General features: G+C 36.1%; 3 protein-coding genes across 9 annotated transcripts; 2 read left to right on the top strand and 1 right to left on the bottom strand.

Annotated features, from left to right (window-relative positions):
- The first annotated feature begins 17,292 nt into the window (after positions 1-17,292).
- Positions 17,293-34,032, top strand: GCSH (glycine cleavage system protein H). Its single transcript, XM_074288215.1, has 5 exons — positions 17,293-18,522; positions 19,007-19,086; positions 23,929-23,992; positions 31,767-31,898; positions 33,406-34,032. The coding sequence occupies exons 1-5, from the start codon at positions 18,324-18,326 to the stop codon at positions 33,501-33,503; spliced, it is 573 nt and encodes a 190-aa protein (XP_074144316.1). The 5' UTR covers positions 17,293-18,323; the 3' UTR covers positions 33,504-34,032.
- A 10,904-nt stretch (positions 34,033-44,936) lies between these two features.
- On the top strand, positions 44,937-102,693 carry C2H16orf46 (chromosome 2 C16orf46 homolog). 7 transcript variants are annotated; one of them, XR_012486177.1, is made up of 7 exons: positions 44,937-46,297; positions 59,886-59,954; positions 61,502-61,573; positions 62,587-62,828; positions 81,397-82,267; positions 95,678-95,850; positions 101,418-102,693. XR_012486177.1 is itself a non-coding variant. In XM_074288210.1 (5 exons), exons 3-5 carry the CDS (start codon positions 62,613-62,615, stop codon positions 101,450-101,452), a joined length of 1,122 nt encoding a protein of 373 aa, XP_074144311.1. In that variant the 5' UTR covers positions 44,937-46,270; positions 61,502-61,573; positions 62,587-62,612; the 3' UTR covers positions 101,453-102,693. The 7 variants fall into 7 exon arrangements, 6 of the variants coding, with proteins under 6 accessions (XP_074144311.1, XP_074144310.1, XP_074144309.1 ...); XM_074288210.1 differs by lacking the exons at positions 59,886-59,954; positions 95,678-95,850 and having other exon boundaries at positions 44,937-46,270; XM_074288209.1 differs by lacking the exons at positions 95,678-95,850; positions 101,418-102,693 and having other exon boundaries at positions 44,939-46,270; positions 81,397-83,292.
- A 1,872-nt stretch (positions 102,694-104,565) lies between these two features.
- Positions 104,566-117,591, bottom strand: ATMIN (ATM interactor). Its single transcript, XM_074288205.1, has 4 exons — positions 116,904-117,591; positions 111,475-111,600; positions 110,419-110,618; positions 104,566-108,394 (listed from the first exon to the last, which is right to left on the bottom strand). Exons 1-4 carry the CDS (start codon positions 117,261-117,263, stop codon positions 106,591-106,593), a joined length of 2,490 nt encoding a protein of 829 aa, XP_074144306.1. The 5' UTR covers positions 117,264-117,591; the 3' UTR covers positions 104,566-106,590.
- Positions 117,592-117,882: the final 291 nt, after the last annotated feature.

Raw genomic sequence — 117,882 nt, 5'->3', positions numbered from 1 at the left:
TATGTTTAATTTTCATTTTCTATTGTGAAATAAAAAATAAGATCAAAAAGAGAAAACCACAAGAAAAAAAAAAGCAAGCAAAAAACAGGAAAAAAAAAGGTGAAAATAATATGATTTGATCTACATTGAGATTTCATAGTTGTCTCTTTAGATGTGGATGGCATTTCACATCCCAAATCTATTGGAATTGTCTTGACTTTCACCATATTGCTGAGAAAAGCTAAGTCTACTGAAATAACTTACTCTTTTCCCCTATCATAAAGATTAAATCTTGTTCGATAGAATAATGTAAAGCCAAAGACTATTGTAAATTCATCCATCCTTTCTCCAATCTAGTTAGCATCTTTAAAGGTAGAATAGTAATAATTATATTTAAAGAACTAACCTGGATGGGAACTTAGTTTTCCCAGGCTATCTAGAAAGGAATCCTTTAGCAACCTGCATTGTCCATCCCCCAACTTCTAGGTATCTTCAAACAACCTTTTGAAATATTGATTAGCATATCTTTAGGCAAGGTTTAGACCTGCTTTGCCAGTTTCAAACTATCTAGTTCTCTGACCCTCCCTCTTGAGTTCCCAGCTTTGCAACTGAGAAACCTCTAAGGCAATATTTCCCTTATAAAAGATCTGCTCCTGATGTTTGCTAAATTCTCTTCAGGACTAAGCCCATTATGAAGTACACTCTTTCCTTTATAATGCCTTCATTCTAATGGCACCTTTCTCCTTACACTAACTCTGGTTAGTCAGTCAATAGCTTTCTCCTACCCCAAGGAGTCTTTCCTTCTTCCTGGTTAATTATGAGTTTGCCTTTTTCTTAGCTAACTATAATCTCTCCCAACTCTATTTCATATTTACCACTCTTGTTGTGCCTATTTTGCCTGTTATTTTTTTGTCTGTAAACTCTTCTACATAAGCTTTCCTATTGGCAAAGAGAATGGCCATTGTGAATTTTGAACTAGGTATTGCTACCTTAACCTCATAGTTGATTATCACATAATCTTATTGTTACTGTATACAATGTTCCCCCGGTTCTGCTCACCTCACTCAGCATCAGTTCACTGTGAAATCAGCCTGCTCATCATTTTTTATAGAACAATAATATTCCATTACATTAGAAGATGGTGGAGGCAACACATGTTTCTCTCTGACCTTCTCCTACAACCCTCAGACTGGCAGAACCCACAGATATTGGGGGGTGCAACAAATTATCAGCAGAAGATAATTTTGAAGATCCCCAGAAAAGGTCTGTTTCAATTGGAAACAGGAAGGAGGCAGCCAAACACAAGCAGGCTGAGCACAAAAGCCAATGCAGACAGTGCAGAGTCTTGGGGCAATGCAGACTCCATGAGGTAGAGAATCTACAGGGAAGAAACAGACCAGAAAATCTTTTTTATTGGAAACGGGAGGGAGGCAACGAAGTACAAGCAGTCAGTAAATCAGCATAGAAGTTATAAAAACATCCAACACAAACACAAAGGTAAATAGTGAGCCCCAAACTGCCAGAATCTCATAGGACCTGGCCACACTCACTCAACACCGGGAGTGAGTCAGCATTGACCCAGAGCAGCACCCACAGTTTAGAAAACCTTCCCAGCCCTAAAAGTAGACCTTAACTTAAAAAAAAAAAATCAACGAAAAAGTAAAGAGAACTCTGATAAGAAACAGCTTTTATGATGAAAGAGAAGAACAGATTTCAAACCCAGAGGAGACAAAAGGTAGATTGTCTCCAGATAAAGCTCCAAAAGGTGATATAACCTGATCCCCATCATACAAGTCTCTCCTAGAAGAAATTAAAAAGGATCTTTAAGAGAACTAGAAGAAAAATGGGGAAAGGAAATTAAAACCTTGCAAGAGGGTTTGGAAAAGGCAAACTCATTAAAAGATGGATTTGATAAAATGGAAAAAGAAAGCAATTCCCAGAAAAACAGAATCTGTGAAACAGAAAAAGAAAATAATTCCTTAAAAAACAGAATTTAAGAAATGGAAAAAGAAAATTCTTAAAAAACAGAATTTGTAAAATGGAAAAAAATTCCATAGAACAAAACAATCATTTAAAAATTCAATTGGACAATTACAAAAAGAAGTTAAAAAAAAAAGTAAATCAATAAAATAATTCACTAAAACAATAAAACAAAAAAAAATTGAACAAATGGAAATGAATGACTTAATGAGAAAAAAAGAATCAATCAAGCAAAACAAAAAACAGAAAACAAAAAAAAGAAAAAATAGAGAAAATGTAAAATACCTAATTGGGAAAACAACTGACCTGGAAAATAGATCTAGGAGAGACAATCTAAGGATTATTGGACTCCCTGAAATCCATGATGAAAAAAAGAGCCTAGACACTATCTTACAGGAAACTATAAAAGAGAACTTCTCTGATGTCATAGAATCAGAAGGTAAAATGACCACTGAAAGAATTCACAGAACACCTCCTGAAAGAGACCCCAAAATTAAAACCTCAAGGAATGTTGTGGCTAAATTTCATAACTATTGGACCAAGGAAAAAATATTATAAACAGCCAGAAATAAAAAATTCTAATACCAAGGAGCCACAACAAGGATTACTCAGTACTTAGCAGCTTCCATTTTAAAAGATTAAAGGTCCTGGACTCTGATTTTCTGAAAGACGAAGGAACTTGGAAGGCAGCCACGAATTAATTACCTAGCTAAATTGAGCATTTTCTTTCAGGGTAGAAAATAGACATTCAATGAAACTGGCGAATTCCATTTATTTTTGATGAAAAGACCCAAACTAAACAAAAAATTTGACCTTCAAATATAGAACTCAAGAGAAGCATAAAAAGGTAAAAAGAAAAAAAAACTCTTAAGAACTATTTCTGTTATGGGTATATATAGAGAATACATGTATAATCTGATTTTAATAATAAAACATAAAATACATTATAATATAATATACAAATTATATAATATATAAATACATAATATTATATATATTATATAACACATATTATAATATAAATTTATAATTTGTATTATACTATAAAACACAATATAATCATAATATATTATATATAATTAATATATATTTGAAAATATACATGTATATTTATATTATGTAAAGTAATATACATATGATATATTAAGATATAATATATAATTATATTTATATAATGTAAAATAATAATATATTATTTATAATATAAAATATTTTATAATATAATATAAAAAAGAAACTAGAAGTGGAAAGGGTATTATAACAAATAAAAAAGGAGAAAATGGAGGTAAAATGAGGAAAATTACATCCCAGGAAGAGGCAAAGGAAACCTATTATAATTGAGGGAAAGAAGGGAGGGTGATGAATATTGTGTGAATCTTATTCTTATTAGATTTGGCTCAAAAAAAAAAATTAGATATATTTGGTTTCACCAAGAAACTTCTCTTACCTTATATACAGAGGAAAGGCAAAAAGGGAAGGAGTAAGCTAAATAGAAGGGAAAACAGAAACAGTAGGGGAAAGGTATAAGAAAGGGGAGGTTCTTCAAAGGGGAGGACTGCTTGAGGCAAATAGTGCTCATAATTAAAATACTTGGGAGGAGGGAAAAGAGAAAAGGAAAGAGAAAAGTATAATTTGGGGTTAATAATATAGCAGGAAATTCAGAATTAGTAGTTTTACCTGTAAATGTGAATAGGGTGAATTCTCCCATAAAGTGTAAGCGGATAGCAGAAAAACATTTAAAGCAGAGCAATATATACAAAGTAAAGGTAAAAGTCTAGGGCAGAATCTATTATGCTTCAGGTGAAGTAAAAAAAGCAGGGGTAGCCATCCTGATTCCAGATCAAGCAAAAGCAAAAACTGATCTAATTAAAAGAGATGAAGAAGGAAACTATATCTTGCTAAAGGGTACCATAGATAATAAAGCAATATCAATATTAAACATATATGCACCAAGTGGTGAAGCATCAAAATTCCTAAAGGAGAAGTTAAGAGTTGCAAGAAGAAATAGATAGCAAAAGTATAATAGTGAGAGATCTCAACCTTCCTCTCTCAGAACCAGATAAATCAAATCACAAAATAAGAAAGAAGTTAAAGAGGTAAATAGAATACTAGAAAAGCTAGATATGATAGATCTTTGGAGAAAATTGAATGGATACAGAAAGGATTATACTTTCTTCTTGGAAGTTTTACCATATATTGACCATATATTAGGACATAAAGACCTCAAAATCAAATGCAGATAGGCAGAAATAGTAAATGCATTTTTTTTCTGATCACAATGCAATAAAAATTACATTCAATAAAAGGCCAGGGGAAAATAGACCAAAAAGTAATTAGAAGCTAAATAATCTCATCCTAAAGAATGAATGGGAATCATAGATGCAATCAATTTCATCTAAGAAAATGACAATAATGAGACAACAGACCAAAATTTGTGGGATGCAGCCAAAGTGATAATAAGGGGAAATTTTATAACTCTAGATGCTTACTTGCATTAAAATAGAGAAAGAGAAGATCAATGAATTGGGATTGCAAATAAAAAAGCTAGAAAAAGAACAAATTAAAAACCCCCAATCAAATACCAAACTTGAAATTCTAAAAATAAAAGGAGAGATCAATAAAATTGAAACTAAAGAAACCATTGAATTAATAAATAAAACTGAGCTGGTTTTATGAAAAAATCAACAAAATAGTTAAATCTTTAGTTAATTTGATTAGAAAAAAGAAAGAGGAAAATTAAATTGTTAGGCTCAAAAAATGAAAAGGAATAACTCTCCACCAAATGAAGAGGAAATTAGAGCCATTATCAGGAGTTACTTTGCCCCACTTTCTGCCAATAAATTTGACAACCTAAATGAAATAGAGGAATACTTACAAAAATATAGATTAACAGAAGAGGAAATGAATTATTTAAATAGTCCCATTTTAGAAAAAGAAATATTACAAGCTATTAATCAACTCCCTAAAAAAAAAATCCCAAGACCAGATGGATTTACATGTTAATTCTGTCAAACATTTAAAGAACAATTTACTCCAATACTATATAAACTATTTGAAAAAATAGGGAATGAAAGACTTCTACCAAATTCCTTTCATGACACAAACATGATACTGATACCTAAATCAGGTAGGATGAAAACAGAGAAAGAAAATTATAGATCAATCTCCATAATGAATATTGATGCAAAAATCTTAAATAAAATATTAGCAAAGAGATTACAGAAAATTGTCCCCAGGATAATATACCATTGTGAAGTATGGGCTAGTTACCTGGAAGACCTTAGGATCAGCCAAACTCAGGATAAATTAAAGTCCTTGGTCTTTAGGGGGAGAAGTGAAGAATATAGACAAACTGCCATGAGGCTTGCCAATGACATATCCTGGATTCTTGAGTCCAAAGTCCAACTTCTCCTTGTTCTGTCACAGAATAACTCTGGCCTCTCTCACCCCACTCTCTAATGCTTGTCTACAATTATCTTAACACCAAACATTCAGCAGCATCAACTGTGAGAAGAGCCATTTATCTAAACATATATGTTAACAGAGTCATTGTCTCATATTCAGAGTTTCAGCCCTTTACATCTCCTGCTTTTTCTTTAGTTTTAGAACACAGGTGGTCACCCACCCACATACACACACACACACACCCTCCCCCCTACTCCCGACTTCTCAGGAAGGGAGGTGAAAGTACTAAAAAGGAGATAATCATGCCCTCCCTGACTTCTCAGGAAGAGAGATGAAAAACACCAAAGGGAAGTGGGGAGTTAGGTCAGATATTGGGTTTCTGGGCTGAAGGGTCTTACTAGAAACAGGTATGCACAAACCCATCATCATGGGAGGTATTTTTTTTTTTAATCTTAAAAGTCTTTATTATACCTACTCACATAATGCCCTAACTGATGCCCTAACTTGTTGGTTCCCAAGTGAACACCCGGTCAGAAGACCCATGTGTTCACTACCAAAACCCTTACCTCTTTTGGCTACCCATCTTGGCTTGGCCACCGAGGCTGGGAAGCCAGAGTGAAGAAGGCCAGGTTAAAGAGGGCGGTTGCTGCCTGCAGTGGGCTTACATAGGGCCTGTGAGGTCACACACACAGCCAATCAGTGAGAGAGTCACCCATTATGAAGCTATCTCAATATGGCCAGGATCCCGCTCAAGGGCAATCCTAATATCCACAGAAATTACTTCTGGGCCTCAATCTCCAGATGCGCTGTGGCACCCATTTAAAGGCCCCTTACAATTCCCTTTCTCTTGTTTTGCGGGAACCGCACATCTCACCAAGCTAGACTTTTAGCACCAGCTATAGTTCACTTGATCCATGAGATGACAGAGTGTTATGCCCAAGGAGGTACAAAGCAGCAGATCAGTAAACAGAAGTATGACAATAAGAACCAGGCTCAACAGTGGCCCAAGTGTTCAGCCCATTCATCAAAGTCATACTCGAGATAATAAGCCAAAGAGGTTGGATGCCAATGAGGTAGGAGACATCCTGAGGTGGGAAGTCAACAAGGTAAAACATCACAATTCTAGTTAACAAATATCAGTGAGGTAGGTTGTCACAATTCTAGTTACATTTATCACAATCCTAGACCAATTCTAGTTTCTTACAATTTTCTGTTGCACTTGTCACAATCCTAGAACAATTCTAGCTTATCACAATTCTCAATTGCACTTTTCACAATTCTAGCTTATCACAATTCTCCATTGCACTTTTCACAATCCTAGAACAATTCTAGCTTATCACAATTCTCAATTGCACTTTTCACAATCCTAGAACAATTCTAGCTTATCACAATTCTCAATTGCACTTTTCACAATTCTAGAACAATTCTAGCTTATCACAATTCTCTATTGCACTTTTCACAATCCTAGAGCAATTCTAGTTTCACAGGTGCACATAAGCAAAGTCATGTCCAATAACATTGTCTCAATAACAACGGCAGGTGGGTGTGTTGGTTTTTCACCCACTAATTTAAAAGCATAGTCCTTCAATAGAAAGCATAGGGCAAAGCCTCTTCCCAGGCCACCATATGGAAAGTAGCCACGGGAGGAGCAAGCAGGCCCATTGTCCATTTACAGTCTTTATATTGCATATCACCCGAAACAGTCCATTTCAGCTGCAACACTGGAACTGTGTGCTGTCTCTGGTGTCACGGTCAGGAGGGACGTTGCTGTCATCAGCGTCTGAAGGGCTGCGGACATCTGGCTGGTCTCTCTGGGCTGTTGTCTGGTCCTTCTCTTGGATCCCCAGGTTACAAATCTCTCCGGTGGGGATGAACTCTGCTGCTGGATCTGCACCTAGGAAGGAATGTCCCCGGGGCCCAACTTGGGCCTTTCCAAATGCCATCCAGGCCTTTCCACATCACAGTGGAAACAAAGTTGTTGTCAAAAAGATTAACAAAAGTCAGACAAAAGTGAGTCAGTCTGTCACTTAGCTGCACTTTCTGTGTATGCCCGAAGTGCATTGCTAAGGTAAAAGGCAAAGAATTTAAAAATGTAAAACCAAAATAATTTAAAAGTGTAAAACCGAAATAGATTAAAAATGTAAAACCAAAATAACTTTAAAATGTAAAATCAAAATACTTTGAAGATGCAAAATCAAAAGTGTTTAAAAATGTAAAATCAAAATTTAAAAATTGTAAGCAATCACATATCCCAAAATTCCCTTCTCTTGTTTAGAAGAGAAGATCTTGGGGATAGTCTGTGCAGTAATGACTTTACTAATAGGATTATAAGAAATGCCAATGGAATGGGCAAAGTCAAATTCAATGCAAAAATATTTGTAAGCCAATCCATAAACTGTCTTAAATGCATGTGAAATTTCTACAATTGAAAAATGGTTGATCACATGTCTAGCTGCTTCTCCAGATTGGAATGAAGCCATAATGTCCATTGGTCTTAAAACATCCACTCATACAGTTAATGAAAAAAGAACACTCGGCTATTTCCCTGAATTCTTTTGCCTAAAAATCAAAGTTTGAGTTTCTGATACCGAATTGTACTCCAGGAGTGTGAATCAATAAATCTGATATTACTTTTCCTCCTGGGTCAAAGATCACACACTGTCTATTTATTCTAGTGATTAAAACAGCAATTTTCCAACCCATTCTAAACATAAACACTGTTTTATAAGTACCCGTAGGGGGTTGGGAAATCAAGCTCACCTGTGGAAGTGAAAAATCCACGAGGTAAGAAAAGAGGAGTTCCAACTCTCCAAAGACGATCCTAGCAGTTTTACAAGTATAAAACTCCACTCTCTCTAAGTGCTAGGTCTTATCCCTGTAAGGTTTCTTAGAAATTAACTGAACTGTATTTTTAAAACTTTTCTGGTTATACTCAATACCCCACAATTCCTTTTTGCCTTGGGGCATAAAGCCTACTCAGGTCCTTTGAAATGAAGACACAGGAGTTTTGAATGGATTAATGGGCAGGGCTGATGATATTATCGCCCTTCCTTTTCCTCCTCCCCCTTCTCCCTTGGCCCAAGAAGGTGAGGCAGAGGGAAGAAGAATCGGAAAATCCCCCTAAGGCTGATTTAAAATCCAACCTGAGCTTTGCACATAAAAAGAACTAAACTTCTCAATGGAAGAGTAATCAATAAATTCCTTAAAACAACAATGCAGGAGGTAAACCAATAAAACGCTAAGAAGAATTTCTACAACTGAAGTCCATGTGGTTCGTTTATTTCCTTCCTTAGTTTCAGCCACTGGTTTGAACTCTTCCTGTTCTATCTGTAGTAACCTAGTTTTTTCTTCTTTCTCTATCTCAATCTGTAGTTTAACCTGCAATTCCAGCAACTCTTGCTGTGGCATTTTATACTCTATACTGTCATACATACGCATTAGCTCTAGGTTGCTCCCTCTCCGAGCTATATTTAATGAGTGTGGGGATAGCCTTCTGGGAGCTTGATTACAAGCTTCCTGCTGTTCTTCAGTGGTGATCTTTGTTAAAAGATCTTCCATCTGGCTCTTTAACCTCTTTATACAAGCATTATCTTCAGTTGTGTCCTTGAGCCTGATCCCAGATTTACCTGGATCCATGTTACTTCTCTGTCTTCCCTCCTAAGTGGCGTTTCTACCGGATCTTTCAGAATCTTAATTCTGAATATTAAATATTTTCAAAACCTGATAATTCCTGATGCGTCCACGTTGAGCGCCATTTGTAACATGCTCTCCTGGCAGTTACAATTACTAGTCTGTCCTAGACCCACCAGAGTACCTTTGACCACTGTCCTCTGCAGTGTGAACTCTACCTGGCTCGCCTCCTCTGAGGCCTTCTAAGGTCTCTGGCCACAATCTCTTGAATCTATAGCTTAATAACCGGTAGCGCACTCAAGAACAACCACGTGTAATCTTAAAAGCCTTTATTATACCTACTCACATAATGCCCTAACTGATGCCCTGACTTGTTGGTTCCCTGGTAAACACCTGGTCAGAAGACCCATGTGTTCACTACCAAAACCCTTACCTCTTTTGGCTACCCATCTTGGCTTGGCCACCCAGGCTGGGAAGCCAGGGTGAAGAAGGCCAGGTTAAAGAGCCATCATGGGAGGTATTACACAAGCACATAGCAATAATGCACAAGCTATTAGTGATGACTCTCCCCACAGCTGGTGCAGGCTCAATGTGGTGTAACAAACATGAATTGTACATGCAAGTAGTGATATAACAAACAATTTGAATCAACATGATGTTGTAAAATATTTCCAGAAGTCTTAGAAGGAGGGTATGTAAACAACAGTCACATATATGCCTTCTTCAGCAGCCAAGAGATAGTCCAAAACCAATCTATTGTCCATTGCTTCGTGTGTCAGAGAATCCAATGATCCCTTCAAGTTTTTGAAGTCCTGAAACAGTCTTTTTTATGTGGTAGAGAATCCAATGCTTCCTGCAGATTTTGAAGTCTTGCAACAATCTTATCATATCTCTGGGAATCCAATGATTCCTGAGGGTTTTCAAGTCCTACAATAGTCTTATCATATCTCAGAGAATCCAATGATTCCTAAGCGTTTTGAAGTCCTGCATCAGTCTCATTAATAATTTTTGACATCCATGAATCAATCACCATAATTGCCATGCTCTTTCAATGGTGAGCACAGTCAGTGAGGGAACCATCCAGTGTTTCTTGAGTCTTCTCCTTCGTTTCAAGGGTTTGCTCCGCCTCTTTCTGATGGACAAGGCGAATACGGCTCATTGGCACCCATCTGATTCCTTCTCCTTCTGTGGAGAAACAAGCAAACCCTCTCCTCCAAGCAATTAACCTATCTGGTCCCTTCCATTCACCACTTTCTGAATCTCACCACATCACTTGGCAATTATCTAAGGATAGAGGAGCTGCTCCCACTGGACCCTGCCCTTCCAGTGGGTTATAAAACCTGTCTGCCAAAGCCAGTGCCTCTTTGTCAAAAATCAAGAAGTTAATAGTATAAAGAGCTAGATTTAGAAGTTCTATAAGATTACCTGTGGCTCCCCCTTTCTTTTGTTTTTAGAGGAGCATCTTGCTGTCTCTGTTTCTCCTCTCTACTATTGCCTGTCCTTGAGGATTAAAAAGTATGCCAGTGGTGTATAAAATCTGATACTGTACACAAAAGTGTACAGAATGTTTAGAAGTATATGCAGGTCCATAATCTGTTTTTATTGCTTGTGGCACACCCATAATTGCAAATGCTTGGATAAGGAATTCAGTGACCACTTGGGCTGTCTCTTTTGCTGTTGGTATTATAAAAGTAAATCCTGAAAAGGTATCTACTACAACATAGATAAAAGACATTCAACCAAAAGATTTATAATGGGTCACATCCATTTGCCAAATTTCATTGAGTCTGAAACCATGAGGGTTCTTCCCTGGAGGGAGTGTAGGAGCATGGAAAAGAAGGCAAGCTGTATAGGCTTTTACTATGCTCCTAGCTTCCTCTCATTATCCCAAATTGCAAATGTAAAGCTTGAGCAGCCTGGTGTTATTTAGAATGAGAGTCTTGGGCTTCTTGAAATAAAGGCTATCTGCCTTTGAATTACCATCAAAAATAGGACTGGAAGTCCACTATGAGAGTGGACATGCAAGATATAAGTCTTAATCTGGATGTTTTCTCACTTGCTCTTGAAGTTTCTTAAAGAGCTGATATATATTGGAAGCTACAAATTTTATTTGGGCCTGGCAATTCTTTGTACCACAACTACTGAATAGGCCAAATCAGATATTATATTTATATCTTCTGGATAATAAGTAAGAGCTAGAATAATTGCATACAATTCATTCTGCTAAGTGGACTTAAAAGGAGTTCTGACTACTCTCTTTATAGTTAAGTCACAAGAGTATACAGCACAAATGTTATGCCTTCTTCAGCAGCCAAGAGATAGTCTTGGCTGAAGATAGTTGGTTCTTTAAGAGAAATTTTAGAAACCTTTTCTTCAAAAATCCATTGCCAATTATGTAATAGACGGGTTATCTTTAATGGAGACCCATGTGTAAAATTTAGAGCCATAGTCAATAAAATTTGCCACTCTGGGATGGTTTCACAGCATACATTAATTTGTATATTGGCATAAAAGGTGTATATCTTGTCAGGTCTTATCCCAGATAATTGTACTGCTTGCTTAAGGGCCTTTAATAAAATACTAGCCACAAGCACTGGGTAAGGAATAAGGCTTTCTTCTGATTGTGCTGGGAGGTTCACCCACTCTATCACACTGTCTCCTTGATGAAGGAGTGCTATACAAAAACAGATATTTCCAAGGGTTTTTTAGTGACTCAACCACATTTCAACCAAAGAAGCTTCTTGAGCTTGTTTTATAAGCTGGCATGGGAAGTTTAAAGCACTGTCTCCCCTTAAAATGTTATACAATGGGGGCAGCTGGGTGGCGCAGTGGATAGAGCACCAGCCCTGAATTCAGGAGGACCTGAGTTCAAATCTGGTCTCAGACACTTAACACTTCCTAGCTGTGTGACCCTGGGCAAGTCACTTAACCCCAGCCTCAGGGGAAAAAAAAATGTTATACAATGGTTGCAAATGATAGGTAGTCAAGCCTAACACTGGACACATTCATTGGATATCTCCTATCAATTTCTGGAAGTTATTTAAGGTGTTCAACTTCTCTATTAAGGAAAGTTTTTGTACTGTAGGGTATACTTCATATCCTAAATATTGAAAAGGAGCATGTCTTTGAATTTTTTCTGGAGCTATATGCAATTTGTAATTCCTTAGTGTTTCCATGGTCTTTTGTAGACATGCTTCTAATATTTGTTCCTCAAGTGCACATCCCAATATATCATCCATGTAATATAATAACATTGCTTTTGGAAATGCTTTTCTTACTGGAGTAAGAGCAGTAGCAACATACATTTGACATATAGCAGGGCTGTTTTTCATTCCCTATGGCAAAATTGTCCATTCATATCTTTTATAAGACTCAGCTAACAACGCTGGGCACTGAAAAGGCAAATCTTTTCATATCCTCCTTATCTAGAGGGATAAAATAGAAACAATTCTTAATGTCTATAATCCAAAGAGGCCATTCTCTAGGCAATTTAGTAGGAGACAGAAGTCCAGGCTGAATAGTTCCCATAGTTTCCATCTGTTCATTTACTTTTCTTAAATCAGTCAACATCCTCCATTTTCCAGATTTCTTTCTTACAACAAATACAGGGGAATTCCAAGGACTTAGAGAAGGTTGTAAGTGTCCTTGGTCAAGTAGGCACTTAATAGCATATACCAAGATAAAATCAAAATGGGTTCATGATCTAGACAAAAAGAATGATATTACAAACAAATTAGAAGAACATAGGATAGTTTACCTCTCAGATTTGTGGAGGAAGAAGAAATTTGTGACTAAAGAAGATCTAGAGACCATTATTTATCACAAAATAGATAATTTTGATTATGTTAAGTTAAAAAGTTTTTGTATAAACAAAACTAATGCAGACTAGATTAGAAGGGAAGCAATAAACTGGAAAAACATTTTTACATCCAAAGGATCTGATTAAGGCCTCATTTCTAAACTCTATAGAGAATTTACTCAAATTTATATTAGTTCAATCCATTCTCCAACTGATAAATGATCAAAGGATATGAATAGACAATTTTCAGATGAAGAAACTGAAACTATAGTCACATAAAATGTTACTCTAAATCACTATTGATCAGAGAAATACAAATTAAGACATCTCTGAGATACCACTATACACCTCTCAGATTGGCTAAGATGACAGGAAAAGATAATGATGTAGGATGTGGGAAAACTGGGCCACTAATACATTGTTGGTGGAATTGTGAACAAATCCAACCATTCTAAAGAGCAGTTTAGAACTATGCTCAAAAGTTATCAAACTGTGCACACCCTTTGATCCAACAGTGTTTCTACTGGCCTTATATCCCAAAGAGATCTTAAAGGAGGGAAAAGCACCACATGTGCAAAAATGTTTGTGGCAACCCTTTTTGTAGTGGCAAGAAAGTGGAAGCTGAATGAATGGCCATTAGTTGGAGAATGGCTGAATAAATTATGATGTATGAATGCTATGGAATATTATTGTTCTGCAAGAAATGATCAGTAGGATGATTTCAGAGAGGTCTGGAGATAAACTGATGCTAAGTGAAATAAGCAGAACCAGAACATTATACATGGCAAGAAGAAGACTATACAATGATCAATTCTGATGGACATGGCTCTCTTCAACAATGAGATGATTCAAACCAGTTCCATTTGTTCAGTGATAAAGAGAGCCATCTACACCCAGAGAGAGAACTGATGTAGAACACAACATAGCATTCTTACTCTCTGTTATTTGCTTGCATTTTGTTTTCTTTCTCAGTTTTTTCTTTTCCTTCCTTTTTGATATGATTTTTCTTGTGCAGCAATATAACTGTATAAATATATTGGATTTAACATATATTTCAATATATTTAACATGTATTGGACTACCTGCCAGCTAGGGGAGGGGGTAGGGGGAAGAAGGGGTGTTAGGTTCTTACAAAATGCTAATGAGATAATGAGATATTAGGTTCTTACTAAGTACTAAGTTGGTACTTAACAATTCTCTAGTTCCAGCCTTTACTAGGAGTTTTACTTCTGTGAACTCCTGGGGAGGAGCTTACATGCTTAGGAGGAACAAGTTCATTGATTGAAGTAATTTTTCCCAGAAGCCCTTGCGTTATCCCACGCCCATTCTCTGGAAGGATAAAAGTGGGGGGCACTCGAGTAAAGGAGAGTCTTGTCTGGGCCAGATTTGAGGCGGCTCTCTGGAGGAAGAAGTCACTACTCTGGACCAGAGCTGGTGGCAACTGTCTGGAGACAAGGACTCTCTACAGGAAGAAGGATCCGTCTGAGAGATTTGAGTTGAGACAGCAGATCTCCTCCCAGAGAACAATAGGCAGTCTCTAGAGACAACTGAACTTTACAGAGGGGAAATTTTGGAACAAAAGATTTTGCAAGGGTCAATACAGGAAAAATTACCCATGCATATGCTTTGTAAATTAATTATTTTTTAAAATTCCATTACATTCATATACTACAACTTATTTAGTTATTCCACAATTGATGGGGATCCACTCAATTTCCACAAAATTGGAAATCTTGCCCACAAAAAGAGCTGCTACAAACATTTTTGCCCATGTGGGGACTTTTTGCTTCTTTATAATTAATGGGTCTAGGTGGTGCAGTGGATAGAGCACCAGCCCTGAATTCAGGAGGACTTGAGTTCAAATCTGGTCTCAGACACTTAACACTTCTAGCTGTGTGACCCTGGGCAAGTCACTTAACCCCAGCCTCAGGAAAAATAAAAATAAAGAAAAAAAAATAATAACTAATGGGTCTCCAGCCCTTATCCCCAGAATTTCCTCTCCCCAAAAGAAAGAAAGGAGGGGGATGATGGATCAAAGACCAGAACCTACTCAAAAATACATGTCTAGCTAAGGAATATCCTGTTGATCCTTATTTATCTCCTGTAAAAGCCCCATATTGGCTTATTTTTTTGTCTTTTTATAAAAGCTACATCTTGACTTCTTACCAGTCTTTTTTCCTAAACAACAATACTTTGCTAAAAGACTGCTTCCTTATCTCTTTTATGTTTTACAACCTTGTAGGCCGTTAGATTGCAGACTGAAGCCCACATTTTCTGTATATAAAGCTCTCTTGTACTTTTTCTGATTCCCAGACTCTCTTAGAGATTAGTCCATATGCTTTGGCATTAATAAAGTCTTTTGTGACTATAAGACAATCTCTTAGAATTCTTTCAACCATCTACGAACCATGACTTTCCGACACTTCATGATCTCCTTGGAATATAGACCTAGTAGTGACACTGCTGAATCAAAGGGATACTAAAGTTCTTAAAGAGTGTCCTTGAATCATTTCTTCTAACTTCTATTTAAGCAATTGCTTTGTGTGAGTTTTCTATAAAAGTCTTTTATGCAAATGTACGTTTGGCACTTGAACAATATGACCAGCCCATTAGAGTTGTGTTTTCTTATAGAAGAGTCTGAATGCTTGGCATTTCAGTTTGAAAAAAGATCTCAGTATCTTTTATCATATCCTGCCAGATGATCTTTAGAATCTTCCTAAGGCATTCAAATACACATCATTCAGTTTCCTGGCATGGTTTTGGTATACTGTCCAGGTTTCATAAACATACAAACAATGAGGTCAACACAATGGCTCTGTAGATCTTCAGTTGGGCAGGCAACCTAATACCACATTTTTTCCCACATTTTTCTTTTGAACCTCCCAAACACTTAGCTAGCTCTGGTCATACATGTCTTTCATCTATATGTATATTCCTGGAAAGTATACTGTTAAAGTGAACTTATCCACAGTATTCAAAATTTCTCCATTTGCTATAACCAATGCTTCCATGTATGGATGGTGTGGTGCTGACTAGTGAAGAATCTGTTTCTTGGTGTTGGTTTTTAGACCAACATTTGCACAAGCAGCAGGCAATCAATCCATTTATTATATGTCAGCCTCAGAGGCTTCATTGAGTACACAATCATCTAAGAACCAAGTCATACATGTTCCACTTCAGTGTTCTGATCCCAAGGGGAGTTCTTATCTGAGGGAATCAGATGGAGAATCTGGACCATATATGTGAAGTATTACTCTGAATCTCCCAGTCAAGACTGACAGTTTCAACTAATCAATCAATATACATTTATGAAATGCACATTATGTACCAGATAAAAATGAAAGTTTCTACCCTCAAAATGTATATATTCTATTGAGGGAAACAATGTGTACTAGCACACCTTGTTTTATAGCACTTCACTTTATTGTGTTTCAAAGAGTTTACTTTTTTTTTTTTTTTTAACCAATTGAAAGATTCTAGAAATCCTGAAATTGGGCAAATCTATTGGCACCATTTCTTCAACTGTGTGTTCTCACATCTTGTCTCCATGGCACTTTTGAGTAATTCTCACAATATTTCAAATTTTTCATTATTATTCATTATATTTGTTATGGTAATTCTCTGATTAGTGATCTTTGATGTTATTGTTGTTGTTTTGGGGTGCCATGAACAACAGCCATAGAAGACAGTGAGGTGACTGAAATCATTGCTTTGTTAGTCTAGCAATAGCCAATAAATTGAAGTCATTAGTCTCTTGTGGTAACCCAAAACTCCTAAGTGAGTGTCTTAGGGCCCTTTAAATCCAGGTGTCTTCCTTCTGACAGTACATCATTGGAGTCTCCCTATCAAAAAGCAATCTTAATTGAGTAAGTTGGCCTCTGTGACCCATAAAGAAAGAATGCATGTTCTTCCATGAAAGATACAGCCTTCTCCAATCTTGGTTAAGAAAAACAAGCAGGGTTTTATTGATTTGTTCTCTATCTTCATGCCACTTCAAATTTTGAATAGGAGAGGCAAGGATACAAGTCTGGGGGAGAGGGCTTAACTTAGATTGTTTATGTTAAAGGGTCCCTACAAAGGAAAATACAGAGAATAATTACATTCCTCAGGCCAATTCAGTCTGGAAAATAGAGTCTCTTTTGAGCTAGGCCAGAGGAGGGTTTTTCCAGAAAAAAAGATATATTGCCAATTAATATTAAATATCAAATGATATGGCATAATATACATTTCAAGGGTGAACTTAATAAATGTTATGCATGTACAGCCTGTTCCACCCATCAGCTATTACTATCTCTCTGCTTCTGGATTCCTCACTTTCTGAGATATAAAATACTGAAATTAAGCCTCCTAAGTGTTCAAGTGAAAGGAAGAGTCAATTGAAGAGGCAAACTTCATTGTCAACTTATTTTATGAATTGCCACAATTACCACCACCCTGATTAGTAAGCAGCCATCAATATTGAGACATTCCATCAAAAAAGGTAACAGCTTATATGATTAGCTTTCTTTAGCAATAAAGCATTTTTATTGAAAGTATGTACATTTGATTTTTAAAGAAAATACTGTTGCATACTTATTAGACTACAGTAGTATAGTGTTAACAAAAAACAAAAAAAAAATTTGTGACTCTATTGCAATATTCACTTTGTGGTAATCTGGAACAGAACCCACAAAAGCTCTAAGGTATGCCCGTACATATCCTATACATAAATACAAACACACATATAATACACAGTAGAAAAGGAAATTTTTGTAAAGAGATTAGCGACCAGGAGCAGCAGGAAGAGGTGGTGCTTGAGCTGAGTTATGAGGGATAAGCCCACTGAAGCCTGACTGAAACAAGTGCCCAAAGACTGCTTTCTAGGAAGTTTGCTCATAGTTCTTTCTGCAATAACAGTTCAGCTCAACTATTTCTTTCCCTTCTTTGATCCCGTGTCACATATCACCGTAGGGAGAAACCTTAGATCACTTAGTCGAACTCTCTTGGTTTTTTTTAACAGCCTAGGGAAACTGAGGCCCAGCGAGGAACACTGACTTGTCCAAAGTAGTATAGCTACATGCCCATTTTCTGGGTTCCCTGCTGGTGAGTCTGAGCTTCCTAAGATGCACGCCATTCTTCTCTTTGCTCAAGAAAGAACCTGAGCGACCTGGCTATCCGAGGTTTGACGCAGCCTTAGTAATGAGCCCTGAGGGTTGGGGTCGGTGGATTCCTTTCACCATGTCATTGGGGATCTCCGGAGCCAGTACCGCAGGCTGCGTCCCTAGGAAGACCGGACCCTCGGTGGGGAGGGGCTGTGTCGGGTCCGGCGTCCAGACTAGCTCACCTCTCCCGGGTCTCATCTTGAGCCACATGGTCCGGGCCTCGGGAGACCCCGCCCCCTGGGCCCAAATCGCTAATTCCAGGAGTCTACCCTCCCTCTTCTCCGCCCCTGGCCTCGGACCGCCCATCAGACTCCGCCCCAAGTCCCTTCTTCTTTCCAGCCTCCGACCTAGGGCCGTTTGGTCCCCGGGCTGCCCCGCCCCCGAAGAAGATGGCGCTGCGAGCGGCCAGGAGCGTGCGGATCACGATCTCGTCCCTGTGGGCAGCAGTCGCTACTGAGACCCCGGGATCCCTGGCCTCGCTCCCGGCCGCCCCCGCGCGCATCTGGGCCCGCCTCGGTCCAGACTCCCTTCCCTTCCCGACGGCTGGGGCTTCTCGAGGCCTCTGCACCAGCGCCCTGCGACTCGCCGGTGAGTAAGCCTGGGACCGGGCCGGGGGTGGGGGTGGGGCACCTCGGGCCCGGATCGTGGGGTCCAGCTGGGCTGCGCTGGGACGAGCTGCATTGCCGTTCTATGTTCCTTTTGTCCAATGAGGGAATTAGGCCAGATGGTTTCCAATCTCTCTCTTTTCGTCTCTAGATCGTATTACAGTCCCCTCAGGGTTGTAATGTGGCCCTGGGTTACCCAGAACGAACCCGCCCCGCTCTGCCTGGAAACGGGGAAGGTGCTCTTTATGTGTGTAAGGGACAAAAGTGCGGGAAGGTGGGGGAGGAAGGGTCTTATGTTCCTATCCCCATCTCTGGACGTCAGTAGGGGGTTGGATTATATAGCCTGAAAAGTCCCTACTGGTTCTCAGGGGCTTTGAATCAAAGCTTTTTGAAATGGTTCATATTTTCAAATTGTGTTTTGAGAAGTGATGTCTTTTTTCTTCTGAAATACTGATCTTATGTTATAGTTCGAAAATTCACAGACAAGCATGAATGGATATCAACTGAAAATGGTATTGGAACAGTGGGAATCAGCAATTTTGCACAGGTATTTTTTCCTTATCTGTAATGGCTTTTGTAATTCTGTAATTATCCTGTATGGAATTTGATGCTTCCGATCTTTACTTGGAATTAGCTGTAAGAGTAGTGTTGGGGGGGGGGGAGGGGAAGTGCTCTTTAGTACTCTTAAGATTAGGCTGGGAATTTTTTTCTTTTGATTAAATCTACAATTTAAAGTTGTAATTAAAATTTAATTTAGTTTTGAACTCATGGCCTTCCTGAATCATCTTACTTAAAACGGTGACACCCAAGACTCCTTCTTTTAAAAAGTAGCTTGTGGTACTAATTTTTTTTTTTCAATTACACTATTTTTATACTGTGCTGTATAAGTGAAGACTTTCCCTAGGTTACTGGTAGCTGACAATGTGACAGTAAAAGTCCCATAAGAATGGTCTCAGGGTTGCTGCTCAAAGGACTAGGGCAAATTTCTCCCAGAAACTCACAGCAGTCAAACTGAAGCTGACTGACCAGGTGGGAATATTCCCCATCTTGGCCTACAGAGTGAATTTAACCCTTCCTTTTCTTACTTCACCACCTTCACCCATTCTATTGGCTGTTCTTTTTCCTTATAGAAACTGTATATGGAGTTTGAATAGGAATTTTCTTGATTTTTGAGTAGTGTGGCATCAGTCTTTTTTTTATACTTTGCAAACGTATTCAGTTCAAGTCTGAATTCATGAATAGAAATAGATCTTTATTTGAAACAAATATAGTATTTATTTTGAGGACATGATTTATTTGACACTCTGCTGGACCTCCAGGTAGATAACATAAGACTGGTCCCCCATCTTCAAGAATATTATAGTCTAGTAATAAGACTTAACTTATAATTAGCAGTTATTTAACATTACTAAACTGTGCAAAATTTCAAAATATATCATATTGTCCTGGGTTTAACAAAGTTCTATGGCAAATCTAACCTTTGTTCTTAAATTATGGGGCTTATCTAACTTATCTAAACTGAAGAAAATTTCCATAATCTTTTTTTTGGGAGGTACCTTGATGCTGTGAGAGAAGAGTGCTCATTTGGAATCAGGATTTTGGTTCTCAGGTTTCTTTTGCCACTCTTTCTGTTGTTTCCTTGCATTTTTTTCTTTCCTTCTTGAACTGATTTTTCTTATGCAGCAAGATAACTGTATAAATATTGGATATATTGGACTTAAAACATGTATTTCAACATATGTATTGGACTACCTGCCAGCTAAGGGAAGGGGTGGAGGAAAGAAGGGGAAAGGTTGGAACAAAGGTTTTGTAAGTCAATGTTGAAAAATTACCTATGCATATGTTTTGTAAATAAAAAGCTGTAATAAACCTCTCAAACTCAGTCTCCTGATCTGTAAAATGGAGTTCATTTCTGTATGTAAAAGCATTTTTACAAACTTTCAGACATCAGATACAAGTCTCAGTTGTTAATTCATCCTGAAATCTTTCTTCATGACTGTATTATCATGATATGACATGACAATCCTGTATTATCAATGGGCCACTGCAATGGGCACGCAAAATTATCAATTATCTCCCCAATTAGACTATAAATCTTTTCAAGGGAAAAAGCATTTGTTTATTTACCAAAAATCTGTACATGCAAAAAATAAGATGTGAGAATTTTGTCATGATAAACTTACAAGTTATAGTAGTTAAGGTGCCTAGGAAAGAGTGGAAATGCTATGTTGTGATTCACACTCATTTCCCATAGTTCTCTCTCTGGGTGTGTAGCTGATTTTCTCTATCAGTGAACAATTGGAATTGGTTTGAATCCTTTCATTGTTGAAGAGAGCCATGTCCATCAGAGTTAATCATTCATGCTGCTGATCATTTCTTACAGAAGAGTAGTATTCTATAACATTCACATGCCACAATTCATTCAGACATTCTCCTATTAATGGGCATCCATTCAGTTTCCAGTTTCTAGCCATCATGAAAAGGGCTACCCACAAACATTTTTGCACAAGTGAGTCCGTTTTCCTCCTTTAAGATCTCATGGAGATATAATCCCAGTAGTAACACTGATGGATCAAAGGGTATGTATGCACAGTTTTGATATTTTGAGCATAGTTACAAATTGCTCTCCAGAATGGTTGGATTCGTTCACAACTCCACCAACAATGTATCAGTGTCCCAATTTTCCTACAGCCCCTCTAACATTCATCATCTTTTCCTGTCATCTTAGCCAATCTGAGAGGTGTTTAGTAGTATCTCAGAGTTGTCTTAATCTGCATTTCTCCTATCAATAATGATTTGGAGCACCTTTTCATATGACTAGAAATAGTTTCAATTTCTTCATTTGAAAATTGTTTCTATCTTTTGACCATTCTATTGGAGAATGGTCAAATTATAAAATTATAAAAATGAAGTCTTTATCAGAACCTTTGAATGTAAAAATGTTTTCCCAGTTTATTGCTTTCCTTCTTGTCTGCATTAATTTTGTTTGTACAAAATCTTTTTAACTTATAATCAAAATTTTCTACTTTGTGGTCAATAATGATCTCTAGTTCTTCTTTGATCCACAAATTCCTAGTTTCTGCCTTACTAGTTTCCAATTTTCCCAGCAGTTTTCGTCAAATAGTGACTTCTTATCCCAAAAGTTGGGGTCTTGGTGTTTGTCAGATACTAGATTGCTATAGTTACTATTTTGTCCTATGAACCTAATCTATTCCACTGATCAACTAGTCTATTTCTTAGCCAATACCAAATGGTTTTGATGACCACTGCTTTATAATATAGTTTTAGATTTGGTACAGCTAGGCCACCTGAAGGTTTTTTTTTTTTTTTTTTTTTTTTATAAAAAGTCTTTACAGTGTGGTCATGACTGCTGCAGAAATATTCTTCCACTAGATCTGTGGCCAGTATAGAAACTTGGCATCATTGAAAACTATCTTTGCATGTATTTTGAAAATAAAAGACTATTTTAAAAAAAAGTTTTTTTTTTTAATAGAGACCTTAAATTCTGCCTCTGATAAATGTCACATCATCTTTCAGACTTTAAGCAATTCTCTCCAACTATGCTACATAGAGGTTTATGGAGATAAAGGGAATTTCTTCTTTTGGGAGTTTCTTCTATCAGTGAAATCATAATTCAGTCCCCGTGTCCCATTGGTTGTTGCTTTAGAGCAAAGATGTTCAGATTGGATCAATTTCTATTTGAGTTTGACACTACTGCTTGAAGAATGGGAGGAAAACCAATGAACAAGAGAGCTATTGATTCTCTATCATTCAATAATAATAGTACTAAGATTACTAATAGCTAATATTTATATAGGGCTTTAAAATTCACAAAATGCTTTACATAGATTCTCTTATTTTCACATTATGGTGTAGAAAGAATTCCATTTTTTCCAAAAGAGGGTCTGAGGCAATTAAATGACTTATTCAAAGTCACATAACCAGTGAGGTAAGATTCTAACTAAATCTTTTTGACTCCCGAATCCAGCCCCTTAACTACTATAACTTGTAAGTTTATCATGACAAAATTCTCACATCTTATTTTTTGTATGTACAGATTTTTGGTAAATAAACAAGAAATGCTTTTTCCCTTAAAAAGGTTTATAGTCTAATTGGGGAGATAATTTTGCATAGCCCATTGATAATACAGGATTGTCATGTCATATCACGATAATAGTCATGAAGAAAGATTTCATGGAGGTGATGGCATTTTGAACTAGTCTTTGAAGGATGAATTAACAACTGAGACTTGTATCTGATGCTTGAAAGTTTGTAAAAATGCTTTTACATACAGAAATTAACTCCATTTTACAGATCAGGAGACTGAGATTGAGAGGTTCTTGGATACTAGTATCTCAAAGTCATCACATCCAAAATTTTTCTTATAACTGCCCTGGACCTTATTCTCACCAAAATAAAACTCATCTTTCATCCAAACCAATTCTTCTGAATTTCCATATTTCAGTTGAAATCATCATTCTTGTTCACCCAGGTTGTAACCACAACTCATTCACCCACATATCCAAGTAATTTCCAAATCTTTGTCATTTTAACTCCACAAATCTTGCTAGTTGAGTCCCTCATCATTTCCTAATTTGTGTCTTGCCTTCTCCAATTTATCTTCCACATTGTGGAATCCAAGTGATAATTCTAAAGTCTTAGCCTCTCTGCTTGATAAAACTACCTCTCACCTCTAGAATTAAATACTGTGTATGGTATTTCTAGTCTTTAACACACTGGCACCATCTCACTTTCTAGCTTTATTATACTTTTCTCACCCTTCATGCATTTTTCAGTCTAGCCAAACTAATATAATTGCTGATTTTCAGACAACATTCCATCTCCTTATCTATATCCCTTTACAGTAGCTGTTACCATGTTTGGAATGTATTCCATCCTTATCTTCATTTGTTATAACTTCTGTCCTTTCAAAGCCTAATTCAAGGACCACTGTCTTCATGAAGCCTTTCCTTCTCTTCTCAGATGCTAAAGTCTTCTATAGATAAATGCTCTCTTCATAAAACATATGGTTTTATTTTTGTCTTTGTATCCTCAGTACAAAGACTGGCCTATTGTAGGTGCTCAATATTTGGTGAAAGGGTGATTGGGTAAGGGACTACTTATGGTCACACAGTATGAAAAGAGACTTTATTTATCTGGCATTTTGATTCCAAATCCAGCACTCAATTCCTCTTACTCAAATCTAAGATTTCAATGGGTTTAAATGTTTGGGAGAAAGGGATGAGGTCAAATATTAATTACAAGGGCATTGAGTGGAAGAAACAGAGACACAAATTTGAAGAAGGCAAGTCATTCAGTTGGGCTGAAGCAATTAGTTTTGTGAAACTCATGTCATATCTCATTTAAAGTTTTACCCCTTTACTCTTAGGAAGCATTGGGAGATGTAGTTTACTGTAGTCTTCCAGAAGTTGGAACAAAATTGAACAAACAAGGTGAGTGTCTTTTTGTCTTTAAAGAAAAAGACATTTTTCATGAACTTTACAAATTACATTACTGATAGGATTCAGATATAAAGTTAACATTTGATGCTCTTCTTCTGCAGTAGTATCAAACAGGCCACTAAGGATCCTCTGTGGGCCACATATTGACTTAATTTTAAAATGTATTAGCTATGTTTTATTGTTTTGTTATTTTCATTTACTTAATTTGTTAAATATTTCACAATTACATTTTAATCTAATTCAGGATGTTTGTTTAACATATTCTCTGTAGTCCTGTAATTGCAAAGAATTGTTTTGAATATAAAAAGGTATGATGAAGCAATGACTTTCCCTTGGTGAAAAATATCTCAATGGACAAAATTGAAGAATTTATTAATATAGCAGTAGATAGCCAAGTGGACCTTATAGAGTTGTGAAGTTCCAAATTCAAATGTCACATCTCTCTCTGATATGTACTAACACTAACCATGAGCAAATTAAACTCTCAGTGCTCCAGACACCTAAGCTATAGATTTGGGCCTATAAAAAGAGATTTCTACACCGAGTTCCCTACTCACTGATGAAACCAACTGAAAAAATTTTGTAAACTAATTTTAGTATATTATCACTTTAGAACTATCATCCTGGTGTATCACTTTCCGGGGGGCACTTGAATGATTAATCATCAAAGAAAACTTAATGGAACAGATGGCCTTATAGGAAAAGCTTGATGTTTCTCAGTGTTGATTATTAATGCTTTGCAAATGAATTAAGAACTGAAGTCCTACAGCCAAAACGTTATGTATTCCCATTGTTTTTCCTATAGTTCAAAAGTAAGATTTCCTTTTAAAAATCTTAACCTTGTCTTAACCAAAATAATGATAGAAATGTTTCCACACTTAAGCAGTGTGATCAGTTTGGTCTTTTAGATAGGGATAGTTTGGGCAGTAAGAGTGGTCTGCCACATGAAATAAATCAAGATAGCCAGATCTGAAAAATAGGGCCAAAAATATGAGGTGGTTTGAAGAAATAGTTTGTATTGTTATTCTCTACCCCTTTCCTTTTTTCCATATATAAGGGAGGGGAGACATTAACATGTAGACAACAGTTATTAAATGCATATTGAATACCTATTTATGTGATTAGATAAGTATTCATAGAGCTGCCCATTTTGTATCAAGCACTGCTAAGCCTGGCGATGCAAAGACAACATTTGAAAACCAGTCTATCATTTTGGAAACATTATTGGAATTTGAGTCAGGCAAAATCCTAGTTTCAAATCCTGGTTTTGTTACTTCATGAAATTACAGAATTTGAGAATTATAATTATAGCAAATCTCTAATCCAATCCATACCCAAATAGAATTTCCATTATAGCATACCAACAAATGGACATCTTGAAAATCTCCAAGAGATTGTGCCATCTTCTAAGGCAGTTCGTTCCAGTTTGGAGCATTTCTAATTAAGGAAGTTTTTCCTGATATCAGGCTTAAATGTGCTTTTTTTCACCTTGTACCCATTTGTTCCTACTTCTGTTCAGCAACCAAGTAGAACAGGCCTGATGCTTTCACATGATCGCCCTTTAAATACTTGATCACATCTGATAATTTTCCTCTTGATTTTTTTTTCCCTTCCAGTCTAAATAACATCCCCAGTTTTGATCAGTTTTTACATAAAATGACCTTGGATCTTTTACCATGCTTATTGCCTTTTCTGAATGCTCTTCATTTTACCAATGCCCTTAAGCTGTAGTTCTCCAAAGGAACACTGTTCTCCAAGTGAGATCTGATAACGGTAGAGTACAGAAGGACTCTTCACTTCTTACTATTGAAAGCAGGCTCTTAATAATCCCCACACTGGCTTTCTGATAATGGGCAATTTTTCCTTCTGGGCCTGAATCCTATATTTGGTTGGATTTGTGATCTTTACATTGTAGGCATTCCCTGCAATCCATCTCATGTTTTGCAACTTTTGATTTTGTCATCCCATAAATTCTAGATTCATAGATTATACTGAACAGGGTGGATTAGGATGGTGGTAGGGGGAAAGGTGTCATCTATTGCTTAGATGTTTTACCAATTGGTTACCAATTAAGGTTTGTAGATTCTACAAAATTTTTAAAAATCTTTTAAATTTATTTTTTGCTGAAGCAATTGGGGTTAAGTGAGTTGCCCAGGGTCACACAGCTAGAAAGTATTAAGTTCTTGAAGGCTGAATTTAAACTCAGGTCCTCCTGACTTCAGGGCAAGTGCTCTATCCACTATGCCTTCTAGCTTCTCCTCTACAGATTTTTTTCACATATATTTTGCTGTAAACTTCTCTTGTAATTTTTTGTTTTTAAGATACTGCAACCAGTTTCTCAAAGGCAGTTCAGCATGCCTTCCTCCTTTTCAATTTTGGGTTCATCCATCATATCCAAGATATTTATCAACCAGCTTTATAGATTGTCAATTCAGTGATATTCCATAATTTATAAGAAGCATTTTTCATTGACTTGGCTTTTCCTAGATGAATAGTTAAGCAAAATAAATGAGGGACTTTGGATCTCATTTACAAAAGTTTTTTCATGTTCTGGGGTTTGATATAATCAACAGAATATTATGGGTAGGTAGGGAAAATCTGGAATAATTCACCATCTATAGGGAATTCCTGAACTAATGGATTATATTGGACACCCTCCTTGAGGTTGGCAAAGCATATGGTATCCTTGTTTTATGCCTTGCTTGATAATTTTTAGAGGGTTATAAAACAAAGTATTTGTTACATTCTTCAAATTATGCATAATTTTGAAATGTATGGAAAAGATAATTTGATGGAAATTGACAGTTTGTTTCATTGAATCAAAATTTCTTAAAACCAACAATAGGCACAGTGAGATCTTATATTCTCTATACTAGCTATGTCAAACACTCAGCCCATGACAGCCCACATAACAAAATAAAAATTCAATAAAACACTGTTATATTTTAATACTAAATCAATATGCAGCCCAGAGGAATCCTGATAGATTAGTGGCTTCCATTTCTAAGGAATTTTATTTTTTTTTTTCCTCTTCTTATCATTTAAAGTTATTTTTTATTTTACTAAAATATTTTTATTTCATTAAATATTTTTTTTTTTTAGGGTTTTCTTTTTTTTTTATTTTATATATATATTATAATATTATCCCTTGTTTTCATTTTTCCAAATTACCCCCCCTCCCTCTATTCCCTCCCCCCGACGACAGGCAATACCATACATTTTACATGTGTTACAATATAGTCTAGGTACAATACATGTGTGCGAATATCATTTTCTTGTTGCACAATAAACATTAGAATCCGAAGGTACATGCAACCTGGGCAGACAAATATTAGTGCTAACAATTTTCATTCCCCTCCCAGTGTTTCTTCTCTGGGTGCAGCTACCCCTGTCCATCATTGATCAACTGGAAGTGAGTTGGATCTTCTTTATGTTGAAGATTTCCACTTCCATCAGAATACATCCCCATACAGTATTGTTGTTGAAGTGTACAGTGATCTTCTGGTTCTGCTCATTTCACTCAGCATCAGTCGATCTAAGTCTCTCCAGGTCTCTCTATATTCCTCCTGCTGGTCATTTCTTACCGAGCAATAATATTCCATAACCTTCATATACCACAATTTACCCAACCATTCTCCAACTGATGGACATCCATTCATCTTCCAGTTTCTAGCTACAACAAAAAGAGCTGCCACAAACATTTTGGCACATATATGTCTCTTTCCGCTCTTTAGTATTTCTTTGGGATATAATCCCAGTAGTAGCGCTGCTGGGTCAAAGGGTATGCACAGTTTGATAACTTTTTGGGCATAATTCCAGATTGCTCTCCAGAATGGCTGGATTCTTTCACAACTCCACCAGCAATGTATTAGTGTCCCAATTTCCCCACATCCCCTCCAACATTTGTCTTTATTTGTTCCTGTCATCTTAGCCAATCTGACAGGTGTGTAGTGGTATCTCAGAGTGGTCTTAATTTGCATTTCTCTGATCAGTAGTGATTTGGAACACTCTTTCATGTGAGTGGATATAGTTTCAATTTCTTCCTCTGAGAATTGTCTGTTCATATCCTTTGACCATTTATCAATTGGAGAATGGTTCGGTTTCTTATAAATTATGGTCAGTTCTCTATATATTTTGGAAATGAGACCTTTGTCAGAACCTTTGTTTTTAAAAATATTTTCCCAATTTGTTACTTCCCCATTTCTAAGGAATTTAAAATCACTACTGTATACCTTCTAGTCATTTATAACTGCCTAGTTCTCTTTTTGAATTTTCAAGCATGGTCTTTACACATTATTCACAAAGATTTTCACAAAAGGGGGCAGCTAGGTGATGCAGTGGATAGAGCACCAGCCTTGAATTCAGGAGGACCCAAGTTCAAATCTGGTCTCAGACACTTAACACTTCCTAGCTGTATGACCCTGGGCAAGTCACTTAACCCCAGCCGCCTCCCCCCCCCAAAAAAAAAAATTCACAAAGTAGAGTTGGGAAAAGTAAGAATTAAGGAGTAATTGAGCAGTTTGGGAAAGAGGTCACAAACTCTAGTAGAGAGGTATCTCATAATAGTAATGGAGGATTTTAGTTATCCAGAATTGTCTGGAAGATCTCTCTCTTAGCCACTTTTTTTTTTTAATTTTTTATTACAGCTTTTTATTTACAAGAATTATCCATGCATATATTTTTCAGCATTGATAACTGTAAAATCTTTTGTTCCAACTTTTCCCCTCCTTCCCCCCACCCCCTCCCCTAGATGGTAGGTAAACCAATTCATGTTAAATGTTAAAGTATATGTTAAACCACACACACACACACACACACACACACACACACACATATATCCATAGTTATTTTGCTGCACGAGAAAAATCGGACTTAGACAATCTTCCAAAGAATTTCTTAGCTTGCCTTAATGATAATTTCATACTTCAAAAGTAAAAGGTCCAACTGCCCTGGACCTTATTCTCGCCAAAAAGAAAATATTATTTGGTTCCTGGTGTAAGAATGATGGGTTTTTTTTGTTGGGGAAGTGATTCCTATTATCTTATATAACATACAGATATCTGTTGGGTTTTTTGTTTTTTGGATCACCCAAAAAAATTATATCATTATTTGTACTTTAGAATTTAATAGAGTAGATTTCAGAGGATTCAGAGAGGATAATTAGGATGCCACGAATTAAAATGTTTATAGGAATTCAGCTCAGAAGGAAACTACCAAAAATGAAATTCTAAAAACTAAGATAATTCCAAGGAGACAATTCTTATAATCAAACCTTTATTGGCTATATAAGGAACCCAATCACTGTTTTTTTTTATTATTATTATTAATTTTATAATTATACATTTTTTGACAGTATATATGCATGAGTAATTTTTTTATAACATTATCTCTTGTATTCATTTTTCCAGATTATCCCCTCCCTCCCTCTACTCCCTCCCCTAGATGACAGGCAATCTCATACATTTTACATGTATTACAGTATAACCTAGATATAATATATGTGTGTAAATCCAATTTTCTTATTGCACATGTTAAGTATTGGATTCCGAAGGTATAAGTAACCTTAGACAGTAGTGCTAATATTTTACATTCAATTCCCAGTGTTCCTTCTCTGGGTGTCGTTTCTGTCCATCAATGATCAGCTGGAAGTGAATTGGATCTTCTTTATGTTGAAGATATCCACTTCCATCAGAATACATCTTCATACAGTATTGTTGTTGAAGTGTATAGTGATCTTCTGGTTCTGCTCATTTCACTCAGCAACAGTTGATTTAAGTCTCTCCAAGCCTCTCTGTATTCCTCCTGCTGGTCATTTCTTACAGAGCAATAATATTCCATAACCTTCATATACCATAATTTACCCAACCATTCTCCAATTGATGGACATCCATTCATCTTCCAGTTTCTAGCCACTATCAAAAAAGCTGCTACAAACATTTTGGCACACACAGGTCCCTTCCCCCTCTTTAGTATTTCTTTGGGATATAAGCCCAGTAGTAGCACTGCTGGATCAAAGGGTATGCACAGTTTGATAACTTTTTGGGCATAGTCTCCAGAATGGTTGGATTCTTTTACAACTCCACCAACAATGTATTAGTGTCCCAGTTTTCCCACATCCCCTCCAATATTCATCATTATTTGTTCCTGTCATCTTAGCCAATCTGACAGGTGTGTAGTGATATCTCAGAGTTGTCTTAATTTGCATTTCTCTGATCAGTAGTGATTTGGAACACTCTTTCATATGAGTGGATATAGTTTCAATTTCATTATCTGAGACCAATCACTGTTTTTTGAATAAAATGTGACTGTCCATTGTGAGAAATTCTTTTTTCTTTTCTTTTTTTTTGAAGCTTATTTTCAAAACATGTGCGAGGATAATTTTTCAACATTGTCCCTTGCAAAACACTTGTGTTCCAGGTTTCGCCCCCTTCTCTAGACAGCAAGTAATCGAATATAGGTATACATATTTATACAGTTACATACTGTGAATAAACTTCAACAAAGGTAGCCTGAGGTATATACAATCTAACATTTTATTACAGGGTGTGAACCTGAAAATAGGATGTCTGATTAGACTATCACTGCCTTAGTGAGCAAGACCCCAAAGTAGGGCAGTTCCCTTTTTTATAAATTTTGGGAGTATAGAACACAGAACAGGGTAAGTGAGGAAAAAATACATTTGGTCATAGATATCTTTGAAAGACAATAGTCTAGAAATACTAGACCATACTCCATAGTGTGATCCTTCATTCCCTAAGTGTAGAGTTCCTTGAATGAGGAATAGAACAATGTAGCAAGAGAACTGCGTGTCTAAACTTAATTAATATATTATAATAATAAAGTATAAAATCTTGACTTAGGCTGTCACAGGACAAAATCATTAACTATAAATAGGATCAATAAAAATGATACAGAATTTAATCCTTAATCTTGAAAGAACAATGTTTTAAGAACTCTTTGAGTCTCAAGAGTGTTAACAATCAATCATAAAGACCTCAGACTGATAAGAAAAATAACAAAGGCAGGAAAAATGGTTTTTGTAAGGAGTCAAGCTGATCACTAGTGGCTCTATATTTTCTTTTAAGATAAAATGGAAAATTCCTTAGCTTGCATCTAAAGCCTATATCTCAGTCATCTTCCCAGACATAATTTCCCATCACCAGTTCTTATGTTCCAACCAGATTGGCCTACAGATTCTAGATGACAGCATTCCAATTCCTGCCTCTTGATTTTTGCACAGTCTAGCCATCCTTTTCCCACCCCACCATGCTTGAAATGCACTCCTCCTTCATCCTTATTTCTTAGAATCTCTGTATTCTTCAAGAATTAATCACCTTATTTACACACATATATTGTATCTAGGTTATGTTGTAACACATGTAAAATGTATGGGATTACCTGCCGTCGGGGGTGGGAGTGGAGGGAGGGAGGGGATAATTTGGAAAAATGAATTAAAAAAAATAAAATTTTTTATTCATTAATCACCTTATATTCCACTTGCAGAAAGCCCTTTTCCTTCCAATTCTTTACTTCCTCAGATTGAAGATAGTTACCTGTTTACTTGTTTGGATCAAAGAATTGCCCTTAATAAATGCCTTTTAAATAGAACTGTATCGGCTAATGACATTCGATTTAATATTTTTTAAAATTATAAAGCATATAAATAACTCTAGTGGTTTCATTTGTTGCCTCTCCATATTTTTCATTTTTGTAACTGATATTTCTGACATAATATAATCTATTTTTAAATTTTATTTATATTTAGATGAGTTTGGAGCTTTGGAAAGTGTGAAAGCTGCCAGTGAACTCTATTCTCCACTAACAGGAGAAGTAACTGAAATTAATGTAGCTCTTGCAGAAGACCCAGGACTTGTCAACAAATCTTGTTATGAAGATGGTAAGATGCTGGTATTGGTTTCTTGAAGGGCTAGCATTTTATTTTTTTTAATTTAAGCATTTCCTCATTTATGACAATAACTTTTGAGTCAACTCAATGCTGAAATGGACCTTTAATGGGAATATTTCATCAAATTCCTTCTAAGAATATAAGTAATACATGAGAGCATACCTACTAGGCAATGGGGAAAGAGGAGACACAAATTTTGGCTAGTATTTTAAAATTTAAAAAAAATTTTTCCTGATGTATTAAAATAAAAGTATACCATTACAAACATTTTTTCAGTAGTTTCTCAGTGGTGCTTTTTAAACACCAGCATTGTCTCTTTTAGTACTGCTCAGCTAGAGAATTTTATTATCAGTTTAGAGAATTAGTGATATAATCACCTATAAATTATTTCATTCCTAAGGTATCCATTCACATTATGTTTTTAAAAACAGTAATGTTTTTAGTAAAGTAAGCTTACTAATAAACTCATTAGCCCTAGTACCTATACTGTTACTTTATTTAAGGTTTTATTTGTGAATTAGAAACATTTTTTCCTTTGGCCTTGGTATTGATAGCAACACTTAAGATCTCTAAGCACCAGTCCTGTACAGAGCCTGTATGTTTCAGTTTTCAAGGGGAAAAAAAGAGTAAAGGAGAGTACTAGAAAGGATAATGGTTCTTTAAGGTCTAAAAGCAGATTAGGATCAGCATGGATTTTGAAGTATAATAGCTTTTGACTGAGCTATCTGACCATAATATTTCCTTAAACTGAGCTATTTGACATTCTCAGTACTTTATTGTCTAGATGGGAACTCTGTTAGGCAATGGCTTTTCTTTCTGTAGCTCCCCTTGTCTTGTAGATGGAAAGAGGAGTAAAATATATGACATGAAGCCTGCAGTACTACTATGGTCCAAATCAGATGAAAATGTAATTGGAAAATAAAAACATTATAAAACATAGATAACATTACATTTTAAGTGTTTTGGTACAAGACCTGTAGGGATTTCTGTGTACTTATTAAAGATGTTACTAAGTATCCCTATTAGTGGCCCCATTTCTATTTAATAGAAGAGTACTGAAAAATAGGCCCCACAATTGCCTTTAGGTATTTGATACTTATTCATAATGTTATAATCATAAAGTAAATTCATACAAGTTAAAAGAACAAAGTGTACTTTTGCGATTTTTCTGTAAAATATTAAGTGCCATGATACTGCAAAGGGCTCAGCATGTTGAACCTAAAAAATAGATAAGGCTAGTTTGAAGATTGCCTCAGATGTAGAAAATTCAAAATTATAGGTGCCAAAGTTTATTTAATGAAACTTGAATTTATTCCACATTTTTTTTCTTCACTCCTTTGCCACTAGTGAGATAAAACCTACCCTGTGAAATTAAATTTTAACAAAGTTTTTGCGATTATTTTCACTAAGCTGCTGTGAGCGGGTTCAATATTAGATACACATTGGATCTTTTGTTGTTTAAGGTAATTTGGATTTCAAAATAACTTCTTAATTACAGGTTGGCTGATCAAGATGACTCTGAGCAACCCTTCAGAACTTGATGAACTGATGAGTGAGGATGCTTATGAGAGATATATAAAATCTATTGAGGACTGAACATTGGACCCCCAAATAAATTAGCATAAGAACACAGCCCCTTATAGTTTTGTCCTAAATTAGTGGTATATAGAAGGTTAGCAATTTTTAACACTTCTGAAACACCATGGCATGGAAAAAAATTTAACTACTCAAAAAAAATGACTGGATAAAAATGCTTTTACTCTTAATATGCATCTTTTGCACAATTTCTTCCTAGTGATTTTTAGTATCTGTCTACTTCTGAATTCATTGCATCATGGGTTGTGAAAATGAATTCTCAGACCATTTTATCTGTAAAAAGCCTTAAATCAGTAATGTTATAATGGCCATTCAACTCTGTCCATTACCAGTTTTGTTCAAAATACATTTGGTTTCTGTCCATGGGAATAATGTACTGAGATTGTTTAGCTGGCTGGTGTCAGATGAAAAGCAATACCAACTTAATTTCTGAATAAACTGCTTGGCTGAAGCTATTTTATACAGATTAAGCTTCAACCTTGTAGCAGAATAATTAATGAAATTTAATAAAACTTTTTAAAAACCCTGACTTATTAGTTGTTTGTTTTTATATAAAAGTTCCATCCAGCAGTTCTTAAAATATTACTTGCATATGTTAGTGTGCTAAGATCTAGGAATGATATTTTTACATACAAATTGATAAAGAACTTTAAAAAGGTAAATTTAACCTTCAAAAAGTTTCAAAGAATATTTCTGCTTTGAAGCATTTCCTTAAAAGTCATAAAATTGGTTACTGAATTCCCTCATTGTAGGAGCATATTTAGCTCAATTTAGTTCAGTAAACATTTCGTAACTACTTTCTATATTTCCTTGTCTGTGCTAGGCACTGGGAACAAAGACAAAAATAACTTGTATCCTGTTACAAATAAGGTATATACAAATAAAAAACATGCACAGAATAGACAAGAAATAAATTTGTTAGGAGAGAACATTGATTCCTTCTGGTGGAGGAATTTTCTTCCTCTGACAATTCCTTTTGCTACAGAAATCACAGGTTCAGTCTCTGTGTAGGCTTCAACCCTGGAACTCTTATTTCCTGTCATTTGCAACCCCAAATATAGTAGAAAGAGCACAAAAGAGGAAAGTTGGGAGTTTTTTCATATCTTTTCCTGTTATTTTGATGAGACTTGAGAAAAGTTGTCCTTGATTATTTTGTGTGGTAAGACACAAAAGGTTTTATCTTGAGCTTTTTTATTTTTATGATTTCATTAGCTCCTATGGGCTCAATTATCATCTAGGCAGATGGTTTCTAAATCTCTCCAATACTATATCTATTTGGTATTCTCATTTGTATTCAGGCATCTCAAATTCAAATGTATAAAACAACTTTTATTTTCCCTCAAATCTTCCTTTTCTTGATTTTGCTCTATAATGAAAGCCCCACATTTCTAGTTACCCAAGTTTAACCATCTTCCATTCTCAGTTGAGAAAGCAAAAAAACCAAAACCTATTGCAAATGTGTGTAGTTGGGCAAAACAAATTCCACATTAGCCATATGTTTCTCTCTTCCCTACTCCCTCACCTCAAAGAGCTTCAATCTGCACTCAAGGTCATTTGGCTATCTGGAGGTAGGTAATATAGGTTCATCATTAGTTCTCTGTAATTGCGTTTATCATTAGGTAGATCAGTTTCTGAGTCTTTCAAAATTTACTTACTAATCTGTCATTGTTTAAATTGTTCTGGGTCTGCTCCATTCACTTTGCATCACTTAATATAATTTCTCCCAGGTTTATGTGAAATTATACCAGTGAAATTAATTATTATAATAGTATTCCATCACTTTCATATACCAAACATCATCCCTCAGTTGCTGGGCGCATCCTGAGTTTTCAATTCTTTGCTACCATGGAAAGAGCTGTTATAATTTCATACATATGGAGTGTTTTTTCTTTAAATCTCTTTGCAGTATAGACTTTGTACTACCAGTTATCCCTGGAACTTTGCAAAGTTTAATAGCTTTTCTGGATATAATTCAAAATTGCTTTCCAGACTAGTTCACAGTGCCACCAACAGGGTATTGATGTAATTTTCCTATAACCTCTCTAGCATTTGCCATTTTCCTCTTGCATCAACTCTGCCAATCTGAGAAATGTGTACTACTCCAGTTGTTTTAATTTGCATTCCTGTATTAATGATTTTGAACACTTATAGCAATTAATAACTTGGATTCTTCCTCTGAAAACTGCTTCTTCATATGCTTCAATCATGTATCAAGTGGAAAATTACTCATAATTTTGAGTCAGTACTCAAAAAAAGACTTATGAGAGAAATTTACTATAGGTTCTTTTATCAATTTTTTTGTCCCTTTTAATTTTAGTTGTATAAGTGCAAAAATATTATTGCTCTATACCTTTGCTTATTTGCTTCTGTATATTATGTACCTAATCTGTTCCACTATTTTTTTTTTACCTAGTGACACATTTTGATGATTATAGTATAATTTTGAGATCTACTATTAGTAGGTCTTCCTGCTTTTTTTTTTTCTTTCCCATTAATTCCCCTGATATTAACTTTTGTTCCTTCAGATGGATTTTTTTCTACTCTATAAAATAATCCTTTGATAGTTTCATTGGTATGGCATTGTATAAGTAAATGCATTTAAGTATTACTGTCATTTTTAGAATACTGGCTCAACCTACCCAATAGAGTATGATTTCTCTAGTCACTTTATGTTGTTTCTTTTGGGGGGGAGGGGAAAAATTGGAAAATTATGTTCTTATAATTGCTATATTGACAACACCCATTATTCATCATTTTAGAGAAAGTTTATCCTTTTTTTTAATCAGAAATAGGTATTGTACTTTGTCAAAAAGCTTTTTCTGCCACTATTGATCAAATTATATTTTTGTTAATATGGTCAAGTATATTTATAGTTTTCCTAATATTGGACTAGTCCTTCATTCTTGGTGTAAGTCTAAACTAGTCATAGGTTATATCTTTGTGCTATGCTGTAGTCTCCCTTCTAAAATATTTTATTATTCAGTTTTCTCTATTTTGATATAATCTGATTTAGGAAGCAAAAGTTGTGTCAGAATATGGTAGGATTCCTTTTCCTGTTTCTTTCAAAGTTTGTATAGTATTAGAATTGTTCTTTAAATGTTCAAAATCCATCTCACTTGAAGAGTTCATCCTACTCAGATTTATGTACATTGGAGTTTCTTTGACGACTTGTTCAATTTCTTGATAAGGTAGGGTTATTAAAGTATTCTATTTCTTGTGAAGCTGAACAGTTTATATTTTGTGAATATTTTAGATTCTAAGTTTTATTGACATAGCTAGGTAAAGTAACTTAATTTTTCTTTTATTGTGACTTCATCTTCATTCTTGATATTGGTAACTTTTCTCTACTTAAAAATAAAGTTAGCTAAGGGTTTGTTTTGTTCTTTAAAAATAATTCCAAGTTTTATTTAATGGTTATTTTTGTTTTCATTTTAGTTTTTCTTTTAATCTTCAGAATTTCTAACTTGATGTTAGGGTTTTTAATTTGGTTTTCTAGTTTTAATTTCATATTTAACTCATTAGGCTGTTCTTTTTAATGATTAAAGTGTTTGGAGATATAAATTTTTCCATAAATATTGTCTTGGAGACTTTTGCCTTGTGGTGGCTGAGCTATAAACAGTAGGGAGAATGCAATTTCTTTATGCAGAGGCCTAGGTGGTAGCAGCTGTGACCAAGAAGGTGGGACTTGAGGGGCTGTGGCAGGAGCAAGGACTTCTTCAGCCCAGCTTCTCCCACTCCTGCATTTGCTGCTAGGGTGGCCAACCAGCTCAAGCTGTGTGGCTGTGGGCCGGGCACTGCTCCTGGCCTTCACATTCACCTGCAATCATGCAAAAAATGTGGTAATACTAGCAAAACCATCAGCAATTTCTTCTCCTCAAGATCTCCTGTCTGTGACCTCTTCCAACGATACTTGGACTGGCAGAAAACATTTGTCAAGAATTTATTGACAAGTAGTGGTGGTGGTCTTCTATGCTCCATGGTGTGGACAGTCCATTGTTGCAAAGGAAGAAAATGAACAAGTAGCAAGTAGGCTAATAGATCCAGTGCTGTTTGTGGCAATTGACTTTTAGAACCAAGGGAAATGCAGAAAACACTTTTTATAATATAACTAACTATACCATCAGTGTGCTTTGGACCAATTGAATTCAAAGATCCCTTGCATGTTATTTACATGGAGAAGTTTGTTTACTAGGTAATGATACCATTTTTCTACATCCCAGCTCTGTCAGAATTATTAGATTTTCCTTCAAATTATGAGTTTAGAGTACTTGGACATTCTAATTCAGTGTTTCTCCCCAGTCTCTTGTTTATTTGGCATTCTTCACTTAAGCGTTACATTCATTAAACAAAGATTACCAATGAACATTATTTTGCTGTTATCACAAATAAATATCATGCCAAGCTGGTGTCCTTGGTACATTCTGAAAGTGTGCATAAAACACATCATTTCTGTTTCCAAGAGAGATAAGGAACTATGTACAGCCAAAAATATTTTTAAATGGGCTTTAGAAAACTGAGAAATGCTTGTTGAATGGCTGGGATCACATGGAGGGTTGACCAGCACCTTTTTTTATATCTTTTAATCCTTTGGCAAAAAGTCATCCTCTTCTTCACCTAAGGTGAGACTTCATCTAATAAGGACTTGAGTGTGAAGTTTCTGGAGGATTCTCCCATCATCCCTCCCAATCTACCAAAATTCATTTTGTGTTATTCAGACCCCATTTCTGCTATTAGGAGTTCAGCTGACACCCAAACAAAAGAACATCTTCAGAATGAGGCAGTATTACAGGAAGGACATGTGTCCCACTTAGAGAAAAAGAATTCTTAAATTAAGAGTAGAAATCACTGCTCTTCATTGGGCTCAAACTGAAGTAGAATCCCAACTTTCAGATGCCATGAGACATAGACTACACAAAAGCAAAAGTGGAAAAAGCGACAGTGTTCTTCAGTTAGTTAAAGACACTTTATGAGCAGACATATGGCACAGAACCTTCAATAATTAGTATATGCATCAGAAAACCTCTGCTTTATTGAAAATCCTGGCAGCAACAGAAGGAAAATTAGGAAATAATCTGAAAACTCCAATATCCTACAAATGACACCCATGAAAATTTATTCCAATCATGTGACAGTGCAAATCCTGCCATTTATAAGTTCTTTATTGAATATAACTTTTATTGCATTATAGTCAGTAAAAATTATGCTTAATGTTCTGCTTTTCATTTGTTTCTGATGTTTTTAAGTGAAAAATTTTTGTGAAGGTGCAGCATACATATAGGGTATCCTAGTGAGGAAAGAATCAAGTCTCACCCATGTCTTTTGTGTTAACTTTTTTGCTGAAATGCACTCCTACTTATCTGATAAAATCTCAGGGAGCATTAGGAGGATTGGCCATTCTTTTGGTGCCTTAATTAATATCTTATGACAGGCCTATGTTAACTCCAGAAACCTGGCCAGTTCCTGGAGTAAACATAATCCTCCCAAAGGAATAAACAAAACATTTTCTTTGATAGACCACTTGCAATAAAACATCCCTGTAGCTGAGAGGGGCTACTCTGTCTCAAGGGTCACATATCAAAAAAAGTACTTCACATAGTACCTTTGTTTTCAGCCTATAAAAACCCCTTAGTGAAAAGGGACTTTGAGAACTCAGTTTGGTGTCACTTTCCTGACAAAGCCTTTCACTCCAGACTGAATAACTCACTCAAGATTCTCCCAGCTAAGGAATTCAGATATTGGTGCTTCCTTGCAATGGTGATGTATGTTATATTGATGATCTCCATGCTTAATTACACATTACTTTTTAAGTTTACTCTTTTATCTTATTTAAATCAAGGTTTTGAGCAGTAATAAAACTTGTATTCATCCTCTTTAAGACTATACCTGTGGAATGTGTATTCCAACCCAGATTAATCCTACATTAATGTTGACAAATACCTATACTCCTTTTTGTTTACATTTGATGTAGGAATAAAATATATGATAGACCTAGATGTTTATCAATAAATTTCTTATTCAAGCATTGTCATATTTCAAATTTTGGTCATATTTTTCTACATCTGAAAAGGATAAATTTAGGTTCCCTACTACTGAGAATTCTCCCAATTCTCCCTATGATTCATTTTTTTCCTTTATGAATTCAGATGTTATGCCATTTGGTACAGCTTACCTGTTTATCTCTTTAATTATATTTCATGAGACCATGATGCTGTCCCTGCCTTTTTTATTTCAGAATTTTAACTCAATATGTGTGTGTGTGTATTTAAAAAAAGAGAAAATATGAATGAATGTTATTTCTAAGTGTGTTCTGGGATCTAATGCATTCTATTATCCTCTTCAGTTCTTTAGGCGAGTTCATCCATATTCATAAGTTATGCTGTATATTCTTTTCATCCTCCTCTTGTATGCTTTTCCTTCTGTTTCCCACCTTCTTTTACTTTCAACTAATTTCTCTCTCAAGTCTACCCATCTTCTTATCCCCCTGCGTTTTGTTTTTCCATTCTTTTTCCCTGTTGGGGATAATGTATTTCTGTAACCAACTCTGTGAAGGTGTGTTTTTAGGTTCAGGTATGTTCTGTCCTCTCTACTCCCTCATCCTTGTTGTGTAATAGTTCTTTAAGTACTTGATTTCAAGAGAATTTTTCTTCTGGCATGTTCTCCCCTTACCACCACCCCCCAATATATTCTTCTTTCCTTTCCAATATTTTCAAGATCCTAAAATTTAAAAAAAAAATCCACTCTCGTTTTCTAATTAGATTCCCTCTATGACCCCATGGCAATAATGGAATTCTGAGAAGATAAACATTATCTCCTCACTGTGACCCCCTGTTGATGGAATTCTGAGGAGCTACACAATATCTCCCTAAATAAAAATGTAAACAATTTAAAACTTATGATAACTTGTTCATGTTTACCTTTTTATGCTTCTCTTGATACTTCTGTATATTACATTTTCTACTAAGCACTACTCTTTTCCTCAGGAATGTTTGTAAGTCTAATGTTTTACTAAAGGATTTTTTTACTCCTGTTGGATTATACTTGTTTTGCTGGATAAACTATTCTTGGTTTTAAGCCTAGAATTTTTCATTTTCCAGACTATCACATCCCAAATTCCACTCCTTTATATGGTAGCTACTAAATTTTCTTGATGTTTCATAACATATCAGTAGGTTCTATTTAACTTGCTTTAACTCTTCTAGAAATTCTTGTTGGATTTACATTTAAACTGCATATTTCTTTGAAACTTTCCTTGTAGATGTTCTTGAATCATTCTCTTATGTTTGTGTATTTGAAGCTTCTCTTTCACCATAACTTCATGGTGAGGTGTTCACTCTTCTGTGGGGAATGCCTGGGCTGAGATTCTACACTCTTGTGTAATCCTGTTTTTATTTGGTTCAGACTGGAGGTTTGAGGTCTGTAAACTTTTGGTGTTTCCTAGTGATGTTACCTAGAATGAAGTCTGATCAGTACCCTCTTCATCTGAGTTCTGTAAATTCTTAAATCTATCTTTAGATTAAGTAGACTGCTCTTTCACTTACTTTTTTTTTATTTATTATAAATTTTTTTTGACAGTATATATGCATGAGTAATTTTTTTTTTTGTAACATTATCCCTTGTATTCATTTTTCCAAATTATCCCCTCTTTCCCTCTACTCCCTCCCCTAGATGACAGGCAATCCCATACATTTTACATGTCTTTCACTTACTCTTACAGCTTGTTGGTAGGCTCTGTAAGTTCAGAGATCTGGGATTCCTGCCCTAGTTAATTCCATTGTAAGTATCAGCTCAAGCTGGAGACCAAAACTGATTCTTTGCTTTGCCCCTGAGAATAGACACACAGCTACTACTGTTTGCTTAACTTGTTTCTTGTTCAGTATACAGCTAGGACCCATGGCCAGTCACCACTCCTGGTGACAGGTTTTTCTCCTTAATTTGCTATTTTTGTGACAGTGGGTAGTAGGCAATGGAGCTGTCAAGATGGCATCTGCTTCTGTACTAGTATGGACATCTCCTGGGATTTTGTTTTGTTCCCTATCCTGGTGCCCAGCCTCATGAACGCTGCTTGGTCGCTTCTGGCCAGACCCTGTCCCTACATGATGGGCACCTCTCTGTCTTCCCACACTAATGTGGGGTGGGAAAATGACTCACTGTGGCTTGGATTTCATGGTTAAGAATTTGATCTAGTTTTCTAGATCTTTGTACAAGAGGTCTACTGTTCCTGCACCATCTCAACTCTCCAGGTCCATGTCCTGCCCCTCTATTCACAACTATTACTCCCACTTCTGATCTGTATCACATAATTTCTAGAGTACTACAATAGTTTCCTAATCAGTTTCTTTGAAGCTAGTCTCTTCTCTTTCCAACCCATCTTTCACAGAGCTGCTATAATCCTTAAACACAAGTCTAACCTTGTCAGACTTGTTCAGTAATCTTCTTTTTGACTACCTACTGTCTCTAAAATAAATATAAATGCTTTAGTTTAGACTTTAAAGCCTTTCAGTCTAGCTCCAGTCTCCAGATTGTGTCCATTATTCTCAATCATGAACTTTTTAGTCAAAATAGCCTATTTGTTCTTCCCATAGATTACATTTTATCTCTTGCCTCTATGCTTTTGGAACATTCTTACTATTTTCACTTTCTATAACCCCTAGACTCTTTCAAAGCACAACTCAATCATCATTCTAGAGGAAGCTTCTGATCCTCCCTAACTTTTTGTCTCCCCTCCTCACCCCACCAAATTATTTTTTATGTGTACTTAATTATTCCCCCCCCCCCATTTCCCACTTTCTCATGGAATGTAAACTTTTTTCATTTCCAGGTCTTGGCACTAAATCTTTAGTACACACACACACACATACACACACACACACACTCTCACACTCTCTCAAATGTTGCTTTGGTGAAGGCAGTAAGAATACCTATAATAGCTTGCTTACTTTGGTTTTTATAAGCATATGGATGCTTTTCATAATAGACTGAAATCTTTTTCAATTAAAATAACAGCTAGTATAGAAAATGTGAATATTCAACTAGATATATTTGCCTTAATGCCATATATAATGCTCTATTCTGCTAACCTCAGTGCACCACAACTGCCTATCTAAAAAGAGACTTTTCAAAGTCTCAAAAGTATTTCTCTTCCTTCTTTAAAATCATGTAAAACATAAGAACAACCTATGTTGGAACACCCTGCTAAATTGCTTAATCTACCCTTTATAAATGGAGACAGCCATTGCTATCCTCAACAAATATGGATTCCAGTGGATAGTATTAATATTTTGTGATAAGTAAATTCCTAAAACAAATTATTAAATAAAATATTTTTAAAGCAAGACTCTTTAGTAGCTTTCTACTGACTGCCAAGTAAATAAGATTTAAGTCTAAGGCCCTCTTCTATTCATTTTCACAAACATTAATGACAATACAGTATACAAAGGACTAAAGGTACATATGACTCAAGGTTTTATCCTCAAAGAGGATTACATAGGAGTTTGGGGTTCAAATAAAATGAACAGTTTGTATAAAATTAAGTGTAAAGGGGCAAAGGAAAAGTGCTTTAAGAAGAATCTTCCACTTTTAATTGAGACTTATTGAGGAAAGAGTTGGGACCTAAGCTGGGGCTTGGAGGAAGATTAAATGGGAACAAATCTTCAGAGATAGGGCACTTTGCTTGGAATAGGTCATAAAGAGATTAATTTGAAATAATGCTGGAACCAGATTATGGAAAGCTTAAAGAATTTAATTTGAGGAATTTGTATTTATCCAATAAGTCTGAAATCCTTGAAGGTTTTTATAGTCAAATCTCAAGCTGAAAATTATTTAGCAATGTTGTGAAGGCCAGAAATGGGGGGGGGGGCGGAAAGGGGACTCAGGAAAGGAGACTATTACAACAGACTTAGGGTTAAGACAAGCAGGGGCAAGAGCCTATTCTGAGATGAAAGCAAAGTCTGCTTATTCTATGCCTGGAGTCCCCCTCATCTTCTTGAATTCCTATTAAATCTGGAAAACCCAGCTCAAATGCTACTTCTCAAAAGAACCTTCCCTAAGCCTTGAAGGTCAAACACAAAAAAGTTCTTACCCCCTCCCCAAATTATCAAAATATTGATAACAGCAAAAACAACATGGAAAGAGACGAGCAAGCTTTAGTTACTAACAGCCTACCTCATAAGGAAAGATATCAATATTTGAGCAAAAAGACCTTTAATAAATCTGTTCACTACACTTCTAAAATACTTTATTTAGACCCTGGCTCAGGAAAATTAGGAGTGAAATTAAGAGTTTCAAGCTTCCCCCCTCCCCCAGGCTGGGGTTAAGTGACTTGCCCAAGGTCACACAGCTAGGAAGTGTCTTCACACTGAGTAACGATTTGAACTCGAGTCCCCCTGAATTCAGGGATGGTGCTCTATCCACTTCGCCACCTAGCTGCCCCCAAGAGTTATAAACTTTATGGCATTTTTGTTCCTTGTTTTGCTATAAGGCTTCTTATGAGCCCATGACACTCACTGGTGCCAAACAGTAAGCTCTCGGGCTCTGAGTCTAGTTAAGGTCCTGAGAGTAGGTTCAAACCTTTTTTTGTCTCTAGGATCCCTTGGCCAGTATGTGGTGAAGTCAAATGTACTTTTTCAAAATCACATTTTGAAAAGCATAAAATAAATTACATAGTTTTACAAAAGAAAACAAGCTATGAGGACCTACAGACTTTTTCTACTTCCTTTTTCCCTCCTTCCTTAGTACACAATACTTAAGGATTCAAAAATATACATCTGGTTACAAAGGTAACACCTTTCTTCCCCATTAGTCCCTGCCCTACAATTCCTTTGGTGAAGAAAAATGATGAAATTTCAGATACACCAGAGATGAGACCTTCCATATAAAAAGGAAGGGATGGAAATATCCTATCCAAGCAAACTAATGACTATTTCTTACCCCAAACCTTAAAACTTACAGGAACCTCTTGTTCTACCTGCTGTAGAAAATATTCTTCGATAAATCTAATTTGAAGACATGTTTTATTTTGAAGTTTTCGGTTTTTTTTCTAGGATGGATGTTGATTGGTTACCACAAAACACCCACGTTAATAGGGACAATTACAACTAAACATGGAAAATAAATATGAAAGGCTGAATTATTTCACTTTTCCAAATTATTTCCTGTGGACCTAAAACAAGCATTAGTTCAGATGACTGATCACAAAAAATAAAGAGTTGTCAGGTTGCCCGGTTGAAGTCGTGGAACCAATTAGGTGACCTCCTCCAATAGAATTTAGTGATTCTAGAATTTGATGGAGGACTGGCGAGGAGTGAGGTAGATCCATTCCGAGAAGACTGTCTGGTTGAAATTAAGTACAGTCAAGACTGAAGAAGAGAAGCCAGACTAAACCTGGCTGGGCAAGTCATTTCACTGAGCTGTTTCCTCATGAGTAAAATGAAGATAATAATACCTGTATTGTCTACCTCACACGGTTGTTGTGAGGAAAGCACTCTGTAAGGTTTAAAGTGCTACAGAAATTGTCATGACTTCAAAAGAATAAACAAACTGAAATTGAATCTACCTTCAAATCAACAAAGAACTTAAACGCATACTAGTATCCACTTCTATAGACCCACCTGGTGGTGAGGACGTTAGAGGCTTCCTATAAAACCCTCCCCTCTCCTTTTCACAAAACACCTTTTACGTGACCCTAAATATGTAAAATTGACACACAAATCAAGCTGACAAATACTCATTTCGCGACCCCATATGGAGGCCCTACCCAGAGTTAAGAAGCTTTGATGGAACCCGACCCCTTCATCTCACGTTAGCGAAAACTAATAAGAAAATACGACCTGCCCAAAGTCACATAGGTGGTCAACATTGGAACCGGCCACACCCAGCACTTTCTGCCGCTCCACACTCACACACACAACCGATTTATAGAATGCATTAAGCACCTGACACCCGCAGGTAGCCAATAAAGCACAGCGCCCACGCTCCACTATCATGGGGCCTGAAGCCTACATCCCATTCCAGGAGGCGCCCGGCGGGGCGCTCGTTAGGCTCCTGTTAATAGAGTGTACGCTCCTTGAAGGCAGGGACTGTCAGGTTGATTTTGTCCCGGCGCCGAGGTTATACAAAGATGGCTTATTTTTATTATTGCTGCTGCAGCATCGACCTAAGGCCCCAAAGAGCCGAAAGAACGCGAGACCTCCCGCCACAAAGCCCAGGCTCCCCGGCCCTGCAAACGAATCTCTGGGCCAAAACCAGGCTCAGGGTCCGGGATCGACTTGGGCCATCTTCTTACCCAAAAGCCCCAGCGAGGCACTGACGAACCTCCTGCCCCCCGAGTTATTTGCGAAGTTGTGGCGCTTCTCCCACTTTTCTTCGGTCCAACAGCCTCTTCTGCTCGTGACACGCCTACAACTACAAACGTCTCTATTGAACTCCGCTCCCCGACCCGCGCCAATTTTCTCGCGAGAAGCTGATTTTGCTAAACATCACTTCCGCAGTCCCGGTCCTCCGAGCCTCTCCGCGTGGCCGGTAACCCAGGGCAACGGCCGCCTCCGCCCATAGCTTCAGCAGATTAGGGGCGGGCCTGCCCAGGACCGCTAGTCCGGTCTCGGCCAGTCAGGCCCCACCCCACCCCGCCTAACTTGGCCTGAATCAGCCTCCCATGTGGCTGTGAGGCGGTGTAGGCGGTTTCCCCGCCCCCCCGGGGCGGGAAGCAAGGGACCAAGCTCTGGCCCGAAGTGGGCGGATCACCCAAGCTGGGGGCTAAAGAAGGAAGGAAGGTAGGGACCCTGCGCGTGCTGGCGAAGGTGAGGAAGGAATGGAGGAGGTGGGCGGAGCCATTGAGTAAAAGAGGGAAGGGGCAAGGGAAGAAGGCGGGGCGGGGAGGGGCTAAGACTGAATCCGTTTCTTGGGGAAGGGGGGGGGCAGATTGGTTGTTGTAGGCCCTAGAATCTTTTACTTGGAGCCAGAAGGGACCTTGGAAACCCCTCAAGCTAACTTCCTCATATTATAGATGAGGGTCCCAGGGAGTTGGAATTCGAACTCGGGTCTTGGAACCCCAAATGCAGCGCTCTTTCCGCTCTCTTGTGGCGGAAGGAGTAATGGCGCAGTCGGTTGCTGAGGGCCCAAGCTGATAGGGAAAAGCTAAAAAGGAGGGATGGGAAGGAGTGACGCATGCAATGGCGACGGAGGGGAGCAGGGCCACCGGTTATGAGAAAGATGTGCACCTAAGATAATAAGATGATGGGTGTAAATCTATTAATCTTATAGAAACGGAAAGAGCTTTCCGGGTGATTTAGTGCAGAAACGAGGGGCCTACCAAGTGAGGTGCCGTGGCAGGTACCTTGCCTGGAAGGAGCTTACACTATTCCTGGAGAATAACAATAGCAAAACGCCATTTCTACCTCCCTATAAAGTTCACACAAACACTTTCCATGTTATCTCCTTTGGGCCTCAGGGCCCCCTAGTGAGCTGGGTAAATGGCCTAAGTTTGGTGACTACACGCAGTGTCTGAGACAAGATTGTAACCCAGACCTTCCTGACGGGAAGTTTAGCGCTGAATCTGCACTGCCGGGAAATAAGCAGAAAACTGGAGACCTAATAATCGAATGCAGAGCAACACTATAGATACACTACGGCTGCCTAATTAATATATGCAGAGATAATGTTATGTGACCATTCAGGGTTAGGATCCATGCGTGAGGTTCCATGTCCACACATATAATGCATTCATAAACATAATGTCATAGACACAGCAGGCCCTTTGCTACCTTACCTCAGTATCCTGTTGGTCCTAGCCTTCTAAACGTTGTATTCCACGGGAAAATAACCTTCTAAAGGTAACAATACGGGAGCTAAAGATTTAAGGGTATGGGCCAATAGAACGGCCAGAAGAGCGTTAGTTCATGTATCAGTTTCCTCTGACATATTCTTCTTTCTTCACCTGTGCATCTTTTCTTTTTTCTTTTTACATTTTGCTTATTTATTTTTAGTTTTCAACATTTACTTTTATAAGATGTTGATTTCCGTTTTTTTTCTCCTTTTTCTCCTCCCTCTCCAACATGTCAGGCAATCTGATATAGGGTTGATATAGGGTATACATGTACAATCATATTTAAACATTTCTGCCTTAGTCATGTTATGAAAAAAAGAATCAGAACTAAAGGGAAAAAAAGACAAGAAAGAAAAACAACCCCAAAAAGTGAAAACCGGATGCTTTGATCTGCACTTGCACACCATAGTTCTTTTTCTGGATGTGGATAGCACCAGGGAGAAACTTACACTTAGGTGGGTCAGCTACGTTTCTACTAGGAAGCAAGAAAAGCAGGATCTTGTCACTCATAATTTTAAAACCATAATAATTAAGAAATCACACTAAGAAGGGGTCTGCTCGAGCTGCACTGGGTAAGATAGGCCACGACAGAAGCCACCATCCCCCAGAACTAACCTAACTCCTTCTGGGCTCCCTGACTTTGGACCAAGCAATCCCCCTCCCCCTCAAATCCCACCCCCCCCAGTGCAGCCCACTCGGACAGACCCAGGAAGGGCCCCAGCCACTTCCTCAAATCTACCCCAAAAAGCCAATGGTCCGAAGCCCCCCAGAACAAAGCAGAGGAGCCAGAGCCTGCAGACGGGGGGGGGGGTTGGGGGGGGGTTAGAGAGACCCGGGAGCTGGACAAAACAGAGCCCGGAGCGGCCTTTGGGCTCGGGCGGGCAAGGCTGTTCTGCTGCCAGGCGGCAGCAGGCTCAGGGGACCGACTTTTGAAGTTTTTGAAGTCTTTTGAAGTTGTTTTGGATTGCTGAGGAGAGCTAAGTCTATCAAAATTGATCATCACACAATCTTGCTGTTACTGTGTAGAATGTCTTCCTGATTCTGCTCACTTCACTCAGCAACAATTCTTGTAAGTCCAGCTTTTTCTGAAATCTACCTGCTCATCCGTTCTTACAGACCAATAATATTCCATGACATTCGTATACCACAATTTGTTCATGTTCCCCAATTGAAGGCCATCACCTCAATTTCCAATTATTTACTACCCAAAATAAGCTGCTATAAACATTTTTGTACTTGTGGATCCATTTCCTCTTTCTATCATTTTGGGATACAAATCTAGCTGTGGATATGCGCCGTTTATTGCTTTTTGGGCATAATTCCAAATTGATCTCCAGAACAGTTGGATCAGTTCACAACACCAAAAATGCATTAGTGTTTCAGTTTCCCATATCCTCTCTGACATTTATCATTTTCTTTTTTTGTCATATTAGGCAATCTAATATTCACCTATACTTTTCAAAAGGATTTGAGTGAAGACATAGATGGCCTAGATTGCATGTCTCCTCCATTAGACTGAGTTCCTTGAAATCAGGGACTATCTTTTGCCATTCTTTGAATCTCCTGAGCTTAGCACAGTGCCTTAGCAGGTCCTCAATCAAGACTAGATGACTGACTAGTCTATTTTATTTGTAAACAACATCCCTTTTCTCTCTATAATCCCTATACACAATTGTCTGATTAATCTTTCTAGTAGCAGCTGATCAAATTATGCTATTACTGAATTCATGTTTTTATTGCCAATTAGACATCTCTATTTAGCTGTCCCAAAGATATCTCAACTTCAGCTAATAAAAAACAGATCTCATGGTGTTTTTCCTAAAACCCATCCCTCCTTTAAACTTCCTTATTGAGGGCCCAATCATCTTTCCAGTTAACTAAATTTGTAATCTTAGTTATTTCCAACTCTTTTTTTGTCTCTTCATTCAACCAGTTGTCAATTTTTGTTGATTATAACTTCCTAACAATCTCATATCCAACTTTTTGTCATATGGCCAACACATCAATATGAACAGACCTCTCCTGAACTGCTATACTAATTGTACTTCTTGATTTCAACTTGCACAAATATGACCATATCACATCCCTCACACTCATGAATTTTTCATATCTCTGGTTCCAGCTTACTTTTGCAGACTGATTTTCCATATTTCTTACTTTCTTAATGCTATATATTCCTTTCCTTTTTAAATTTCATTTCTCATTTCCCCCTATCATTTTAGTCAGATAGATGTGAGATGATACTTGAAAGTTGCTTTAATTTGCATTTTTCCAATCAGTAATGATTGAGCATTCTTTCATACAACTATATTTAGTTTTTTTATTTCTTCATTGAAAATTTGCCTGTTTATATACTTTGATTTATTTTTTTCAATCAGCATGAAATTGCCTTTTCTTCCTCCCATTCTTTACTCCTGAGTTGAAAAAGAAAAACAAACCTGTTGTTATAAATATGTATGCACATAAGCACACACATATAAACATAAATATATTTAGTGTGTTTAGGGAAGACTAGTACCTCTAGTGTGAAGGCTGCCAAGCCCTTTACAAACCCTTTTGTTTTCCACGTGTGTCCACATGATCCACCTCTCCTATGGCTCCAAGAAGCTGTAGCCTGCACAGCTGCCACACCCAGTAAACCATTTTAGCAGATGATTAAACCAGGGTGAGGGTAACAAAGGGGTTTCAGACCAAGGTGAGTTAAAGGACTGCTACTCCAAGCAGGTAAAGACTTCTGGTGAAATGGTCATATGAGAACAATTTATTCCAGCAGTCATGAAAACAGGTGAAGCGGGTTCTGTGGAGTGCTTAGAGCTTCATTGGACATGTAAGACATCAAGGTCATTCACTGCATCTCTCCTGCTACTGAACAGTGGTGGCTTTAGGAGAAAGAGTGAGGCCGATGACTTCATGCAATTCTGCTTCACTTAAATTAAATCCTATGAATCAAAAGACTTCACTATACCATTTTATTATTTTTACCTCCAAAGCATTGGTGGCAGTGGGTGAGTGAGGAAGCAACAGTTGTTGTAATTACAGCCCTGCACATGGGTGGCCCAGGCTAGGGGTCATCTTCTCACTAGAAGCAGCTCCCTGGGTGTCTGAGCAGATCACCTCCAGATATGAGGAAAGGGCTAGAAAAGGTACCCTCAAAATTGTCTGTTTGCCCAAGCCTGGCTTCATAAACGACAGCAGGTGGGCATCCCTCCCTGTGGTCAAGACACTTTTTAGAACAAAAACTTTTGAAAAGTTGATTCTACTCACCATCAAAACATGGAATGAGCACATACATATAAACAACACCAAACCTGAAAGAACAACTTTTGTTGCAAGACAATTCAACTGGTATGGCATCCAAATAGCACCCCTGAGTGAAACAAGGCTGGCAAATGAAGGCCTCCATACTGAAGTGGAAGCTGGATACATGTTTTTCTAGAGTGACTGCAGTGAAAGGGAGTCCTGTAAAGCTGGTGTAGGTTTTGCAATTAAAACTAATCTGATAAACAAGCTCACATGCTTTCCAAAAGCAATGCAATTGCCACTTGCAGGAAAATGCCACACCATCATCATCAGGGCCTGTGCTCCCACCATGACAAACCCTGATGAGTTAAAGAAAAATCATCAAAAAAAAAAAAAAATCATCAATGTACCAAAAGAGGAAAAGATTATAATTCTGGGTGACTTTAATGCTAGAGTAGGCTCAGACTCCCAGACATGGCAGGGAATGTAGAGACTTCCCAGGAAGCTAGAGACTTCGGGAACTGAGATATTCCCCTCCTCTCAAGATAAATCAAGGGTGCGTTTAAGCTTGAAGTCATGAGAAAACACAAGGTCCTGGCATATTTACTGAGGCATTGTGAACTTTACACAAGATTGACTCTCCAGAAAACAACATGCTTCAGATTATCAGATCATAAAAAACAGGAACCTGGGATTGGTCATAGGACAATGCTTTTTATGATAACTTATGATTTTAAGGTATATAAGCAGCATGAATTTTCTCAATAAATGGCTATGATAAACTCTCAATAACTCAATCACTATTAGCCCATTTGTGTTGTCCTGGTGAAAACAAATGGTGCCCAACATGAGGCCATAATTCATTATAGCTGATTTTAATTGTTTCAATTGTTTAACTCCAGCTTTTGCCAAATCCTGTTTCCTTGTGCTGCCTCTTTCTTAGAAGTGACTTATTGTCCTTTAGAATTTCCTTCAGGATCTGTCAGGATTTATCCCATGCAAAGTAAAATCCTCCTTTTTATATTCACTCTAGGTATTAAAGGACTTATTTCAAAAACAACAAAAAAAGAGAATAGATTTTCATTATGAACTTCAACACATAACAGACCAAACAGAAGAAGGGACAAATTCAACAAATAATTCCAATTATCCGATTGGATATCCAAAAATCCAAATATCCAATAATCATAGAAAACCATTTGTGTTGTTCTTAGTCACAACAAGGGAGTGCTTGGGAAGAAAGGATTTGAAAACAGCAACAGTAATGGTCATTTACTAATGAAGACTTGTGTATCCCATGATCATCTTATCACCAACACTGTATTCTGTTTATCTAAACACAATAAAATTTCATGCATCCACCCTCATAGCAAACATTGACATTTAATAGACTATGTGATTGTAAGGAGAAGAGACAGATGGGATGTGAGAGTGATAAAGGCAATGTGTGGTACAGAGAGATGATCATAGACATCCTTTTCAAGCTGAATATTTACATTCAGCAAAAGTGGTAGTCCCAAAGGCAAAAAAGATTAATAAAAGAATGTCAACAGATTAGTGTACTTTTCTGAGAGAGAACAGTTTGTTGCCAGTTTGGAGGGTGAGTTGAGCTAACACACATTTGGCAACAATGGAGAAGAAAAGAAGTGAGTAGCTTTCAGAGATTTGGTATACATTTGCTCATCGGGGGTCAATACACTCACAAACATCAAGACTGGTTTGTTGAAAATGATGGGGAATTTCAGAAGCTACTAAATGAAAAGTGAGAAAACTACAGGGTTGTATTAGCAAGATAGTTCATCTATCTGTAAGAAGGTATCATTCAATTCCATCAAAAGTAAAGTACAATCAAAACTTAGAGAAATGTAGGATTCTTGGCTTAGTAAGAAGGCAGATGAAATTCCATTTTATGCTGAGAGTAACAATCTAAGCACCTTTATGATGCACTGAAAGCTATTTATGGGCCAAAGACCTATGGTTCATCTCAATTACTTAGTACTGATGGTGCCACACTGATTAGTGATAAGGACATGATCCTAGAGAGATGGGGAGAACACTTCCATCATGTTTTCAACAGACCATCAATCAGTGCTGAAGCCATTAACCGTTTACCTTAGGTTGAAATCAGTCACTTTGCAGCTGAAGTTCTAACTGAAGAAGAGATTTTGAATCCATTAGGCTACTTTTGTGAATCTTGGTGCTGATTCTATTTCAACTGAGATTTACAAGGAGGGGGGTCCATTGCTCATCCAGAAGCCGACTATAATTTTCCAGATTACATGGCAAAAGGAAGTTATGCTCCAAGAGTTCAAGGATGCCTATATTTTTCATCTTTAAAAAGATAAAAGGAATAGACTGTCCTGTGACAATAGCAAGGGAGTCATTGCTGGCAAGATTCTTACCAGAGACCTCCTTAATAGGCTGATCCTACACCTAGAAAAAGGTTATCCACCTGAGAACCAGTGTAGCTTCAAAAGGAGTTGAGGAAAAATCGATATGCCTGACAATTCCAGGAAAAGTCCCTGGAGCAAACAGAGGTGTGTTATAGCAACCACTTGCCAGTGGCTGCTAGGTATCTAATTCTGACCAGCAGAATAGATCCCTTCATGTCAGAGGATGACAATAACACAAGGAGACTGAGAGACAGTCACATTCTCTGACCTCTCTCCTCTTTCTTCTTGCCTCCAATTTATTTTATTCCCAGTTCACCCAATCCACAAGCAACATCTGCATCAGTAAAGGCTGATTTGCAATTCCTTCAAATGTGTTATGATTCATAGCTGTGGGGGCTTTCAGAGAACTGACAGGCTTTCAGGGTTTCCCTCTTAAGGGTGATCCTTTACAGAGGTCTCTATAAAACATTTGTAGATCTGACCAAGGCCTTTGGTTATGCGGGTTTATAGAAAATTATGAAGAAAAAAAAAAGGAAAATTATGTCAAAATGTGGTTGCCCAGAGAAGTTCATCAATGTAGTATAGCCATTTCATGATGTCATGCTTGCCCAGGTTCTAGAGAATGAGCAATTCTCTCAAGTTTTCCCAAATCACTAATAGAGTGAAACAAAGCTGTGTGCTTTCAGCCATGTTGCCAAACACCTTCAATGAGGACCAACAGGAAATTAAAATTACCTAACACACTGATGGTAAATTCTTCAACTTGAAAAGGCTATAAGCCAAAACTAAAGTGGAGAGAATGCATCCATGATTTTCTGTTCGCAGATAATTGTGTGCCCTATTCAGCCTCTGAATCTGAGATGCAATGAAGTATGCATCCATTCTCTGCTGCTTGTGCTAATTTTGGCCTAACAATTATCACCAAAAAAAAACATAGGTCCTCCATCAGCCAGCACCACACCATATGTGGAACTGCCCATTACAGCAAATAGTGAAGTTTTGAATGCTGTGGATAAGTTCTCTTACCTTGGCAATATACTTTCTGGGAATATCCACATTAATAATAAGATTGACATATGCTTTGCCTGAACTAGCTCAGTGTTTGGGAGGCTCTGAAGAAAGTGTGGGAGAGGAGAGGTATTATCTGATACCAAACTGAAGGTCTACAGAGCCATCATGCTGATCTCATTGTTGTATGTGAAACCTGGACAGTATACCAGTGCCACAACAGGAAACTGAATCATTCCCATTTGAATTGTCTTTGGAAGATTCTGAAAATCACCTAGCAGAATAAGGTACCAGACACTGAAGTTCTTCATCAAACTAAACTGGCAAACATTCCAACTCTACTTCACAAAGCAGTTGGGCTGGCTACATTGTTTGAATGCCAAATGCACACTTGTCAAAAAAATTTTTTTTTTATTTAATGGAGAATTTACACAGGGTAAGCATCCACAAGGTGGTCAGAAAAAGCGACACAAGGACACTCAAGAACTTTAAAATTAATTGTATGACATGGGTGACACCGGCATAAAGACTACCCAAAATAATGTGCCCTCATCTGAAAAAGATGCTATGCTCTGTTAGCAAAGGAGAATTGAATTAGCTTAGAAGAAATGCTAGATAACAAAAAATTAGAGAAGCCACCCCAATTGTTCATGTGAACTATTTGTGTTTGACCTGTGGTAGAGCACTCCAAGATTGTATTGTTCTGATCAATCACAATGGAGCACACCGTAACTTAGCTCTAACATAGTGATGTTATTTTGGTCCTCTTTGGAAAAGAAGATAACAACTAACTATTCAGCATGCATATTATTCAAAAATAATAATCACACATAATATATAATTCAAGAATAAAATATATTGAAGCAAAACAAATTTTTTCCACATTGTGTTAAAAAACTCATTTTGCACTGAGTCTTTCACCTCTTTAGCAGGAAGTGAGTAGCATATTTAATTGATTAATCCTCTAGAATTGTGGGCATTTACACTGATCAGAATTTCTAAATATTTTAAAGGTATTTGACTATATGATATTTTTGTCTTTATACAAAAATAAGATAAAAATTGGCTGTCAGCTTTCCCGAGTTTCCGGAAAACTACCTCTTCATAATTTCTTACAGGATAATAGTGTTCTATCACATTTATATATCATAATTTATTCAACTATTTCTCAATCAATGGGTAACCCCTCAGTTTCTAATTCTTTACAAAAAAATCCATATATCTTCAACATAGAGAAGATCTAATTCAGTTCCAGTTGATCAATGATGGACAGAATCAGCTACACCCAGAGAAGGAACACTGGGAATTGAGTGTAAACTGTTTGCACTATTGTCTTTTTACCCAAGTTACTTTTACCTTCTGAATCCAATTCTTCCTGTGCAACAAAAAACTCAGTTTTACCCACATATATTATATTTAGGATATACTGTAACACATGTAACATGTATGGGATTGCCTGTCACCTAGGGGAGGGGGTAGAGGGAGGAAGGGGAAAATTTGGAAAAGAAGTGAGTACAAGGGATAATGTTGTAAAAAAAAAAATTACCCATGCATATGTAATGTCAAAAATTATAATTATAAAATTAATTTTAAAAATCCATAAATATTTTTATACATTCTCCCCTTTCCTTCTATTTCTTAGCAGAGTGAAATGCATTTTTATACTTAACTTTATTTGTGTGTTTGGGGGTGGGTGGAGGAGAGGTGAATGTTTCTTCCCTCCTGTGACCAATTTGGATGAGATTTGAGTTCAAATCTCAGCTGTTCACCCTACTCATTTGTCCTTATTTATATACGCTTACTTGCATACTCTGATTATGAGAGAAATTTTTTCCCTGACCTTCCTCTCCATTTCCCCCCTGATGTATTCTTCTTCCCTTTCCAGTCTTCTTTTTAGGTTATCATGATATAATAGAATCACTCCCAGGACTTATCTAATTAAAGTCCCTCTCCAGTCCCTGATGTTTGGAAGATTCAGAGGAGATATATATATATATATATATAAAATTTCCCATATTTGAATCTTTGTTTAGCACTAATTATGTGCCAGCACTGTATAGTTATGTCATCAGATGCTCACAACAACCCTTGAAAGTAGGTACTATTATTGTCCCCATTTTATAGATGAGGAAACTGAAGCAAGCAGAGGTTATGCCTAATGTTACATAGCAGTAAGAGTCTGAGCTGACTATAGACTGTAAGACTTATAGACTCTTTCCTATGTACTACCTAATACTTTATCATTGTTCTTTTATAAATACTTTTTATACATTGTTTACTTTTTTATATTTCCTTTGATTCCTACATTTGTACATCGAAGTTTCTACGTAGCTCTGATGTTTCCATTAAGAATGCTTGCAAGTCCTTTATTTGATCAAAAAAATCTATTTTTTCTCCTTTAGCAATATACTTAAGTTTTATGGGTTCATTATTCTTAGTTTTAAGCATCTATTTTTATAAATGTTTCCTTCTGCAATATGAAATTCCAAATTCTTGCTTCATTATTGTGGTGGTATGCTGGGAAAGCTTATTGAAGCTGATTGTGGCTCCTCAGTATTTAAATTCTTTTTCTGCCTTCTTTTTTCCCCCTCTTTGGCCCATTTTTAGATTATAATGTCCCTAGAAGTTAACATTTTGGAGTTTCTGGAATACTTAGTGGATTCCTTTATGAAAACATTTTTCTTTTTCTTTTTTTCATCTTGCTTCATTTCTCTCAATAGTTCTAATTGAATGTGTATCCAATATGAAATCGTCTCCTTTCTTGCATTTCTAAATCATTCTTTATGAAATTAGGTAAATTATAATCAACAGATAATCAGATGATATCAAAAATTAAATATGTTAACTTTAAATAGTATATTTAAGTAGCAAGCATTTCGAGATAGAAACAGAGAAGGAACAAATAATTAGAAGCCAATGTAGAATATTTCCTTTTACCACATTATGAAAAAAGTTTTACTTTTATGCTATTTAAAACGTTATTGTTATTTTCATTTTCCAAAATCAGCATTCCCCCATCCACAAAGCCTTTCCTTTTAATAAATAAATAGAATTAAGAAAAACTAACAGATGTATTGAACAAATCTGATAGCATATGCCTCATTCTCTACTTATAGTACACAATTTTCTAAGAGGAAAGAAGTAGAATCTACATCATCAGTTCTAAAGAGTCTATGGCCACATTTTACATATTTTCAGATAAAATCAGAATTTGGGGACTCAAAAGGAAAACTTTTGAGTTTCAAAAGAAAAACTGAAACCCATTAAAACCCATTAAAGTTAAGTGACTGATCTAAAGCCAGTTGCTAATAATAACCCAGACCTGAATTTCAAATACAGGTGTTCTCTCTTCAAATTCTGTGCTTTAAAAAAAATTACACTATGCGGAGATTAACCTGTGATATGATACAAATGGAACAAGTATTAGTATCTGACTTAACTAGATCTCAGTGGACATTAGGGCTTGAGAATAACGTGTACTTTTCCCTCACTTTAGAACTTCAGATTCATTGAACCTTTGCTTTGAACTTTTCTCCTGCTTGAAATATATAGACTGTATGTTCTTCAGCATTTCCCTTTTTTAATTCAAAGATCAAAAGTCATTCATTAATTCAGTAATACTACTAAGCGCCTATCATGTGCAAGGCACTTCTTCTGACATTATTATATTCTGGGACAAAGTAGTAATCTTAAGATTTCTAGTTATACTGTTATGTTGTTTGCTAAGACTTCAAAATTAATACTTTTAAGACCAAAATCACCATATTCCCCTACTCTTCACTTCCTAACAACATAGCCCCCATTTCCAATTGTTAAATGCCATAATTTTTCTAAAATAGACACCTTAGAGTTATATTTCACTTTTCCCCTTCATCTATTTTATTGAAATTATTCCCAACTCCTTTTGTTTCATTTGCAAATATTTTTCAGAGTTACTTTTGTCATTCTTACTGTCATCACATCTCCTCATTCCTGGAAATCTGCAACAACGTTATAGATGGTCTCCTTATTTTAAGTCTCTCTCTCTCTGCTAGTCCATCCTTGAAACTGCTGTTTGAATAATTTTCCTAAGTAATCACTTAAAACAAGTTTTATTTAACGTCTTTGTTTTTAAAATTATTTTTTTTTTTTAAATGAGCAAAAGTCTTTTTTTCTTCTCCTTACTCCCTCTTACCTCCTGGAAAAAAAAAAAAAAGGAACATAAATATCATTAAGAAAAACAAATTAAATTGGACATGTCCAAAATATATATGTCTCATTTTACTCTTTGAGTCTGTCATCCTTATTAGGAGGTAAATAAGCATCACTGGTTCCTTGAAATTTTATTTGATCATTGTATTAATCAAAGTTCGTTAGCCTTTCAAATTTGTCTTTACGATGTTGTATTTTTTTTCTTCCCATTTCTGCTTATTTTACTTTATAGTCATAAAAGTCCTCTCACTATTTCTCTGAAACTGTTCTTTACATCAGAAATGTAAAACCCAAAAACCCAAAGCCCAAATGAGATTAAAATTTAATTGGGTGGGGCAGCTAGGTGGCACAGTGGATAGAGCACCAGCCCTGAAGTCAGGAGGACCTGAGTTCAAATATGGTCTCACACGATTAATGCTTCCTAGCTGTGTAACTCTGAATAAGTCACTTAACCCCAATTGCCTCAGCTAAATAATAATTTTTGTTATCATTATAATTTATTTTTTATTATAAATATCATATTTATAATATCACATATTACATTATATTAATAATAATAAGTGGAAAAGAATTAATAAAATAAATAATACATGCTACATTTTAAGACTTTAAAACAAAATAAATAATAATATTACATTAAAAAACTTAAATCAATATGTGGCCCACAAGGATAATGGCCCCCTACTGTTTGCATAATTTTTTATAACACAACAATATTCTTTTACATTTATATACCATAATTTATCCAATGACTCAGTTGCTGAACATCCCCTTAGTTTCTAGTTTCTTGCTACCATAGAAAAATCTGTTGTAAGTTTGTACATATGGGTCTTTTCCCCCTTTCTTTGATCTCTCTGGACAATGGATCTAGGAAAAGTATTGCTGGGTTAAAGGGCTTATATACACAGTTAAATATCTTTCTGTGAATAGTTTCAAATTGCTTCCTAGAATGATTAAACCAATTCATAACTTCACCAACAATATATGTCTGCTTCACCATATATGTTTAGCCCAATATCTTATAGCTCCTCCAACAGTGTCATTTTCCTTTTTTTTTTTTTTTTTTTTTTTGCTCACATTTGCCAGGAATGAGGTGAAAGCTCATTAGTTGCTCTTTTGTGGGAGGGGGAGGCAATTGGGCTTAAGTGATTTGCTCAAGATTATACAGTTCATGAGTATTTGAGGCTATTTGATTTGAACTCAGGTCCTCCAACTCCAGGGCCAGCACTCTGTTCACTATTATCTAGTTGCCACTTCAGTTACTTTTGTATCTTATTAACCATTAGTGCTTTCACATGGATATTTGGTAATTTGGATTTTCTCCCCAGAAAATTGCTTGTTTATATCCTTTGACCATTTATCACTTTGTTTTCATATCACAGTGATTCTTGGATCATATTTCTTCCCCATACTTATGCTCGTTTAACCTTCCATTGTAATTTAAAAAAAAAAAAAAAGCAATTATTTGATATTTAAAGACCTTCAAAACCTAGATCTAAGGTATTTTTCCAGCTCTAGTAGAAATTATTTCCCTTCATGCATTCTATAATCCAGTCAGACTGGCCTTCTTACTATTCTTCATACATGGTATTCCACTCCAGTGGAATACTTTCAGTTAGATATAATTGAAAATCCTTAGAAGTATAAGTCCCAGATTAATGAATAAGATTAGCAATGTTTCACCATTGCTACCTTTAAAGAACTCTTTGTTAATTTATTTTCTCTCTCCAGTCCTGCTCTGCACAGCTGTTAAATTGATTTTCCTAAGGCATAGGCATGACCATGTCACCCTTCTACTCAGTAAGTTTTAGTGGTTCTTTATTGTCTCTGGAATCAAATATATTACCTCCCTTCATGCACTTTGTAGTCTAGCCAAATCGGCCTTCTTGCTTACATATGATGTTCCATTTTCTTTCTCCACACATTTTGCCTCAACTTTGGCTGTTAGAATTCTTTATTTCCTTCAAGGATCAACCCAAGCACCACCATTTGCACGGAGCCTTTCTTAATTCCCCTGTGGCTAGTTGTTTCCCCCTGCTTCCATCATCCTTTATCTATTTTGTACGTTTTTTTTAATATATGTATATTGCCTACTGCAGCAAGAAATGTTTCACATTTGTTCCTATATCCCCAGCACCCAACACCATTTTTTATACATATAGGTACTTAATAACTGGCTGTTGATTGAATTAAGCAAAAATAACCAATAATGATGACTATCTTGACAATGTATAAAACATTCTTACTTTATCAAGAAGAGAAATCTTTTTCAATGTGTATTCTTTAGAACCAATATTGGTAATTTCAATTACTTAATGTGCTCTTTTCAATATTTACTGTATTTTTTAGATTTGTTTTTTAATTATTATAATTACTGAGAGAGCATGATATAATAGAGTCCTGGATATATAGTTAAGGTTCATTTGCCTCTCAGAGTTATTATGAAAATTAAATGATATTAGGTATATAAATTGCTTTGCAAACTTTAAAAATGTTTTTCTCCTCCCCCTTTGGACAGCAGGGTAGGCAAAAACACATTTATAATAGTAGCTCCCATTTCTGTAGCACTCACCATTTTACAAAATACTGTCCATACAACAACCCTAGGGAAAAAGGGAGTAAAAATAAAATTTCCATTTTTCAAATGAGAAAACTGAGATGCTTAGGAATGAGAGGATATCCCCAACATCACACAGCTTATGTGATAGAAATCTTGCTAGTAATAGAAATCAGATCTCCATACTCCTCATATATTGATTTCCAGCTTGAAACTCAGAGTTTATTTAAATACTTAATATTTAAATAAGTCTAAGAATCCATATGCAAATCCCATCTATAAATGCATATATTACTATTTTCAGATATTTTAAGTATAACAATTTTAAATGTATGCAGAAATTGTGACTAATAAAATATGCATATTTGTGAAAGTATCACTAATTCAGATTGCTTTAAAAATTTGTTTTCCAATATATTACTGTCATGGGGGAAGGGAGTCTGTGACTTTTCACAGTCACACAATTTGCTAAAAAGTATTTCTAGTACTCAGAAGTGAATCACTTAGTATCTAGTTCATTGTTCTCTCAATTACATTGTACATCTCCCTCCTCCCCCACTTTAAAAAAAAATTATTAATGTTAGTACTACAGTGCTGTAATTTAGATTCTTTAGTGTTGAGAAGCTGTCAGTTCTAGAGAATAAAAGGAGCTGAGTATACTTACTTTCCTCAATCTGGGAGGCTCCAACAGATTAGGGTCTCTATTTGGGTTTTTATCACTTCCCATTTTACAATGAAAAAATTGCCTTTTGTTCTTAGTCCTCTTGTAACCATGATAAATCTTTTTCAGATTTCATTCATCTCCATTGCTGTCACATGTGGAAAGATTTAAGTATTGCTGAATATATTTGAACCATCCAAGGTAAAAAAACAAGATGATTTCTCTCATTATTAAAATTATTTTAAAAATTTATTTAAAACTTAAATATAAAATAATAAAAAACAAAATAGAAAAAGAAAAGAAAGACAGAAAAAGAGGGGAAAAATTAGTCTTGCCAGTCAGGATTAGTCCAGGGGTCTTTATTTGGGTTTTATCAGGTTGTCCCAGGAGGACCGACCCCTGTTCTGTTCCAGTCTTATTTGTTTTTCACTGGTCTACATTTGATCTGAGGTAAAATTTTGTTTTGTTTGTTGGGAACTCGGTAGAGCAGTGGTCCTCAAACTTTTTTAAATAGGGGTCCCTCAGACTGTTGGAGGGCCAGACTATAATAAAAACAAAACCTCACACTCTGTCTCCGCCCCTCAGCCCATTTGCCATAACCCAGTGGCCACATAAATGTCCTCAATGGGCTTCATCTGGCCACGGGCTGTAGTTTGAGAATCCCTGCTGTATGTAGAGCTTGGAATTTTCTGACCTATTCCTCCATTTTCCCAGAAATCCTGCCTATTTAAATTCTGTTTAAAACTTAAAAGTGTAAGATTGGTTTGATCATATGATTTAGACTATAAATAGTTCCTCAAATAGTTTGTCTTAGTTCCTAAACCAGAAATGGACAATTTCTTGATAATATCTTTCTAGACCATTTTTACTACTGATTAGGTTTAGATGACTGATGGGTTTAAGAGAAAGAGAGAACTGATTAATCTGAACTGTATTATCTGCCCCAACTAATACTGAGCTTAAATGATAAGATATGTATAGAACTGCATAAACTATACTTTCAGAATTATCTTAAGTATTGAATTGCCAAAAATGAAGAGACAGTTTGTCTTTAAGCCAAATTGAATTTGTCTTTGTAATACCAGCCTCTGGTTTAGCATTTGGCATTGGATCCATTTTCTGGAGTTGATGTTTAATCTGCATCTCAAATGCATTATATTTTGGGAGCTATATTTAATATTAAACATAAACTTGTTCTGTATTTCAAATTGCAGGCTAAAAATTTTAAGAAATTGAAACCATGATGAATTTATGTCAAAAAAAACAAAGGGATTCAACACATGGTAATGAAATTTACAAGACAGAAGGAAGCCAAAAACTCAAATGTATGAATCCAGATGGAAAAAGAGAAAAGAATCATGTTTATTGTCTTCTTGATATAAGTGACAATATACTTGAGCAAGAGCAAAATATAAGATCCAAGGAGTTTTTTATTGGCACCGGATGGGAAGAAGCAGTGAGTTCTTTTTTTAAGTATTAAACTATCACATGGCATTTCTCAAAAGTATATCTCTTGAATGTTTACTATATTCTTTCTCAGATTTTGAAATGTTTTACCATAATTTTAAAATACATATATTAAACAAAGTTAGGATTACCAGCTATACTGGAATAAAGAGATGCTGTACTTGCTCAGTTTCCACAAAATTATTTGCAAACAGGAAAAGAAAGTTTTCTTTATGGGGTTTCACCTTTTTCAGAAAGTTTACGCTATATTAATAAGAGGTAAGTCATTAATCCTTGTTAAGTAATTAAACCATGACCCTTCTTCCTTCTTTTCTTCATTTTGGTGATCATTTCATGGCTTGCTTTTATTTCCTTTAGGAGTAGAGTAGCTAGAATTCACTGATATTTTTTCCCCATAAGACAATGTTTAGCCTGGTTAGCCCTTGTATTATAATAACACACTTTTGGAAGGTTATGAGACATGGGGATATGGGAAACTTTGCCCCATGCCCCAGGCAGCTCCTGTGGATGTATGAGGGAAAGGTATGAATAAGGCTGACCTGGTTCCAAGGTATCTGTTCCTGAAGGCACCCAATCTGCACCATGAAGGAAGCAATAAATATCAACCTCTAGATGGTTTTCAGCAACACTTAGTCAGTGTGGACCATCTGAGACACCTCTAAAAGAACTGGAAACTTGTAAATCTCCCCTGGTACTTGTTGCTTGTAGATCAAAATAGGGCCTCCTGAGTTACCCTTAAGGAAGGTGTGGGACTCTCCCATGAGCCTGCAAGCTTAGGCTTCTTTCCCATCAGCCCTTTCTTAACCGTTTTGTGTGCTGCATATTTGTGGAATAGTCAAGGAATGCATTGAAAGTGGAAATAGCCTAGATGGGAAGGTAGCATCTCTATCATGAGTTTATATATGGAGACCACCCAAAGTTTGGAGCTGTGGTCAGGAGAGCATGTTGGGGATCCTGGCCTTTCTGGGCCCTCTCCAGTCCAAAACTGTTTAGCATGAAGGAATCACACTATTGGATCTGGAGCCCATGCTGAGCCAGGAAACCTCAAACTGATAGAATTATAGTGCAGTGATTTGCTCCATGATTTGTTGAACATAGATGATGTGCAGATTGCCTCATCAGGCAACATGAGCTGTCTGGGGAATGAGGAAGAAAAGCCCTGGATTTCAGATGCCTGTATCCCCAGTTAACCTTCCCACATTATCTACTGCTCCATCCCCAAAGGGCTGACCTGGACAGCATGGCTTCAGGGTTGGATTTCTATAATCTAGTTTGTCACCTGCACAGACTCCCCTGAACTAAGCAAGCCATTTTGCCAGTTGGCCAAGAACTGCCCTGTCCATCTCTAGATCACCTCACTACCACCTGCTGATGCCTGAATCTGCACTAAGGCTATTATAAGAGGTCAGAGGTGGCTAAGTGCTTCTCCTAACATGAAAGATATACTGACCCCACAGATGCCCCCCATTCTCCCACAGCCCCTGATCCAGAGACAGGAACACTACACCATGTGACAGGGTGTCTGTTGCTTATGAGTCCCCAGACTACAATCCAGGAATTGTACTACAATCCGTTGCAACTCTATGGACAATAGTTCCTGCCTGGGGGGAATAAAGCAGCACCTGATCCTCACCATCACAGCCCTGGAAGACCCCAGTGCCCAGAATTCCAAAGGGATGACATACTGCCTTTCTAGAGGAGAGCTTTTGCTTAGAGCCCTGGTAGTTTCTTGTTACTGTGAGGTGTTTCTGCCATTTTGGAAAGAGTGTGCACATTTACTTAGGTATATGTAAGATAAGGCAGGAGAGGGTGACAGAAGGATGTGGTTACAGATAGTTGTTGATAAGTTGACATTTATGATAAAATGAACTTTCTTCTTCCCATCCCAGGATTTAGTCTGAAATGCCCCCTGGAGTGTGTTCCTACTGAAATGTTTTGTACCCCCTAGAATTAAGCTAGAGTCCGTAGACCTTTAGGTCAGTGAAGTTTTCTTTTCATTAACCTTTCATGATTTGACATTTCCTTTAGCAGTTAGCATTTCCTTTTGTGATGAATGTAGGCAACAAATGTTTTACCAGATTTCCAAAGGGACTTGACATAAAAGTGGTTTAAGAACTCCAACTGTAGACTTAGTTTCTCAGGAACATGTGAGGTGAACTGTTCCCTTTTCCCAAATTCATAGATTCCTCCTTCCTCATTTTCTCCTTGTAGCTTTCTGCTATTTTCATAGAATTTCTTATTTTCAAATAAAGAATTAATTCTGAGTTTATATTGGAGACTTGCTTTCTCTTCCATTATTATGGAGAAGTAAGAGTACTGAGATTGTCAGCTGTTTAAATCCTTAAGGGAAGGATTTTTTTTTTTTTTTTTTTTTTTTTTTTTTTTCTGTATGCCCGTGATAAACAAGTGTTTGTTGCTGACAATGAGTATTTGGAACATTGTTCACAAGATCTAGTCAATATGGTTCACTCAATTACCACAATGTTCCAAAGGGTATTCAGTAAGAATAAGTGATTTAGATAGCTACTGTTGACAAAGGATTAAAGTTGTTGTGGTTAGTAAAATAAGTGAGGAAATGTAGGTTTGAGTTTCTGAATATAATGATTTATTAATCAGCATATGCCAACTGCATAACAGACTGGGAACAGGCCTCCTCAGCTTGGCTCTAGAGACCAAATACAGGAGGAGACAGTTTTTCATGCATTGAAAGAAAACAGAATATGGACCAAGATACAAGATTAGGGAATTTTCAAGCTGGGAGAGGGAGAATGAACAGTTGTAATTACCTGAAATTAGAAGAGGTTTCCCACATACATATACCCAACAGTCTATATCCAATCAAAAGAACAAGGAAACAGTAATTGATTGACCAATACTAGACCAATTTTCAGAGAAGACATGATTTGTTTGAGATATATAATTGTAAGAAAGTTTCCTGCATCAGTATTTGAATCTGAATGGGTTCTGTTCAATAAAGCCTTAAGTCTTTAGTTAAGAGTCTAAGCAACAGGTAGAGGTGGTCCAGATTCCCAACCATGCAGAGATAAGTTCAAACAATGTAATAAAATTTTCACTCAATTCCCAAAACTGAATAAAGTTTTCTTACAAGACATAAATTAGTCTAGAACTAGAACCCTAATAACATAGAAAAGAAATGGAATCATAAGATTGAGTCAATATGGTTCACTCAATTTCCACAGTTCCCTCAGTTCCCCCACTTTGATTCATTGGGGAGAAGTCAGTCTACGTCCCCCAGGATTACTTACCTATGAGCTAAGTCTATAAGGTTTTTTGTATATTCATAATCAAAATTATATAAATCAAGCTACTTTACAGGCCTTACAATGGACTGATTTTGAGAGGGAAGATTTACATGTCATTAAAATAACTAAGAAAACTTGGCAGAAACAAGAAACATAAAGTCAAAATAGTGTAATAATGATTATCGATATTAAATAGCATCATTTCCTTGTATCCTTGCAATTCACTCCCAGTATCCATATGGTTTTATCTTGATCTCAGATGTTCCATGTAGTTATCTGGTCCTTGGAAAATCTCATGGACATTCTGGAATAAGCCTCATTCTCAGCTCTGAAGGGGACTCTGCTTCCCTGGTTCCAGATTACTTGTAGAGATTCCTAGGTAGTCCTACTAAAATCTGACAGTAACAAGCCTTAATATAATTTAAGACAGTCTCTTAAATTTGTTATTCTAATTAGTTTATGTGATAAAAACCAATCAAAAGCTTATGGAGCTTAATCCTATTAACAATAGTGCTACAAGAAAATCATCAAATTAGAAAATTATAATTCATCTGAGAATTTCAATTTTTATTACTTGCTGTTTTTATCTTTAAATACTATACTGGAATAAAAATCTAATAAAAGTCATTATGCTTTAATTTATGAGTCCTGTCCAATTGGACAGTGTTGAAAATTATCCATATATATTTTGAAAATAAAAAGCTTTAATTAAAAAGATAAAATTTTTGGACAGATACTTTAAAATGGGAAAATAATTTCATTCCCCTTATAATTATCAATGAAATTTTATATTTAAAATCCTTAATCCAATTTTGAGAATTAGTTACTAAAATATTATCAAACCCTGAATTTCCATATTCAGGCTTTGTGTGTGACTCTTAAGGAAAACAGTCTAATCATGTTACTTTCTCAAAAGTTACTGTCATTTAATTACAAAACGTTTATATCTTTGTCTTATAAATTATAAGATATTTTCTTTTCTCTATTCTATCATATATTTTTCACTTATATATTATAAATATAGATATATCTGTATTCTATAATAGTAACTCAAAGATGGGTTAGTATTAATCTTTTAATTACCATCTATATTGATTACAGAAATTTGCTATGAAAGGAAAAGGAAGGACATAGTTTTTAATAACAGGGGAAAAAAAACCTCCATTATCTCTTGTTTGATTCCAAGCATGAATCATATCACAAACTAAGCTCCATATATTCACAGAATATGAAAAAGCCAGAGTCATGATTAATCAGGTAGAAAAATTTCCTGTTCAGAAAGGAAATCAGTGGGCAAACTGAGTTAAAAGGATCTCATCCTAAGTCAAACCTAGGTTGTTCCCTCAATTTTTTATTAAAAAAGACATCTATCCATAGCAGTTCTCAAACTGTTGCACATGCCACTCTACAGTTGACTTTTCAGAGTTTTTAACGTCAGATAGCAAAATTTCACTAATCACAGCTTAGGACTTGATTATTAATAAATTTTCATAGTTTTCTAAGAGATATCATTTATCTTTTAATTATAAAAAAGTAACTATAACATAATGAATATCTCTGATAGTTAACATATTAATATATCTTTAAACTACCCTATATATTTTCATAATTTTTCTAAATGGTAGCCAGAAATTTTCAAATTAAAACTCACTATAATAGGAAACTTGTAAATTCCCCTCCTGTAACAGGGAGTGGAAGAGAGTTCCTATTTTCTTGATTCTAGGTTCTCAAACTTTAGTTTTTTAGATTTTGCAACATGTGGACAGTAGGATTGATAAGATATTATGAACATGTCTAAATACAAAGTCTCAAGGGACTTCACAAAGAGTATGTGTCCTCTTGTAACTGAGTAGAAGATTGAGTGACCTGAAGCAAAGAGATACCAATTAGAAGGCAACAGTCTAGATCAATGGTCTCAAAATCAACTAGAGAGAGATAGGGACCACAAAACTGCATGAAAGGATCCTTACAGGATACATACTGATTTAGTTTCTAAATATACTCATATGTTTCAATGTATACTTATTTTATTACCTGTTTTCCAATTACACTTTATTCTGATTTGGACCATACTCAAAAGCAGTATGTGAGCTGTATGTAGCCTATGGACAGCACTTGTTTGACACCTCTGATATAGGCAAAAGGTAATGAGAAGCAGAAGTAATATTTTTGCCCTGTGAATGGAGTGAAGGGAATGTATATAGCAAATGTTTTGAAGGTAGAAATGACACGATTTGTCAAATATGTTTGTCATATATTTGATTATATGAAGTCAGGGATAACATTGATGATATGAGCCTGGGTGCCTGGGAGAATAGAATGACTCGTACCAAAAAATTGGACACAGGGTAAGCTATTGGTGGGGGGGAAAGAGTTCCATTTTGGACATAATCAGTTTGAGATATTTATAGAATACACAATTCAAGATGTCCAAAAGTTAGCTAATGATGCAGCATTGTAACTCAGGAGACTAGGGCTGGGTATTTATATATGGGAATCATCTGCATAGATATAGTAATTGAACTCATATGGAAGCTGGAAAGCAAAATGATACAGAGAGAGAATAAGAGGGCCCAGGACAGAATTATTGATGTCATTTTTTCTGCCCTTAGTTTACAATGATGGCTAACTTCAAATGACTCTTGCCAGCATGATTTATCAAACTCAAAAAGTAAAATTTTCAAAATTTACTATTGAATGCATTATATTGGGTTCTAATTCTTCAAAAATTGGTATTTTCCATATGACAGACCTTATTTGATCAAAATACTAATTTATTTAATATTAGGATTTTGCCTGAAATATGGGTCTCTTCTTGTGGAGTCAGATTATTGAATATGAAAATCTAATATCAACCAATTGATTAAACATTTATTAAGAAACTACCAGACACAGTGCTAGACATCAGAGTACAAATACAAAGAAATTCATCCTTGTCCTCAAGGAGCTTACATTCTATTGGTATTTACAATCAAATATGAGTAAATCCATTTCCTTGAATATTTCTAGTAAAGTATTAATAATAATAAGCAATAGTTAGCAATGATATAATATGTATTATGTGCAAGCATTATATATGTGTTTTTCAAATAATATCACATTTGGGTCTTACAATATCATGGGACATAGGTTTCTGTTATTCCCATTTTACACATAGGGAAATTAAGGTATTTAGAAGCTAATTAACTTGTCTAAGGTCACACAGGCTAGAGGATTTGAATTCAGGTCTTTCTTTCTTCTGACTCAATATCTACTGTGCCATCTAGCTAACTATATAGATTGTTAAATGGGATTGAGAGTAAATGTAATAGAAGGATAGGAAGAAAAAGTTTAGTTCAGCATTAATTAAACTAACAAGAAAAAGCTTAGGTGAACTTTTGTTTTAGATCAAGAGAAGTGATGAAACAGAATCAATCCAAAAGCTTATCTGTGTAGCTTTCATTGATTATTTTTTTCCACTGTGGGAAATTATAAAACAATCTTTCTGTTCCAAGACTACTACCAGCATCTGAGTTGTGTCTCTCTATTTTTTCTTCTTCTCTGATTTACATTTTGTATTATTATTGGTTTCCCTTTTTCATTCTCTGATATTGGATTTTAAGCTCCATGGGAGGCAAAGACAATGTCTTAATTCAACTTGATGTCTCTCTCATAGCCAGTGCAATCTTGCACACAATAAATTGTTCCACAGCAGTTTGATTGGAAATAAAGAAAAGCTTTAGCAATAGTATATCAAACTCAGAGCGCTGACAGTGAAAAAGAGATAAATAATCCTTTTCCTGTTTACAACCCTTGCTCCTCTCCGTCCTCAGTGGTAGAAGAGTGAAGAGGAATAGGGACAGATATTTCTTAGTACATTGAAGGAGAGACCTCTGTCCTTAGACCAGCCAGAGCCAGTTCTCCTGTAGGACAGGAACTTAACAATTCTCCCGGATTCCTGATAAGCATACTTTTGTTTAGGTCATACTAATATGTTGTTAAGTTGGGAGGCAGTGCACTGTATTGAAGAGAGCAATGGATTTGGACTCAGAAGTACTGGATTAAAATTCTGTCTCTGTGTACTTTTGTACATAGTCAAGCTCCTTTTTCAGTTTGGGACTATTTTCTTATCTGTAAAATGAGGCAGTGGGAGTGATTAAGATCACTTCCAGTCATAATAATTTTATTGTTATTAGCTTATGGGATCATAGATTTAGAGCTGGAAGAGACCTTAGAAAAGTTGTTTCCAACTGAATCATTTTGCAAATGAGTAAACACTCCTAGAAATTAAGTGACTTGCCTAATTAAACACGGGTATCAAGTATCACAAGCAGGATTTGAAGACTCCTAAGTCTGTGTATTATGCACTAGTCTATGCTGCCTTGAAGACAGGCTTTTCCTTAACACACATTGCTCTTCTTTGTTTTGAAAAAAGAATTAAGAGCTTCTTACCAAAAAAAAAAAATTATTTCCCAGAAATTAATTCTTTTTCTCTGTGTGTGTCTTTCACTGTCTCTCTCTCTATCTCTCTGTCTGTCTGACTCTCTCTCCTCCTTCTCTCCCCTTCCCCTCCATCCCTGTCTGTCTCTCCCTTTCTCTCTCTCTCTAGATATGTCTATGTAAAAATCTTCTATAGAAAATGCTTAATTCTAAAAATGCAGAAATTTTTTTAAAAAAGAACATAATATCTGCCCTCAGAACACTGAAATATGGGAAGGGATGGAATATATCCATAAATAACTATAACTTGAAACATAAAATGATAGTGCCTAAGAGAAATCATGCAGAATAGCCTTAAAAAAAATCAGAGAATGAAGGAATAACTTCTAGCAAGGGAATCAGGGAACAGAATATGAAGAATCTGACATCTGATCTGGACTGTGAAGGAAGTGGAAAACTTGTCTGTTGCTAAAAAAGAGGAAATCCCTCAGGCATGGAGAGGCATTGAAAACAAAGGTGACATAAATGGCAGAAGGCAATATGAAAAGAGGTCAAAGACCGATTTGACTGGAGTTCAGAGTGTGCAGAGGGGAGTTTTATGAAATTAAAGTAAAAACACTGGTTAGGATAAGATTGTGCAAAACCTTAAATACCAATATGAAGAGTTGGAATTCCATTCAGTTAACAATGGGGGAACAATTAAGGTTGTTTTGTTTTGTTTTAATGGGATACTATTAGCTCTGTGAATTAAAAAGATTACTTTGGCTGCTCAGAGAAGGATGGATTAGAGAAAAAAGTAAGGAAACCGATTAGGAGACTACTAAAATAGTTAAGGCAAGAGAAAATGAAGACTAAATAGATAAGGATTTTGAAAAATGTTTTGGAACTAGCACTAAAAAAAATTTTGGGAACCTTGAAGAGAGTACTTTAGTAGTGTTTCCAGCCAGATTGCAGAGTTGAGAAAGTGGGTAGTTAGGTGATAAAAATGTTGCCATGAATTATCTTCTTATATTATTAACATAATGTTGCATAATAATAATAAAATTATATAGCTTAAAAACTTTTAGTCCAATCCATTAATTTTATACAAGAATTTACCAGAGAAGTGAAATGAGGACACCCTGTGTTAATAATAAGTCAGGATAATAAACCAAATTTTTCTAACTTTTAACTATGGTGTTTGCACTCCTATACTATCCTATTTAATAATGTATAAGCCAGTAATTTTATATCCCATAGCTGTGATGAGGTTTAGAATTGGGGGTACTTAAATGAAATTTGGTTTTAATTGAAGTCTAGTGGCAGGTTCGGGGTACAGGGAGTCAAATGGAGCTCCTCTGCAACCCCTTTGGATTTGGCGCAAGGATACAGAGTTAAATGAAGTCTAGTAGCGGCACAAGTCCCCTGTAAAAGAATTTAGAGAAAACCTAGATTGATAAAAGAGGTTTATTATGGGGTTTGGAAGTAGAGTCTAAGTTAGTAAAGTTGAAGGTAGCGATAAGAAGACACCGGAACCAGGTTCCAGTGGGCAGAGATCCTGGTTATGCCAGGCATAAGGCTGACATGTTGGGACCTCTGCAAAGAGAGGGCTCCAGCTTGGCTCTTTTATAATGCGAGATTTAGCTAAAGGGGGATGTGGGTGGAGTCCAGGTTGGCTCCGGGCCAGCTTTCAGGCAGAGTTAGAATTTGAATTGAATTCAATGGATTTCAGAAGTTAGCCAAATAACAAAGATGAAACTGTTTGTGCTTAGGGTGGAGTCCTCTCCCTGAGGCAGAGTCCAAGGAGGTTTTTGGGTTTTCTCCTCAGCTGTACTTCTAGGTAAATGGTAGATTACTGTAGAAGATAGTTGAGTAATAAAGGAATCTAAAATTTCAAAATTCTAAATAGCATTCACTGTACAAAGTTACTTCTGTAAAAGACAAATTGAAGGTCACTTTTAAATTGAATTATCTTTGTTTAGATGAAAAGTAATACAGATACTTAACTTTTAAGCATATAAAGATATTGCTAACAACTAAGCTTATTAGCATTTCAGATACTGAGAGTAGAAAACCCACTTTTAAAAAGATTGTTCTATAATGAAGACACTGCTACTAGAGCAACTTTTTTTTCTTTTTAAAAAATATTTTTTATATAAGATTTTTCCCATTACATTCAAAACAATTTTTTAATTTTTAAAACTCTTGAGTTTAAGATTCTTTCTCTTACTTCCACTGTCAGTCCCCATTAAAAAACTATATATGAAGTTACGCAAAACATTTCTATAAAAGTCATATTGTGAAAGAAAAACAGATCTTCCACTTCCCCTCCCCCCAAAAAAGGAAAAACCCTTAATAAAAATAAAGTAAAAAAGAGAAAGAGACAGAGGCACAAAGAAAGAATGTTTCAATATGTATTTAGATACAAATAAATGATAAAAATTTTCATAATAAATCCTTTAAAGTAGCCATGAATTATTGTCCAGCTGAAAATAGCAAAGTCATTTATAGCTGATCATCCTAGAATATTGCTATTACTTTGTATACAGTATGTTTCACTTTGGTTGAGTTCATAAAAGATTATCCCAGTTTTTTTCTGAGAGCATCTGGCTGCTCATTTCCCATAAAACAGTAATATTCCATCATAATCACATACTACAGTTTGTTCAGTCATTCTCTAATGGATGTAATGTGGTTCTAGTGGTAGAGAATTAAAGTATGAGAATCCCCTCTGGTCAGAGCAAGTCCAATGTGAAAGAATTCATGAACCTGAAAAGTCTGAATGGCAAAAGGAATTTTTATTGGCACTGAGAAGCCAGCTTTGCTAGGAAGACAAACTCCTCAGTGGCAAGAGGTCCTGCCAGAGAAATAACAAAGGTTATCACTGAGAAGAGAATGTCTTCACAGTGGGCAAGAGTCCTGGTAGGCAGCTGTGCTAAGAAGAAAGATCCCTTGGCAAAGTATAAAATCCTACTTCAAACTTCTGCAAAGAGTTGGGGTTCAAAATTTTCTTTTTATTGGCAGTCTGAGGCTTGGTTTCAATTGAAAAGAGAGTCAATGCCCCTAGGCCTAGATAGTTATCTTGGAATTTTGAGCCACTCAATAAGGCCCAGATCTCCAACTGAATAAAATAATTTTGAAGGCTTTTTCCCAGAGCCTGGAATTTCCTGAAGAGAATTGGGCTACCCCTCAAAAATCATTGGAAGGTGATTTGACCAAGATCTCCAATTGAATGAAGCCACTTAACTTGTCTGGGAAAATATGCTTTTCCAGACTTTTCACAGGCTCTGAATCTCCCTTCTCTTACAGATCAAAGGGGACAGTTTCAGAGTTCATTCCATTGCTTCCCCCCAAAAGTCAAGGGGAATAGTTTCACCCCCATCAGATGGGCATCTCCTAAATTTCCAATTTTTTGCCTTGAGAACTGCTATAAATATTTTTGACCTTAAAGGTCCTTTTCCTTTTTAAAAGATCTCTTTTGGGATTCATGTCTAGTAGTAGTATTGTTAGGTCAAAGGATATGCATACATTTATAGCCTTTTGGGTATAGATTATATTTTTTGATTATTTATCAATAGGGGCATAACTATTATTTTTTATAAATTTAACTTAGTTCCCTCTATGTTAGAAATGAGACCTTATTAGAGAAACTTGCTTCAAAATTCCTCTTATAATCTCTAGTAACTGCATTTCTCTTTATTATATTCTCTCTCCTTTCATCCCAGAGAGTTTTGCTACTGCCTACTCCTTCCCCCAATATGCCCTCCTTTCCTGCAGGGTAAAACATACTTCTACAACCATGTTGAGTATGTATGTTATTTCCTCTTTAAGACAATTCTGATGAGAGTAAGGTTCACTCACTTACCCTCTCCTCCTCCTTTTCCCTTCCACTGGAAAAAGCTTTTTCTTGCCTCTTTTTTTTTTTTTTTTTTTTTTTTTTTTTTTTTTAATGGCAGATAATTTATACCATTCCACTTCTCCCTTTCCCTTTCTTCCAATACATTCCTTCATTGGCTCTCTTGTCTAAGCATTTTGAGTGCTGCCTTCACCAGTAGAAATCAGAATTCATCCATTGTAACATCCCCCCTAGCAGTTACTATTACCAGTCTGTCCTAGGCCCAACAGAGTAACTTTGACCAGTGACCTTTGCAGTGTAAACTCTGTCTCCTCTGAGGCCTTCAAAGGTCTCTGGCCACAATTTCTTGAATTGTAGTTTAATAATCAATAGCGCACTCAAGAACAGCCACATGTAATCTTAAAAGCCTTTATTATAACTACTCACATAATGCCCTGACTTATTAACTCCTTAGTGAACACCTGGTCTGAAGATCCTTACCTCTCTTAGCTATCCATCAGCTTGGCTTGGCTACCCCCAGGCTAGGGAGCCAGGTTAAAGAGAGCAACTTGCTGCCTGCAGTGGGCTTATAAAGGACCTGTCACACACACAGCCAACCAGCGACAGAGCCGTTACCCATTACGAAGCTATCTCAATATGGCCAGGATCCCACCCACAGGGCAGTCCTATATACACAGAGATTACTTTTGGGCCACTCAATCTCCTGTTGCACCGTGGCCGCCCATTTAAAGGATCCTTACAATCCATGGCCTTTAATCCTGTGAAATTCTCATTCATACCCATCCACATATAGATTATCTACTTAACACACTGAAGTCTTTTAGGCTTTTTAACATTTGCTGGATATTGGTATAGCACCTAGGTCCTCTACCCATTTTCTCTTTCTCTTGCTATATGACTTACCTCCTTTTTTGATCATTATACTTCCTAGATACTATATTTTTCCCTACTGCTTACATCCATATATTGCAGTTCACCACATGTCTTTTTTGTCCTTTGGATTTCCTGATGTTTAAATTTTTGGAGATTTTAGCATTCCATGATTCCTGGCCATATAGTATTACCAAGAAAAATGTAGGTATTTTGAAAGATGAGTGTGTCAGTGTATTACTATTCTCTAGAAAGAATATAAAAATCATTTAGCTTTGTGGGAAGTCTAAAACAATCTTTTCCATCTCTAAACCATGCTACCTATTTTGTGGACCTTCTCTGTTTCCACCAGAACTTAAGACTTCCCCTGGGAGACTCTCAACTCAGATAGTTTAACATTATCATGCCAAGAATTAGGTCTTCCTAATCATTTCCAAACTATTTCATTGAATAAATATAATCTATACCTCCTTTTCCAACTTTTAACTCCTTTTTGTGTATTGTCTTCCTCTGTTAGACTTTAAGTTCCTTGAGTACAAAGACTGTTTCACTTAATATATTTGCATGTTTACCACTGTTTACCACTGTGCTTGGACACATAGTACTTAATAAATGCTTTTTCATTCATTCAGTGCACTAAGCAATATCAAAAAGAGGCACTGACCCATTTTGAAAAGGAAATGGTTTTGAACAGAAGAAAACAAAAGGAAAAAGAAGGAAGAGAATGTGGCAAGTAGATTAGAATAGACTCAGTTTGGGAATGCAGGCAAAATGTTTTGAAGAATATGTATCTAGAAGAAATTGAAAAAGGTACTCTAAATCACTTGATCAGAGAAATGCAAATTAAGACAACTCTGAGATATCACTACACACCTCAGATTGGCTAAGATGACAGGAAAAGATAATTACAAATGTTGGAGGGGATGTGGGAAAACTGGGACACTGATACATTGTTGGTGGATTTGTGATCTGACCATTCTGAAGAACAATTTGGAACTATGCCCAAAGGGCTATCAAACTGTGCATACCCTTTGATCTAACAATTCTACTGGGATTATATCCCAAAGAGACCTTAAAGGAGGAAAAGGGACCAACATGTGCAAAAATGTTAGTGGGGCAGCCCTTTTCATAATGGCTAGAAACTAGAAACAGAATGGATGCCCATGAATTGAAGAATGGCTGAATAAATTGTGGTATATGAATGTTATGGAATATTATTATTATGTAAGAAACAATCAGCAGGATGATTTCAGAGAGTCCTGGAGAGACTTAAATGAATTGATGCTAAGTGAAATGAGCAGAACCAGGAGATCATTATACACTTCAACAATGATACTATATGAGGATATATTCTGATGGACGTGGCTCTCTTCAACAATGAGATTATCCAAATCAGTTTCAATTGTTTAGTAATGAAGAGAACCAGCTACACCCAGCAAAGAATTATGAGAAATGAGTGTGGACCACAACATAGCATTTCTACTTTTTCTGTTATTGTTTGGCTTGCATTTTTGTTTTCCTTCTCAGGTTATTCTTTTACCTTCTTTCTAAATATGATTTTTCTTGTGCAGCAAGATAACTGTATAAAGAAACTGTATACATATATTATATTTAAAATGTATTGGACTACCTGACATCTAGGGGAGGAGCTGGAGGGAAGGAGGGGAAAAGTTGGAACAGAAGGTTTTGCAAGGGCAATGTTGAAAAATTACCCATGCATATCCCTGGATGGGAGAGGAACTTAACATGCCATTCTTGAGAAATGTGAAGTATTTGAAATAGATTTCATAGGTAAAAATAATTTTAGCATATTTTCATATCTTTAGGATTTACAAAGTTCTTTCCTCACAACTCTATGAGATAATGCTTTTGTTTTAAAATCTGTATTGATTTGTTTTGTTTTTATATTACTTTAGTTTCCTAGTATATCCTTCCTCCCTCTTCTGAGAGTCATCTCTTATAACAAAGAATGAAAAAGAGAGAGAGAAAAAGAAGTTCAGCAAAACCAACCAACACATAAATCAAATATATTATATGCAATGCTCCATACCTGTAGTCTCCTACCTCTGCAAAGAAGGGAGGATGGTATGTAGCACAAGTATTATTTACACCACTTTATAGATTGAGAAATTGAATGCCACAGAGGCAAAGATACTTTTCCAGATTCACACAGATTAAATAAATAACCCAATCAGTATTCAGGTCTTCTGACTCCATAGTCTTCTTTCTATTATACTATGCTGCCTCTTCATTCATCTACAGGAATCAATACCATAACACTGCTGAAGAGTGAAGATGCCAAAATATAAATGATGAACCTGGATGAAACAGGAAATAAACAATGTATATAGACCCATTTTATAATTAGCAATAGCATTAGATATGTAGCTTGAATTATCCTGTTAAAAAATAAAAACCAAAAACATTTGGCATATAAGGTCACATACTTAGGCGACTTTTTCTAAACCTTTCTAAAAATTTCAGAGGAAAGAATTCTTACATAGAATGTTTCTAAAAACAGAGGAAGATCAAATGCTATTCATTCCTTTTTATGAAGCACATATAGAGGTGCGGCCTAAATTTTATAAAGAACAGTACTAAAGAAAGAAAGAAATTTGAAGTTGCTCTTATTAATATAGGTGAAATTTAGGGGGAGGAATAGATTTGTGATTTAATTGGTATAAGAAACACCTGGTAAGAAAACTAATAGTATAGATTGACCAATCCTCTACATCTTAGTCTTATAGAATTGTCTGTAACTAAAATAATTAAAAATCACCTGAGTATATCAATAGATATAGAAACACCTATGGCAACCTACAATATCTATTCATGATTTAAAAAATTTTCAAAAATTAAAAAAAGGATAGGAATAGAGAAGTTCTTTTCTTCTCAACTTAACAAAAATGTCTATTTGAAAATCCAACAAAAAAAAAAAATCCAATGTTTAAAAGCCAGGTTTAAAACTATAAGAGCCAACTTGTAGCAGTTTTATATTTCACAGTATTATGACAAGAAAAATACATTTTAGGGACAAATGAAGAGATTTAAATATTATTAAAAATGACATGATTGTTATTCATAAAATCCTTCAGTCTCAACCACGAGTTCAGACAATGAATCCAATAAGGATGCAAGTCAAAAATCTTTTATATTTTTATACCACAAATAAAGATCAAGAAAATTTCAAATTCAGTTCAGTTCTGTTGAAATTTTATTAAAAGAAGCTTCATTTATGACAATAACAAAAAACTTTGAAACCTTTCAATGTACCTAATACCTGCGTGACTTTTACAAAGATTACATTGTCTGTATCCTCATTTATAAAAATATATTAACAGAAATAAAGGAAGGATTAAATAAATGGAAGAAAATCCATCATTCATGGATAGGTCAGTTTACTATAAAATGATAATTCTATATTAATTTTAAAATATAATATCAATATGATATATAAATAATGTAAAATACAGTGTTATATCCAGGTCTATGAAGAAATCCATTGGTATACCAATTTCTTCATAGACCTGGATACATTTTTTATAAAATTTTAATGGAAAACAAATGAGCAAGAAAGGAAAACATATAAATTTGGGGGAGGAATAGAAGGGGAATGCTAAAAAAGATGGACTTGTCCACTTTGATCTGAAAACATTATTATAAAGTGGTAATAAAAAAAGCCTACATATTAATACTTCCTACCTAGCTGTGTGATCTTGGGCAAGTCATTTAACCCCAATTGCCTCAGCAAAAAAGCAAACAACATCAACAACAAACAAAAAAAAAAAAACTATAGAGTACTCACCAAAATTTAGATAAATGATTGTAATTACCATAAATAAAAGTAGCAGAAGACAAGTGCTATAAAGAAAACCAAATATGTAAAATAGCATTAACAAACTTTCCAAAATTTTTATTATAGAAATAATTTATTAATAAATTTGGGAAAACTATAAATTAAATATAACATATATATATAATATAATAAAATAAATTTAGATCTTTATATCATGTACCATAATTAATAACTTAAATCTTGATCAAACAAACATAAAAAAGAATTAGGAAAATTAGAAGACTATATTTTATCTTACATTTAATCTATTAAAAATAGGAAAAATATTTGGATGGTTTAGGATATACAAAAATGAAATTCATAACCAGAAACAATATAAATTACAAGTTAATGTAACATCATAACTTTTTTTAAACACAATCATTTAGATAGAAGAAAATACAGAGAAAATTTCAGATTATATGAAAATAAAAAATATTCACAAAATGTTGTTTAAAAAAACCCAAACCCATGGGGTCAGCTAGGTAACTCAAGTGGATAGAACACCAGCCCCGAAGTCAAGGGGACCTGAGTTCAAATCAGAACTCAGACACTTAACACTTCCTAGCTGTGTGACCCTGGGCAAGTCACTTAACCCCAATTGCCTCAAAAAAAAAAAACAAAACAAAACAAGTCCCCTCTGTACTCCATTTCCATTTTGATGATGAGCCTCTGAATTGGCTTAAGAATCAGAAGACCTGGTTTCAAGAATAATCTTTGATACATACTAGCCATGTGTCCCTTTGCAAATTCTTAAAACTCTCAAAGTCCCAAGAAAGTAAGCTAGAGAATAGGTGCTGTTCTACAGTGGTAGAGGAAGTCTCCTCACTGGAGAATCTAAAGTCTTATTTCCAAGCTTCATTATGGTATGGATATAATAAATTCCTCAAATGAAGTTCTACTTTAGTGCTTCATTAGGGCATTGGGGAAATAAATTAAGTGGTGTCAAAAGTATGTTTATGGTAATTGAAGTTTAAAGTGACACTAATACTTTATATACATCTTGTATACTAGAAAAGCAACAAGGTTTAGAGATAAAAGCACTGGCTTCAGAGTCAGGGAACCTGGATTTAGCACCTCTTGTCATTAGGCAAGTATATCTATAAACTGAAGTTTCTTCCTCTATAAAATTAGGGTTAGACTTTGTTATCTCTAAAGTCCCTTCTATCTGTAGGAAATATAATAAATGATCTAAAAGATCATTTATTCAGCATTATGTCAGCCTCCTACTTAATTGCTTATTCTTCTCTGGAAAATTAAATTGAAATTTGAGTAGAAAACTGATACAACACTTTTTGGTATTTTTTGGAATAGTGACAGAAAAAATTTTAAAACCTAGACAAGCAACTTTAAAATTTTTTTGAGTTGAAACACCATAACATATTACTTGGAATAAATACATTATAAGCATTTAGTTGAATTAAAATCAAGTTTGGGAGCTATGGTGTTGAAATTCTATAATACTTTAAGATAACTAGAGAAATCTTGCATTGTTTCCAATATAATTCAGATCACCAGATATCATAATTCTAGGGGTTCTGGTATAAGTTCTCTTAAAAAATGCTGATTCTGTAATTTTTTCTCTAAAATAATATATATTTGTGTGTAAAAATATGTATGTATATTGTGTAGAAGAATTCTTAAAGTAGAGTTATCTTTGAAATATCACATTGTCACAATCTAGTGTCCCTTTCCTAAGATCCTGGTGCCCCAAGGTCTTCACTGTAGCTTTCCACTTAGGTCTTTCCCATTCTTCAAAGTTTTGCATATTCCAAAATTACTTGCCTACCTCTGACTTCACTCATCAGAAGTCCCATTCCCTTCAGTGCAGCTGGTCACAGCAATGTGTTAAGAAGAAAGTAACCTCAGTTGAACTATGTATAATTTATTATAAAGTATAAATGCATGATGGCTCAACCTTTCCATCATATTTGCACTTTTAAAAGAGAATACTTGTTAAAAACAATGATGCTCTCATGGGTAAAATTTAACTCAATGTAACAGAATGAAAAAAAATTTAGGTCATCATTGGTAGAATATGAGTAACAGTGTATGACACACAGGGTAACCTGACCTGGAAGTTTGGGAGATCCCCTAAATTGTTCTGATTTTCACAGATTCCCTTCTTCCTCTTCTGAATTAACATATTTTCTGGAAGTTCCAAATTGTTCCCTCTTTCCCCACCCACCAAGAGCTGTTGTGGAAGTAGCAACTAGGATAGGGATCGCTATTTGTATGGTGTCTAGGCTATTTGTAAGAGAAGGACTGCCTGCATATAGTCTTTTATTGTCCCTTCAGGTCTACTCTGTAGATTAACATCCTGTTTTGCTTTCAGGTACAAGGCTGGGGTATGGCTTCTCCAACTGCTTGCATTTGGCCAAGAAAGAAATGCAAAAAAACAAAGGCAGGAGAATGTGTTAGCAGCTGCTTGCTTTGTTTAAATATGTTACAAGTTACTGACAAAAATTTGTTACCTGAGCCCAGGCCTTTTACTGAGCCAACCAAGCCCGAGGTGAAACTGCAAGCCAGCACACCAGTTCCTTCGGTGACAGGAAAGGAAGAAGTCCGTCCTCCAAGCCAGGAAGCAGCCAACTGCTCAGAAAGTCTATCCAAGGAAGTCAACAAAATCTGCTTCCCACCCCCTATCCAGGGGGAACGGAAGAGCCTGCAAGTGAAAGAGTTTGTTTGGCACCCAGGGAAGTGGTTTACACCAGACAGTTTCAAGGATGTTAAAAGGCCAGAAAACACAAATATCCACCTGGACAAAGACATCACTACTTTGGAATCTCTGAATTCCAAGTCTCTCTTAGTTTTGCCTCCCCTCAAAGCATCTTCCAAAAATAACTTGGATGTCATTGTAAAGAAGAGTAAAGGCATTTTCACTCATTCAGACGAGAAACTGCAAAGTTCAGAAAAAGCTGAGAATATTTCCTGTATTTATGGGAACAAGACTTTTGATCACAAAGGAGAAAAGAGAATTGTTGAAACAATAAGGGGTTCCATGGACAAGCATCTTAAGTTTAATGATGGCCCTTCCCTTTCTTCAAAAATTACAAGGACTTTGTTTTCTGAGCCTGAGCGCTGCTGTTTGCACTGGTCCTTCCTGCCGGAGAAAGATTTGGCACCCAGGCCTAATTCAGTTAATTCTAAAAAGTTTAGTCATCTCACTACTTTGCAGCTAATGGAAAAACAGGGAATGCAGAATGGTAAAGTCAAAATCAGAAATGAGTTAAGACCTCCAGTTAATATCAGAAAGCGAAATTTCCTTGAGGCTAAGCGAGAAAACCAGTCTAAAACTGTGGAGGCCAAGGTTTTTTCAGGTCCTATGTTGCCATCTCTAACTGTGAACAGAGTTGTAATCCCCATGTTGCCTCATAGACTCCTATAATTTTTTTTTTATATTCTGATATCCTGGATACAAACGTTTTTGAAAAATTTTTTCCTCTAGAGCCTGAGGAAACTGAAGGTCTACTGTTTGTGTTTTATTCTTGTGCTTAGAAACAATGTGTATTTGTTATCTACTGGAAATACTGCTTAGATATTTGCAAACTGTAAACTGATGATTCCAGGTTGGGAATATTTCTGACTACCCTTGGCAAGCCCAATGAGAGCAAAATGGATAATATTTCAGGGTGAATCCAAAGGATTGTCTTTTTACTAGTGTTGGCTCAGGGTTGTCTCTGCAGGGCCATTTTCCTGTGTTTACCAGTACCATAATATGATTTTACTGGAAGAGTTTAGACTAAACTTGAGTCTTCTCTTCATAGTGATCTCCTTCCTTAGCTAACTGAAACTCCCTCCTTCTGTTTTCTTCTGTGATGAATTAGAAGAGAGAGTTCAGTTTAAAGAATAAATAGAGTGTTTTCTTCCCCTCCTTTTAAAGGAATTTTGTGATGGTAGGAGGGGAATATATGCAAATGACTGGAAAAAATGCCAGTTTATTCTAAATGGGAATATATGAACTTGTAGCTCAGTTTTCATCTCCATGTATATGTACTATTTTATTATTTTCACCACTCCTACAATTTGGAAGTTGAATATATTTTGATTAGAGACCATTTTTCTTCATGTTGTAAGAGGCAGAAAAAAAATGGAGGCTGGTATAACTGTAAATTCAGGTTGCTGCTTTGCTTTTGAGTTGTCCTTACTGTACTATAAGATTTCAAATATCATTTTAATAGAAAACTCCATCCTATAATAAAGTAAATAGATTTATTAGAATGTATCATTATCCATTGCGGTATTACATTCTTCCTTAGTATTCAGGAGGTTTTAACTACTACATAATTCAAATTGAGAAAAAACATTTAAATTACTCATCAATGTTTCCCCATTCCTTAGCCCTTCCCAGCACTAATAGAGAGAATTCCTATTATATGAAACTGGCTAACTGGAATTTGGGCCCTATCTTTTTCCTTTCTATGTCTTTATGTAACACATATAGACCTATTGCATTTTATTCAACACACATTTCCTACAAGTCAATGTCTGTATGATAAATTATTATGTTTTTTCATTGTACCAAGTGACCTTTCTCCTTAGAATAATAGTGGTGGGGTTTTTTTTGTAAAGTGGATAGTCAACCAGTAATTCCTATGGATTATAAATCTATATTTTCTTATGTTATATTTTGTTTGAGACAAGTCTACCCTTCTTTGTTTCTGTTAGCACACGGAACCTTATGCCAGAAGGAAGCCATACAGTCTGTTGGTCAGTCTGGTAAGACCACTGAGGTTATCTATTACTGCTCAGTTGGTTATAAAATCTGTATTGTAGAGCCTCTGTCTACAAGAAACTAATAGGGCAATGAGTTATTTTCTGGAGGAAATGAATGATTGTAATGAATCATTGCTAATTATTATTTTTTAATACATTTTTCCAACTATATCTTTTTTCTATGTAGCATAAGATTTTCATATTCCATGATGACTGGGTAAACTGTCAATTCTGTGACATAATTGCAAACTATGGTACTATACAATCACTTTGTATTTAACAGAAGTCTAAATGTGACCCAAACTGACTTAAAATAATGTAGAAATCCTGTATTACTATTGATTTTTATAACAGTAATTTCACATTTTATTGAATCTTACAGAGAGGATCTATAAACTTGAATTCCAGAATTATAATATTATGTGTTAGTTATTTTTTCACTGACAAAGGAAATAGAATATTATTTGCCAGAATACAAATATTAGTTGTAGAAGAAAGGACCCTGCACTGACAATCAGGAAACCAATCTAATTTCTTTTAACTACTACAGAATTCAAATTGAGAACTGACTCATCAATGTTTCCCCATTCCTTAGCCCTTCACAGAACTGATAGATAGGACTCCTTAACCCCCTGATTATATGAACCTGACTAACTGGAATTTAGGCCCTGACTTTTCCCTTCTATGTCGCTTCTTCTGTAACACATATAGACCTCTTGCACTTTACACAGTACCCATGTAGTTTCTTCTGTTTACTAGCAATTTTTTTTTAGACAAATCAATTACTCATCTAAAACCCAGTTTTCTCACCCATAAGATGGGGTTATGTCAGATATCTCTGAGTGTTCATTTAGCTCTAAAACATTGTGATCTAAGTTATAATTATTATCATTATTTTTTTAATTTGGAGGAATTATCTGGTCCAAATGAGTTAGATTTTTAAACCTTGCAGGTTTATGCTTTCTAATTAAAAGAATTATAGAATGTTAGTGCCCAGAGGGAATTTGGAGACCATCTTGCCCCAACCTCCTAATTTAACAAATTGGGGCAGGGTCAAGATAAAAACAGATTAGATTTCCAATCCTGTGCTGCTCTTGCTTATTCAGACTAATTAGAAAAGCCAGTATGAATTAGTGAAGGATAAAATTATAGAATACTTTTTTTTTTTAAAGAAAAACAATTTTATTATTTTAAACCACAAATAGTAACTACAACCAGACTGGCCTGAGACAGTGTGTCTATATAAACTTAATATCACTATTTGGGATGTGTGCTTTATTCATAGATTGTAAATCTGGGGCATGATAGAGAACCTTTCAAGATTCTATCAGATTTGTTGATCTCTCAATCATTTTTGAGGATACTAAAGGAAACCTGCAGAGGATTATGATGTATTGGGCAGGACTTTTAGACATGTGTGTTTTCATTTGAAATTTTAGAGGGGAAAGAAAAATATGGAGTGTGAACTTCAAACTGGCTAAAAATATTGTGTTGAAAAATGGAATTTAGTTTTCTGGACCATGGTTTAAAGTATAAGAATAGGAATTGTTTTTTAGCTAGTGATAATGTGCATTTCAGTACAGCTACTCTTTGTTTGGAGGCTGGTTTGATCTAAAAACTTTAAAATGGAAATGGAAAGAAAAGGAGAAAAGTCTTAGATATAATTGTTAGATAAAACCCCAGGGAGAATGATAGATATAGCGGAAAAGAAAAACTGACAACAGATTTTTCAGAAATGTACAGAAGAAAAGGTGATAAGAAAAGTAATATTAATGGTTCTCAAATGTGTCTACATTAATAGAGAATACAAGTTGTAAAATTAATTCAGTGAAATATCTAGCATCTATATAGAAGGCACTGTAGGGAAGGCACTACAAGAAAGAAACTATGACCTTATATCACTGACCTTGAATAGGATTCAGTTTATGACTATAATGCAGCAATGTAGATATACCTTGGTCAAAAGAAATATATCAGGAAGGGTGATAAAGTAGCACTTCTGTCAAGAATATACACATGGGGAATACATGAATCTGAGGGGTTTGGATGGCATGATGGAAATTATTTACATGAATACAAAAAAGATGGAGAAACATGTGATATAGATATAAAATATGGACTGCCTATCCAGATGGATGGAAGGGGATGGCAAAATCTTAGCAGAGATCATCAGATTCATTCAGTGCAACAAAACAATGATGTTGAGGGACTTTAAACAACAAAATATCTGTTATAGTGCTCTTTGTGCTAAAATCAGAGCAGCTAATATATTAATGATTAAGTTTGTTAATTACTTTATCTTTTAAAAGGTAGAAGTAGTACCAAAAGACACTGCTATTCTGAACAAAATAGAAATGAATGGGAGGAAGTGATGTTCATATCTTGAAAGTTCATGTTAGCTAAGGAGGGGGATGCTGGATAGATTCACTTATGTACCATAAATATTTAAAAACTACATTTTTAAAAGTTAGGGAAAATCTGTGATTATTTGATCTAAGACCCAGGAATAAATGGAAAAAATGTGAAGATTAGGAACGAGTTTCTAACAAACAATGCTGTCTTCAAGGCAAAAGACAAGAGAGAAAATTCTAAAGAAACCAATGTGACTGACTACATAGTAAGGGCAAATTGACAAAGAAAGTGATGTGAAAGTAATCTTGAGTTTTTGCAGGATATACTAGTAGATCAAAAGTCTTTTGCTTCTGTTTTCTGAGAAAAATGGTCTTTAATTAGAAAACTAGAAAATAGTTCTCAAGGAATAGAAATCTAAGATAAAGAAATGATAAGAAAGCATTTAACTGTTCTCAATAAGGTTCCAAATCAGTCCCTAGAATATTGGAAAAAAAAGGTAAATGTATTTATTGAGGTTCTCTCTGTGACCTTTGAAAGATCATGGAAAATGGAGTTGCTGAAGATGTCTTGGGAATGTGAGAGGATGATGTCTGAAAACTATAATCCAATGAGTTTGACTTCTGTTTGGCAATAGAACATATTATTTAAGATTTTGAGTACTATGACCAGATCATACACAGGTCCTGCTACACTTAACCTTCTCTTTTTAATATGGTATACTGATAATAACAAATGAAATGCTTCATATAGTACATATTTTCATATTACATACATATACAATATATACATGTATGTACTACATACATATATTACATACATTCAGTAAGCCTTTGGCAGAGTCTTTCAGGCAACCCCTATGGACAAGATAGAGAAATATAGGCTGACAACCCAATTAGGTGAATTCTAAACTGATTGAACCTAGTGGGATCCAAAAGATAACTTGTGAGTTGCTATCATCTTGGAGGGAGTCTTCTATTGGAGTGTCATAAATCTGCCTCCAGTTGGAGAAGACTGGGTCTGGCTAGCTAAGCCTCAAGACTGGTTCTGAAGGGAGCTGGAGTGGGGGGAGGGCAGAGCAAAGCCCTTTCCATCTCCTTTCTCCTTTGCCTCGGGCTGTACTAAAGCTAGTCCTTTCTCCTGGCTAATGAGTCCAGCCAAACTACCATCTTCCCTTGCTTATCTAGAACCACTACTGGGTTCTACTGCTAGCTGGGATGGCAGGAGGAACCAACCGACATCTAGCTCTTTGTTAGTTCTCAAACTAGGCCCAGTCAGGCCTGTAACCAGGCATATCGTGGACAAATCTTTTCTGATGTTTCAAGAGCCACAACAAGGCCAAACTAAGTGACAGCCACATCAGGTGGGCATAAAATATCAACTTTGAACTTTCTAATTACCTACTTTCCTCAGGCCTTGCTGTCAGTCTATCTGGGCTCCTTCTTCAATGATTATCATACCCATACCCGGTTTAGTAGTACTGAACTGTCTAATTCCCACAAAACTACCCTGCAGTTTTCCACTGCAGATATGTACATTCTATTGGAACATCTGTTCCATAATTAATTCCTTTTATCTTAAAAACATCTTTCTAATGCTGTCCATCATCTGGTACTCATTGCAATATGGCATCCTCTTGATACTGATGTCAATAGTATTCTTCCTCATCCTTTCTAATGTTAGTTGTACTTTCACTCATACCCCAACTTACTGGTTGTTAGTTGTTGAATTATTGGTACCTCTTGCCACTTCCAGACTACATTTTTGTCATCATTTAAGCAGCTTTGACGTTAAATCAATCTAAATTTATCACTCAGTCCATATTATGGTAGGAGTTGTATACCAAGCCCTAAACCATTCTGCCTCCTTTCTCAATGAGTTTAGTTTTTGGATAACAGTTTTCCCCCCAATTCCAAACCCCCTCTCATTCTGAGGGGCTTCAATATACATTTCAAATACCCTTACTTCTCAGTTCCTCTGTCTATTCAGTTCCTGTGATTTAATATGGAGATGGTCATACCCTTAATCTTCCCTTCCATGTTCAAGGATTCTTAATTTCATTTAATAATCTTTTATCCTTTGATCTCTTTTCAAGCCTACTCTTCTCAAATCTACTGTTCATCCTCACTGTCAGCTCTATATTCCTTAATACTTGCCAGGCCTGCATTGGCTATACTTTCCTGACTTCTTCCTTTGTCAACCAGTTTAATTCCACACTATCTTCTATTCTTGAATATCTTGTTCTTTTGTCTTATTGCTAATCACACCTTTCCAAGCCACATCTCTGGATCATTTTCAAAATCTCCTTCACTCTTATTCATAAGCTACTGAACAGAACTGGGAAAAATCACAACTAGTTGTGCTATAAATTTATGCTACATAATCTCAATTGGTCCCTGATCAAAGCAAAGCAATTCTAATACTCCCCCCTAATTGCTTTCCTATTCTCTTTATAATAGTTATAAACTGTAATGGTCTCTCTAAAATATAATGTTTTCTGTTGAGGTTTTCTTAAGGTCTCTGGAGGCATCCTTCCTTTTAGTTCAGTAATCACCACATGAGTACAGCTAGGTGTTAAAGTCCAAATCCTTTATTATCTCTTTCAAAGTCCTATCTCCCTCACTTGGGGCTCAGCTAGTTTTCTGGAGACCTTCCAGTGGAGAAGAAGAGGAGAGCCTGCCACCAAGGCAGTGTGGGATGGGATGAATCTGAATCCAAGGGCTTGTGCTCCAGCCTGCAGTCTGCTTGTCTCTGAATCTCTGAATCTCCCTGGCTGAGGCTTCTAGTTTATATGCTACACACTGGGTACAAACCAATCATTATATCACTAGGAAACCATTATTAAGTAGAATTAAATCAATGCTAAACTAGATTTAACCATTGTCTCCTCAATTCCACGTAGTGCCTTATTTCAAGTTCCGGCCCATAACATCTCCTTGTAGGATTAAATCAATCATACTGAACAATGCTAAATTAGATAACTATTATATCTGTCAATTCCACTGACTTAATATCTTGTAAGAATCCTTTGTTTCAAGTTCAGAATTCTGGCCCATAACAATAAACCTTGTGTTTTTCTTGTCCCAAGTCTTCCATTTCACTCCCTTTTCCCAAACTTGCTTATATATATTTTTCTTTTTAAACATTAGGCAAATATCTCATTTGATTCTCAAAATAATCTTGGGAAGAGATGTAAACTATTTTATCCCCATTTTACAATCAAGGAAACTGAGAAAGAGGTTAAGTGAGGGTTTTTTTGGCACATGTTTGCATTTTGCTTTTTTTCCAATTATTTCCTGAACTCTATTCTCTTTTCTCACTTAGTTTATTGATGTTTTCATCACACTTTAAAAAGAATTTGCATAAACTAGAGCATATCCAAAGGAAACAGTAATGAGAATGGTGAAAGGTTTCAAGACCATGTTATTTGAGGAGGAGTTGAAAGAACTAGGAATTTTAATCTAAAAAAGAGAAGTCTTAGTGGGGAGATTCACATCTGAAGAGTTGTCATGTAGAAGAGGGATTTATTTTGTTCTGCTTAGTTCCCAATTAGAGAAACAGATTTTGGCTATGAAGAAAAAAAAATCCTAACAATTAGAACTTTTTAAAAATGAAAAGAGCCACCTTGGGGGATACTGGGTTTTCCCTCTTCAAATAAAGGCTAGGTGATCTCTTGTTGACATTGTAGAATGAATTTCTGTTCTGACACAGTTTGCATTAGATAGCATCTGAGGTCTCTCCTAAATCTATGATTCTGTGATTTTATAAATTTATAAAGTTTAGGAATGGACTGCTTTTGTTATCTAAAGACTAACTCAGCTAAATTTGGAGATGCTAATCACCAAAATGTTGTCTATCTACTGATTTGGGAGAGGGTACAGCAACTTATAAAAACTGTCTATTAAAATATGTAAGGATCGTGAACTACACTAGTAGGATTCATTCATAAATTAATTTTTGATTCAAGTAACATTTTGTAAGCATCTACTGTGTTCATTTCACTGTACTAGGTATGGAAGGATAAAGACAAATGTGAAGTGATCCATGCCCTGAAGGAGCATGGGAAGATAAAACAGAGAAAAAAATAGAATTTCTAGAAGGTAGCATTAAAATTGGATTGTTGAAGGAAAACTCTGCCTAGTAGGTGATATCTGAATTAGTCCTTGAAAAAGGAGGAGTTTCTAAGAGGGAATGCATTCCTGTCATGGAAATCAAAATGACATGTTGAATTTGGCAAAGATCTAGTAGGCCAATTTGGCTGGAATTTAGAATCTGTGAAGGAAAACAATATGAAATGAGTCTGGAAAGATTCATGTAAACTTGACTCTGGATGGCTTTAAATGCCAAGTTAAGGAATATATGTTTTATCTTTAAGGTAATAGGAAACAACTCAAGACTTTTGGATAAAAATGTGACATGATTAGATTTATGTTTTAGAAATATTTATTTGTCATCTATTATAGGATAAATAGATAAAGGAGAAATTGGAAGCAGGAACAATTATGAGACTATAGCAACAGTCAAGGCAGGAGGTGATAAAGGTATGAACTTAGGGTAGTAACTGAGTAAAAATTGGTACATGTGAAAAATATTGTGGAACTGATAGGACATGGCAAATGATTAGATTTGCTTGGATGGCAGAATAAGAGAGAGAAGAATCAAGGATGACTTTAAGGTTTTGAACCCTGGTAGATGGATGGATGGATGGATGGGAAGGTTTGGCAAAGAGATGAATTTTGGGGAAAACACCATGAGTTCTGTGTTGGACATACTGAGTTTGAGAATGTCTGAGGGACATCCAGATGGAAATGTTCAGAAAACAACTAGTGATGCATGTGAGTTCAAGAGAGAGACTAGAACTACATAGATTTGGGAATCATCTGAAAAAAGATAATTGTACCCAAAGGAGCCAGTAAGATCACTAAGAGAGGTGAGAAGAGAGTCCAGGATAAAGCTCTAGAAAACACTCACACTTGACATGTAGGAGATGAAGGATAATTCACTTAAGGAGACTGAGGAGTGGCCAGACAGAGAGGAAAAGAACCAAAAGGTGGTAGAAGTCAAAAAGCATAGGGAAAAGAATGTATACAGAACTGCTTGGTGCTGTCAGAAGCTATGGAGAATTAATTAGATTAAAGACTGAGAAGAGATCCCTGGTTGTAATTCAAAGATCTTTTGTAACCTTAGCAGTCACATGTTGGGCTTAGAAGATTTCAAGAGTGAAAAAGTGAATGGAACATAAGGAAAAGAATGTATTAAATGGATCATTCTAGAAGTTTGGCTGTGAAATGAAAAGGCTGTAAAAGATGAGAGCTTGAGGGTTTAATAGGTTCAAATGAAGAAATTTTGTTTGTTTTTTCAAAATATGGAGGTGCTTGACCATAGTTTATAAACAGCAGGAAAGAAGCAGTGGGTGGAAATTCCAGGGAAACACATTTTGATCCAATATAAAGAACCCTTAAAATAGTGAGAAAGCCCACCCCTTTCAGTAAGGGGCCCTAATTTAGCATTTTAAGAAGTGGTCTATTCCATCAGTAAAGATGTTCAGTCAATCTAGATTATTCAAATTGGGCGGGGGGGGGGGGAAGGAGGAGGGAGAATCGTTAAGTTTTGCTTTAACACTACTCTTATTTCTAAAACATATACCTTCATTCCTCTACTTATTGAGCTATTGTTTATATTAAAGAACAAAAAAGAAAGAAAAGCTGTGCAAGAAAAATTGCCACTATTTTAAACCAAATCTAAGAGTATTTACAATATGATATAGCATGTCATAATGTTGCTGTAGAAGAATTTCAACTTCAGGCAGGAATTAGTCCAGAATGCCCTCTGAGGTTCCTTATAACTCTTAAAATTATAATACCATGGTCTCGATGAGGTCCTTAGTTTCTCAGATGACACTATCATACAAGGAAAACTCATGAGCATAAATGGGTAGTTCATATAAAGAACTCTGTTCTTTGAAAAAAACTTCCCAAATCATGTTTGACTTGGCTCCTTGGAAAATACTAAGAGAGATGGTATTTCCACCCTCATAAATCATAGCAACAAATATAGCTTTATCCTAATGATTGGGATTTTGCTTATATTACAATTTATGTCATATAAAAATTATTTCTAAAGGAAGATACAAAACAGAAAAATAAATGAGCTTCTGTACACATTGCTTTCTAATCCAAGAAGTGAAATCTGTAATTGCTTAGCAAATTATCATTAGTTTACTCCTCTTATATTTGTCAGCAGGAGTTGAGGATCAAGCAACAAGCATTTTTTTTAATAGTTTTTATTTACCAGATATATTTATGGGTAATTTTACAACATTGACAATTGCCAAACCTTTTGTTGTAATTTTTCCCTCCCTTTCCTCCCCCTCTCCTTCCCCCCTCCCCCTGCAGATGGCAGGTTGACCAATACATGTTAAATATGTTAAAGTATAAATTAAATACAATATATGTATACATGTCCAAACAGTTGTTTTGCTGTACAAAAAGAATCAGACTTTGAAATAGTATTCAATTAACCTGGGAAGGAAATCCAAAATGCAGGCAGACAAAAATAGAGGGATTGGGAATTCTATGTAGTGGTTCATAGTCAACTCCCAGAGTTCTTTTGCTGGGTGTAGCTGCTGTTCATTACTGCTCTGTTGGAACTGAGTTGGTTCATCTCATTGTTGAAAATCGCACATCCATCAGAATTGTTGCAACAAGCATTTATTAAGCTGTTTACCAGGCTCTAGTCATTGTGCTAAATGCTGGAGATATAAATAAAAACAAAAACAATCCCTGCCCTCAAGAAGCTTATATTCTAACAAGGATGCTCCTGGAAGTTTGAAGGTAGGGGTAATTACCTACAGAATGAATGTTGACCCTTATGATTTAGCTAAGAATAGGATGCTAATAGAAGGGAAATGGATAGGTTAAATAAAATAAAATTATGCCACATTGTTACAAGAGCCCTACTTGTAATTATATCTTTGAGGAACTTCCCTCTCCATCATTTGCTGGCTTTATTTGTATTTTGGGTTTTCTCCGAAGTTTTATTTACCTGATCTTTATTGAAAGCTCTTCTTATGACATAGTTTGATGCAGACAAGAATTTTCTATGCAGAGTAGACATGTTAATGAACTACAACAGATCCATCCAATGTCAACAAAATGTTGGGGTCTCTATTAGAGGAGGGCCTCATATTTTACCCTGGGGGAGACCTTATGGCTGATGCAGCATCAGGTCTAACCAGGCTATGCTGAGGAACCATCAGGACTGATTGACAAATTATAAAAGAAAAAGTCCCTAGGTAAAGAGTTAAGCACCTTTGGCCTTCCCTGCCTTCTTCCAATCATTACAAAGCCTGCCTGGTATTACTAGGTCTACAAGAGATTTTCCTGCAATCTTTCCATAAGCAGTACTAAGCTCCAAATGTCATTGTGATACTCAGGAACATAACACACTAATATTGTTTTCAATTATCCATTCAGCAAACATTAAGTGCCTACTATGTGCCAGACACTGTGTTAAGTGGTGAGAATACAAAAAGAGGCAAAAGACAATCCCTGCTCTCAAGAAGCTTATATCAAATGGGAGAGAAAATGTGCAAACAAATATGTGCAAGGAAAGTTATATCAGCATCACTCAGTGGTTAGAGAATGGCCTTTGGTTGGAGTCAGGAAGACCAGGATTTAAGTCTAATCCCTGAGATAATATATATGACTATGTAATATAATGATATATGTGACTACAGACAAATATGTAACCCCTTAGTTACCATTTTACATTTCAGGAAGGAATCTCTATATTAGTTGTTCTCTATCCAGTCAAAATCAGAGATTATTCTTACCAAAAAGCAAAACGTGATATTGTTTTATAAGGCACCTTTCTTACTAAGATGGAAATATCTTCCCATTGTTATTTTTGTGACGATCATTGTAGAACAGGGGCAGGAATTATCTCACTTTCTTTAACAGAAAAAGGAAAAAAATGTATTTAATTTATGGAGGCAGTAGTAGAATCACAGGTATCCTGAGCCAACAGGGAAGCCTATAGCTTTTGACTGATGAATTTTAAAATGTGATGGAACAAACAGCCAAGAAAGTATCTTCACCTGGTCATAGACCTTTCATTTTTCTATTGATAAAAAAAAACAAAAAACAAACAAAAAAACAATTCATTAAATTGTTCATATATAACCAATAAGACAGTAAAAATTCCTTCTAATTCACAACTTTGGATTTCTTATCTCTAAAACTCCTTAGAATAAGTAACTGATTATTGGCCATACATTGATCTTATACTCTTCCTCATTTAATACTAATTGCCTATCTCTTATCTTCCTCCAACAGTAGTAGATCCTTCCTCATTTAGATCCTCTTTGAGTTACCACTGTATTGGACACTATATTTCCCTTTGTCTGGACACTGATTTTCTCCAAACTCTCACCGTATCACTGTTATTACTCAGAGTATCTCATTCACAAAAATTCCAGTTTTATATTTTACTAAGATTAATGGGAAAACTGGTTTTACTTTTGGCTTTCAAGTTTAGCTAAATTAAAAGACCCTTGTATGTTTTGTTGAGGACACAATACTCCAATATTGAGTGAGCACAAGATAAAACTGAATCCATATTCAGGAAGCAGAGATCACTTTTTTGAAGATTTAACATAGTTATTAATTATGAAGAGAGATATCTTCTTCTTTCTCTGCCATAGATATAGAATCCTACTTTGTCTAGATATGGATGCCCTTCTAGGAGAAAATTTTAATTAGAATTTAAACTAAGTCTCAACTTTTCCATCTCACATTTTACTGTTTCCTTGATAAAACCTCAATGGCTTTTAAAACACTATATCTTAATCAGAATCTGCTTGGTCTTTAATTTGAGGATTGATTTGATGGGCTCTGATTCCCCTCTGGTCAGGGTTTGGGTACCTCCTAAACTGCAAACAGCCACCCTGCCTGTGTCCTTTAACTTAAGGGATTCCTCACAGAAAGTTTTTTTTTTTAATTTTTTATTAATAATAACAGGGAAAGGCTTAATTGTTCTCTTTGATTTAAAATAGGACTGATTATCACCCAACTTTATATCAAAATTTCTTTAATAATTAGATCATGTATCAGATAAGTAATGCTAATGTCCATGAACAGTGAAGGGGCCTACATAGTCTGTTATCCAAAAGTCAAAACTAAGTTCAGAAAGGACCATGATCCAGGTTGATGGATTTTCAGCTTTACCAACTTTCAAAAATAATTATTAAACCTTAGAGATTGTAGTATGTACTGATAAGAGTATTCCAACCAATGAAATCATAGCTCCTTGGGGTATAGAAGTAAACATTGCCCTCAGCCAAGAGTTTATCTCCAGGGAAATATAAATTAAGAAATGACATACATTTACTTGAAGAGATAGTCAAGTGTAGAGTTTGGTGTGGTATGAATGGTCCATGGGATCACAAAGAGCTGAACAAAATCTCCATCCAGTTTTCATTGTTGGAGTGGGAGAAGGAAGCTAGAGTTTTTATACTGACAAGACAGCAAAGACCTGTTTTCTCTTTCCAGATACTTCATGGTCCATGAGTAAAGTTGGCCTAGAATAAATAGCCTGAGGTATGCCCAGTACTCTTTCACCTAATAGGGAAGTTGGGGCCTACAAAGTGATATATTTCTGGGAACCTGAGAGAGATACTTTGGACAAAAGCCAGCTGGGACCCATGTCTGTACTTCCTCATGAGGTAGGAGATAATCAGGTTAAGGAGATACGGGTTTCTAAGTACTGGAAAAAATTATTGGGCTCCCTATAGTCTTCATTGTAATCTCAAAGAGTTATATATATGAATTATTAGCCCATAAAGGAATTTCATGCTGCATCCTCTGTACTTTTAAGATCTTGCCAAGATACTGACTCACCTTCTTGTTTACACTTGTTGGGCAGATGCTGTTATTTAGGATACTGAAGTGAATTGTAAATAGTAGCCTTTTCCCACATCCCCCTGACAAGTCAGTGTAAACAGAGGCGGGAGACAAGTGTACTTAGAACTTGTGTTGCTGTCTGCCATTAGCTTAGGCTTAATAATAAAAACAGAAATAGGAATTTTTATGAAACTCAATAGAAAACATTATTTCAAGCTATGCAGTCACTAGAAGATATCAAACATTCACACAATTCCCTTGGCAACTAAAGGTCCTTCAGTACTTTACGCCTTATCTGTTTGGCATCTCCACTTCCAATAGGGTTCTTCTCCTCTTGTTTATGACCAGCCTTTCTATTATTCCCTTTGGATAATTTTCCTCTTCTATACAAATTTCCATATTAAAAAGTGGAACCACAAAAGGGAGTTCAGGATAGGCTTTGACTGAAACTCTGTAGATGTGACCAGTGGTTAATTGTTTTCCTTGTTTACATCCCAAGTTTCATTCTTCTGATATGTGTTGTTTGGTTCTTTCAATTCACAAAGAGGTTATTTGGCTATTTGATGTGGAGACTTGTAGTTTAAGAGGTTTAAGTTGGGAGGAGTTGCCCTCAGAAGTAATTACCATTTGGTCACTTTCCCTAACTTTTTTTTTTTTTGCTAAACCAATTGGGGTTAAATGACTTGCCCAGGGTCAGTTAGGAAGTGTTAAATTTCTGAGATTAGATTTGAATTCAGGTCCACCTGACTTCAGGACTGGTACTCTTATCCACTGTGCCACCCAGCTGCCCCCAGATCTTGTCTTGATGACTGTCGAGCATTTTATATCATCTTAAGTAAGTTTGGAGTATGTTCTTTTAATACATAGTTTATTTTACTTAGTAAAGTTTCTTTTATTTGGATTTTATATTCCAAATATATTTTTATATTCCAAATGCTTATTGCATTTTAACTCTCAAACCTGATTTTAGTCTTAATCCCCAAAATTTGGAAATTAAGATTTTTGTTCTGTGATGGCCTTTTGTTTAATAAAAAGAACACTACCACAACAATACAGCACTTTGTATATCTCATCTCATTTAATTCTTAACAATAATCTTGTGAGGTAAACACTTTTATTGCCTTCAATTTATTGGTGAGGAAACAGGCTTGAGGAAGTTATGGTAAGATTTTGAGGCAGATCTTTCTACTCCAAGCCTAGTATACTATCCATTTTATCCATTATCTGTCAATATTAAATTCATTTTTTTAAGGTGGGAGATGTAGCTGAAAGGGATCCTTGGGTGATATGAAGTCTAGAGTTTTGACTCCCGTTGAAAAAAGCATTTCTTCATCTCCAGGACCAAAATTTCAATTTTGATTAGTATAGGCCTAAATCTAAATTAATTTAAGTAGCATTATCATTTTAAGCATATTGTCATGGCACAATCATAAATAATAGATACTTCTCCAATTCTTTATCTGCCTTAATTTTTTTTGTAAAAAGTTGTTATATTTATAAGGATTTTGAGTATGTCTTTGTAGATTGACTCCCAAATATTTTATGCAGTTTGTTTTGTTGTTATTTTAAATGGGATTTTCCCATTTTCTCCTGGACTTTGCAATGGATAAATAGAAATGCTGATGATTTTTAGAGTTTTATTTCATCCCTCTATTTTGTTAAAGCTTTTCATTAGTTCCTTTGTTAATTGTTTAGGGTTTTCCAAATAAGCCACCATGTTGTCTGCAAATAGACAATTTAATCATTTTGATTTTGAGTTCTTATTTTTATGTTTCTTGCACATAGCAACACACAAAAATAAATCTTTATTTTTTTTAGTTATACTTTTTGTATGCAGCAACTTGTTGGGTTTTATAGTATTTTTCTGTTTTCATATATTTTAGTGGTTTACATCCAGTATTTATAGTTAGTGGTTTACATTTATATCTGAGGTCATGATTAAGTAAGTCTACATTTTCTGTCCAAAGTCTATTGGGATTTTTTTGGATCACTGAACCACTGAGAAGAACCAAGCCTTTCATAGTTGTTCATCACACACATTCTTGCTGTTATTGTGTACAATGTTTTCCTGATTCTGCATGTTTCTCTCAGTATCCGTTCATGTAAATCTTTTCAGACCTTTCTATAATCAGCTTGTTCATCTTTTTATAGAACAATAATATTCCATTACCTTCGTGTACCACAACTTGTTCAGCCATTCTCCAACTGAGCATCCACTCCTTTTCTAGTTTCTTGCCACTACAAAAAGGGCTGCTACAAACATTTTTTGCACATGTGTGTCCTTTTTCCTCCTTTATGATTTCTTTGGGATGCAGATGTAGCAAGGTACTGCTGGGTCAAATGGTATCTGCATGCCATTTCTTATAAGATTTTTTGAAAAGAGAAAAAAAACACATCATGTCTTATAGTATATATAACTGTTGGATTTAATTGGTTTTTTCCTCTTTTCTTTTTCTCCCCAATTATATTTTTACTACTATCCCCTTTTGATCCTTCCCTTTTCTTCAACCAGATTGGGGTACTGCTCAAAATCTTCCCACCTTAAGCCTCTTAACCTGGTACACTCTGCACCATCCAACTTCTTAAGTAATCTTTTGTAGCATTAATTTCCAAGGATTGTTGATTTATTTATCTTTAATCCCCTTCAAACTATTCTGAATTCTGTTTTCTCATTCATGGGCTACATACACAAGATGCCCCTTCTTTAATTCTCAGTGTCCCTCATTATAGAGCTTCTAGAATGAAAAGTTGAGCTCTCTTATCCAATTTTTAAATGAGAACATCTGTAGGTTGTGCCTTTGCTTTACTTCCCCTTTTTTTGGGAGGGTGGGGGAGCATGTAAAACATGAACATGGGAAACATTATGTTGGGGCCCAGCCATATTCCTTCCCCTTTCCATGACCATTCACTTTTCCTAAGGTCAACATAGTTTTTCCTCTGAATTCATATTCCTCCTGCCAATCTTGGTGCTAGCTATTACCATAGTCCTATATACCCTTGTTTCCTGATGCAGTCCTGGGAGATTCAACTAACTTGAAAAAAGTAGACTGACACATATGGTGCCCATTACCTGAGATGAAACAAATTATTAGTTTCCTTGTCTCTCTCTCCACACCCCTCATATGAAGGTGCTTTAATAGAATAGTACCCTTCAATTTGACCTGTGCAATTACTCTCATTTTACACTCCTCCTTCCTCCTTTTTCCCAATGCTCTTACTCTCCCATTGCCCTCCAAATTTATCAAAATATTCTTTGCTCATATGCAGGCTTAGTGGGAATTTATCTCCAGCTCCTTTCTATTGTCTATACTTTCTCCACGAGTTACTTCCCATAGTATTATCTCCTTACACAAAAAAATAATTGATTCACTTACAAGGGAACACAGAATTTAATCTGTAGAATATTAATTGGTTTTTCCTTTCTCCTGATTCAAGTTCCTCTTAAAATTTAGGATCTTCCTTTAAGATCCCCTTATTTTCTTTTTATCATTCAATTCAATTTACTTCTTAAAATCAATAATAACCTAGAAACAGTAATCTTTTCTTGATAGTTGTATTATTTGTCTTTCTGATCTTGTTTGGAATGCTGGCAAGTTGACTGCTCACCTATGGTTTCTTTTACAGGAATACTTCTGATTTTTCTTGTTGCTGAAGATTAATATTTCAAAATTGATAATTAGACTCTGCTATGTTATTTTGGCTATACCTAAAGCTCCTTTGATTTTTAGAATATTTTGTTCCAATCTTCTGTTTTCTCATGGATATTGGATAATGCTAGACGATTCTTCATAATTGAAGGGCTTTCTCTTGAGTGGTTGCAATATTTCTGGATTAATTTTGAAATCCTAAAATATAATCAAGATATGTCTTGGAGTTTCAAACTTGGGAGTTTTCCTCTGCCAATAATCACTGGATTCAACTAGGTTTTTTACTGTTTTCAAAGCTTCTAGACATTTTTATTATTTGTCATAGTAAGATTCTTAGGACTTTTAATTTTTATTACATTTTTCCTGTAAGATCTGCAAACCTTAAATTATCTTCACATATTCTGGCTTTGGTCAGTCATTTTGGTTTACATATATTAGGTGATAAGACCTGTGAGTTTAATTCTTTAAGGAACTGAGAGAGTCTAAGAGGCAGAGGTGAGGAAAAAGTACATTCCAGGTGCCTTGGAAAATCTATGCAAAAGTAGAGAAGCAGTAGATAAAATGGCATGTAGGTAAGGCAGTTTGGTCAGAAGAAATAGTGCATGAAAGGGCATAATGTAAAGTAAGTCTGGAGTAGAAAGCTGGAGCCAGATGATTAAGATTTAAATGTCAAATTAGTATATGTTTAATAGGTATTTTATCTAAAAGCAACAAGGAATCCTTAAAGGTTCTTAAATATGTGAGAGAAAACAGGCCATTTTCTTTTCATTAAAAACCATTGGAATATTTCTTTTAGTTTTACTAGGCATGAAACTTTAAAATACACAAAAACTGTTTTATTATCCTTCATCCCTTCTTTCAACCTGGAAAATCTGTAATTCCATAGGAAACTAGCACTTTCTTCTAGAACAATTAGGTTATTATTATAAAGGACAAGATAACATATTCAAAAATAGTACAGATCTCATTTCTTCTCACTTGTGTGATTAGATAAAAATTAACCCAGCATTTCACCTTCGTAGTAGTAAGATTGGCTTTTGTTCAGTTTTCATATCTTTCAGCCTCCATTATGGAGGAATATTAGCTTCTGTTTCAACAAAGCTTAGTTTCCTTTGCCTTTTTTTATTTCCTTAGAAAGTGAAGAGCCCCATAATACAAATTGCATTAGGAAAAGATATTGATATGTCCCTAATGAGTGTTGGTAATGTAGCATTATTTGCTTCTTTAGATCAAAACACTTTATTTCAAAGATATTTTCACAATTTGTGACTACCATGCAAAATCTGGTGATAGTGTCCATTATTTTTTTTTTTTTTTAAACCATAGGAGTTAAAACTAGAATAAATTGGAAACTCCCTTCATTTTATATGCAAACATTATTTTACAGATAAACTGAGGCCCAAAGAGGTAAAGGAACTTCCTTCAGAATTGAGATTTTCAGAGAAAAAGAACAAATTAATTACAAATCTGAGGAATTTTGAAACAGCTTATAATTCTTAAATTAACTCCTAATCAAGGATTTCCACGTACAGGAATTTGTAGTCTGAATAATTCTAATTGTACCTTGGGCAATGTTTCTCTAAGTCATTTAATGAGGTTTGTAAGTATTAAGTCTCACTCTTTCTCTAAGTAAGCAGATCTTTTAATGGGGGAATTGTTTTTAGTAAAAAGATGATTTAGAAGTTAAATAGATGAGGCAAGTTGATTTAGATTCATTGATCTATTAACTTTTGTTCTTTCAGTATGGCTTCCATATTTTCTGAGATCACAGCAATAATACTAGAATCAGCAGGAAAGGAAGATGCAACTTGAAGGAGGATAAATTTCAGATTTATTTCTAGTCTACAAATTTGAGACTGAAATCACAAATCTCACTCCACCACCCAGGATGTGAAAAAGTTAGTAGCGTTCCAGTTAGCTGGCAGCTGACAGAAAAAAAAAAAAAAAAAAAAGGAGAGGAAAAAGAGAAAAAAAAAAAAAAAAAAAGAAAAAGTGATAAGATGAAGATATCAAGATTGGTCACTAGGCAGTAGTATTGTCTCCTTCACCAGCAGTCTCAGGTATTTGACCAACGTCACTGTTGGCAGACAATGGAAAGCCTCTCAGCAGTGTGCACCGTTGAGAATAAAATGGATCATTATGGAGATATTTTTATTCCAAAAAGACTTTGTACCACTGATAGGAGTACAGAAGTACTTCACAGATGAAACCAGAAATCTGATGCTATTTGTTTTAGATATATTTGTAGCTTTGTGTTACCCATCTTCAATTTGCTTTAAAACACAAAAAAATAGAGATTTGTGATGAGGTAGGCTTTAGCAATAGGATTCTTATGATTCCTTCAGAATGTCAGGTTGATAAGCATTAGTAAACAAAATTCATAATTGATTACAATTAGACTAGATTGAAAGGCGACACCCAATACTCATGACTTCAATGTCTCCATCAAAGGCCTTTCCCCCAGAATTTGAACATGACTGACATGTATGTTTATCTTCAATTCATTATCTTACAGGTATCTGCTCAAATGATTTAAAATGTGCATATAATTTAAGATTTCACAATTTGGTTATGCTGACGGATAGGAGACTGCTAGTATTTTAGAAGTCATATCAAATTTGCTTTAGTCTGCTACAAGGGAGTCTCTCTTGCTACACAAAATAAAATTGTATTGTATCATTGTATCATTATGGGTTCTAATTCATTAACTGAGTTCTTTTAAGGGAAATCATTGCCCAGCAATGATCTGCCTTCTGCTTACAAGATTTTTATGTTGATCAAAGTCTTTCAGAAGAATCTAAACAAATTCTTTTTAAAGCTCCTCCCCACCCATCAACACTACTCAGTCTTCTAGAAGTTTAAAATTCATCATTCTTCATTTGAACCAGATATTTTTAACATTTAAAAATTTATTTTTGAAGCTTATTTTAACATCCATCATTTCTTTTCTCTTCCATTGAATGCTCCCTTTTAACAAATTAACAGTCAACTAATAAAGCCATTATGTCTGACATTGTATATAATAGTCTGCATATTCCTTACCTCCTTACCTTTTTACTGGAAGGTCTCTGCATTTCATTATGTTCTCTACAGTTGATATTATTCATTGCACTCAACTGCTTCATGTTTTTGGTTACAATTTTGCCATTGTAGTTTGTGTGGACTTACTTGATCCTATTTCCTTCATAATACTTGACTCCATGTTTGCATGTTTTTTCTGAATTCTTCTAACCGTGCAATGATCTTGATGAGAGTTAGGGAAGGGGAATCCCCTTTTGGGTCAGTGCAGATAGTCTCGTGATGGCACAGTCCCCTGTAAAAGGAATTTACATGCCCGAAAACCTAGATTGATAAAAAGGTTTATTGTAGGGATCTGGAAGTAAAGTTGAAGGTAGAAAGATACCAGGGCCAGAGGTGGTCGCTGGGCAGGCAGGAACCCTTACATGGCCGGAAGGATACCATGTCTGGGGCGGAAGGGCTCCTTCAAAAAGAGAGAGCTCCAGTTTGGCTCTTTTATACCTAAAGGAGCTTGTGGGTGATGTCTCAAGTTGGCTCAGATCCGGTGGAGGCTGGGACAGGCCCAATGACCAGGATTTGTAAATCAAAGGTCAGCCATAGGGGTTGGGAAAACCCAAATTAGCTCAGATCCTGTGGGGGATGGGGAAAGCCCACTGACCAGGATTTGTAAATCAAAGGTCAGTCATGGGGGGGGGGGGGTCTTAAAGGGACCTCAACCCCTATCAATCTTTCATAATTTCCCAACTGATGAGCACCCAATTAACCTAATTTATTCCAGATCTTTGCTATCACAAAAAAAGCTACAAATATTTTAGTTTGTTACATATAACCTGTCATTGACTTCCTTGAGAAGTGTCCAGTAATGCAATTTCTAAGTATTTGTTCCATGTATTACTAACATAAAAGCAAAACTAAAATCTTTTTTTAACAAATAATTTCAAGTAGGATTTACTGATGTTGGTCAAAATATAATTCAACTACTGAGCAACATAATGTAGTCCCATCTTTTATGTCAAAAACAAAAAATTCAAATTCTTAAATGATGAAAAAAATTTTTTTTAAAGACTTAACAGGCTAGAAGTGCAGTGATTACTCACAGGTTTGATCCAATTCTTAGTAAACATAGAAACTTTAGTCTGCTGTTTTTCTGATCTGGACAGGTATGTTCAACTCTTTAGGCAGCTGGTGGCCTGTCATTCCTATGGGGTTCACCATATTCATGTAGAGCTTACTGTGAAAATTCAATTGGCTTAGTCCACTACAGCTCAGAATCCCAAAATTCAAACAATCCACCTGCCTCAGCCTTCCCCAGGAGCAGGAATTACAGGTATGTGGCACTATGCCAGTCAAAAAGTTCTAAATGTATGCCATTCAATTACATTATTTTTTACATGAACTTCCTATATCTTATGCAGGGAAAATAATCACATACAGAATGTTTGTCCTAGAACCACACAATCTTTTATTGAAAAAGGTAAAGGAAGTCACCGAACATCTTCTAACCTCCCAATCTTAGCGCCTATGCCAGAACCATACTTATTCCCATAAAAATGGTATTTTTTTAAGGTTCATGTTTGGGAATTTGCATCAACTAAAGCAATTCTTGGTATAAGCTGATTGTTTTCCAAAAGGAAGTTCATGAAATTAAAATTTTTTGCTTAATAAAATTTACTGATTTGTCATCTAGATCTAAAGTGAAATTTTTATCATTTAGCATTTTTCTTAGTAAAAATTGCTGGCATCTTTATTTTTGTGGTCAAACAAAAGTTGAAAGCAAAATGGCTTTTAATGGGAAATGAACTTTTTACAAAAAGTTTAGGATAAAGACTAACTTTGAGGGAGGGTAATACTTTAAAGAACTCTCAACAATGTAGTTTTTGACTTCTCTTTAATCACTGAATGTTAGGTTTTATAATGAGCTTTATTTCATTTTTGAATAATTCAGGAAATTTGAGAAATGCTTTTGAAACAAGCCTCATTTGTTATTTTCATTTGTACATGCTTTACTTTCCTACAAATATCTATTGGCTGAATTAAGAAAAAGATATCCATTATCACAGAAACAAAGTGCTTCTTCAAGCCAGGGATCACAACACATGATATTTACACAAGGCATAAACAAACATGCACTGCTCCTTTGCCAAGAGTTTAAACATTAAGGCAATGACAATCCTAAGAACACATGGAATTGCTAAGTTAAGGCTTTATAAGTTTAAGTTTTGATATCCAGAACTATATCCATTTCAACCAAATCACAATTCTTTCTCTTATCCACCACACTGAATTAAACTGCTTCAAATGGGAAATTATTGATCATTACTTAAACCTCCTAAAATCATTATGTTATGGCCTCTGTATCAGTTATCTGAAATAGCAGCATAACACTATAATTTTAATTTATATAACTAATTCCCTTCTGAGATTTGGTATGTTTCTTTAAACTCTTGTCTATCTGTATACCCATGTCCAATAGGAGGACCATAAAATGGTTTTATTAACTTAGAAAATGTGCCTGTCAAACTAAAGAATCTCTATCTCCTTAAACTTGGCTAACATTTCATAAAACTAAAGAAAAACAACCAGAAATGATCTTGAATCATCTCTCAATATAAGACATATGATGCCCTGCTTATTAAAGCCATTTGCTTTTCTTCTCACATTTATATTAGGACTGTACTATTTGGTATTCGTGACTTAAAGAAAAAAATAAATATGATGTTTAAGACTAATCTACTCTAGAATGTCCAGCCCCAAGGCACAAGTATCCCCTCACCAGAGCATTTCATTAATAGAGAAATGTTAGCCATTAACTTAGATATAGAAATTGGGGCAATTTAATAAGAAAAAGGACAACATAGGTTAACATAAGTTAGCCAAGGAGGAATAGAGATAAGGGTGAGTGTTTTTGTTTTTGTTTTTTTAGCAGAATAGGATTCCTTAACATCCAAAGGGGCCAAAAATTATTTTGTTTGCTTTGGGAAGTAGTTCTTGAGCACCATTCGGTCTATGACACTTAAAGAGAATCTCAGTGTAAGATTTGTGAAAAATTCCAATCTGGTTCAATAAATGATTTCACAGTTTTACTCAATTTTGTTAATTGACAATTACTTTCAAAAGAACTAACATCACTTTATTTATCATCATCTTTTCCTTTAAGAGCACTGTTATAGGAGAGTCCCTGTGAAAAAGCAAAGAGAACTGAACATTTTAAAAGTACTGGATGCTTTGTTCGCTTTGTTGTAGCTCCAGTTGTCACTCTTTTATATAGTGATTATTTCAATAGGTAAAATTGTAACAGGGTTGCTGTTTTGTTTTGAAATCCTTAAAGTTAGAAAACAGATGGTGAGGCTCTCAAACAAACACTGTGGCTGTCATCACAAATCTGGCTACATCTAACACAGCCTGATAAGACTAGGGATTAGAAAGTATCTGTCCACTTCAAATATTAGCTTCAAGAACCAACGGGAATTTTGAGTCAACATTGTTTAAGAGTTCCAAGTGCAAAAAACCCAAAATATCTAGTTTCTTCTTCCCCCCCACAAAAAAGCACTTTCTACAATAGATCAAAATGTTTTGAAAACATAACAAAAACAGGCTAAAGTACAGAAGCAGGTAGACTTGGTTTCAGTATGTGAATTTTCGGTGTGTAAAAGGAAAAAACAACTATGATAACAATTACCTTCAATGAAATTGTAGTGAGCAACTAAAAAATAATTTATAGACATTGACATTTTATAAAACACATACAAGTTTCATGTTTACAAATACAAGAAACAAATTATTTTGAGGAATTGCTAAGGAAGTGCATAAGATCAGTTACATTCACCACAGAGAGACCACTGTTGTCCTCCATTCTTTCATTTTTTTTCACTGTTTCCAAAAGTTTTTTCCCCACACTTAGAAATTTGGCACAGAACACAGTTCAGCACATGTCTGTGTTTCTACAGAACTGAACTGAGATTCCATCGTGTTCCAAGCCAAATCAGCCAAAAGAAAGTCATCCATTGCAGTTTGAGTTTCATTGCTGGTGAAGAATAAATTCCCAAGGCTTTCAAAACCACTATTCATAGTCTGGGTTTCTGTACTATTCAATTGGACTTTTTCCAAGCCAGGTACATTTTTATCAGAGAGTCCTTCAGTTTGAGTTTCTGTGTCAGAAGAATCAGTACTCACCGAAAAGCTAGAGTGTTTCAGAATATTTGCCAGAGGGAGATGAGGACTAGTATCTAAGAAGAAGTTTAAATCAGTCTGTGTTTGAGTATCAAACATTTCTAGCCCTAGGAAGTTGGAATTGCCCTTGCAACTATAAGACTGAGTGGTGCTGTCTGCCAGCAAGAAGTCTGTTTGGGTTTCTATATCCAGAGATTCCAAGACAGGTTCAGTGTTTATGTTGCTAAGGTCACTCTCTTCTGTTTGAGTTTGGATATTTGAAGCTGAAAAAAACTCTTCAATGTCAAAATCAATTCCTGGGTTCTGGGTTGACCCAGATGACAGCTGAGTGTCAGCTCCAGTATTATTGTCAGACAGGAGACTACGGCTATCCAAAGTCTGGCCTGGCAGACTACCAGACAGTATGTTTTCAAGATCATTTAACAAATCTATCGTTTGGGTTTGGTTATCAGTCATGTTTTGTGATGGGAGTATATTATTTTGTGTGCTAAAATTCATAACTGGTGTAGATTTTACACTGTCTTGATGCAAATTCTTACAGTCCTCATGAGGTTGTAACAAACTGTGAGATACAGGGGCAGTGACTAAACTATTGTTTGCACTGTCTGGGGCAGAAACATTGTAAGAATGGACATTCTCAAAAATATCATTACACATGACAGTCTGGTTCACTGACATTGTGGCATCTGCTGAACTCTGAATTCTACTAGTCTGAGTTTCCCTAGAGATCCCACATGGCTGGAGACAAGCATGAGTAAAGGTATCTGTCTGTGCTGCTATGGAGGAGGTTATCTTAGTACAGGGCAAAAATGTTTGAGTCTGAACACTGATGGGAAGAGAAACTTGAGAACCAAATGTTAAATCTGTTTGAGAACAAGAAGACACAGAGGAATCAGGAGGGGCCCAAGGTGAAGGTGACATGAGAGTTTGTGAAGCATAAGATACATCTGTTTGTATATTGATGGAAGAAATTTTATTCTTTTGACACATATTTTCTAATTCTTGTAATGCATTAGTTGAGTTTTTGCCCAAATTCACTTGTACACCTGTACTAATAGGTTCAACAGCAATGGGATTAACTATTTTTGAAAGTGGTAAGCCTTCCTTAAGTGAGAAACCCTCTGAATCCAAACCTAATATCAAAGTTCCTATTGACAAAGGAAGTAGATGAACAGTGTTTGTGACAGACCCTTGATTATCAACACCAACCACCATGGGCTGAACTGAAGAGTCTGCTGCAGGCACAAAGATAGGCAAATGTGAAAACTGCATAACAGGAAGCTTAACCAAAGCTACTTTGGGCTTCGGCAAAAGCAACTTCGGAGTGCATCTCGGAGGTGTAAGGGTTTGCTTTCTGACATTAGAGCTACAAGAATCTTCAAAAGAAGCCACCAACTTTATCTCTGAAGTTTCCAAGTCTTGAGTATCTGTTCTAGTAGTTGGTTTGTTGATCAGCGATTCAAATGCCTTATCAGACAGTTGCTGATTATGCAGAGAGTTTTCCATTTTCCTTTTCTTACCAGGCGGGTCCCTAAAAACAGTAACAGAATTTAAAAAAAATAATAATTATTCTAAAACCCAAACCACTAATTCATTCTCATCCACAATAGAGGATAACTACTTTTGCCTAGGTGTCAAACTCCTAAGAAAGGCTATCTATATTCCCTGCCTCCACTTTCTTCCCTCTCATTCATTTCTTAACTCTTTGCAATCTGTCTTCTGCCCCTACCACTCCAACTATCTTCTCCAAAGACACCCATGATTTCTTTATTGGTATCAACTGCTGACCTTTTTTCTCAGCCTTCATCTTTCTGACATCTTTATAATATCTGACACTGCTGACTCCCTGCTATATTATCTTCCATGAGTTTTCATGAAACTCTTTTGTTTTCTTCTTAATTATCACCTTGTCTGACAATTCTTCTTGGTCTTCTCTGCAAGTGCATCATCCACGTCCTACTCTATTTGTGTCAGTATATTTCAGAGCTCTGGTTTTTTTTTTTTTTTTTACACTTTCTAGGGATCTTATCAGTTCCCATGGGTTCAGTGATCATCTTTATAAAAATGATTTAACTTTATTATGTTCATCTTTTTGCTGAACTCTACTCTCCCCCTTTACAATTAACTGCTTGACATTTCCACCAATACATCACACAGGCATCTCAAACTCTACAAATGCAAAGTAGAATGGATAATCTTTCCCCTAAGTCCAGCCCTCTTCCTAACTTCCTTCTCTCTTTCTACAGGGAAGGGAAGAAGGGATGGGAAGAGAAATCAGCAGCACTTTTCTAGTCATCCACCTAGAATTTTTCAACCATCTAGGAATTACTGTCAGCTGTTCTTTCTTATTAATCCTCATATATAGCAAAAATCTACATCACCTACTCAGTCCACATTTAGTTCAGGCCCTCTTATCTTACTCCTATCCCTAATTTATCCTTTATGTGGCTGCCAAAATTGATAGTCCTAAAATACAGGTCTAACTATGTCACTCCCTTGCTCAAGAAACTTCAATGACTCATATTGCCCTTAGAATAAAGTACAAATTCCTTTATTTAGCTTTAAGAGCTTCAACCTCTCTAAAGTGATTACACTTTACTTTCCCTGATTCATTCCACCCTCTAGACAAATATACTGACTTACTGATCTCCATTCCTGACATTCCATGTCCTACTTCTCTGCCTTTGTCCAGGCTTTCTGTGCTGGCCTTTCTCACCTATTTCTTGGAATGTGCAGGTTCCTTTTAAGGCTCAGCTCAATTACTAGCAACTTCTATAGTCCTTTCCTTGCCTCTCCCCAATCAGTTTGAATTTATTCTGTCTATAGATTCTGTATTTACTTAGCTGTGCACATATTCTATCCTCCCCCAAGATATCAAAGCTCTTTGTGTTCTGAGACTGTCTGTCAACTCTTTGTATTCCCAAAGCTTGGCCAGACAGCAAGTCCTTAACAGATAACTGCTGACTGAGTGACTGAATGAATCCCTTCTGGTAGATCTCCTAAAAGGCTGGTCTTGCTGAAGTGAGCAAAAGAAAGAAAAAAATATAATATAGAGAGAGGAAGCAGGCTCTGTTAAGACATAATGATAGTGAAAGCTAACTGATTTTGTGCGAACTCCTTTCACCATCTTCAGTACATGTACAGCACCCTATTCACTTAGCCATGTTGCCTCTCAGTGAGACTCAAATTAATTTTAAAACTACCATGGAATACAATACTTTTCATTTCTAAATTATATACTATTGTAATATATAAATGTTAACTTTCCAAACAAGTAGAAATCACAGCAACATATCAAAACAACTTAGCAATTCATAGTGTAACACCTATATAAGTTCTGGAAACAGAATGATAGGAAAAAAAAAAAAATCAAAGAGATGTAAGAGCTATGGAACATTTAAAAGGCCTTACTTTGAAAAGCTCCTCTCTACCTAGTTATACACTGTCTCTTTTTCAATCACCTCCCCAAGAATAATAAGTTTTCTAGGAAAAAGGGCCTGATGACTTGTCTTGCCTCCCAGTTCTATCAGACTTTCCATCATCATTTCCTCATACCTGTGCTCTGCAGGGATTTCATGGCCAGTTCGATAAATGTGTGACTGCAATGCTGTTCTGCTGGCATATGGACAACCACATGTGCACTGGAAAGTCTTGCCACAATCCTCTGCATGTCGTTTTAAGTCCCATTCAGTACCATAGGAGTTGCTACATTTATCACATTTATGCTTCTTTTCTGCATGCATTTTCATAAAGTGCTAAAACATAAGAATAAAAATTTTCAATCACTGGTCAAAATTTTATTTTAAAATAAACAGTAAACTTAAAGATATAAGTATGACGTCAAATGGGGAAAAACAATGGTAGTAAAACAGGGGCAGGATTTAGAAAGGCACATAAATGCCAATTCTCCTCATGCTTTTCTCTACCATGTCACTTTATTTAAACAGGGTAGAAGTTTTAATAGCTTAAAACTACGCTAAGACTTTTGAGACAGCCTGCAAATTTGTGGAGGATAGGGCAGGGAAAAGGGAGAAGGAAAAAAAGTTAATGATATTTTAACTAGTGTTTCTAGGATCAAGTCTGTCTGTTAAGAGTTTAAATATAATCCTTCATCTTCTCTGATCATTCTCTATCCTCCTTTGCTCCCTCCCCATTCTCCAATATACCCTACCCCTTTACTCCTGAGATATCTGGTTTGGGTACTTTTTAAATGGGGTAAACATTCCCGTTCTCTAAGAGACATATCTCTTCTGAGATAGTTCCCAATGATTGGGGACATATCCTGCTCACATTATACACCTTATGAGATATAGATAGATCCTAATCATACATTTATCTCACTCCTTGCCATCCTGGATCACTTTCATCCCTCAAAACCCATTGTGGATCTTCCCATTTTTATAACCAATATTTCTTTATTTCTGTCCCCATACTTAAAAACACTTCCCAAAACATCCTTTTCTATCTAATACCTGCATCTTCTCCATTGGACAAACTTTCTCCTACAAATTGTCTTAATTTATTGCTACTTTCTAATAATAGAAACACATTATATTCATATCATCATTTATAAAGTTTCTTTCCAGAAAAGTAGTTAAAAAATTAGAATACCTGTTTTACAAGAGAAAATTGTGAAAATGGCCTGTCAGGACCTCTAGGACATCCTTTAATAGGGCAACAATAGAATTTGGGTGTTGTTTTCAAGTCCTTTCTTACTGTTGGATTTATTATTCCCTCCTGTAAAAGATGCAATTTTGTGTTTAAATTATGTTGTCAAAAGTCATATAAAAATTGTATATTTTAATTCTACCCCTTCCAATTCCCTTTAGTATTCTATTCTACCATTCCTAGATACTTCTTTCCTCTCAAAGCAATTAGCAGTATGTTCAGTTTTATGCAGATAGCCAGTATTCCCAAATAAATATTATCTTATGAGGAAAAGACCTGTTTCTCTATTTCTTGAAACCCCTTGCACCCAGTACATTTCCTTCCATAAGTTCTCTCATAATATCAGTTATCTTATAGCAATTTAAAAGCTTGCAGAGTGCTTTCCATACTTTATCAATATTGATCTCTAAAATAACTATTAGTTAAATACTACAGGTATTACCTACTTACAAAAGAAGAAACTAAGGCTCTAAGAGTTAAGTGTCAGAGGTGGCATCCAAACCCAGGTCTTTCCTAAATATAGGCCCATACTCTTGCCTCATATGCTATCATATAACACTACTGCTATTGTTAGTTTATCTTCCAAATCTATCATTTAATGTAGCTAATTTGGTCAAATCCAAACAAACTCATCCCAGAAAAATGCCTTTGAGAAAATGTCATCACTGAATCACTCTGGAAGGAAAATCTAGCTGAAATACAACCCATTTGTTACAAGAGTTTTATTTTACACTAACCACTAGTACCTGAGAGTTTCAGTTACTATCTACTGACCTTCATTATAATATCTCACCTACATAGTCTCATGTACTTTTTTATATTTATTTTTGATGATTCTTTGGATCATACTAATCCATTTAGCCTTAACATGTGTGTGAGTGTACTGTTAATATAGATACAAGAATGGAATGGCAAGTATGTTAATATGAGGTGAATGAAGGATGATGAGATTATAAAAAAACCGACTCACAGTCTAAGTGTTTAGTTTGACCCAGACCCATAAGATACCAGCTTCGTCACAGGGCCATTAAAGCTTATTCAGATCAAGTCTGCTTCCCCATAGTTATTTCTTAGTCCTAACTTTCAAAGGGTAATTGTACAGCACTGCTTGGCTTCTTCTAGGATAGCTCATTATACTATCTTTCTGTCCTTCTCAATCCAATTTCCTCTGTTGCTTCCTCAGGAAGCAACTAGGTGGTACTGTGAATAGAGTGCTAAGCCTGATGTCAGAAAGACCCAAGTGACCCCAGATACTTCCGAGCTGGGTGGCCCTGGGAAAGTGACTTAACACTGTTTGCCTCAGTTTGTAAAACAAGCTGGAGTAGGAAATGGCAAACCCTCCAGTATCTTTACCAAGAAAACTCCAGATGGGGTCAGGAAGTCAGACACAACTGACAAACAACAAAGATCTCCTTTCTTTGACTGATTGCTTCATAGATAGTAAGTCCAAGCTTTAGGTGAAAGACAGCTATTACAGAAGATGTGTTTGGCATTAAATAATGAAAATAGAATTTAATGTGTGCATATTTGCATGCACTTCATAGATCCTATGTATGAATAAAAGCCTTATTTGTGAGACTTTCTATGCTATGACTGTTGTACAACAAATTATACAAAGAAAGAGCTCGTGTTTCTGAATTATTTTCAGTGAATGGGAATGTACATGTCATAAAATTGGCATTTGGGAATTAAGATCCCAAGGAAAAAAAATGTTGGAGAAATGCACTCAAGCTGTGCACTAAACAGAAAGAGTTCTGGAATTAGAAACAAAAGACTTCGTCTGGCTCTGTCTTAAAATTTTTAGTGTGTCTTTGGGGAGGTCATTTTTGCTCTCTAGGTTTTTTCTATAAAATGAAGATATGAACTAGATTATTTGGTACAGTGGGGAAAAGCTAAATTTGAAGTCGGAGCACCTGATTTGAATCCTGGCTCAATTTCCTAATCTCAGGCAAGGCACATCTCAAAGATGAAGAACTTATTTATAAAATGAGATGTTGGACTAGACTTCTGAGGGCTCTTTCACTTCAAAATTTATGATCTCTAAAGTCTTTCTTTTGTAATTTTAATATTCTATTAGTACAACAGAAAAAGGAAGAAGGCCAAATATGAAAAGTGGACAAGACTGAATGCAAAAGGGGCAAGCAATATGGCCATGGGGAAATCATGTTTCAGCATTCCTTTCTGGAAGCTTTTAAGAAAGAATAGTTCATTCTTTTAAATTGAACTATAAATTTAAAACAAATGTAAGTCTTAGCTCCATGTACATCCTCTCAAAATGATTTAGAAATCTACTTTCTTGTTTTTCTGCCAAACCATTTCTAAAAATTCTGGATTCAACTTAACTTAAGCACCTATATGCCACATTTTAAAAAATAAAGGAAATTTATAGATTCTCAAAGTACTATCCTCCTTCCCTTCTTCCCAAACATAATGAACTAAAGAATACTTGAACAGTCAAGCAATAGATACTTTTTGCCTACTCTTCACTGAATTATTAGCTTCCAACCTTTATAAAAACTCTCTAAAGTTAGCTGAGCCTGGACAGATTTCCAGTTTTCCTTATAGGGCTTGAAACAGACTTAAAAACAAACACACACACACACACACACACACACACACACACACACACACACACACACACACACACACCCCAAAAACTCTGAACACAAGAGACCCAACTGCTACAGACTTGGAGGGGGTAGGTGAAGAAAGGTATTTATAACTCACATTTTTTTAAAGTGGGGGAGGAATATTTATGAGGAAATAGCACAAAATAAGCACAATTTGGCTAGGCAATGACTAACTGACTGAGTAATATGTAAATATAAAATAATTTATAACCACCCCCCCCTAATGTAAAAAGACATTAATGCTGAATATTAAAAAAAACAAAAACAAAAACTTCCCCAGTTCAGGTCTAGTAGAGTGGTAAGCATATATTGGATAGATATTCTTGAATGCTCAAAAGGAATTTCCTTTACCTAAACCTGTCTAGGAAGCAGAATGAGTAGATGGTTCCAGTTTTCCACTGAAGAAAGTTCATCTAACTCAGAAAAGAGAGTTGGATAAATTTCATGGCTTTCTCCAGACAAAATGGACTTGAAAAGCCAGATATGAAAAGATATCCTCTTTAAAAGCAGCTTTCCCTAAGATCTATATAACTCTATGATAGATTACAAGACCTGAGTTGAAATGATACTCTCAAAAATTATATTTTCCCCAAAGTAGCCTTTTTGCTCTCAAATTCATTAAATTTACTTTTCTCCTAATGACTGCTCTCGTAAATTTCCTTTATTCCAATTAAAATTTTTGAAAAATTGGCAAATATATCTTTAATTCTGAACTAGCTCTGAAAAGAAGTTCCTATAAACGAACTGGTCAGTTTAAGTTTTTAAGAGAGAAACATCTATCTCTATTAACAGTAACAGTGTCTAGCTTAACGGGAAGAACATAGCACTTAAAAATTAGAAAAGAGTCAAAAATAAGGGAGTAAATGTATGTCTTATGATCTTAGGAAAGTCACTTCACTTCCGTCCTTTCTGTAATTCCATAGACAGGGGCTAAGCTATTTAAAAAGTACTTCCAAGGAATAATGTGCCAATAATATACAGGAGGATGAGCATCCAGGGTCTAACATTTCTCCATCATCACCAACATATGCAGCCTTCTTACTCCCAATGGAACTGGGAACTACCACAGCACTCCCCAAACTATGCTGCTGTGCTCATTGCCCCTGCCCCTCCCTCCCTCTCCTATTTTTACCTCTATTTTCTTTTTGTATACAATATTCCCCATAACATAAACTCTTGGAAGCTATGGACTGTTCTAATTTGTTTGTTTTTGCCTCCCCAGCACTGTGCCGAACAGAGAAGTCAGCATTCAATATGTTTTCATTCATTTACATTGTCTCACACCTAAGAGTCTTAAGGAATACTTGTTGCAACCCCTTGAAAATTGCAGCACAAAGGTAGGCTGGTGTAATCATGAAATCAAATAACCAGAATCCTTTGCTATATGAAACAAAATCATCTGAGATAACAGAAGTCAGTTAAAGAAAAAAAGATAGACTAGACTATTACAGATTTTAAATTATATGCTGACATTCTAGTTTCTCTCTCTAAAAACACTGTAGTTTCTCAACTTCAAACTAACACTCATAATTTTATGAACTTGGTAAAGTGCTTCTCTCACCATTAGGATTCTGAAGGCACTTAGCCAGCCCTCCTCCCCTTCCAGTCTCCTCATACCTAGCCTCCCCTGCCCTCATGCCCATATCCTCTGCTTTACAAAGACAATAGCATCAGCTATTCATAGCACAAGATAGTCCACTTCGACTGGGCATTTTCCAGAACTCTCTTCCACACTTAGAAGATTCTTCCCTCCTTTCTCTGCCTCCTGGTTTCCCCTAAGACCCAGCTAAAATATCACCTTCTATAGGAAGCTCTTTTTGATCCCTCTTAATAACAGGACATTCCCTCTACTGATTATCTCCAGTTTATCTTGCATGGATCTAGTCTGTATCTAGTTGTTTTCATGGTGTCTCCGTCATTAAATTGCACTCCTTGTGATCAGGAACAGTCTTGTGCCTCAGTTTCCCGGGTTCCTGTGCCTTGCGCAGAACAGTTATTTAATAAATCCTTCCTGACTGACCATGGTCCTCAAACAACCATGGTCAATCATGGTCGTCACAATCTTGGTAACCGATTTCTCCCTCCAGCCCCCAAAACAGAAAGCAAGTCTAGGTTACCCTTGCTTTGTGTGTTCAAGCCTGCCTCTCCTTTTGGCCAACCACAGCAATCCATCAACAGCTTTCTCCCAGTGGATTTATCTGCAGACCACCCTCTCTCCCAACACCCAGGTCCAGGTAAGGGTATTCAGGCCAGGGGAGAAAAGGAGAGTCAGGCCTGGAGCGGCGCACTCAAATGAAATGCCGCCTCCTCCATAAAGCTCGTTCTGATGCCGCCGCGGCAATAGCCTTCCCCAGCCCTCAGAGGGCACTTGGTTACGCCTCGGCGGTGCAGCTATTTGGTGCGGAGTTGCACCGCAACCACCGCTCTGGAATGGTCCAGGCCTCACCTGTGGCTGAAGACTTTACCGGATGCACTCGGAGGTTGGAAGAAGAGGGGAGGGAGGGGCATTAGGGACCAGGGCAGGGTGCGGGCTTTAGGTAAACTAGGGATTGGGGTACTGTACACAGAAGGGGCTTAACTGTAGTTGGGAAGAGTAAAGCCTTGAGGGGGCTGGAGATTAGCCACGTAGACTCTGGCTGCTTGGGGCACCGACCCCCCCCCCCCCTTTCCCCAAGGTAGGACGTGAGTGGGCGCCTTCGATGGGGACAGGCCCGCTGGGGGCGGGGGCGAGTGGGGCCTCACCTGCAGGCGATGGCTCTTCACCAAGTGCATGTTGAGCGCGGGCCCGTTGGGCAGGATCTTGCCGCAGCCGCGCACGGTGCACAGAATGTTGGTGCGCACGGCCCGGGACAGCTCTGACACGGTCGGCTGGATCAGTTCGCCCACAAGAGCCGGGTTCGGGATCGCGGTTGAAGACTGTCGTTTCCCCCCCGCCATCCTAGCTCGGCTTCCTCGAAACCCAGCGTCGAGTCCCCACCGGCTGGAAGTGGCGTAGGTAGCATCTTCTCTACTGGTACGGGTCGCGGCCGGGTCCGGAGCCGGAGTTAGTAGCGGGGATGGGGTCAAAACCGCGGACGGCGCCGCTGTGCCCGCGGCCGCCATGTTTACCTCCGCGGCAAACCAGCTCTCCTGGAGCCGCCTCGCTCCCCGGTTACTTCCGAGAAGGGCAGGGGGCCGCTGCCTCAGCCAACCAACAAGAGCTCCTGGAACACGTCACCATTCCATGTTACCACCCCCACCAGAGTCCTTTGGGGAGGGCGGGACAGAGGGCGGGGTCTGTGCTCACGAGGAGGCCGGACTCCATGCCAGCTGTTCTCTCAATTTTTCAGCCTTCCTCGCAGTTCCAGGCAGCCCTTAGAAAGGATCTCTTCTCCTTCAGAGGTCATCACCTTTTCCTAAAGGAAGAATGATGTTACCTTTGTATCATTTGCTGCAAGGAGGCAAATACGTTAATTGTCTTTATATCTCGATTTTATATAAATTATGTTTGAATAATCTGGCATGGAGCAAGGGTCAAGAGAATTGAAGTTGAATTCTACCTAGCTCCAATAGTTACATGTAACTGAACAAGTTCACTAAGTCTTAATTCCTGATTTTGTAAAATGGGAAAACCAAGGTTAGAAATAGAATATTTTTAGTACCTTCTAGTACCAATTAGGAGGAACCAATGATGTAATGACTGAAAACAACTGTGCTATGTAGAAGAATATAATGGAATATT

Source organism: Sminthopsis crassicaudata, chromosome 2, assembly GCF_048593235.1.
Source record: "Sminthopsis crassicaudata isolate SCR6 chromosome 2, ASM4859323v1, whole genome shotgun sequence".
NCBI lineage: Eukaryota > Metazoa > Chordata > Mammalia > Dasyuromorphia > Dasyuridae > Sminthopsis > Sminthopsis crassicaudata.
Note: the sequence above shows the minus strand (reverse complement) of the source record. Positions and strands in the feature narration are given on the sequence as shown.

Coding starts and splice junctions, on each gene's coding strand:
- GCSH (XM_074288215.1), top strand. CDS start 18,324: ATGGCGCTGCGAGCGGCCAGGAGCGTGCGGATCACGATCTCGTCCCTG. Junction 23,993..31,766: donor AACAAAATTGAACAAACAAG/GTGAGTGTCTTT, acceptor ATTTATATTTAG/ATGAGTTTGGAGCTTTGGAA. Junction 31,899..33,405: donor CAAATCTTGTTATGAAGATG/GTAAGATGCTGG, acceptor TCTTAATTACAG/GTTGGCTGATCAAGATGACT.
- ATMIN (XM_074288205.1), bottom strand. CDS start 117,263: ATGGCGGCCGCGGGCACAGCGGCGCCGTCCGCGGTTTTGACCCCATCC. Junction 111,601..116,903: donor TGAAGAGCCATCGCCTGCAG/GTGAGGCCCCAC, acceptor CATCTTTTACAG/GAGGGAATAATAAATCCAAC. Junction 110,619..111,474: donor AATTTTCTCTTGTAAAACAG/GTATTCTAATTT, acceptor CTTATGTTTTAG/CACTTTATGAAAATGCATGC.
- C2H16orf46 (XM_074288206.1), top strand. CDS start 62,613: ATGATGAATTTATGTCAAAAAAAACAAAGGGATTCAACACATGGTAAT. Junction 62,829..81,396: donor GCACCGGATGGGAAGAAGCA/GTGAGTTCTTTT, acceptor TTTTGCTTTCAG/GTACAAGGCTGGGGTATGGC.